Source organism: Canis lupus, chromosome 22 (genome assembly GCF_048164855.1).
Source record: "Canis lupus baileyi chromosome 22, mCanLup2.hap1, whole genome shotgun sequence".
NCBI classification, from domain to species: domain Eukaryota; kingdom Metazoa; phylum Chordata; class Mammalia; order Carnivora; family Canidae; genus Canis; species Canis lupus.
In genome coordinates, this window is record NC_132859.1 from 4,474,784 (window position 1) to 4,618,962 (window position 144,179).

The 144,179-nt window shown below is 37.0% G+C and overlaps 1 long non-coding RNA gene and 1 pseudogene across 1 annotated transcript; one reads left to right on the plus strand and one right to left on the minus strand.

The window, feature by feature from the left end:
- Window positions 1-29,399: 29,399 nt before the first annotated feature.
- On the plus strand, window positions 29,400-30,316 carry LOC140614412 (centriolar and ciliogenesis-associated protein HYLS1-like; annotated as a pseudogene).
- A 1,923-nt stretch (window positions 30,317-32,239) lies between these two features.
- Window positions 32,240-81,589, minus strand: LOC140613806 (uncharacterized). The gene is made up of 3 exons (XR_012014697.1): window positions 81,278-81,589; window positions 58,644-58,802; window positions 32,240-32,947 (listed from the first exon to the last, which is right to left on the minus strand). It is a non-coding gene; the product is annotated as an uncharacterized lncRNA (long non-coding RNA).
- Between the last annotated feature and the right edge of the window lie 62,590 nt (window positions 81,590-144,179).

Here is a 144,179-nt window from a genome sequence, read left to right on the forward strand (position 1 = left end):
TAGTAAGACAGTATGAGGAAAATCTTATTGTGAAAAATGAATGGCATTTATTGTTGGCCTATTATGAGCAGGTGCTGTTTTACCTTCGTGACAATTTTATGAGGTGAGTGCCATTATTATGCCCATTTCACAGATGAGGATGCTAGAGGCACAACAGGTAAAGCGATTTGCCCAGGAACACTCTTCTACTCAAGTGCCTGGCCTTAGGCATGAGTCATGTGTCCAGGGTATTACAGGGATACTTTGTGATCATTTGTTTTCACCTGGACTCCACAAGCTGTGATATTTGACTTGGCCTAAATCCTAGCCTATACCCAAACTCACAGGAATATCGGCTGTTTCCATCACACACCAACATGGATACACTGAGCAGTCACACATCCAGGATCTCAAAGCAGAAGCATGATTATTATAATAAGGGAAGCACCACCTTGTCCCCACCTGTGCCCCTAGTGATTTTCCTAACCCAACATCCTCTTCCAAGTTAATCATGAATGGAAACTGACCTTGTGGTAGTAATTTCTCTAGGACTACCGCTTGGCCATTGCTCAATCTTTGGCAAAGATTCATGTTCTTTTCCTCTCTTTTCTTTTCTTTTTTGTTTTCTTTTCTTTTCTTTGCTTTGCTTTTCTTTTCTTTTCTTTTTTCTTTTCTTTTCTTTTTTTTTCTTTTCTTTCTTTCTTTTTCCTCTCCTTCTCTTCTCTTCTCTTCTCTTCTCTTCTCTTCTCTTCTCTTCTCTTCTCTTCTCTTCTCTTCTCTTCTCTCTTTTCTCTTCTCTTCTCTCTCTTCCTTTTCTTTCTCCCCCTGAGCCTTAGCCAGTGACCAGGGTTTAGGAATTTTAAAATCAATTTTCCCTAATTCTGTGTTAAAATATTTGACTACTTAATTGTCATTTCTCCCAGCATGCCCTATGAACTTGGAGACTCACTGCCCTATGTTTTTTTAAAAAAATATTTTTATCCATTGCATATTTTACACCTAGAGTTACCAGATAAAAAGCACATGACACTTAAATTTAGCTTGCAGAGAATTTCAGAGAAATTCAGGTTTGACTGGGCATCATGTACTTTTATGTGTTGAATCTAGCAAGCATTTCCTCTAGCTTACCAGAAGTGAGGCGAGGGGCAAGCTACTTCTTACTGGATAAACCATCTTGTTTAGCGTAGATTCATTTAATAACTCTAGAAGCTAAGGCATTTTTATGTTTAGCATCTGCGGGCAGGTGCAAAGTTTTCTCTAAGTTATTATATTCAGGATCTAAATCTAAACGTTTTTAATATGATTCCCACGGTTCATTTTCTCAGGGTAAGACAATCACCATAGCAATTTCTAGGTACTTTTCCCTATCACTTGTGATTAAGGTATCCCATAATGATGAATTTCCTTAATACCCAAACTTTTAAAGTTTGATTTTTTTTCTCATATAAATCTTTCTGAAGGGTATTTCACATTACTTTATCCACTTGAGGGTGATCTATTGAACACGACTTCCTCTGGAAAAAAAAATCAGGGTTATGTTTATTAATACAAATTCTTTTGCCCTTTAGCACAGTGATATACCCCCAACATCTGCTGGCCTGTGTAGGACTATAATTCCTGTCTACAGACAGTCTCGTGGTGATTGTCAGCATGCTGCAGTTTGCTCTCCTTTCTGTACACCACGGGGAGACCTATCTCATCACCACCAGTGGGCCTCGGCTCCTGAGTTGTAGCCTTAATTTAAAAACAGTTGTGCTGGTGAAGAACTGAGGGAAGTTCATTTATAGACCCCAGTGCATTTGCTTTGTGCTAGCTATTTTTCTTGCAGTACTTCAGAGGGCTGCTCGTACTTCAGGTCTATGCTTTGTTCTTTACAGATGAGCTTGGCTATGTATGTGAAATGCTCCTCTGTGCTTGTCATTATTACTGCTCAAGATATGTTCTGTAGGATACAGGTTTGATAAAGTGTTGGTAGATGCCTCAAGAAAAACTGCTGTGGTTGAGCTTGAGAAACAGTGAGCTAACCTCAGTTAAACCCGTAAAAAGTTAAAGCTGCTTTTACAGAGATTTTCATATGCTAAGGGAGATTATGAAGCCCCAGGTGCAGAACAGGAAAGATGGCAAATTTTGATCTTTATCTGCAATCCCCTTGGTTGGAAGATCTTACTGGAAATATTGTGACATTTTGTCATGACTTATAGTTGCCAGGTTAGCATGGGAGTTGTACACAGAAATAAAAATCTTAAGCGTGACATAGTTCCATTCTAAAAACTTAGAGGAGAAAGGAATGAAACGTGGTGAAATGATTTGTAATGGGGATAAAATTAATACCCTTTATGTAGTCAACTAATTGTGTATGGGAGATAGTTCTTTGAAGTTAATAGATAGCAAGTGTACAAATCTTTAAGGACATTAATTAGAAGACAGGTTTCTCCTTTAGAAGTGAAGGGTTAAGTTTCCGAATGGTAATATATTAACAGGAAGTAACATGTCAGAGTTTGGGAGCCATAAAATATAATAACAGAATTCCTTTCTGCTCTCTGGACAAGTTCAATGAGAAGATAAAATTAAGGTTAAATGGAATTCAGTGCTTCAAAAAAAAAAAAAACTTAAAAAAAAGCTAAATGATAACTTCGCTTCTTTTTTTTTTTGAAATAGCACCACTTTCTCCCTCTGCCATTAAAAATATATTTTTTTGGATTAATGTTATTGCTTTAATCAAGTGTTTTGATACAATTTTGTCATTGCTTTTGGAAGTTATTACTACTAAGTTTTGAAGGAGAGGAGTGTTACATTTTGTAGAGAGGAGCACACAGATACTTGGCCTAAGTACGTATGCCATTTGTCTTTGCCTAAAGACACACAAATATATTTGTAATAATTATATTGTAAAACACCTTGTCGTGTATAACAGTGCCTTCTGTTCTCTGTTTTGTCTCATGTCAGAAATATATTTTAATGGCTTAGCATCAATGATAAATTGTAACTTGGGTATATAATCTGTGTTTAGACAGTTGCTGCAAAGACAAATCCATGACTGCCTGTAGTTATTTTGGCACCAACCAGATGGACCCTGCATCTTAAATGATCTGTGTAGAGAGGTCAATTTTAGTAATAATAGCTAACACATATATCAGCCATGCTTCTTAATTGTTTTCCATTATTAATTGATTTTCACAATAATGTGTTTATGTTTTTTATTTTAAAGATGAGAAAATCAAAGTGTACTTGCCCAAGATCAACAGTTAGTAAGTGGCAGAGCTGGAATATGAACCCAAGTAGTCTGATTCCAGAGGCTGTTCTTTTTTTTTTTCCCCCAAAGATTTTATTTATTTATTCATGAGTCACAAAGAGAGGCAGAGACATATGCAGAGGAAGAAGCAGGCTCCCTGCGAGGAGCCCGATGCTGGACTCGATCCCAGGACTCTGGGATCACGACCTGAACCAAAGGCAGACACTCAACCAGTGACCCCCCCAGGTGCCCCCCAGGGGCTGTTCTTAATAACCATTAAAAATGGAAATATGGGAATGGTACTTAGGTTAGTCCACGAAACTGTAATCCTGAATTTCTAGAATGTTGTCATGTGTTTTCTTGAATCCATATAACCATTCGACTGAGTCCTTACCTTCTTCACAAAAGTAAGAGGAATGAATAAAGATTTCTTCCCTGGGCTGGGGATAGCTGATGAGGTTTGACATTTCCATTAAAAATAAAGAAGTGCTAACTTTATCAGTAACCAATGTTTTTGTTTCCTGGAGATATTTCCTGGAATATTATATTTCCTATTTATTTCCTGGAATAAAAACATAGACTGTCCTAAATTCTTGGTGGGGGGAGTGTGGGCTCTATCTTATACTTCTTTAGTATCCTACAGTGCTAACTAGAGAACTATAGAATGCAATTGCTTTAGTTGTTTGACAAGGGCATTCTGAATGATCCTTAGTGTATTGATGAAAATGAAGTCCAGAAAGCTGAGGTCTCTAAGTTCTCATAGTCCATGGCAGAAATTCCTCTCACGGAGGCAGGTCTGTTTCATTTCTCACACTATTATGTTGACGCTTGGTATTCATTTCTTAACAATTCATAGAAATGTTAAATCACTAGAATTATTGAAACTCATATTGATTTGTCAGGCTTACTATGACCGTATTAGAATATATATATTTTTCTTTATATGACTTGATCTTACTGGTAATTAAGCTGATCCATCTAATGGTTGCTAGAGAAAATGACTGTATTTGAGCCATATTTTTATTTTATTATTTTTATTATCATATATATATATTTATATATTTGAGATTTCATTTATTTATTCATGAGAGACAGAGAGAGAGAGGCAGAGACACAGGCAGAGGGAGAAGCAGGCTCCACACAGGGAGCCCGACGTGGGACTCGATCCTGGGACTCCAGGATTATGCCCTGGGCTGAAGGGAGCACTAAACCGCTGAGCCACTTGGGCTGCCCTTGACCAATTTTTAATAGGTGACTATTCTTTTTGTGTGTTTGAGTCTTATCCATCCTAATATTGAGAAAGCCAAAAGTATAGGCATCAATACTTTCAAATATTCCATTATTCCAGCCTTTTGCTGTTTTAGGAGCAAATGTGTACAAAATAATCTCATCAGATTTCTGGAACAGACTATGCATAACAGAGGGTTTTGGTATCACTGACTTTGCAGTCAGATTAAAGTTGGATTAGACTTTTGGCTCTGATAATTACTGTGTGACCTTGGGCAAGTTATTTAACTGTTTTACAGTTTCTTTATCTGTAAAATGGTACTGATAATAAAACTTAAATTGTAGGGCTGGTGAGCATTAAAGGAGATAATGAATGCAAAGTGTTCAGCATGGTACTACTTTGTACTAAGCATAAGTGTTAATTACTTACATCTTCCACACTGACTAACACAGAGAGTAGTTTTTTGAGGTCTTTCAAATGGGAAGTACTTGGGAAGTACTACAGGCCCAGAAATAAGGCTGAAATATCACCAATATAATAAGGAAAAATACTGAAAGGAAAAGTCTATCTATAAGAGCTTCACAGGTGTTGTGAATAAGTGTCAACGGCACTGGGCAGACAACTCAGTGTGGTACATACACATGCATACCCACACAAAATAGAAGCAAAAGTTGGTATTTCACGAGCATTTGGGTGGTGCAGTCGGTTGAGTGTCCAACTCTTGGCTTTGGCTCAGATTGTGATCTCAGGGTCGTGAGACTGAGCCCCTATACTCTGCGCTCAGCTCGGAGACTACTTAAGACTCCCTCTGCCCTCGCAAAATAAATAAATCTTAAAAGTTGGTGTTTTGACAGTCAAAAATGCAAAAACACAAAGAAAATGTAAAATCTCCATTATATTTTGGGAACTGTTATCTTTCTAATCTTATATACTTAAATATGATTCATGCTTTTAGTTCCTCTTGCCACGTTAAATGCCTGCCTTTTTGATTCTACTTGTAAACACCAATATAAAATTCTGTCTTTGTGACTGAAAGCGCACATTCATTTGTGAAACATCCCACACTATAATTAAATTATGAAGGTAAGAAATGATTTGTGTGTGGATAAGGAAAATGGCTTGGCGGTGGGCATGTATCGTTTTGTTCTTTCTTCTTCTTGGAGTGTAATAGACAACCTAAACTTGTAGGTGCCACCTTATTCTCCTCCCTCGCCCCCCAGGCTTTCCTCAAAAATATATTCTATTTTATTTTACCGAGTTCATGGGCATATATATGTTTATAGGTTTATTTCACTTTTTTAAAAGATTTTATTTATTTATTCATGAGACACAGAGAGAGGCAGAGACACAGGCAGAGAGAGGAGAAGCAGGCTCCCTGCATGGAGCCCGATGCGGGACTCGATCCTAGGACTCCAGGATCACATCCTGAGCCAAAGGCAGATGCTCAACCACTGAGCCACCGAGGCGTCCCTATAGGTTTATTTCAGTACCAGCACCCAAAAAACCAGTAGGAAATTTTAGGTCTAAAAAAAAAAAAATTAGATGCTGGGCTGTGTAGACATTAAAGATCAAGATCTTTTAGGAGAACTTCACTGCCAATCTCCTGGTTTATTCTTTTTCTCAATTGCTTTTTGGAGAAATCACTTTTGAAAGGCTCTAAAAACATCTGATCTTTTCTTCTAGATGAGACCATATTGTCTAAACAAAAATTAGTAATTATGACTGCATAAAGATTTTGCTTCTGGGTTTCAAACAGTCTCTCAAAAGTGACATAATGGACACTTGAAATGCCCTCCAGATTTATGGGTGTGGTGTCCAAACTTATTCTGGGGAGTGATAGGAATCCAAGATGGACCACTGAACATACCACCAGGAGTAGAGGAGTTGGTATGGGGCTTTAGGCCTCCCTCACTGTCTTCAATGAGAATACATACGTTTTTATTTAGTTTACATATTGGGATTCTGTGGGTTTTTTTAAATTGAGATAGAAGATTCACCATTTTAAAGTGTACAATTCAGTGTTTTTTAATACATTGACAAGGTTGTGTATACTGATCACTGTTACCTAGCTGTAGACCATTTTTAATCAACCCTCAAACAAACTCCGTCTATACTCATTAGGAGTCACTTCCTGTTCTTCCCTCCCACTAGTCCCTGGCAGTCTCTGTAGATTTGCCTATTCTGGACTTTTCATAAAAATGAAATCATATAATATGTGACCTTTTATGTCTGGCTTCTTTCCCTTAGCATAATTTTCAAGCTCCAGCCATGCTGCAGTGTGTATCAGTACTTCATTCTTTTCTATGGCTGGACACTCTGTGGTATAGATAGACTGCCTTTTGTTTGTCTAGTCATCAGCTGATGGATGGTTCCACTGTTCTTGCTTTTTAGCTATTAAGAATGTTGCTGCTGTGGGGATTCCTGGGTGGCTCAGTGGTTTAGCGCCTGCCTTCAGCCCAGGGCATAATCCTGGAGTCCTGGGATCGAGTCCCAGTTTGGGCTCCCCGCATGGAGCCTGCTTCTCCCTCTGCCTGTGTCTTTGCCTCTCTCTCTCTGTCTCTCATGAATAAATAAATAAGATATTTAAAAAAAAAGAATGTTGCTGCTATGAACATTCATGTTCATGAAAACGTGTTTCCAGCTCTCCTGGCTATATACCTAGGAGTGGAATTGCTGGGTCATATGGTAACTCTGTTTAGCTTTATCTGGAATGGTCAAACTGTTTTCCACAGAGGCCAGAGTGTTTGCATTTCCACTGGCAATATGTAGGATGTATATAGAGGATGAACAAATTTTGGACATGGAAAATGCAGCCAGGAACATTTTTTTAATCTTCCAATTTATAGGTAAAAATGAGAAATCGGTTAAAATCAGGATGATCTGATAATAACGAAGACATAACTCCCCATCACCACCTTTAGGGCTTTCACAATAATGCTGCCTAACTGCATGTGTTATATGTCAACTTCCTGTATGGTTAGCAGTTCATATTTTATGGATTAGCTCACAGGGTCTGTTTTCTCTCTCTGCCCCAGCCCAATCCTCTTCTCTCTACTTCTGTGAATATTATTTAATTCTTTTCATTCCATAAGGCTCAGCATAGTTGTTTTCAGAGTCATTTGTGATTACTCCAATTTCTGGGGTGAGATACCACTCTTTTTTTAAAAAAATTATTTATTTATTCATGAGAGACAACACAGAGAGAGAGGTAGAGACACAGGCAGAGGGAGAAGCGGCTCCATGCAGGGAGCCTGACGTGGGACTCGATCCCGGGTCTCCAGGACCATGCCCTGGGCTGAAGGTGGCGCTAAGCTGCTAAAACCACCTGGGCTGCCCGAGATACCACTCTTACCTGTCTAGTACCTGGTCTATCCATTTGGCCTTAAACATGCTACCTAATATTGCTTGTTTTGTTCATGAGTGTAGATGCTTTGTCTTCCTCACTCTCAGAACAGTACCACATGTAATATTTCTTTTGCTTCCCCAAGGTATATGTTCCGGTATTGTGATTATTGTATGCCTATTAAATACTCAGATGATTGGCCTTTTTGGAAAAAAAAGATTTTTGAGAAGTGAACAGGGAATTACCATTTTGTTGAGTACCTCTTATATACCAGATTCTAAGCCAGGGAGTTATCAGTTAATCCTCCTCATAACTCTATGAGCTGGCTATTTACATTTTCTCATTCACTGGAGGAGATTGAAGCTTAGAGAGCTTTCCCTCAAATTACACAACCAGTAAATGACAGATATGAAATTTGTATCCAGATTTGATTCCACCATGTTACAAATCTTCATTAGGTTTTAAGGATTCCCCCCAAACTCCATACTCCACGTGGAGTCTGCTTGAGACTTTCTCTCCCTCTGTTCCTCTACCTTGCACTCATGCTCTCTCTCTCTTTCTCAAATAAATAAATAAATCTTTAAAAAAATCCCTCCCCCCCAAAAAAAAACCCTATTTAGAAAAAAAAAAACTTTTAAAACAGTAGATTCCTATGCATCTGGAATATTTTAAATATAGGGATTCCTAGAAACATGGGGGAAGAATCCATATTTTTAAGACTCTGCAATCTAATTTTAAACAAATGATGCTAAATTCCTTTTTTTCCCAAACATAGGGCTCTCATAAGAGCTCTAATTTAGAATATTGGCATAACTAAATCTATCAAATAATTTTATTATTTTCTTTACAAGATATTAAAAATTTTGGATCATTGATTATAATAATCTGGCTAAACATGTACTAAAAGCTTCTCTACTGCAGGATAAATGCAGACATGACAGTGATCAAGGGTAATTTTCTTGTTTCTTTTAAAGTATATTTGCACTTCTTTGCACATCGCGTGTGGTGTATAATCACAACTCCTGAAAGTCTTGACACGTGAATACAATTTATCAACATAATTCATATTTATGATTTTGAAAGAACAAGGGAAGCACTTAGATGTAGTAGAAATAGCACTGTAGTTGAAGGAAGGAACCCTGGGCTTTGTCCTTGCCTTGCCACCAAGTGGGCTTAGAGGTTTGACTAATCCCTTCTCTCTTTCTGGAGCCCTGTCTCTTCAGTTACAAAATTATAGATTTGGACCAGGTGCTCTGCAGGGTCCTTCTAGTTTTAACGTTAATGATAACCATAATGACGGAATCCTAGAGAACAAACACTACACGAAAGAGGTTTTGCACACTCTGAGCTGCCTTTTAGAAAGTTGACAATAGCCTTTAAATCAATCATAAACCCGAGGGCAGAGCTGCAATGGGTGAACTGACAAGCTTCTTGCTCTTAGTTTTTGGGTGCATTTCTGACACTTCTGGGTGGTTTAAATGTCTCTGAGTGCCCTAATGCCACACAAAGCTCACATCACTCTAATCATTATGGAACCGTCACAGATGTGCACTGGAAAGATTTTCTGAGGAAGTTGGAAAAATGAGACCGTAAATGCCTTCCAGCTGGCATGCCTAAATGTTCTTCATCTCATTGGAGGCATGTTCAGGTTAATTTCAGTTGATGACTGATAGCTTATCCAAATGTTACTCAGGATAATATGGAGCAATTTTTCTCTCCTAGTGATGAACTCAGATAAGAGGGTGATTATTGAAAAAGAAAGTAACTACACGTCTCAACTGAAAAAAAAATGGTATCATTACAAAAACACAAAACTAAATCATAACATCTTCTAAAAAGAAGGAAAAGACTCAAGGTTGGGACATAAAAAGCATAAGGCTAATTACACACATGCATATGGTGTAGATTCCAGTTAAGTACTGAGGGAGTTAACACCTTCGTGCCCAGCTGGTTTAGGTCATGCCATTTACATCCTGCTGTTCACAATGATATTGATAAGAAATGGGCTGCCTGCTATCGCTGAGTGCCAGATATAGACCATATGGCAACAAGGCAACATGCATTAAAAAAAAAAAAACAGTTTTCTTGAGATTTAACATACTTTGATAGTTTAAGACATGCAATCTATTGCACATTTTCTTAATTCCTTTAAATTCCTCTTCTAGTCCTGGCATTGCTGCTGGCTGCATTTCAGCTGTGTAATGTGAATGTGAAAACAAGCAAAGAGCATGATTACAAAATCACATATTCTAGAATCTAAGTGTTTTACTTTAGATGATATCCTTCTTTAAATGATAGCTACTCTCTTTATAGAAATAGTAGAATTCCAGAGAGAAAAACACAAAAAGGGATGACAAGCTATTCATATATATGCATATAGGCATATTCATACAATAGGAAGTGATTTCTTAAAAGTAGAGATAAAAGTAATGTTAAAGCTGGAAGTGATCTCAGAGCTCTTTAGATTCACCCTTCTGCTTTATAGAAAAGGAAACTAAGGCAGAGCTATTAAATCATTTGCCCCAGAGCACATGGGACTTACTAACAGAAAAGAATCTGTAATTTAGGTCTACAGGCTTGCATTCCAGTATTTTTTTTTTAAATCTATTTCATATGTTGAGAGAGCTAAAATAATAAGATTTCAAAGAATTAATAATGATGGTTGATTGAGAAATTGTTTTGATGTGTAACAGAGAAGCAAACTCAGGACTTCATCATTTTTTAAATGGTATATATTTTGAGGAAAAATTGAATACTACTTTAATGTGATTTTGTTAATTGAATTAGTTGGCTGTCCTTAACCACCCCATGCATCAAAATTTTTTGGTATTGATTTCGGAGTCATTCCAACAAATCCTCTCTACACAACCTAAGAATAGCATATTTCACATGGTCTGATGATTGATATCCTCTTTTATAAAATGGCCTATGTGAATTCATAGATCCCTTTTAGCTCCAGCAGCTTATGGTTCTAAGTACCTTGTTCACAGTGAAGCATACATTCTGAAGCTATGGTCATCTAAATTCAAGGTAGCTTGAACCTTTGCTGGTTTGGAAAAGGCACTATATATATGGACAACTATATAGTCATGTTTAAAATTACTTTTTTTGTTATTGTTGTTAAAGACAGTTTTTTAAAAAAAATATTTATTTACTTATTTTGGAGAAAAAGAGTGTGAGTGTGGTAAAGAGGGGCACAGAGAGAGGGAGAGAGCATTTCAAGCAGACTCTCTGCTGAGTGTGGAGCCTGACATGGGACTCAGCCTCACCACCCTGACATCGTGACCTGAGCTGGAACCAAAAGTCAGGCACTCAACCAACTAACACCACCCACAACCGACTGAGCCACCCAAGCACCCATTAAAGACAGTTTTATAACTTCAAATTATACTGAGATACTTTAGAACATTGTCCTCAAGATAAATGTTCAGAATTTTCTATCTACTATTGATGGAAATATTACCTGTTGGAGTTTATCTGTAAGTCACACTCCAATACATATAATAGGAAGCCCTTGAGACTCTCTATCTGTGCAGGACTTTTTGTACTTTTTTTGTATGTGAGAGGCAATGTATTTTTGAAAGAATTTAAAAGGAAATATGATATTTATTATTGAGATTGCGTTAGTCTTTTTATCTATGTTTTCGTATTTGAACTCCATGATTAAAACAAATCTGAGATATCAGAGCATCAAGAGGACAGGTAATGGAAGTGAGGGGAAAACCATGGGTAACAGAATTTATAGTTACAAAGCAGAGTGAAAAACTGAGCGTAGGGGTTTAAAGGTAACTTAGGTGATTTATTGAAAAGTATTTTGCTATTCAACTTTGATTGTAAACCACTCAAGGTCTTCAGAGGATAAAGAGAAATGATTATGAGAGACCACAGTATGAATTATGATAAAAATCCTTCACTGAATTCCAGAAAATGTATTACCTTTTTTTATGCTGGTCCTTTTTTTTTTTAATTAAAGTGTAATTGGCACATATTATTACATTAGTTTTAGGTGTATAACATAGTGATTCAACAAATTTATACATTATGCTCTGTTCACTATTAGTACAGCTACAGTCTATATCACCATATAACATCATTAAATAGGATCATGCACTACTTACTCTCATTGCTTGTATATGTGTTTTTTTAAATCTGACTTCTTTCACATGAATTTCCTAAGAGTGCTAAGCAGCACTCTTAGGAAATTCATCCACGTTGTAGTGTGTATCAGCACGTTGTTCCATTTATTTATTTATTTATTTATTTATTTATTTATTTATTTATTTATGATAGTCACAGAGAGAGAGAGAGAGAGAGGCAGAGACACAGGCAGAGGGAGAAGCAGGCTCCATGCAGGGAGCCTGATGTGGGATTCGATCCCGGGTCTCCAGAATCATGCCCTGGGCCAAAGGCAGGCGCCAAACCGCTGCACCACCCAGGGATCCCCTGTTCTTTTTTATTCCATGTATGGATATAGCAAAATGGTCGCATTCATTACCTGTTTATGGCCATTGGGACGATTTTCCAGTTTTTGTTGTTGTTGTTGTTGTTTTTTTTATGATAGTCACAGAGAGAGAGAGAGAGAGGCAGAGACATAGGCAGAGGGAGAAGCAGGCTCCACGCACCGGGAGCCCGACGTGGGATTCGATCCCGGGTCTCCAGGATCGCGCCCTGGGCCAAAGGCAGGCGCCAAACCGCTGCGCCACCCAGGGATCCCGATTTTCCAGTTCTTGATTATTACAGGTAAAGCTGCTGTGAACACTGTTGTACACGTGTTTATATGAACATTCCCTTCGATACTTAGGAGTCAAGTGGCAAGATCACATATTAGGGTGTATATTTAGCTCTGTAGTAAGTGAATGAACTATTTTCCAAAATAGTTGTACCATCTGCATTCCTACTAACAGTGTGTGAGAGCTCCAATTTCTTTATGTCCCTAGTGATACTTGTTTATAAAATACAGACGTTCTTATTGATGTATAGTGGTAACTCATTGTGATTTTAACATGCTTTCCCCTATCAATGAATGATGCTGAACATCTTTTTTTTTTTTTTTTGAACATCTTTTCATGCGTTTATCTGCTCTCCATATATTTTTGGTGAACTGTCTGTTCAAATTTGCACATTTTCATTATCGGGTTATTGGTTATAATTTTGGAGATTTCTTTATTTCTGATTCAAGTCCTTTATCAGGTATATGCTTTACAATTCCACCCCCCCCCAAATTTTTTTCATGTCCTGTCCTTTAATTCTCCTAATGATTTATTTAGAAAAACAGAAATCGTAATTTTGCTGAGGTCCCTATTATCAGTCATGATTTCACAGTCATATTTAAGAAATCTTTACATAAGATAATGAAGGCTTTCTTCTAGAATTTTCATGCTTTTAAGTTTACACTGTAATGTATATAGCACTTCAAGTCAATTTTTGTATATGGTATAAGGTGTGGAGGGAAGTTCACATTTTTTGTATATAAGTATATAATTGTCCTAATAAGAGTTACTATAAAATCTATTTCTTTTTTCTCAACTGAGTTGCCTTTGTACTTTGTTAAAAACCGTTGTTCAGTGGGTATAGATCTATTTCTGAAATTTCTGTTCTGTTCCATTGACCTATTTCTTTTCTCTTGATTCTAACAGCATATTGTCTTGATTACTGTAGCTTCACAATAGGGCCTTGGAATCAAGTAGTGTTAACCCTCTAACTGTTCTTTTTCAAAGTTGTTTTAGCCTATCCTAGGTTCTTTACATTTCCATGTAAATTTTACAATAAGTGTTTCTATTGCTACAAAAAATGTGTGCTGGGGTTTGGACAAGGATTGTATTCAAACAGATTAATTGAGGGAGAACTGACATCTTAATACTGAGGTTTTCAACTGTGAACAAGTTATCTCTCTATTTTGGTTTTCTTTAATTTCTCTCAGCAGCACTTTGCAGTTTTTGGTGTACATGTTTGCCTATCTTTAGTCAGATTAATCTCTAAGTAGTTCATATTTTTTGTTACTATTATAAATGATATTTAAAAAGTTTTAATTCCTACTTATTCTTTGTCAATTAATATAAATAAAATTAACTTTAGTATGTTGATCCTGCAATCTTGCTAAACTCACTTACTAGTTCTTTTAGTTTTGTCCTAGAATACATTGGATTTTCTATGAATAATGACAATTTCCCTTTTTCCTTTCCTTTCTGGATGGTTTTTATTTATTTATTTTTTAAAGAACCTTGATGCAATGGCCAGAACCTCTAGGACAATGTTAAGGAGAAGAGATGAGTAGGCAATCTTGTCTTGTTCCTGATGTTAGGGGCATTTGGTTTTTCACTATCAAGTATGAGGTTAGCTGTATGTTTTTCATACTTTGCTTTTTAAATGAGGAAGTTCCTTTTTATTACTCCTTTTCTCAGAATTTTTAACATGAATAATGCTGAACTTTGTCAAAAGCTTTTTTATCTATTGATATGATCATATGGTTTATTTTTTAGTTTGATAATATGATAAATTACACCGTTTCACTTTTGAATAGTAAATTAACCTTGTATTTCACGTGGTTACAGTGTATTTTAAAAAATATATAGTTGGGTAAGATTTGTTAAAATGTTATTTAGTATTTTTGTATCTGTATTCATTTTTTTTAAATTTGTTTATTCATATGAGAGAGAGAGGCAGAGACATAGGCGGAGGGAGAAGCAAAGCAGGCTCCATGCAAGGATCCCGACGTGGGACTTGATCCCGGGTCTCCAGGATCATGCCCTGGACTGAAGGTGGTGCTAAACCACTGAGCCACCTGGGCTGCCCCTTGTATCTGTATTCATGAGGAATATTGGTCTGTAGTATTCTTTTTTTTTTTTTTAAGATTGTATTTATTCATTTAAGAGAGAGAGAGAGAGAATGAGTGGGGGGGAGGGGTAAAGGGAGAGGGAGAAGCAGATTCCTCTGGAGCAGGGAGCCCAACGTGGGGCTGGATCCCAGGGCTCCGGGATCATGACCTGAGCTGAAGGCAATTGACTAAACTACCCAGGTGCCCCTGTTGTATACTTTAAATATATACAATTTTATTTGTCTATTATACTTCAATAAAAAAGGAAGAAACAGATAACCTGTATAGCCTTATATCCATTAAAGACATTGAATGTGTTATTTGGAAACTTTCTCATAATAGTTGCCCATATGGCTTCTTTGGTGAATTCTGCCAAAAATGTAAGGGAAAAATAATACTAATTTTCCACAAAGTCTTCTAGAAAATTGTAGAGGAGAGACTATTTTATAAGGCCAAGATTACCCATTTGTTTATCATTGCTTTTGTTGCTTATGCTTTTGGTCTTATATCAAAAATATTATTGGCAAGGCCAACATCAAGGAATTTTTCCCTTTTCTTTTAGGATTTTTATGATTTCAGATCTCACATTTAAATCTAATCATTTTTGACTTATTTTTTGTGAGTCATAAGTTGTGAGATGGGGGTCCAGTTTCATAGTTTTGCATGTGACTATTTATAAATTGACTCTAGTGTCATTATGAAATCTCCTTTTCTGATATCCATACAGATACTTGTGATTAGTGTTAGCATGGTATATCTTTTTTATCCTTTTACTTTAGCCTATTTGAGTCTTTATATTGAAAGTGTACATCTCACAAGTAGCATATAATTTTATTCAGTCTGACAATCTCTTCCTTTTAATTTGGGTGTTGAGATCATTTATATTAGTGTGATTATTAATATTTAGGTTTAAATAGATGGGTTTAAATCTATCCTTTTGCTATTTGTTTTCTCCTTCTTCTGTATTTTCTTTTTTCCTTATTTCTTCTTTTGTCTTATTTAGGATTAATTAAGCATTTTTTAAAATGATTCCACTTATCTTCTCCTTTGTTCATTAGCTATAACTCTTTGTTTTGTTATTTCAGTGGTTGCTTTAGAGTTTATGGTATACATCTTTAGCTTATCACAGTCTACCCTCAGCAGTGGTCAGTCAAGTGCAGCCAAGAGGCCAAATCCATCTCACTGCCCAGTTTTTGTAAATGTTTACGAGTGCTTTCTTAGGTGATGCTGCTGAGGCTACTAGTTCCCAACCAAAATCTGTTTCCCAGTTCTTCCACAGTTTTAGCATTGTAGTTGGCACATGGCTGCCCAGCTGAGGGCTACATTTTTGGGCCCTTTTAGAGTACATGTGTCTTGATGGCTAGTGCTCACCATTTGAAATGGAGTCCAAAGGAAATGTGCCAGTTCCAGTATTGACCTTACACATGCTCTTCTCCATGACCTTTCCTCTTTCTATTTGTAGACTACGGGCCCATCTTCAACGGGGTAGGTGAGAACATGTTTTAAGGCCATAATTCTCAAACATCTAGGTTTCACCATTCCTTTATATTTTACATATTAATGAGGACCCTAGAAGTTTGCTTACATAGGTTATAGTTACTGATATTTATTATATTAGAAATTAAAAGTGAATAGAATTTAAATATTTATAGTTCATCTTAAAATAACAATAGTAAACCTATTAAAATTTAATATGAAATACCCATTTTTTTGAAACCAACTGTATTTTTCAAAATAAAAGTTTGAGAAGAGTGACTTTTCTTTTTAAAGATTTATTTATTTATTTGAGAGAGAGAGTGAGAGGGAGAGAGCCGTCACAGGGGCAGAGGGAGAGAGGGGGACAAGCAGACTCCCCGTTGAGCAGGCAGCTGGAGCAGGGCTCCATCCAAGGACCCTGGGATCATGACCAGAGCTGAAGGCAAACGCTTCACCAACAAAGCCACCCAGATGCTCTGAGAAGAGTGACTTTTTAAAATATTTCTGCTGTGGTTGGCTCCATAGCTCAGGGGTTAGAGCACTGGTCTTGTAAAATATTTCTGCAAACTTTTTTCATGTCTGCTTTAACAGGAAGAAACTGTATTCTCATGTCTGCTTCTGAACTCTATCCATTGTGAATGTTGTTTTGGTTGAAGTATGCGAAGATAGTCCAGGCTCATGCAAATATGCATTTGGAAAAGAGAAGGGTGTTTTCATAGCCTTTTAGATAATTTGTGTATTCTTTTTTTTTTTTTTTTTCTTTTTTTTTTTTAATTTCCACCAAAACCCAGTAAGTGGTAATTTGTTAAAAGTAAGGTTGTAGAATTCAAAACCATGTCAAAGAACTTTTCATATTTTCTTATGTTAAAATTCATTAGTCTATCTTGTACTTTTAATGTATTTCCCTGCATGATGTTATAAGATGGGGCTGTAATATAATCATTTGGAAAACATTGCTTCACTGAATTAGGTGGTCTCCAAATGTTGACATTTTTCATTAGCTAATATAAAAAAATTATGACATTTATTAACATCATTACCAATTTCATCAGAAAAATTTTTAAATACTGAGAAGTGACTACAATTACAATACTTGATAAAAATTTTCCAGAATTCTAATTTTTGCTTAAAAGCTTAAATTTTATTATTGGCAACAAATGCTGTCAGTTGTTTTACTTAAAATGATAAACTCACTTTGCTCATTTTCAAGAAAATGTTGACAGATATTGAAGGATGAATAACTGGTCTCTCAGCCCTTCTTTCAGTTAAATGCCATTCCATGAAAAAAAGTGGGTAGTTTATCTTGTAACTAAATAACCACAGAAGTGTTTTTTTCTTTTTTTCTTGAGACAGCCATTATATTTTGAGATGCAACAGAAGTGTTTTATGTGTACTTTCCATTTTGTCACAAAGAATATTAAAAAAAGACAACAGATACTCAATGCTCAGGATTTAATAAAACTAATAATATTTACTGCTTCATTGGAGGTATTCTTAAGTAAAGTAAATGTGGATATTTTTTTAAACTGTCAGTATGTGGTGGTCAAGAATCCAATGATTACTAGTGCAGTTTGTTGCCATTACTTTTTATTACACCATTAGAGCTAATGTCAGCACTAGGCAAAAGGCAAGGAATGTCTTGTTATTTGCATTATTATGAAGAGTATTAGTAATATTAATTATCATCACCTAATTAATTTATATGAATTATTAATTACTAATTAATCACTAGTTTAGATGAATTATTGATAATATTATTATTATGAAAATAGCTTTTACATCATAATTCCCTTGCAAAGGTCTCCTAATTCCTAGGGAGTCTATAGACCACATTGAAAACTACTGCCCTGGGGCACCGGCACCTGAGTGGCTCAGTGGTTGAGCATCTGCCTTTGGCTCAGGTCGTGATGCTGGAGTCCTGGAATGGAGTTCCACATCGAGTTACCCCTGCAAGGAGCTGCGTCTCCCTCTGCCTGTGTCTCTGCCTCTCTCTCTCCGTGTCTCATGAATAAATAAATAAATAAAATCTTTTAAAAAAGAAAGAAAAGAAAACCACCATCCTATGTATTGCCAGAGAAACAAGATGGAAGTACCCAATTTCCAGAATGATCATATAGAGTAGAGCTGTTCAGTCTCTGGGTTACTCACCTGAGACTTAAATCAAAGGGGAATACATATCTGTCTTTTTAGATATCACTGAATTTTTTGGGGATCTCTTTGATGCAGCAGCCTAAGCATACATAAAATAATAGAAAAACCTTTGGGTAGAGATCTTTATTTGGTATCCTCATTTGGAATATTGCCATTTTTGCTTTTCAGTTCTTATGGTTAATTTTCTTGAAGCACTTGAAACATGTTCCAGGGATAGTATCATAGGAAAAAACACTAAACATATCTTTACTGATGCTCTGACTTGGACCCAGTACATCTTGATCTCTTTCTTCTGCCCTAAAATACTTCCTGCCTATTCAGTATGTCCACTAACCCACATGAGTGATGCCCCCTCATCAGAACCTGAGACATTTATTTGAGAATATTAGCCCTGAGATACCAGGAGGCTGATTTCTAGTTCCAAGTTGCTCTTTACCATTTAAACCAAAAGATGTAAGATTCTTCATGCAAATAAGACTCATAGAGACTTATTTTGATATCTCCAAATTCCTGAGGTTAGTATGTTATTAATTTCCACCATTACCTGGCTAAATTAATAAGGTGTTTCATGATATCAATAATTGAACTTAGAAAAAAACACATCAAATTGATTTACTGGAGATGGTTGTTTGAAAGGTAAAGCATTGGTAAAATCAGTATGATTATGTTTTAGACTTGAGTTTGTACAAAATATTCTGAAATAGTTGGTACTTAATGCAAACTAATACATATCAGTGAATAAGTGTTGAAAATGCACTTGTACTTCAGATTATGACTTCTATCTATATTCCCCAAATACCTTGCATTTCCCCGAAGTAAAACCTATCTGTTACAAAAAAAAATTGAAAAAATATTTTGTTAGTGTGGAATTATAGCTTCAACTATTTGCCTTAGCTAAGAATCTAGAAACACATTTCAAATAGTTGTTATTTTCTATTGTCTAGTCATTCACACCAATGAATATTGTTGCCTACACGGTTTACCTTCAGGTCATTGCCATGGATATAGGTTCGTTTCACATGCTTTTTTTAAATTCACATCATTTCATATAGCTTTGTTTTGCTCCATGAAAACTACGGTAGTACACAGGGCTGTGGTATTAAGCAGGGCTAGACAAGGGTTGGAACAAATCAATAAACCTAAATATACACTCTCCCAGTAATGTGTAGTCAACTTGACAACCTCATTTTCACCTGTATCTATTAACATGGTGTTAAAAATTCCTCTTAAATTTTGTTGATTTTAAATTAGTATTTAGTTTAGGAACCAAATAATATTTCCTTTTTTTTAACCAAATAATATTTCCAATATCTGCATCTGTTTTAGGTCATTATTTTTCTCTTTTAGTTATTTCGAATATAAAAGTTATCATTTTCCTCCCTGCCTTTCCCTCAAATATTGGAGGTAAATAAAAATTGCAGTAGAGAGGGGCACCTGGGTGGCTCAGTGGGCCAAGTGTCTGCCTTTGCCTCAGATCATGATCACAGGGACCTGGGATCAAGCCCAGCATCAGGCTCCCTGCTCAGCTTAGAGTGTTTCTCTCCTTGCACCTCCAACCTGCTCATGCTCTCTTTTTCACTCTGCTTTCTCTCTTTCTCAAATAAATAAATAAAATCTTTTACAAATTTACAGTAGAAGGAAAAAAAACAGGAGTAATACTTAAATTCAGGGTACTCAAACTCTTTGATGCTAGTTCTGAGTATAGTTGTGGGTATTCAGTAAATATTTCATAACAGATTGAAGAACACTGTGATACTCTAATATCAATGAGAGAAACCAAGTAAATTATTCTCCTATGAGATCTCCATGACATAAAAAGACCAATGTGGCTATTAGTGTTATAGATCTGTGTCCCAGATTCAGTAAGTAAGCTTGCACATAATAAATTGTATATATAGTGAAATCTTGCAGAGTGTAAAGTTAGGACTGTAAGGGCCTTAAAGTCTAAGTCATAAACATTTCTTTAGTTCTGCTCTACTATTCCAAGTATATTGTGAATCCTAAGGAGAAGGTAATGGACATTTAATTCTATATTGGATTCAATAAGCTGGTAATGTTTTTTCTATTTTCTATTACTAAAGGCCTTTAAACAAGCATAAAAATTTGCCAACTCACTAATAGCTTTTGTTTCCCTTTGGAAATACACCTAAAAATATATGAAGTCAATATTTCTTGTATCACCTAGTAAAAAATTATTAATCTTGATAAAGTTATTGAGGTCTAGTGTCATGGCCACATTAACTATCCTTAGTTATAAATTATTATTCAAAACTGTTGACCAAGAGCCCACTCATGAAATAAAAACTGCTGACAGGTCACAGGGAAAGGAGTTCTCTCACTTGTACACACATAAAATCCCTAAAAACTATGGTTTGATGTGGCAACTGCTGAACTACTTTTCTACAAAGGCCTTTAAGCACATTCCTACCCTTATACCTCCTCCCTGGTTCTTTCCCACTTCTCTGATCGGAACCAAGAGATTAACTAATTCTATGATATTTGATTCTATTCCAAGAATGAGAGGTCATTTTAGGATACAGCTAGTGTGAAAGGGTTAAATGCGCCTGTGAATATGTATATGTATAAATAGCTTTGTGTGTGTGTGTGTGTGATTAGAAACCTGTCAAATCATAATTGATTAAATGTCAGCTCTTGTAAAGAATGAAGTATTATGAAATATTAATACATTTTGATGCAAAAGATTATTAGAAGGGAAAATTAATAGATTTTATTAAAAACTCTTTTTAGCAAATATAAAAACCAAGAGATCAATATCTACATGTGATGGTCAACTTTATGTGTCAGTTGACTGGGCCATGAGGTTCCCAAGGCATTTAGTCAAACATTACTCTTTGTGTATTTATAAGGGTGATTCAGGATGAGATCATTTGAATTGGTAGTCTGAGTAAAGCAGATTGTGGGTGGGTCCCATCCAGCCTGAATAGAGCAAAAAGGCTGACCCTCCCACAAGTAAAAGGGAATTCCCCTAGCCTGACTGCTTTCAAGCTGGGACATCATTTTTTTTTTTTTTCCTGCCTTCATACTTGGAGTGAAACATTAGCCCTTCCTGTATCTAGAGCCTACTGATCTTAAAACTGAAGCTATACTATTGCCTTTTCTGGGCCTCCAGCTTGCTGACTGTAGTTGTCGAATATATAGGAATTCTTAGGAAAATACTGCATAAGAGGAAAAAAGCTATGTGCATAAAGAAGATTGCACTTTTATATGTAACAATGAAACACTGGAAATAGACTAAGAAATAAAACAGAAATGGTTTAGGAACCTAGTGAAACGAATTTCGTGTATCTACTAAAATGATAATTATGATGGTAATTTTAAAAATACCTCTTATAATCAAGCTTTTTTTCAGGAAAGAATTTGAGGTCCATATAAAGATATGTACACTATTGTAAGAATAAAATAAGCTAAAAATGCATATGAGTTTTAGGGGAACTGGAAATTAAGATAGGAAAAATGAGATCTTGGGCTAGCTAGAAGCCCAGCATACCTACCCTCTTATCCAATTTGCTTAATTAGAAGTGGGCCACAGGTTTAGCTCTGCATTTATAGCAGCTAACTTGGTGGTGGGGGGGCAGTCTACATTGTCTAAAAAAGCAATAAGAACAAACCAGCTGTTAAATAGCTATTTTTAGTATGAAGTCTGAGGGAGATTTTTGCTAGTGAGTTTCTGCAAAGAAGACATTCTATAAATATAGTTAATAGGGTCCTACATTTTAGCAGGAGGGATTCTTCTCCATTTCCCCATGTTTCCATGGAGAAAAAGGAATATCCACTCTCCACTTCAGGGGGCAGAAGCAGAAGACCCACACTCGAAACTTCTCTCTCACACCCTTATGAGTATGGAGGAAAGATTTACCTGATTAAGGAGTTTGGGAGAAAGTGTAGGTATAGCTCAGCCCCTTCCTTGTTTAGAATTCTCAGAACCAATCTGTCTTCTAGGAGTCTGAGTTCTCTGCAACCCCAGAACAAATTTCAGGGTGCAGCTCAGCCTCAAAGAATGGGGGATAGGCTACAGTTGTCCACCTTCACCTGTGATTCAGTGGTAGATCTCTCTCATCAGTCTTGGGGGAAGCTTCAGAGAGCCCATTTTGCCAGAGAACAAAGCTCTTCCTGTTGGTTTTCTCAGTAGAAAGCTAATATATTTATCTTCATCCATCAGATGCTTCTGCCTCTCTTGCAGTTGGTCAGGTCTTGGGTTTGAAGAGGAATGTTATTTATTGGCCCTGAAATAACATTCTTGCAGTAGATACGTTGATGAAATTTTTCAAGGATTTTTTAAAATAATATCCCCTCAGGAATGTTATTTGAGAAATTATAGAGAAACCAGTGTGGCCAGAGAGTAATGACTGATGAGGAAAGTGACAATGTGAGAAGAGGTAGAAAAGTTGGTTAGGGACAGCCCATGTGTGTAATGAGAGGACACTGGAAAGTTTTTAAACAGGGACCAATGTAATTAAATTTTTGTTTCAAAAGGATCTCTTTGGAGGCTGAGTGTAGCATGAATCAGAACTGATGACTTTGAATTCCACAGACTAGGATTGAGTGTTTGTAATTTATTGGGAGATTCAAGGAAGCATTGATAAGGAAGGGAAGAAGGTGAAGTGAGATGGAGAAAGGAGAGAGCAACAGAGGATGCACATAGACACAGAGCATTCACCACTGTGGGCAATAGGGGCTCAATCTCCATGGGGGACTCTGGAATCCAGTAGAACATACCTCGAAGCTGTCCCACTTGAACTACATGGAAGCTGGAAAGTTTACTGCCAGTTCTCATCTCTTATTGGTTGAGGGCTATTCCGGGGTTGGGGGGTGGAGTTCACACCTCAGCATTTCAGACCATGCTTCTGCATCCAGAGAAGGCCTTAGCCAAGTGGGTCACAGGTGCTTATGGTAGGAGATTTTGGTAGAATGGGAACAGTGAGTGCAGAATTGGGAAAATGCTCCCTCTCTGGGTCATGTTTTGTCACTGGGTATCAAGTAAGAAAGCTTGCCTTCCCCTCAGCATCCACAATCCTCAGGAAACTCTTAACAACCTCTATTTCTTACATCTCTCTCCAGTGAAATTCCCTGGGTCAGGCAAAGGGACTAATCATTTTCCCTAGGTTCCTCTGGAAACTCCCCTTTTAGTCCAGTTTTGCTCATAGAAATTAACTCACATCACCTTCTAGAATCCCTCACCAGTTCAACTGATAAAACTCAAATAAAGATGTTTCCATGAAAGCTCAAGTTATGACACATTCCTGCTGACATAATGCTTGAAGCTAAGTGCATATATTAAACTGAAATATCCATATGTCTACTAAAAAATAGAATCTTTGATCAGTTTTGAGGGAAAAATGGAAAATACAGTAATTAAAATTTCAAATGCATTACTGGGTTATACTACTGTTTATATAGTAACAATATAAAGAAGAATTTCTATTGTTTTTCTTTTTTTTTAAATTAATTAATTTATTTATTTATGATAGTCACAGAGAGAGAGAGAGAGAGAGGCAGAGACACAGGCAGAGGGAGAAGCAGGCTCCATGCACTGGGAGCCTGATGTGGGATTCGATCCCGGGTCTCCAGGATCGCGCCCTGGGCCAAAGGCAGGCGCCAAACCACTGCGCCACCCAGGGATCCCGAATTTCTATTGTTTTTCGAAAAAGTTTGAAATTAACTTATACTGTTTTTAATCAACAATTTATTTTCTCCCCATAACTGAAAAAAATGAGATTATGTCTACAAGCAGAGTAGATTTTTGAAAGGTAGTTATTATCAGTGCTTGAACCAGGGCAAAATGCTGCCTGTGGAAAGATACCAAGAAATCTATACCAAAGACAGACATCCTTCTCATTAACCATTCTTCTAATTGTTGTATTGTAATTTTGGTTAGACCAAAATCTACTGTTTACATCATTATAACTATTAATGGCTAAACTATATATAAATAATAATGACTTTTCTTTTTCTACCCGACTTTTTACTCTCCTGGAGATCTTAAATTTTTCTCTGTCAGGGCTTTTTTTTACACATAATTTTTCCTCAGCTTGCAACACCTGTCTTCCTACTTTCCACTTGTTTTACAAATATATGTTATTAGTTTCCCTCCTTTTGAGACAAAAGTTAGCATGCTGTTAAAATGTGATACATTCTTGGTATTAGAATCTGCTTATCTGTGGATAAATATTCATCATATGACAAATATTTATTGAGTGCCTACTTGAGGTAGGCACTGTTCTGAACCCTGGGGATCAAGCTGTGAATAAAATAAAGTCCTGCATTCTCATAGAATTCAGATATTATAGGGTTCCAAACCAACTGGGACAATCGCCTCTATAAATGCAACACTTTTTGTTGTGTTTTTGCTTTTAAATGAGAAACTGATTTAATATTACCTAATGTGGAAATATATGCTTATCTGTATTGAGCTCATAAATATGCAGGTAGAATGTTTACCCAGCTGAGGTTTATCATCTCCTTTAAGCTACAGGTTTTTAATGAGTCAAGTTCTTAAAGTCACTGAACAGAACTAGAGGGTCCTAAATTAGTGCACATCAGACCCAAGCCAAAAGCATTTGGAGCTTTACAGAGTAATTAAATATAGAAATAACTAGTTTCAATCCCAAATCCTCTTAGTGCAGTCACTGTCCTACATAATTAAATGCTTTATCTTTTAAATTTATTTTTGAAAATAAGGATGAGGTGACATGTGTTTGACAAAACTTGATTTTTTTTCCCCTACTCATTGTGCCCTACCTAAACCAACCCTTTTCCTATCCTATGTCCGTAGACTTTATTATTTTCTACAAACATGCTGAGAGCCTTACCTACCTGTCCATCATCTTAATCTATGTAGTTTGCTGTCCATTACCCAATTCTCTGACAGCCTATGGGTGACCGATAACATAGCTGGCTAGTTCAGGAAGACCCAGATCATTGATTCAAGACATGTGACAAACAAAATGACTCCCATATTTTACTTCCACTTCCAGAAGAAAACAGCTCCTCATTACCACTATTGATTCTGTAAACATGTCAGTGCTGGTAAATACCTTTCTGACAATAACTGCCTAATGAAACTCTGAGAGAAATGACAAGCCTGCCAGTAACCTTTAGAGTAACCGATAGTAGTGGAATCAAAATTTATCACTTATAAAAATTACTTGTCATTGTTTCATAGATCATTTATCTAAGAGATAACTATTAATGAAGTAGGTTTGAACCTTGAAGAGTTAAACCTGCAAGTAGGTTGCTAAAATAATTAAGAGAACAATCATTAATCCTAATACTGGGAAAGAAGCATAGATACTTGCTATCTGAATTCAAAATTTCCTGGCTTCAAATTCAGGGACACATACTCAATATGATACAATTTCACCCTGATTGCACAGAAGCTCTATCAGAAAAGCCATATAAAGTATAAATAAATACTTTATACTTTTAAATTTATACTAAAGTATAAATAAATAAAGCATATATTTCCACATTAGATCATATTAAATAAGTTTCTCATTTAAAAGCAAAAGCACAACAAAAAGTGTTGCATTCAGAGACAATTGTCCTGGTTGGATTGGAACCCTGTGGTATCTGAACTTCTTATAAAACCTGACATTTATCAGATTCTTTATAAATAGTTTGTGGATTTTACTCTGTTCCTTCTCTTATTTTAGTAGAATAGAAAATAGAGTATATCACAAAATCTGGTTACCTAGGATTTTATGTTTACCACACCTTTCCAATAACTGAACATAAGTGCTGTGGGATCCACTGTGAGGTCCTAAATACTACTGAAGCATTTCATAAGGTTTTAAAATATGTTTAATAATCCCATTCTTTTCATCATTTTGCAAGCCTCTCAACTGGTGGTTCTTGGACATCTAAGATTTTATTTAATTTTTTAGTTTTTATTTAAATTCTAGTTAGTTAACATATAGTGTAATATTGGTTTCAGAAGTAGAATTCAGTGATTCAGCACTTACATATAACACCCAGTGCTCATCACAACATGTGCCCTCCTTAATGCCCATCACCCATTTAGCCCATCCCCAGCCATCTAAGATTGTAAAGTCTCCCTCATTGATTCAATATGTAGCCAGAGTTGAGGCCAGGGGTCAATGTTTCTCAAAGTCTGGTCCCAAAACTAGTTGCCTCAGAACTACATGGGATCTTGGTAAAAATGCAGGCCCTTGGCTCCTACTCTGGATCTTTGGGGTACGGCCTTGGAATTAATATTTTTTAGAAGACCCCTCCATTACACTCAGGGTTGCTTTAAGGTGAAGTAGAAATGTCACAATGAATTATAATTTTTTTCTTTCTTATTATCAGAAGCTTTCTAAAGTACAAATGACAGTCCCAGCAGCTACAGCTTTACTTTGGTCTATAGTGATGGGCTTGCTATCAAGATTTGTTTCATTATTTATTCATTTACTTATTTTTGTCTCCCCTGCTCGCTTAAGCCTTTGAGATCCCAGACTGGTTGATTTCTTAATTCACGCATCACTTTTATCTTTCAGTTTTGGCATTAGCTTGATAAGAAATATAGAGTTGAATTCTTTGAGCAAAAGAAAATTAAGGTTTGTTGGAACCCAGCAAAATGGGCAGTCCCATGGACTTCTAGTTGGGATGTAAACTGGCATGGTCTTTGGAATATGGCCCTTTCATCTTGGGAAACTTAGTAAGATCGTGCTTGGCTCTCATGGCAGGTGGCTCTGTTCCTATGAGTCAGCCCTGCTTCCCGCAAACGCACCCCCTACCCCTGCCATATTGTAGATTCTGGGAATCATCAATCTCCAGGTTTGCTTCTGCCCACATTCCTGAGTCAATACGAATCAGAGACACTGTCCCTCCCAGTGGTTTAGTTTTGCTATCCACTGTTTCATGTTCCTGGCATGAGCTCTTGCATACGGGCACGGGTTACATGATTCCCTCTTTGTAGTGTCCTTAAATTACTTTGCACATGCTACTACAAAGATAGCTGATAAGTGTTTCTCTACAACTTGATGTATTTAGCAGTTCCCTGACAACTCTTTGTCACATAGATAGACTTGTAAAGGGGGCAAACACTTTTTACTTATTGAATTTTTTTTTTTTGCAGATTTTAAAGATACTGAAAAGCAATTTACAAATTAATAATATTAACCACTACTTATCTGTGACTTCTGTATTTTAGGCCTTATGTTGTATATTTCAAATATGTTATCTCTCATGTGTAAGATTAAAAACTGCAAAAGTAGGTAATGTTGTTTCTATCTTACAAGTAAGGAAATAGAGACCAAGATAGATAAATCCAATGCCATACAAGTGAGTAGATCTAAATTTTAATTTAGATGTAAGCCCAGTAGTTTAAAATACTATATCCAATTCCACTTTTGTTGTACTTTCATTGAATAGTGTTTAACAATTCCCGGTATATATGGTAACATTAAGGATTCATGTGGAGCCAGATACATAGGACTTTGATCACTGCCAATGTGAATTTGGGCAAATTTCTCAATCTCTGTGAGTTTGTTTCCTCACTTACAAAATTGGATTATTTGAAGATTAAACAAGAACATAGGTGCCATGAGCCTAGCCAATAGGGGTCTTTATGATTATTTACCTGTTCTCATTCATGCCCAATTTTAGTGTTTGCCATGTCCATATTATTATTATTTAATAGCAAATCAGAAACTGAGGATAAAACTCACAGAATCTAATCCAAAACTTCAGGTTAAATTAAAAATAAAAGATTTGGATTCCTACCCTTTCTAAGAAAGGAAATAATTCTAAAATAATCTCATACCAAAACCATAATATGAGCCCTTGCTTACAAAAAGCCAGGGCTACCTGACTGTCATACTTCTTTAAAAAACAGCTAATCGCCAATTGCCATATGAGGAAGGACGTGTTCTTTTCATCTAGTTCTTCCAGAAAAATTCTATTATCACTTTGCCAAAACACTGACAGTGTAACAAGGCTGGGAAGTGCAAACAGACAAAAATAATGTTGGTCTGAAGTAGAGAAATAGACACCTAGAGAATTTCTCACTTCAAACTTTTCTTCACGTATTTTGTCATTTAATCCACTATCCAATTCTCAGAATGTGGAGATGTGTTTGGAGGGCAATTTAAAGAAACATTAAGAACTAAATGAAAGAAGAAAGAGGCACATGTAAAAGTGCTTTGTTTTAATAAATTATGAATGAAGCAAGCAAACCACAGCTTCATGTAATATTTGCACAACACCAAGAAAATTAATGAGAGGCTTCTCTAACCTTCGGGAATTATAGAATAAATGACTTAAGCCTTGAGATCTTTTCACTGAAGTCATGGCAGGAGTCACAGTGAGCCTCAGGTGCTTGTCATAAATACAGTAATTAGTCATTACTCTTTACTACTTAACGAGAAACTCGTTTCTGTCGGAATGCTCCCCCCAGAGAAAACATTATATTAATTCACATCCATAAAACTGACAAGTGCTACAGTTCTTATCAGACAGTGTATTAGGCTCTGGTTTGAAGCGGGTTGATAGGGAAATCCTCAGTATTAGTTAGGAAAAACTCATTACAGAGTTTGTGTGTGTGGTGGTTAAGCAGTGGTCTGTAGAGCCAAGATGCCTGGGGTTTGGTCATAACCCTGACATGTACTAAGAGTGTGACTTTGGGGAGAATACTTAACCTCTCTATGCCTCTGTTTCCTCACCTGGAAAATGTGAATAATAACCTACTTTCTTCATTGTCATGTGGATGTTGTACATTGAGAACCGTACCAGGTATATGGCTGAGGCCATCCAAACCAGTTTTCCTTGCCATATGCAATTTGTCAGCATTGCTACCTAGGCACTTGGCCTTGACTGAGTTACTTTTCTGAGTTTGATTTCCTGAATCTTAAAATAGGGATAATATTTAGCTGAAGAGTGAGGATTAGAGACTGTCTTTGAAACTTGGATGTACAGGCTGTGGGCACTAACGGAAGCCTGCGGAGCTGTGCTAGCCAAGCAGCCCTTGGCGGGGTGGGTTTTTCTTTAACTTGGAGACTAATGGCAGTGGATGTACATTGAAATAAGTTCTGTCTTAAAGGTGATACAGTAAAGGCTGGCCTGATTGACGGAACTTGCCAATGACTGTATTTCATATTGGAAATAAAGCCTGAAGTCAAGACTTTCCCACTCTAAGTAATTTCGATGGCAGAAGAAAAGAAGGTCCTACAGCGGAGGGGAAGCCGTGGAGGAACTCATGGGGCCCAATGGACAAAAGTGGGCTAATATGGATCCAGAAGAACAAATGTTGGCAGCCGCTACAGCTTTTACCCACATCTGTGCAGGGCAGGGTGAGGGAGATGTCAGGAGAGATACCCAGTCTATCCAGTATGACCCTACAGTAAAACTTCAGTAACCCCAGGACAGCGACTTGCTCTTCCTGTGCAACTGCAGTAACCACATGTAGAAAATAATGCCACTTCAGAAACAGTCTCTGAGGCCTCCCAGAGACTCCAAAAGCCAGTGATGAAGAGAAAGGTGTTGCGGAGGAAGCCAGGTGGGGAAGTGTTAGTGACAGATGAGTTGATTATCAGTAAATCAGAGTCTGGTACAGAAAGTGAGATGGGTCTCTGGGACTTAAAGGCTTATGAGTTCCAGGAAGTTCAGGGAATCCCCAGCTGACATTCCACAAAAATTTACCCTACCACATGAATACCAAGGAATTTCTCAAGATCAGCTCACTTGTTATCTACGAAGAGAAGGAATGGGCCCTCCAGCTTATGAACAAAACATGATCGTTGCCAGCAGACCCACGTCCTTTATTCTTCCAAGGCTGGACCAGTTGAGCCAAAATCGGGGCAAGGTAGACTAGGTAGTCCAGTATTTTGAGTACAAAGAAGACTGGGACTCAATAAAGTTACCTGGTGAAGATCATAGAAAAGAATTACGCTAGGGTGTCCGAGAGCAGATGCTTTCGTGACCAGAACCCCAGGCCAAACCTCAGCACATGTATGTTCCAAACAATTACCTGGTAACACCTGAGAAGAAAAGATCTGCTCTTCTCGTTGGGGTGTTCGTTGTGACCTTGCAAATGGAGTCATGCCCAGGAAGCTTCCCTTCTCTCTTTTTCCTTAAGTATCTTTTAACCTCTTTTATGGGATTGTTTGAGGGTAACCTGGTTCTTTATCTCTGTCCTTCTACTTAAATAGAAACAACTAACTTGAAAGCCCATGGAGCATTATACAGTAAGGACTTCACCCATCATTGGTCTTTCCTAGGTCTATATCACATTGGTAATCAAATACCACTTCACTTCCAAAGTACCACTCTCAAATCCACTAACTGCAAGAGAAATAAGGCCAGAGAGAGAAAAACAGACCTAGTCTTTCTACTTTGTCAGATAACACTGTTTCCGTTCTATACTGTTTTTAACCTTTGGCCAATGTGAGTTGCTGTTTTTAAAGTTACTGGGCATTAATCTTATTCATCAAAGAGTTGGGATTTTGTGGACTTGAAAAAAAAAGAAACTTGGATATACATAGCACAGTTGTTCATTACAAGAGTTGTGGCTCTTTATCTGGGTCTTTATATCTCTCTTCCCACCTTCTACCTATGGGGTGTGTGTGTATGTGTGTGTGTGTGTGTGTGTGTGTGTATTCTAGATCATTAATTCCTTGAGAAATGGAAGAAATATATGTTTATACTCCATGGCATATATATCAGTATCTTAAATGTAGTAGGCTCTCAAAAATTTTTATTGGGTAACTGAAAAAAATAACAGTTTATTTCTTTTTAAAAATTTTATTTATTCATGGGAGACACACACACACACACACACACACACAGAGGCAGAGACACAGGCAGAGGGAGAAACAGGCATCCTGTGGGGAGTCCAATGTAAGACTTGATCCCAGGACCCTGGGATCATGCCCTGAACTGAAGGCAGATGCTCAACCACTGAGCCCCCCAGGCACCCCAACATTAGTTTAATTTTAGTACTTTAAGATGTGCTAAATTTCATGTGGGTTGCCTTAACTTTACGTTATTAATTGTAAAATACTTCTCAAGAACCTGGAAAATCAACATGGTGATATTTTCCATATCACCTTGGTATAGGAATTAGAGTATTTATGAAAATACTAAATATTTTATTTTTCCTTTGGTAGTTTGCTATCATTTTTTCCCCTCTCATAAACTCACAACCCCATGGAACCCAGATGCATTATTTTCCAATACTTAAAGTGTAACTAATCCATATTCATCTTAGATATTTCCCCAGGTAACTGAAATTGCTCACATGAACAAGAAAGCCCTGCTGCTACACCTTCAGTCAGCTTTCAAAGTGCTATTTTATCCCTGGGCTGTGCTGTATTAGAGTCCCACCTTAGTATACACATACTGGTTTCTCACTGTGGAGCTGTCTTGGCACAGACATACCTTTCCAATTCATAAAGTCTGAGGCCTTCAAGTATTCACTCAGTGTATCTTTTTATTTTTTTATTTTATTTTTTTTCAGTATATCTTTTTAAAAGCAGTCTTTAAGCAGTGTATTATTTTCCTATGGCTACTGTACACATGACCACAGACTCAGTGGCTTCAAACAACGTGATGTGTTGTCTTACAGTTCTGTAGGTTGGAGAAGTCGGACAGAGGTCCTGTGGTCTAAGACAAGTTATGGGCAAGGCTGCATTTCTCCTGGAAACTCTAGAGAGAATCCATTTCCTTGCCCTTTCTAACTTGTAGAGGCCACTCACATTCCATGGCTGGTGACCTTCCTCCTCCACCCTCAAAGCCAGTTACCAGCAAGTTAGTCCCTGATATATCATTCCAACTTTTTCTTCTGCTTCCCTCTTTCACGTCCAAGGACCCTTGTGAATACCTTGGGCCCAACTGGGTAATCCAGACTAATCTCCCTGTTTTAGGGTCAGTTGATCTGCAACCTTCATTCCCCTTCGCTATGTAAGGTGACATTTCCATAGGTTCCAGGAGTTAGGATGTGGGCATCATTAGGGAACCATTTGCCCACCACCGCTGTTCAAAACAATGTTTGACCTCTTTCAAAACTGTGCCAGGTCAGCCAGCACATGTTGGAAAGTTGATGTTTTACAATTTGGTTAAGTAACTTGGGGAAATCAGGCCTCTAGAAGGGAAAGACCGCTAATTGTTGGAAGTGCATTCCTAGAGCAATGCTATAAGTAGGTTCTCTTCTCTCAGAAGTCTGGTTTCCACGGTGATCAACACAGCATTATCTGTTGTTTTGCAGCCTGCATTGTAGGGCACACACCCTGATTCCAGCATGAACAAACAAGTGACAAAACACAGAGCTCTCCTGGCAAACATTCTTTATCTAAAAGTGCACAGACTGGGAAATTTGATACATAATTCAGTCTCCTCCAGTTTAGTGTGTATTCCACGGTGAGCTAGGCAACACGCTGGAGTGAACAGAAAGACATCCTTCACGTTGGATGGTTTCTGCTGATGGACGAGTTGACTGCAAAGGGTAATGTATGACAAATGGAGAGCACCTCAGGTTCACCTAAGGATATCAGAGTGCCTAGTGTCACAAATGAGCTACAGTCTGAATGTGGAGATTTGCTTTACGTGGAAGCCAGCTTTCTGGAGGCCCAATTTCCATTTTGGTGTAGCTTGTGATTAGTAGGATGGCCTTGGAATCAGACAGCCACATGCAAAGCTTAGCTTTTTTTTCTCAAGAGATTTGTCATCATAGGCATTTTACTTTTTAGCCCTCAGTTTCTGCATCTGCATCTGTAAAATTAAGGTAATTATTGTCACCATATAGGATGATTATGAGGAAAAATGAGGTATTATATTAATATAATATTTCAGTACAGGCCCTGGCACACTGTAAGCCCTTATTAGATAGCACTGCCTTTACCGTTTCTCTTTATAATCTGTTTGACTTTACTCCCATAAATTCCAGCTAAAATATTAGGGAGAACATGCCAGGTTGTATCTTTTACCCATGACAAAAAGCTACTGGATTTTTATTCCATTAATATACTATTTGTTAAATTATTTCATTAAATAACACCTTGATTGAACATCATATTAAATCAACAAAGTGAAAACTTAGTTGAAATGGCTTCCCAGAAGCATGGAGATGAAAATTCTTATCATATGTTGAATTTCATTATTTGCAAATGTAGTTTATGGCTACCGGTTTCCTCATCTCTGCCCGTTTGGGTCTCACACCTGAATTCCAAGTTGTGTTCCTCACATTGGTCTCTTATTTGTCCCTATTCATCACTCATACTCAGAATCCACCACATTCTTGGAGTCCATTCCAGATTGTCATGTTGTCTGTGTGACCGTGGACATATTAAAGAAGGAAGAGGAAGCTGGAAGAGATAGTTGATAGAGGAATATGTGTAGAGTGATGGGATCTATTTTTAAGGAAAGGACAGATTTTTAGGCTAAACTTGGTCTCAGTTGCCCTTACAGTCAAAAAGACTAGCTAAGCAGGAGCTAAATGAAAGGCCTCTGGTCATGAACATAATGTAGGGGTAGAATGATTCGGGACCATGGATATCAAAAGAGAAGTGGGTCGCCAGTAGGAAGTAACCCCCACCAGGCACTTGGCAGCCCTCTCATAACAATAGAATTGAGGAATATTATATGTACAGTGTTCTGGAAGCCAGAGCAATTTTAAATAGAACAAGGGAATGGATGTAATAGCAGCTCAAGATTGGTTGGTAGCATGAGACATTGGGAAGCCAAGGGGTATGACAAGGAGAACAATCTGTTCTGGCCAGAGCAGACCAAATCATATAGGTAGTGAGCAAGTTGAGAAAGTTCTAGAAATTCGTCTCAAAGTGTAGCTTACAACATTTGTAATTTCTTTATATATAAAGTTTTTATGCTAAAGTTATGTGCAAATATTGTGTATATAGTTCTTATAGTTCTTAAGCTGATAATATTATTTCTGGATGTCTGGACATCACATTAAGCACGATTAGTAGTTCAGTCCATTTCAGTCACTTCCTTTTGTGGTCTTTGTGAAGCCATCAGTTAAAGACTCTCTTCAGAAATTTCTCCAGATAGATATATACAGTAGGTTATGTGTCACACACACAGTTTATCCAAATACCATTTCCATGGGGCCAGGTGAGTCTGCTTAATCTATCTGCTTGTTTTTCCTTTTATTTATTCATTTTTTTTTAGATTCCCTTATTTCTTCTTTTGCTTTTTTTTTTTTTTCTTTTTCCTTTTTCTTTCTTAAGTCTATACTGATCAATGAGTTTGACCTCATGACCTCATCTGTTCGACACATCCACAGAGGCTTAATACAAAGTCAGGAAACAACCCTTATAATGAATGGGTTCCATACCGGCTCAGCTGGCAAACTTCTATCGTCCTGTGTTGATGGCCCCCCAGAATGCCTTTTACCTGAGCTTAGGTAATTAAGTATAGGTCTTCTTAAAAATTAATGATGTTTGTGTCATCTGTCTTCAAAAATATAACTGTAGTTCATGTAAAATGCAACTCCCTATCGCTTTGTCTACTGAATTGTCCCTGCTAGAAGGTAAATCCCCCCAGGGCAGGGATGTTTCTCTGCTTTGTTCACTGATGCATCCCAACCGCCTAGAACAGCACTGGGTGCATGGTAGGTAGAGAGATATTTACTGAATGAGTTGCTGTGGGGGAACAGGAGGCCCACAGGCGTTCAACATTATCCGAAAGGAAAAGTGATGGGAGTGAGATCACTAGAACGCTGTATTGTCGTTTGCCTGGCGAGTAAACCTAAAAGGGGTGCTGTGCTTGGACTGCCCACTCCAAATATCTCATGGTCTTGCTTTCATACTGTTTTCTCTAAGATTTTTACATCATAATTCTAAAAACTATTGAATTAACATAGTGTCTTAAACATTTGTCTGCAGATACCACTTTTGAAAATATATTCGGGGGCCTCTGGGTGGCTCAGTTGGTTGGTCATCCAACTCTTGATCTCAGCTCAGATTTTGTTCTCGGGGTCCTGGGTTTAATCCCCACATTGAGCTTCATGCTGTGTGTGGAGCCTACTTAAAAAAAAAAAGAGAGAGAGAAAGAAAGTATACTCAGTCAATGAGACTGTGGTCCCTGCTTCCACTATCACCTTAGCTTCTCATCTGTGCAGGATTATTTCAGGGAGATGATAGCCACTGTAACTTCACCAAAGTACAAATTATTAAAGGAATTATTAAAGCAGAGTACAGAAAAATATAGTAAATATCCATTTATGTGTAAACTGCTTAACATATTCATAAAAATTGCCCTGTTAACCTTCAATGCTTAGGCTAGATGTTGATTCCTACCTATGAAATCATCAGCTAAAAATGATAATTTCAGTCTTCGATATTTTCTTTTCTCCTCTTTCCTTTTTTCCTCTTGCTGTCTATATTTTCTCTTCCTCCATCCTATAAATATTCACTAAGAATATATAGTGTCTACAGTATGATAAATGTTGGCTTGCAGTACAGAGTAAGTGGCTTAGTGTTATAAGGCACTAACTCATGGTCTAATGGAGGGATCAGATGTTTTAGACAATGGGATCCTGTGTGGTAAGTTCTCTAAGGAGGTGTGTGTGTATGAGAGGCTGTGTGAGCACAGAGGAGATCAGCTAATGTAACTTGTGGGTTTGGGAAAGGCTGCCCAAAGGAGAAAACTTGAAAGATGAATGGGATTCCTTCATGAAGTAAAGGAAGATAAAAGGATTTTAAACAGAGGGAATATGTCCCTCGTCCCATTGATTGCTCCTTAACCACCATTTCCTCTAATTTTTCCTTGCTCTCAGAATCTTGATATTGTTTGTATTTCTGGTGGCTTCATGCATCATTTAAGGTTTGGGTGCTCTCTAGCCTTGGGAGTTAAATCTTGAGTATTATAAGATAACTCAATAGAAATAGTTTCTTTGTCATGGTAGGATGTAGGAAAGGTCACATCACACAGTTTTGTCCCATTAGATTTGAGGGAATATTGGCTGTGGGGATTCTGGGACATCCTACGTGAAGATAGGATGGTCTCATCTGATTTTTGTATGCTGCTATGTCACTGGATGAAGTTTGAAACTAATACAGACATTTGCCACCACAGAAAACAAATTTAAAGGTGGGAAAAAAAAAGCCATGTGTCTGAGAGGGCATTAGGTCATAAATTAACCAGTCCTGGAATCACCAACCAGAACTGACTCTGATATCTTCTTGTTATGTCTGATAACGAATCACTTTATTTTATGGCTGATTTTGAATTATGAAATCGTTCAGACTGATAAGTCTTTAATTTTTTTTATTATTATTTATGATAGTCACACAGAGAGAGAGAGAGAGAGAGAGAGGCAGAGACACAGGCAGAGGGAGAAGCAGGCTCCATGCACCGGGAGCCCGATGTGGGATTCGATCCCGGGTCTCCAGGATCGCGCCCTGGGCCAAAGGCAGGCGCCAAACCGCTGCGCCATCCAGGGATCCCCAGACTGATAAGTCTTGGTGGCACAAATTATCATAGTTTCACATACTTAATGCTAAGAACCTGGCCAGTGTTTTCTGGGGTCCTTCTAATTTTCGTGAGGCTGAGGACAGAGGAGCAGGGCCTGTCACAAACATGAGATGCCATTCGGACTTAAAGACTAGTTTGATTTTGTGGGGAAATGCAAGGTGCCCTGGTCTAAATATGAGTGCCAAAGATAAATTTTGCTAAATTTATAATTATGTATTTCGGCCTCTCTGGAAGTGCATAGAGATTGCGTCTGGCAGGAAAAGATAGTTTGGACTCTCTGACTTTGGTTACTTGAAGCCAACAGTCTCACTAATTAGATTCATATAAAAATTCGTACTGAGACCATCAAAGCTTTAACCCTGAACCACTTGCATTGATTTTGCCCCATGTGAATCATCTTCAGTTTACAGTTTTACCATGATCTTGGAGTCTAACATGCTCAGGACTTCCTCACTGTTTTTCTCTCCTTTCTTCCCCTATACACATACACAGTTTAGAACTCCCTCTTTTGATATCCAAGACTGCTTCAAAAAATATCCCATTTTGGTCCAGTAGGACCACCTCCTCTGGCACAGACCTCTCTGAATGACAGATTTGCTCCAGCTTTATGCAGATTCTGAACAAGATCCACCACAACCCCTCCTTTTAGAGCCAGAAAAGTGACAAGGCTATTTTTAAAAAGCTTATCCTTTTAGTTTACCAATATTCAACTGTACTTGGTTTTTGAACACGTAATTGTAGAAAGTAATTATCGAACTTTTGCACAGAACATTCAGTTATCTCAAAGTATATATTGCAAAATTACAAAGGGATTATTGAACCCACATTAATTCATATGGACATATTTAGAAGATATACCAAATATTAATACATGGGTATGATAAATTAAAGGTAAATAGTATTTTTCCTAAAATGTGGTTCACTGGTGCATGTTCCTTAGAAATGTACTTAGATGTTAATAGGACAAAAGCATTGTTTCACAATATGTTCATAAAGAAGGTACAAATATTCAGGATAAACTTTGTTAATTTTTTCTTAAACATAAGAGAAAATTCCTACAAAATGGACAAAAACATATTTCCTTAGTTCTCATTGTTTCCCAGAACTGTAGGCTATAGGTGAAAAGCCATGTGGGCAGGAACCTCATCATCCTTTTGCTTCTGAAATCTTAGTGCTTAGCAGAATGTCTGACATAAAATGGGTGTGCTGCCCCCAAAATATATAAATGTTTTGGAATCAGAAGTCTGAATGATGCTTCTGATGTATGTCTGATGGTCTGAAAGCTCTGTGGGGTTGCTATGCTCCTGAAGATTATGTGACAGACCAGTTTCTGATTTGACCATGGACTCTTAGAGGTGAAGGGGTGGGAAGGGGTCATCTTCATTGACCCCCTCATCTACTCAGGTGAAATGCCAGTCTCTGCTCTTCTTAGCCTCAGGGTGCTTGTTAATAAATTCAATCATTTGTCTGAGGAATTCTTTCAGAAGAAAGAAGGGGATCCCTGGGTGGCGCAGCGGTTTGGCGCCTGCCTTTGGCCCAGGGGCGATCCTGGAGACCCGGGATCGAGTCCCACATCGGGCTCCCGGTGCATTGAGCCTGCTTCTCCCTCTGCCACTGTCTCTGCCTCTCTCTCTCTCTGTGACTATCATAAAAAAAAAAATAAAAATAAAAATAAATAAAAATAAAAATAAAAAAAAGAAAGAAGCAATCTACTGCAGTCTCCGTATGACTGAATTTCAGATCCAGAATAGTTGTCTCTCCTACATGTGAAGATTCCAGTTTTTTACCTAACCTTGTTTCTTGATCCTCTCACTGTCCTAAAATTTGATTCTCTCACCTTTCCCTGGAATACGGTAGTCTCCTTTAAAATGTGTTAAGAATTGAACTCAGGGGCACTTGATTGGTTCATTTGGCTAAGCATCTGACTCTTGATTTCTGCTCAGGTCATGGTCTCAGAGTTTTGGGATTGATCCCCTTGTGGGGCTCTGTGCTCAGCCCTGAGTTTGCTTGTCCCTTTCCCAACCCCTCTGCACCACTCACCCCTCGCACTCGTGGGTGCATTATCTCTCTCAAATAAATAAAACCTTAAAAAATAATGGAACTCGATATTCCTGATGTATTCTTTTTACCCCAATTAAAACAAAAATTTAATCCCAGAGAAGAGCTGATGGAATATTACACTGAACACTTGCATATTCTTCACTTGCATTCACAAGTTTTTCATATTTTGCTGCATTTGCTTTATTTCTCTGCATATATAGACAACCTGATTTCTTAAAAAAATTTATTTATTTATTTATTTATTTATTTATTTATTTATTTATTTATTTATTGGGGGGCAGCGCAGAGGGAAATGGACAAGCAGACTTCTTAAAATCCCCTCATTTTGCTTTTCTTTGAGTATTTTAGAGAATCTGGGAGTGGTTTCTTACAGAATGTTCCACAATCTGGATTGATCTGAGTGATTTTTCATTAGTAGATTCAGATTAAACATTTTCACCAGAAGACTACATAGTCAATGTTGTGTCATATCCGTCTATCACTTTTGGGGGCAGATGTATCAGTTGGTCTCATTATTAGTGGCAAACGTTTTGATCATTCATTTAAGACAGTGTTTCCAGACCCTCCATTAAAAAGGTCAGTCGTCTTTGTAATTAATCCGCAATATGTAGGATAATATTTGAAGACTGTGTGAGTATCCTGTTCTCCAACAACTTACACTTATAGTTTTAGCATCCATGATGATCCTTGTCTTCATTAGTTATTACACTGGCAGTTGAAAATATTGTTACTCCTTTAACCTTTATAAACCAGCATTCTTCTTTGTAGAAGAGCTTTGTCTTTTTGATACTTTTGATCTCCTTTACTCTGGATATTATACTCTCCTTATTGCAGCCTAAGATTATAGTAAATCATTTTTCACAGTCAGTTCATAGAGTTCATTCACTCAAAGAACAAATTGTAGCTCCATTTGAACATGTAGAATTTTAAATCATTCATCGTATATTAGAGCATGAAAGTGTAGGAATTAATTAGAAATGCTCATATAATTCATAAAAGATATTATTGCTTTAGCATCCCAACTTCTTTAGTTTTTATGTTTTCAAAGCCCTCTATTGACTTAGTGTATTTTTCTGGCCTCTGATATACTTCCTACTAGAGGTTTACCTACCTTCTGTCACTGGACTGCAGGTACATGCCAAGCAGTAAAAATGATCACATAATATTTATGAAAACTCTTATAATTCTACCCTTATCTACAAAGCCATCTGCCAGTGATTTTTCTCCATTTCAGTACTTACTGGATGTTAACATGTCAGGACATAAATTTTTTATCACATGCTAAAATTAAATGAGAATTATAAACACTAAACATAGGAATCAGATGATACAATATTGCAACTTACACTATGTAGAAACCCTTGAGATACTGTTAATATTTAAGCATATTAATTAATTAGAAAATGGGCTAAGTAATTTGAAATTAGAATCATCTGGCCCACTTTTTCTTTTTTTCCTAAAGAATACAATATAGACTGGAAAAACGAAAAATCATTTATCTTCAATGCTGATTGGTTTTTTTTGTTGTTTGGTTTGGTTTGGTTCATAAAATCACTTGAATTCCTGGATTGGTGTTTCTCTCATGAGTGTCATCATCCCTCAAACAAGCTTACAAAAGAAACAGATGTGGCTTTTCTTCCTGTGAAGACTGTACGAGGCTGCGGCAGTTAAACATACTTCTCAGCTGTGTCTTCATAACTGCAATTTGGCATTGCTTTTTAATTTATCAAATTGAAAAAAACATAAGGCAAAAATTATGAGTCATTTCTCTCGTTATTATACTGATTACACAGATTCAGCATGAGCAAGGCAGATGCTAATTTGTGCATAAAGCATATTCCTTTTGACAGGAAAATATACATAAGTTGTGGTTGAAAAAAAGGCAACAGGGGTACTGTTAAAACCATTTTTGGATTTATGTGGAAAGCTGCCAGTGAAAGACATGAGCTCCTGCACTATCACATCAACAATGATTCCTAGACATAGAGTGTCAGTAAAGGCACCCAAATAAAACTTTTCCCTTGGAGCCAGGTATCTTGGTGATTAGGAATTCTTTAACCAGTGGCAAATCCAAGCAAATCAGGGAAGGTGGGTGTGATAGAGAGAAAGCAGCAGCATGGTCAATTGGAGTCCCAATTTCTAGCGCCACTCTTCTACAAAAAAATCTCAATGTGACCTTTGGCAATTCCCTTAACATCTTTAGACCTCTGTTTCCTCATTTCTAAATTCAAGATATTTGGGTTATATGCTGCCTTGTGTACCTTTTAGCTATAACATTTGATATATGAATTCTATTTTTTGAGTTATGTAGAATGAGTTTGTGATCTAAGCATCTATGAACTGATATAAATTTAGAGTCAAATGACCCCCATGACAGGTGGAATTCCCCCAAATCCCATTATAACCTAGAAAATTTGGTATTAAAAGCAACTTCCTTCCTGATAATCTTATAAGTACTTAAGTGCCATAAATTCAAGACCCAGTCAGTGGAACAAGGATGATGTCTGCCAAGAATGATGGCAAAGCAGAGCTTTAGAGGAGTGTAAGATTAAAGCTTAAAGCTAGAAGAATGTCCGTTGTGATGGATGAATTTCTCCTATTTAGCCTGTAATAAAATCAAACTCTTCCTTCAATGCCTAGGCAAAAATGCTGTTTACCACATAAAACCTTCTCAATTGCTCCTCCCCCACCCAGTTTCTCATTATTTCCCTACCACTTTGTTCTTTGTCCCTTTGATGTGGTCTTAATCTACAATTAACTACTTCCATGTTAATCCTTCCCATTATTTTGTAAATTTCTTGAGCATCAGATCCTTCTCTTTCACTTTTGTGTTCTTTCTTCCCTTCTACCTTTGCTCACTATCCCCACTCCCAGACCATGAGGTCTAAATATAGGACATACTTAATATTTCCTTGTCAAATTGAACATATTTCAACTGACAAATGTGAATATATATGAAGAGCATCAAAAGTCATGAATTTGAAGAGTTTCTTGATTCAAATGATTAATTTGGCCAGTTGTCTTAGTGTTCCATAGAGGCAAATCTAAGTATCAGCCTTATGACTTGACGTAAACATCTCCCACTACTTATAAGAATCAACTCCTCTGTGCTACAATTGCTATTGATGAATAATTACTGACGTGTATTTTTTCCACTCTTTGTTCTCACTGTGATTGTGGATAGTTAAGTATCCTTCAGCCCCTGGCAGACAAATGCTAAGATTTACATGACTCTGAATTTCTTGTAGTCAGGGGTCATATCCTGTCCAGTTTTGCACTTCTAGCACCAAGCATGGCATCTGGCACTAGGTATGTGCTTTATCAATCCTTACTAAATGGAACAATTCTGACCTATAACCAAGGTTAGGATTGGGTAGAAAACTATGTACACAGAGATTAGCTTTTTGTTGGATTAGTTCAAAAGAGAAGAGACTTCCAAGAACATAGGCAAGGGATCACAGCTTTCTATGAAGCCCATAATATTTTTGATATTTTCAGGCTAATTAGTTTCTAACTAGTCTCAATTCAACAATTACATTTCTTTTTAATCAACTCACATGGTAGGGAGTGTGAGGCAGAAAGGATAAAGAGGTGTTAAGAAGCAAAATTCAACTGAGAAAATTTGAAGATTTAATTGCCTTTAGTCACTGATTCATGAATTGGGCAGTATCCCGTCTAACAATAGGAAGTTCAGAGGAGCTGTTTAAAATGGAAGATTTTATGGGCAGAAGGAGGAGGGGCAAGGAAGCTTCTAGCAAAGAGTGCATTGCTTTAGGCAAGGTCACCTTCCTTTGGGGAAAGGTGGGATCAGACAGGTTACCTCACTAATGGTGACCAGGTAATTCCAGAATGGTTAAAGGTCACATGCCTGGAGAGGCTGAAACTGCAATTAGTTAGGTATTAAGTCGTGGTTTGCTGACATGAGGCCTAGCACAAGTGACTCTTTTTGTCCCCATTGTTTTCCTTTCCTTTCCTTTCCTTTTCTTTTCTTTTCTTTTCTTTTCTTTTCTTTTCTTTTCTTTTCTTTTCTTTTCTTTTCTTTTCTTTCTTTTCTTTTCTTTTCTTTTCTTTTCTTTCTTTTCTTTTCTTTTCTTTTTTCTTTTCTTTTCCTTTTCTTTCTTTTCTTCTTTTCTTTTCTTTCTTTTCTTTTCTTTCTTTTCTTTTCTTTCTTTTCTTTTCTTTTTCTTTCTTTTCTTTTTTCTTTTCTCTTTTCTCTTTTCTTTTCTTTCTTTTCTTTTTTCTTTTCTTTCTTTTCTTTTCTTTTCTTTTTTTTTCTTTTCTTTTCTTGTCTTTTCTAACAAAGGGAATTATATTAACATTCTAGATCAAATCATCTGCTTAACTAAGGTTTTCATCTTATTTTCAGATTTATCTGGGCTGCTGGTGAAAATCAAGTTTATAATTATTATTTTTTTCTTTCTAGCATGTGATTCGGATTTTTTTTTCCAGTTAACAATCTTAGAAAAAGTTATCAGAAGTTTCTCTTAGTAAATATTTTCCAGTTTACAATATTATTTCTTAAGTTTCCATTAGATACTAATAAAGCTAGTAAAAAAGAGGCATTAGTTCTCGTATTATTGCAGGAAGAAAATTATCTCCAGGTTGACTCAGTAGAATCTGAACAATCCTTTGTTGCTGGAGTTAAGACTTTGGGTAAGCTCAGTAGTAATAAATATTGATTAATCTATTTTCCTGTTAGTCCTCCAGGTCTAAGGCCATGTATAGGTAGGATGTTTATCTGTCCAGCAGAGTATCTACCAATTTCCTCCTTTCCCATAAAATGAATATCAACTGTGCCATTCACCTACATAATGTCTAAATTACAAGAGGCCTCCCTCAGCATGTAAGGGGGCATATGGGAAACCACAGACTAGTACTGCTGGCTGTATATTGATCAAATGCCTGATGTAGAGCAATGATGTCTGTGGTAATCTTCAAGATATTCAATTTATTAATTGCTCAGTTTCCAATCATGTGATCTATATGGAAGAATATATAGACTGTTATATAGAATATTATTCCCTTTAAATCCTAAATGAGAATGTAGAAAAATATTAACTCTAAATGCTCAAAAAAATAGAGGGAACTTTGGGGTCAGATAAATGGAGGAAATACTACATGCTATGTGCTTCTCTGGGACATTCTACTAGTGGTGGGGAGGGGCAGAGGGAGAGGGAGAGCATTTTAAGCAAGGTCCAAGCTGAATGCAGAACCTGTCTCAGGGCTTGATCTCACGACCCTGAGGTCATGACATGAGCCAAAATCAAAGTTGGACACTTAACTGACTGAGCCACCCAGGCACCCCACTCTCTGGGACATTCCATTTTTTAAAAAATGATTTTATTTATTTACTTTAAAGAGAGAGAGAGAGAGAATATGTGAGCAGAAGGGAGGGCAGGGGGAGAGGGAGTGAGAAAATCTCAAGCAGGTTCTGCTGAGTATGGAGCTTGATTGATGTGGGGCTCAATTCCAGGACTCCAAAATCATGACCTGAGATGCAATCAAGAGTCAGCCATTTAACTGAGTGAGCCACCCACCTGCCCCACTCTGGGACGTTTTTAATGTATGTTATCATACCAAGAACCTTTGAGAAATTGTTTAACATTGTTATCCCAGCATTCCTAATGGTCAGATAAGTTGAGGCAGTAAGCAACAAAGGTCAGATAAGTTGAGGCAGTAAGCAACAAAGGATTGTTCAGATTCTACTGAGTCAACCTGGAGATAATTTTCTTCCTGCAATAATACGAGAACTAATGCCTCTTTTTTACTAGCTTTATTAGTATCTAATGGAAACTTAAGTATCTAATGGAAGTTAAGATAAGAAGTTCTCCTTCTTCCTTCCTCTCCTTGTCTACTCTTTCTTCTTTTTCAATAGACCACCTATTATTACCACAACATTTTAGCTTTGATGCATTCTTTGGGAAAACACTAGAAAAGTTAGAATTTATTTGGAAATAAAGTCATACTAGGAAAAAATATAGCATTGTCTAAATTGTATAGCCCTGATGGTTTGCTCTCTTGGAATTGCTTTTTGATGCTATATTCTCATAGAATTCTTATAAAATCTAACTCTACACTTGCTAAAAAAAATATTTTTAGGATATTGTCCATCCCAATGCTTACCACCTTACTTGTGAAGTTCTGTATAAAAATGTTTTTAAGAAAATTTTCAGTTAATAGTTAATTACTAGAGAAATTTCACTTCTCCCGAAGAACTGATATTTTCTCTTCCTAAACAATGAGCATTATCGGCAACACCCTCTCCAATAACTAAAGCATCAATAAATGTATAATCTCAGTTAACAAGACATCAGAAGATAGTTTGGTGTAGAGTATGATTAATTCGGCAGCTCAGTGATATTCATGGCATGCATGACTTCTCATTTTTCTCAGCTCTGCCGCCATTAGTGTCACACTTGTTATCAGGCCAACCTCAGTGATGATTGTTAGATGGTTGCAGTAGCATCAGGAGTCCAATCTTGAGGCAGTAACATCCAGAAGAATAAAATATGCCAATCTCTCTCTCAGTGTAGTCTTGTTAATTTCAAGGAAATGTCTCCTAGAGGCCTCCCAGGTACCCCCTACCATCTCATTGGCCAGAACCAGGCTAGGTACCCACCTCAAGCAACTACTAGCAGAGGGAGTGAGATTGCATGACTGGCTTAGATTTGTCAGAATCTGTTCCTAATCCACATAGTTACCTGAATAGAAGAAAGTTTTGTTAATCAGGAAGAGAGAAGAATAGATGTTGAGTATGAACTGTAGTGTCTACTAGAAACAGTTTAGGGAGTCTCCTTTTCATTCTAAAATAGAAAGCTTATAATTAAACTTGTAAGACACGCATGTGTCTTCATGGCCTTTCTACATGCATTCTATTTTTTTTCTCTTACTCTCGATATCAATTTAAATTTCTTTTCTCCTGCTTATGTCTTTTTGTATACCATTTTTTTGGCATTATTTTTGATGTTCACTTTGGATATTTTTCAAAATGATGTATAGAATATGAAAACTACAGCTAACATATCAGGTGCAAATTAAGGAATAGAAAGTGAGTGAATGACTACTCTGGGTTTGTACATATAGGATTCAGTGACATTCTAGCAGAATAGTTAGAGCTTGTCAGTTCAGAGTGACTTTGGTCCAAGCCTTTAAAAACGTGGCTATTGTAACTGACTTCCTAAGCATGGTGTAACACTGAATATTCTCATATAATTAATATTTATAATTTATAGACAAGCAATAGGGGTACTTATTGTCACAGGTAGAATTTAATTAGCCAAGACAAATAAATTAGATTTTATACTTTTATCAGTATAATGGAATTATAGAGGCTGGTTTGGAAATTTCAAGCCATTGAAAATACCATTTGTCCTCTCAAGGAAATTAATTTTCCAACTGTCATTTTGAAAAGTTTTAATTAGATTAAGCCATATCAGCATTATTGATTTATTTACTACAATGGATGCCATATAGGGTACTTAGAATTTTGGAAAGTCCTTCCAGTTGTACATTTTTACTTGATGTACAACTGTTTGCCAGGTGGAATGGAAGGTACCTTGGGACTGGGTACATGTTATTTGGACCGTAGGGAGAGAAAATTTACAGGGACTAATCATATAAAATTAATAAATAAAAGCATAAAATATGAAAAACACCTCACTTTATTCTTGTCACATGGGAGCCTAATTTATATTACATTTCTTTTTGTATAAGAGTCTTATAAAATACAGAATTCACAGTTAAATATATTTTGAAAAAGTAGCCTGTGTGGTAATGGGAAATATTGCCAAGGAAAGACAGATGTTGGAAAGGCTATTTTAGAGGGAAATAAATAAATATTGGGAAGACTTATGCAATGTATAAGAGTGACAGTAGTGATCTGGAGAGAAATGATTCAGTCATATAATATACAGGATAAGTATTTCAAGAGGATTTGTAGGTAAAGAGACATAATTAGTCATAGTTACGCAAACCTGGGAAGACCTTATAGACTTGGTTGCTTGAACTAAAACATACTGAATTAATACAATTACTCTAACAAAGTAAGAACATGTTGGAATCAACAAGAATCCTAGAGGCACAGATGTAATAAAGAGGACGACAAAATTTGGCATTTTACAGCCAAAAAAGAGGGAAAGGAAATGAAAGTATGATTGTTACTAAGTCACTCCTACGTGATGTGTAATGTCTGTTTTCTTGGTCTCCCAATGAAATGATTCATAAAAGCTGAAATTTCTGGCGAATGCTTTGTGAGTGGCTTGTATGTCAGGAGTGTGACAAAGACTGAGTCTTGCTCTCAGATTAGTTTAGTTGAAACTTGGGAAAAGAGCCATGTATGTGTTCCTTTAGTTGGATTTTGTCCTGTAAGTGGGCATATCTCATGTTTGTATTTATTTCACTTTTTTGGAAGAAGATCCTCCTTTTTATCTTTCTCCATCGCAGAGGCCTAAAATTATCTTGGGCTCAGCTCTGTTACTCTTTCTACAGTACTTATATAGGGAGCACATTCCCCACGTCACCACAAAACCAGCGCTCCTTCAGAAAGGCTTGAATGTTTGCCATTGGGGCAGCCCCTGCTCATGGACGACTTCCTGTGAACTCCTGGAGAACTTCTCTGGAGTTCCTCAGTGGACTTTTGGAATGCATAGCTTTTATCTTTGTAGTCATCTTCTCTGCCTGTTTCAGGTTGTGTATGTGTGTGTGTGTGTGTGTGTGTGTGTGTGTGCATGCATGTGTTTTAAACACTCTCTTACTGATTCCAACTGCCTTCCAGAAAATTCACATCATTTTTGCCTGTCAGGGTAATTTCTACTGTTTTCTAACTAATATCTGTTTATTTTTATTGAATTTTGAAGGGAAAGAGAAATATAAGCAATTAGTCAAGTCAGCCACTTTAAAATAGTCACAGGTGTATATTCTTGACACTTCAAAGTACCATATGTTCAGTGTGTGCATTGAGTCCATCCAATGAGCTGGTATTGTTTATTTCTTAATAGATTATAAATAAATGTAGTTTTTGACACACATTTTTTCGTACTAAGGGGAGAACATCCATTTAGCTCAGGAAAGCTTTTCCTGGAAATGACCTGAAATATACTAATTTTTGTGTAACCCAACTCATGTAATTCCTATTTTGGTTTTAGACATTAGCTTAAAAGTGGGCTCTGGTTTTATATTTAAATTTTTGTCATTATTGACTCATAGTATTGTGTCTGAATGTAGAAAGTATGATAAGTAAAAGGAAGATTGATGGAATATGAGCTGTACTTCCTGCTTGCTGTTACTTTTTCACTCTCTTTTTAAAGCTGAAATATTAAAGTTTGGCTCATTGATGGCTTTTTATTGAAGTATAATTAATGTACAATTTTATATTAGTTTTGGATGCACAACATATTGATTCAACAATACTGTACATTACTCAGTGCTCACCATGGTAAGTGTAGTCACCATACAAAATTATTACAACATTATTAATTCTATTCCCTATGTTGTATTTTTCATCTCCATGACTTATGTAATTTGTAATTGGAAATTATGAGTATTTATGAGTATTGCTAAATGCATATTCAAGCTAATAAAGAATTCTCAAATACACTTTGTAAAGAATCAATTTTCAAAGTGTTAGAGCAGACCAAGAATCATGGAGCAGGTTTTGAGCATGGAATTAAAAGACCTGGGACAAATCTTGATACTGTCACTCTTCATGCTTTTTTTTTTTAATTTAAACAAGATAGTTCTCTATGCCCTGCCCTCCTCCCAGCTTCCTCCCCTGGGAGGAATAATACCTTTTTCCCATTATTGTTGAGAATAAAATGAGAAAATCCCTGGTATTTAGTAAGTGCTCAGAAAATATAATTTAAATCTATCAGTAATTGCCTAGCAGTAATTACAATTATAGCCTCTGTTGCTGCCTTCTATCCCAACATTTCCCCATTCTCTTCCAGCTTTGGTTCTCCCATGCTTTGGGATTACTATGATATGAAGTGCTTCTTCTGTCACTCTGGTTCTTGGATTTTGCCCTATTCATCTTTTTCTTGACTTACTGATAAATATTAGATCAACCTTAAAGCCAATAATTTTATTTTTTGTGTTCTTTTTTCAGCCTTTCCTGGCCAAGTCCCCAAAATTATATTTGTGGTTCTTTCACTTCTCCTCCAATGTCTGCGAAGGCCAAACAGCATATTGGATGACAGACTTCCTGCATTTATTTCATTCCTTTAGATAGATCATCAAGTAACAGGTCAACTGTAGTCATTTAATTAGTAAAACAAATTTAAAACATAGGAAATGTAGAAATGTTACAACTCCTACTAAAAAAGACAATCATAAAATTGTGTATTTGAAAAGAAATAGATTGTTAGTATTTTCATGTTTTCTATTTACTGTACCATGTAAATTTTTAAAGTCATTTATGAACCAACTTTTCTTTAACTATTACTATAAGATCTGTTTTGACTTTAATAATGCCAAATGTGCATAATAATAAGAAATGGGAGTGATAATAACATGGCAAATTTGAAGTTCAAATTTCATACACTGCACTCCTCCCTACAAGATGCACACATTCCCTGAAGTCCCGTCTATGCAAACTCTGTTTCCATCTCAACTCCCCCGTCTTTTGGACATACACACAAATGCATCAGGTGCAAAAATTCATGATTCTTATATAATACTTAGGTTACACACACAAAAGTGATTGTGCTCTACTAATGTAAGGGTCAAAAAGTGATATCCAGTGTCAAGTTGGGTTATGAAACTCACACCGTCACTCAATAAGGTGAAGAAAAATTTAGGTAAGACATTCTGTACAAGTATTTTTGACTTGATTTAAAATTCTTTCTCTTCCTATATTCCCTCAGTATTTCGGGGGAATGGAAAACAAAGGTTAAATTATTGACCTACTTAGGGGTGCCTGTGTGGTGCAGTCAGTTAAGTGCCAACTATCTGTTTCAGCTCAGGCTCCACGCTCAGTGAAGAGTCTGCTTAAGACTTTCTCTCTCTCTCTCTCTCTCTGTGCCTCTCCACTTACCTCCCTCTCTCAAAAAAAAAAAAAAAAAAAAAAAAAACCACCAAAAAACCAAAAAACCCCGCAACTATTTAAAACTCCTAAACAAGAAGTAAAGTTATTACATTTCACCATAGAAGAGATAAAAAATGTTCAAAATGCCCATTCCCATTTGTATTTTACATATCCATTGGGGTAGAGAAACCCAGAATTTAAAGAAGTTTTAGAAGAACACAATTTGAGAGAGGAAAAGAAATAATTTCTGTTTGTCATAGACCTATATGTCAAGTATTGTTCAAACTCCAAAATATCTGCAAGATTTACACATAGAGATATTCTGGTAGATTCCTGGAAAAAACTCTCTGATATTTGTTCTCTATATAACTTGGATCCCTGTCTTGGATCTAGATAAGTAACTGCTACCAGTAAATTGGCAGTTCAGTATGAGTTTCTAGAAACCACTTAAGCTGATTGGTATGTTTACAAACTCTAGAGATTTCTATATGAGCAAAAAATTGCTTAAGCAACACAAACAGGCAAAATTTATCTTTAAAGTTGGTCTAATCATTGTCAGTGATTAAGAAATAGATGGACGAGCCTAAATGCAAGAAAACCAACAGCTGTAGAACATACGTGTTCTACTATGACTATATTCTCTAAGTTGTATTTGCACATAGATATCAAATGTTTTAAAACTAAAAACAATGGGGTGAGTAAAGTAGATATTTTATGTGCCATTTGGGTGGATATCTTTCCTAGGTTTGGTGAATTCCTTACTTTATGCATCCCACTTTCATAAGATAAAAGTCAGAAATTTCTTTTCCAGATTCCCTTGCATCTAAGGTACAGGTGCATGACCTTGATTTTGCCAGTCACATGTTAACATAGGAGGTCTCTAATTGGTAGAGAGTGATGTGAAGAAGGCCATACAATGGGAATTTCATTCTGATGACAAGCATAGTGGAGTGTGGCAAGGAGAAGCCCAATTTCAGAAGTGGCAATGGTGGATGACCCGCTTCTAACAAGATGTTGGAAAAGTGAGGTATAGTGCCTGTGCCCAGACTGCAGGTCATAGTGTTTCCCAGAGGAGTTGTCCTATTTATTCCTGGTCTTATAGCTTTTAAGCCTGATTCTTCAGAAGATTGTGAAGTGCCTGACTTCCTTTATTTAATTCATTCTCTACTTAAACCGTCAGAATGGATTCTATAGTTTGCAACTTACAATTCTGATGAGTACAGTACATAAAATAATGGTTTTACCATTACTATTGCCTTATATTTGCATAGAAATTTTTGAAATTCTGAAATGGTATCTTTAAAACCTTGTTTTAAAAATGATCTATTTAAGTTCTCTCTCTTTTTTAAACATTTTATTTATTTTAGAGAGAGACAGAGAGATTGACAGTGCACACACGAGTTGGGGGATGGACAGGGACGGGGAGAGAATTCCAAGAAGACACCCAACCCAATGAGCCACCCAGGTGCTCCTCTTTCAATTCTCATATCAACATTAATATTTGGGGTATGGAAGTATTCAAATTTTCATGCAACATATATGGAAGCTGTGAATTAGTGAGGCTAAGTGACTTGTCCTGTCACAGAGCTACTTGGTAGGGATAGGAGTAGAAACTAACATCATTTTTGTTTTGACTCTATTGACTTTACCATAATTTAGTTACACAAAGAAATGAGCTTTTCCCCTATGCTTGCTTAAGCTCCTTGATTTCGTACATGGTTAATAGAAAATATTCCACCAGAGAGACATTTTGAAAGTAGAATTATTGGATATGTAAACATTATGTGTTATAAGTGGCTTACATCCAGCATCCATTCGCCTTTCTCCAAAGCAAATTTCCTCTAGGGTTTTACCTTATTTCCGCCATATGTCTTGATCTGACTCCTTCTGGCTCCAGGGATGGGTGAAAGTTATACCTGCACATCACTTTACGTTAGTGATTAGTTGAGGGAGAAACAGACACATGATCCAATGAGATGCCTTCTGGATATTTCTACCTCCCCTCAGAGAGGCATGCTATTTTCTTCTGGTTTTAAACATGCAAAGTTGTATGCCCAGATTTCTGGAATCTGTGTTATCCTTATGTGGATAAAGCCAGCCCTTAGGAGAGAATTGCTGAGGGATGGCTTCTGATGCTATGGTGTGAGCGCTTGAATTCATCTGTGCAGGCTCCCTACCAGGAGACTGATATAGGACTCAATCTCAGACCCCAGGATCATACCCCGAGCCAAGGGAGGATGCTCAACCATTGAGCCACCCAGGAGTCCCTAATGCCTTTAGTCTCTAGTAATTATTCTAGAGGTCAAAACTGATAAAGCATGGCTCAAAGGTCCCTTATAAATCACATTTTTAGACTTTCTGGTGGCCAAAGGCCCCCAGCTACCAGATACTCCTACCAGGCAGGATAATGCAGGTGCCTAGGTATTGCCTCTCAGGAACCAAAGGCAAAGAACAGACTCTTTGAGTAAGGTTAATTCTTCACCATACAGCCCCAAAGTATGATTTCTTTAGTTCTGATTATCCTAAACATTCGTTAGCTGATTCTAAATCCTCATGAGTTTGAAAGACATTACACATTTTGGAAGGTAATTACTGTCCTAGCATACTAAGATGATTTTCCCCTTGGCTTTTCACTGGTTTTCAGTGTGAAGCTGTGGACGTATTAGGCAATTCTTACTGTTCACTAAGACAATTACAGGGGATCCCTGGGTGGCTCAGTGGTTTAGTGCCTGCCTTCGGCCCAGAGCGTGGTCCTGGAGTCCCAGGATTGAGTCCCATGTTGGGCTCCCTGCATGGAGCCTGCTTCTCCCTCTGCCTGTGTCTCTGCCTCTCTCTCTCTCATGAATAAATTTTTAAAAAAATCTTTAAATTAAAAAAAAAAAGACAATTACAATTATTGGCTTTGTCTTACAGCATTCTAGATTTGCATCAAATTTAGAGTTGGCTGGATTAATATTTAGAGGAGTACCATGAGATCCACAGGCAAAAGGGTCTCTATGGGTAAACAGTGCTCAGACTCTGCGATATGGCACATAATGTTGATCTTATATTATTAGCATGCTCTTTGAAAGAGGAACAGTAAGTTCTCATCCTGCTGCAGTGTGAGTGAATTCTTCGTAAAGCTTACTTAGCAGCCGCAGTTTGGACGTAAAGAATATTAATAACGCTTTGAGGTAATTTTGCAACATAATAGAAAATCAACATTTTGGGATGCTCTGGTTTTTGAAAAAGCTTAGAGATTTATTTCTAAAAAGCGTGATGACAACATGCAGCTGCCATTATGTGCTCAAAACAAAGGGAAATCACTTGATTGGTGAGGACTTTGGAAATAGCACCTAAGCACACGGTTGGACAAATTCTGCCCAGATGGCTGTATGACACAATTCATGGTGTGTTTCTTGTCAATAATATAGCAGGATGCCTCCAAGAGTGGGAAGCTCAGTTAGCAAACTCTTCGAGCTATGTCTTTGTGGTTAGGGAATATATTATGTACTCAGCCTCTTATACTCCAGAAACCAATTGCAGCATAGCTGATGATTTCACAGATTTACATATGCCTCTCTTTTTCCTTAGAGAAATCGTTTCCTAAGAGTAGATGGTGAGGTTTTAAGAAATACATTTATTCATTTATTTACTTATTTATTTATTCATTCATTCCTTGCTTCAGACCCTTTTGTTAAAGAAGAGCTTCATTATCATTGTGACATGTCATAGGCAGTGTCAGTATCAAATATTGCCAGCATGTCAACCTATCATATTCAAATTGAAGTAAACAGGGTGTTACAGCCATGTGTGCAAAGTAATGTGGAATTTAAATGGAATAATAACTATCTGATATTTTCTATGCATAGAGCAAATGCATAGAATTACAAAGGAAGCCCACTATATGGGAATACAGGCATCAAAACCCCAAATTTGTAATATAGGATATGCTTTCTATTAAAACGGTGAGTAACAAGACCTACATATGGTAGGTCTAATAGCCACCTTAATTTAAAAGTAACAAGGAGCATTAAACATTATTTGCGACAATTATGAAGTGACAAAGACTCAAATAATGTTATTGCTACTGTGGTAATAAATAAGGAAATGCTAAATTTTTACTTAGAAGTTTGTGAAAATATGAGGTGTCTGGGTGGCTTGGTTGGTTAAGCATGGGACTCTTAGTTTCAGCTTAGGATCTTAGAGTTGTGAGATCAAGCCCCACACTGGGCTCTGCACTCAATGCAGAGTCAGCTTCAGATTCTTACTCCCTCTCCCTCTGCCCCTCCCCACTTGCCTTCTTTTTTTCTCTCTCTCTAAAGTAAATAAAATCTAAAAAAAAAAAAAGAAGTTTGTGAAAATTAGGATGTAGTGTGTGTGTGTGTGTGTGTGTGTGTGTGTGTGTGTTTTGGGGGTGGATGATGTTGGCCCAAAACTGAATTCTAGGTAAATGCATTTCAGAAATTTTCAGAAACACAAACTACTCTCTTTTAATAGGTGGCTCTCTAAATGGATTTTAAGAGAATGTCTTACACTTTGTAGCTTTTCCCACTTGTCTCTGCTATTCTCATCAAAACTGTTGAGCAGTAGAGAAAAAGAAAGAAAAAATACCGAGGGCCCTTGAGGGAACTAAGGGAGATTATTTTGCACCTTACACACAGCCTGGGCGGTGGAGAGAGTCAAGGGACGAATAGGATGATTCCTTCAGAGAGGAAGAGAATAGGATGATGCCTTCAGAGAGGCAAGGCTTTCAGAAAATGATAGTAAAACAAATGGAACGCCTGCAATCTGCAACAGAGAAGGAAGGAGAATTGGGGAAATTGGTCCCAGAAGGTGAGCAGAGGGAAGGCCTACAGCACTTCCTGACAACAGCTGAAGATTCTGGGATGATTTCTGGAATGCCAGCAATCATCAAATATATGAATTTTATCTATTATAGAAACATTGTGTATGTTTGTGAATGTGTGTTGTGTCTGTCAGTGTCTCAATATGTGTTTGATCTTCTTAAAAACACTTATTGTGGGTATTGTTACTCCTTGTAGGTATAAGGAGACTGAGGCACAGAAATATTAAATGCTTGTAACATATTTTGTAAATAACCGAGCCAGGCTTGAAATCTAGAGCTTATTTCTGAATACCTTCCCATGTAGATAGTTGAAGGGATTGGGCTGCGTGGGCTTAGTTTTGGTATGTGGAGTGTTTCTGAGAAGCTTCCAGAATGTCCCATATTTTTCAGTCTGCTGGGTTTTCCATCCCCCCCCCTCAACTGGCATACAAGTATCTTATGCTACAACGTACTTAAAATCAGATACTTCAAGTATGAACTTTTTCTGAAGTCATTCGAATTTGTGGATTTCTCCCTGAGCTAGTATTTCACATGCTTCCAAAGTCTAAGTCTGTGCAGCGTGAAGTGAGAACACTGCTCCAGCTATCCATGGGTTCCTCCAAATTACCTGCTCAGCCCCACTTAGAGTTGGATGTGTGAGCTAGCAGTGCATGAAGAAGTTCATTAGAAAACGGAATTGGATTTGATTAATTTTTTTCTAAACACTGATTGACTAAGACAGTCCATTTTGCTAACATTTACCTTGCAGTGAAGTTTAATTATGGATGATTTTGCCATAAGGCAAACCAGACTGACATAAAACAGAGAGTGAAAATTTACAGCGCTGTATAAATATCTTATTTCTAATTTTCTGCTAATTGCTTTTCTATTTTATTTATGGTTGTAGGGAAACATTTTTATAAATACACACAATTGTATTCCTGAAATGAGAAATTCAGAAAATTAATAAAGAAATACAAGAAATGCAGAATCAGTATCCAATATGACAACTTTTATATGTATTCATTAATTTTACTCTATTGGCTTGGCATTAATGGTCAAGTCAGTCAAAAAATTGATAAACCAGTATCCCATCGGGTGTAGCTGTTTCAGAGTTTTGATTTTGCTCTTGCATGTCATTAGCTGTGTGGATGGTACAAAGCTTCTCCAACTGCAGGACACGAGCCTAATATATTTTGTCGTTAGAACTTGTTTTTTGTCCCCCCAAATGCTTCCATATTGGTTTGCTTCTTACAGTGATTAAGGTATTATAGATATGCTTATGCTTTGGAATGAATCAGGCTCATTAAAGATTTTTTGCTATTAGTTAGAGAATAGTTTTTTAGTGTGAAAAAGAGCTCAAAAATATTTTTTTTAAAAAGGTGATCGGATGGGGAAAGGAGATGCCGAGGAAGATATTTATAATCAGGGGCAAAAGTCCAAATTTTAATTGTGTATCCAAGTTCATACTTGGTAATTGCTGTTCATGTTGCTTTTTGACACACACGACTTTGGATAGGTGTGCCAGTCAGACAAGCATCAAATGGGAAGTGCAAGCACATTAATCTCAGGTCCAAAAACAATTCTGTTTTACTGACCTACCTTGGGTAATGCAGGTTGTAAAATAATGAGTAAGAATATATTAAATTGTAAATCTGCAGTTCTCAAGTTTAACTCAAATCTTGTCCTTACTTGATCACCAAGACCCCCAATAAAAATGATTTCCTGGTTTGTAGCAGCACAATAAGGCATTTGAGGAGAGTCAATAGGTTCAGTTCATCATTATAATTAGCATCTGGGCTTATAGCTGCAGCAATAAAAATTCTAGTTTAACAGAAGAAGGAACTAACTTGCTCAAAGGAGTAGGTGCATGCCTTTCACTTTTCTTTGGAAGATGAGTTTTTGTGCTAGCATCTTACTAGTACTTCAAGTGGAAACTGATGTTTTCAAACTTTCTTCAACTTTGTTTTATTGTACGCAAATATCAGTTTGCTCTAGAATCAATTTAAATAAATAATTGAGATCAAAATAAAGAGGAAAAAAATTGCCTGAGAACTTTCTCCTGCCTTTGTTTCATCTGAAATAACTGTTGTACACATTTGGGTCTATATCTTCCCAGACATAGACACAGGAGTATAGAATATTTCCAGATTTAAACATATATGCCTGATACAAAAAATTCAATATGTACATTTCAGAAACAAATTCAGGAAGTTTCATCTTTTAGATTTTGATTCAATTTTCTGGTTTCCTTCTCATTCTTTCCTAATCTCTCATCATTTAAGCCTCCATCCAACAAAGATACAACTAAGCTAATGCTTATTAACTAGCTAATGGCAAACGAAACATCTTTTTCTTTTGGAGAATCAGACATGCTTCAATTTCCTCTTAACTTTCCTGAGTTCAAATCAATATATTTAAATATAGACATTGGATATTTACAATAAGTCTAGAAATACATTAGAGGCTGGGAGCGATAACAAAGTATGATAATGGATCACTCTCTTTAATAGTGATGCTACTGTGCTAAGAAATACAAAACAAACAGGTTTGAGAAGACAGAAGGAGCAAACACTGGGAGTTAAAGGTGCCTCTGAGAAGATGTCACCGCTGGAAGGAGGCTGCCAGCCTGAGAAATAGAAACTGTAGGAAGGAGAGGGAAACCATTCTAGGCAGAGAAAGCAGCACGAGCTAACCCATGGCATCGATAATAAGTCTGGCATGATGTGCCTTCCTAAGCTGGAGGATGTCTAGAGGAAAAAGGCAGTTCTGAAGTTTTGATGAGAGAGGTTATAAACACAAAGTAAATCCTTCTTAGTTTACAACATTTTGACCCAAACCTATGTTTTGCCCATCTGCATGATATCTCGATTGATTGATTAAATATTTACTTAGTTGAGAGGGAGAGAGAAGGGAGAGGGGCAGAGGAAGGGGAGGAGAGAGTCTCAAGCAGATGCCACACTGAGCGTGGAGCCCGGTGTGGGGCTCAATCTCACAACCCTGAGAACATGACCTGAGCCAAAATCAGGAGTTGGATGCTTGCCTGACTCAGCCACCCCAGTGTCCCTGACTTGATTCATTCAAAGCCTTTGAGGGGCACCTGAGTGGCTCAATGGTTGAGCATCTGCCTTTGGCTCAGTGTGTGATTCCGGGTCCTGAGATCAAGTCCCACATCAGGCTCCCTGCTTCTCCCTCTGCCTGTGTCTCTGCCTCTCTCTCTGTGTCTCTCATGAATAAATAAATAAAATCTTAACAAAAATTTAAAAAAGAAAGCCTTAGAAAATATCTTTTTCTCTATCATCTCTTTAGCTCTCTGCAATTTCTCAAGTACCTGCTGATAGCCCACAGGTCTTGCAAATCAAATATGTCCCACCGTGCACTCATGTTCCCTCTTTTGAAGGCCCCACATTATAACCAGGGCGTCTATTAATAAGCACAACTTAAGTTTAACTTGTAATAAGGGAGAGTATGGACCTGTCAGAGTCTTAGCATTTCTCAGAAGTTTAGCAGTTTCTCAGATCTTTGCAGAATTATGACATCTAGGCTTATGTGGTTTGAGGCCGGCCTTTAAAGACGGGAACTGATTGGCATTGCATGAAGTCTTGATAAGCAAACATTTGTTGGAAAGTGGGCTGTTTGCTCAGGTGTACAAGCTCTTATCTTTAATAAATTTATCTGTAGGAACTTCCTAAAACAATTGGTGGAATTAATTTTTTGCTTTACAGTCTTATCTTTTTCTGGAAAAGTTTTCCTGGAACAAAGAACAATGTCATGTTGACATCGGTGGTCTTACAGACGTGTCTAAATCATGTGGACACAGATGGTCTCAGTTCTCACCTCCCTAAACCAGGTCCCACTAAGGTGTTTCCTGCTTGCTTCGCAGGTGACGCCCACCATTCCCCTTCTCTTGCAGGGAGAAGGATGTGCTATTATTTCCACCTCCCCGTCCTCTAGATGCGGGCTCTCACCCTCAACTCCCATACTTTGAAATTGCTTCCCAAATACTCTTCCGGTATCTCTTTCATCTACACTCTTTCTTTCACACAAAGGTTAGAGTTTCATTTCTGAAATAAGTAACTTCTTACATTTCTGAAATAGGGAACTTCTCTCCTATAGATTTTAAAATAGTTTCGCCATGTCCATGTATACACATCAGGTTGGTTTAATATACGGATACAATATACAATACGTATAGATGCGATTCCAGCAGACAATTTTCATTTGTCGATTATGCTTCAGTAAACCTGGGGGAAAAAATTTCTACTTAAGAATAAGACCTGAACTTAATCACACTGACTTCCAGACCCATCCTGAGCTGATTGCAACCTCTTAATTCACTTCATACTATTTTGTGTGTGTGTGTGTGTGTGTGTGTGTGTGTGTGTGTGTGAGATGATTTCCTTAACACAGCATAGAGCTTTCAGGGTTTGCTCCACTTTATATGTTCTTATCCCCTTTCTCTGCCCAGAAGCCAACATTTTGGTCCCCTTTTCCCCCCATATGATATTGTTCTCTCTTTGTTCACTTCCTCTTTCTCTCAGCCTTCCTTCTTGTCTCCTCATTCATCAGTTGTGTTGATTAGTGTCCTGGGATTATGTCCTTGGCTCACCACAGTTTGTACTTTCTGTCTTCTTATCAGATGATTTCAGCTGTTTTATTGCATCTGTATCATTGTATTTGATGGCTCTCCAATTCATGTCTCTCTTCCTTAACTCTGCTCTGAGTTTCTAGATGAGGATTCACGCGTGTTGCACATGTCCGCTGGGATTCCTGCAGGTATCTCAGAATCAGCATGCTCAAACCAAACCTTTTATCCTCCTTATCACAGCATCACTACCCAGGGAACAAATCTGGGTGGTGTTTCTCTCACCTATCATGTCCCATCACCCACATTGCCTAGCCAATTTTACTTAGAATTTCTTAGCCCTTTCCCATCAGCTGTATCCCTCCATGTTTACCCTACGTTAAGCCTTCCATTGCTTGCTTGAGATTATGTGACAACTTCTTACTTGCCCTCTCTGACATTATACCATTTCCAAATAAAACTGCATTGAGCCACCTGTTTCTAAGATGCAAAATTGCTATTTCTTAAAACCCTTTGATGGTTCCTAAGAGCCTACAGAACAGAGCCAAAGCTTCTGAACATGCAATATTTTTTTTTAAAAAAGATTTTATTTATTTATTCATGAGAGGCAGAGAGAGAGAGGCAGAGACACAGGCAGAGGGAAAAGCAGGCTCCCTACAGGGAGCCCAACATGGGACTTGATCCCGGGTCTCCAGGATCACGCCCTGGGCTGAAGGTGGCGCTAAACCACTGAGCCACTGGAGCTGCCCAATATAAAATATTCTATAAAACTTTAACCCCCAGGATCCCTGGGTGGCTCAGTGGCTTTAGTGCCTGCCTTCCACCTAGGGTGTGATCCTGGAGTCCTGGGATCAAGTCCCACATCAGGCTCCCTGCATGGAGTCTGTTTTGCTTCTCCCTCTGTGTCTCTCATGAATAAATTAAAAAAAAAAAAAAAACTTTAACCCTCTGAATCTGTCCTATCTTATCTGTCTCATGTTTGCTTTTCACCAATTATGACTTTTTAAATTTTTTGCCTTTGGGGTTGTATTTATGATGTCTCCTTTGCCTGGAATGTATGTATTCCTCACTTTCGAATGATTCTGTTATTCTTCAAGACTCCACGGAGTGTCTTTCTTAGAGAGACTTCTTTTGTGATAAGGTAGCCTAGTTTCTGTATTCTCATAGCACCAGTGTCATATTATTGAAAACACTGTAATGAAATTATTGTGTGTTACAGGCTGCCTCTGGGGGATTTTTTTTAGAACTTTGGCCATGTCCTGGTTTTGTCTCTTTCAGTTAATCTTCACGAACATACAACAAAATAGGTTCTTTAATTATTATTATCACTTTACATATGAGAATTTGAAGTTTACAGAAATTTAGTAATTTTCCCAAGTTATGTTGCTAGCAAGTGACGGAGCTTGGACTTGAACCCAGATTTCCTTGACTTTAAACTACTGTGCTATACTGAGATGATGTTATAGTGAGATCAGTGTTAGTGCACTGTAAATGCTCAATACATGTTATTTATTATCACTGACAAGGAACATTTTAATTATTTATTTTGTATTTATAGTACATAACCTATTATAGGGGCTCAGTAAATGTTTGTTTCCTTGAAATAATAGATGACTTTCGTCTTATCCTGAGTTGAATAAATAATTTCTTAGACTGTACTCCAAAAGCACTCTTTTTAATGTCTACTGCACTAATTTGAATTGCAGTAATGTGAATTGTTTAAATATTTGCTCCTCATTTGATCACAAACTTGATGTCAGAGTATGTCCTTCAGATTATTTGTCCATATACATTCTGTGTGCTTTTTTTTTTTTTTTTTTTTTTAGTGCAGGGCTTGTGCTCATGATGATGAAATCAGGACCTGAGCTAAGACACCCAGGCACCCTTCTATGTGCTCTTTGTACAAAAAAATCCCAGTAGAATTAGATATCAAAGTATAATTTACATACTTAAGTATGTAAGATCCTAAGTGTGTGGTAAGTGATGATAAACACAGACACTCACACCATTTAGTTACAGAACACTTTCATTAACTCACAGAGTTGCTTTATGCCCCTTTCTGGTCAATTTAATATACGCTGTTCACTGTTGAACACTATTTGATTTCTTTAATCATGAATTGATTCCTGTGAGTAGAAACTTCTTATCAGTAGAACTTCATGTAAATAGAATCAAACAGTATATATATTTTTTGATATTTTTTTGTGTTCTGCTTCTTTTGCTCACCTCAATGATTTTGAGGTTAATCCCTCTTTGTGTACGTTCTGAACCTTTTCATTGCCAAATACCATCCCATTTTATAAATATAACACAAATTGTTTATCCATTCTTCTCTTGATGGAATGTTTTGGTTATTTCCGGTGTTGGGCTATTAGAAGTTGGGCTGCTATGAACATTCCAATACAATATTTCTTATGCATATGTGTATTTATTTCTCGGGTAAATGTGTAGAATTGAACAGTTGTGTCACTGAGTAGGTATATGTTTGAATTTATGAGAAACTGCCAGCCCAGTTTCCAATTTGATTGTATATTTTATCCTTTCAATACCAACACTGAGAATTCCAGGACTCCTTATGTGTGCCAGCATTTTATCCTTTTTTTTTTTTTTTTTTTTTTTAAGAAGTAGAGAGAGAAACTTAAGCAGGCTTCATGCTCAGTGCTGAGCTGGACGCTGGGCTTGATCTCATGACATGACCCTGAGATAATGAATGACCTGAGTCAAAATCAAGAGTTTGCTGCTTAACCGACTGAATCATCCAAGTACTCTTTTACTCTTCCTCTTTTTAATTTTATTCACTCTGTTTCAGGTATCTCATTATAGCTTTAATTTGAATTTCCTGATAATTAATGATGGTAAACATACTTTCATTAGCTTATGGTACATGTGGTATATTTAGCTTCATTTAAGTGTCTGCCAAAGTATTTTGTTCACTGTTTATTGAGTTGTTTCTATTATTATTATTAATTTAGTGTAATTGTTTTTTATATATTTTGGGTATATCTTTGGTCAATATATATATTGCAAATGTTTTCTCCCAAGATGTGCCTTTCTTTGTCTTTTTAACTTGTCTTCAGAGGAATAGCTTTTGAAAAAAATTTTGATAAAGTCCAATCTATGTACTTTTTTCTATTATGATTATTGTTTTCTGAAAGCTTTGGAAGAAATCTTTGCTTACCTCAAGTTCACAATATTTTCCTACTTTTGCTTCTAAGTGCTTTATACTTTTAGCTTTTATGTTTAGATCTATGATCTATATTAAATTCCTATTTGTATATAGATTGAGATAAGTATCAAAGATTATTTTTTTCTATATGAATATCTAGTCTCAGTAGCATTGGATAAAAAGACTTCCCTTTACCCACTGAACTACTTTGGCCTCTGTATTGAAGAATTCAATTTATTATATAAGATTGGCTCTATTTTGGACACTCTATTGTCTTCCATCGACATATTTGTTTAATTTATGCTAATATTACACTGCTTTGATTTCTGTAGCTATACAGTAAATCTTGAAGCAAGTAATGATATTACCCCAATTGGTTCTTTTTCAAGTTTTTTTGACTTTTAGTTTCCTCGCATGTCTATAGAAATTTAGAATCAGCTTGGAGCTTTAGAGAGCATTCTGGAATTTTGATTAATATTGCATAAGGGACGGGATGCCTGGGTGGCTCAGTGGTTGAGCATTGGCCTTTGGCTCAGGTCGTTATCCCAGAGTCCTGGGATAGAGTCCCACATCAGGTTGTCCTTTTGGGAGCCTGCTTCTCCCTCTGCCTATGTCTCTACCTCTCTCTGTGTCTCTCATGAATAAATAAATAAAATCTTTAAAAAATTGCACTGAATCTAAGATGAATTTGGAGAAAACTGATCTATTTTTTTCTGTTTTTTTTTTAACTTTTATTTTTATTCCAGTTAGTTAACATATGATGTAATACTAATTTCAGGTGTACAATTTGGTGATTCACTTACATACAACATCTGGTGCTCATCACAACAAGTGCCCTCTTTAATCGCCATCACCTATTTCACCCATCACCCCCCCCACCTCCCCTTTGGTAATATTGGTTTGTTCTCTATAGTTAAGAGTATGTTTCTTGGTTTGCCTCCCTCTCTCTCTTTTTTTAAAATTTTATTTATTTATTTATTTATTTATTTATTTATTTATTTATTTTTTATGATAGTCACAGAGAGAGAGAGAGAGAGAGAGAGGCAGAGACATAGGCAGAGGGAGAAGCAGGCTCCATGCACCGGGAGCCCGACGTGGGATTCGATCCCGGGTCTCCAGGATCGCTCCCTGGGCCAAAGGCAGGCGCCAAACCGCTGTGCCACCCAGGGATTCCTGCCTCCCTCTCTTTTATTCCCCTTTGCTCCTCTGTTTTGTTTTTTAAATTCCACATGAGTGAAATCATATGGTATTTGTCTTTCTCTGACTGACTTACTTCATTAAGTATTATACTCTTTAGGTTCTTCCATGTCATTGCAAATGGCAAAATTGCATTCTTTTTATGGCTCAGTAATATTCCATTATATATACTTTTTCTTTATTCATCCATTTTTATCTATCCATTAATAGCCAAATTAGGGACTATTTCCATAATTTGACTATTGTAGATAATGCTGTTATAAACAGAGTGAATGTATCCCTCTGAATTAGTATTTTTGTATTCTTTGGGTAAATTCCTAGGAATGCAGTTGCTGAATTATAGGGTATTGCTGTTTTTAACTTTTTGAGGAAATTCCATACTGTCTTCCAGAGTGACCGCATCAGTTTGCATTCTCACTGACCATACAAGAGGGTTCCCCTTTCTCCACATTCTCACCAACACTTTTTTGTTGTTGTTTTATTGATTTTAGCGATTCTGACAGATGTAAGGTATTATCTCATTGTAGTTTTGATTTCCCTGATGATGAGTGATGTTGAGCATCCTTTCATGTGCTTTTTGGCCATCTGTGTGTCTTCTTTGGAAAACATCTATCTATTCATGTCTTCTGCCCAGTTTTTAATTGGATCATTTGGTTTTAGGGTATTGAGTTTTATAAGTTTTTAAATATATTTTGGGTACTACCCCTTTATCAGATATGTCATCCAGAACCTGTCTGGCTCAGTAGGTAGAGCATGTGATTCTTGATCTTGCAGTCATGAGTTCAAGCCCCATGTTGGGCACAGAGATTAATTAAAAGAAAAAAAAAAAGACACCATGGGATCTCCAGTTAAATGATGTAATTTAAAATTTCATTTTCTAGTTTCTTTTTACACACACACACACACACACACACATATGCATAGAAGTAATTTTCTGTGTTGACCATGTACCATATGGCTTTGGTAAATTCACTAATGAGTTCTAGTAAATTAATTTCTTACCAATTCCTTAGAGTTATCTGCACAACCTTGTCCTCTGCAAATATAGTTTTACTTTTTTCTTTCTAATCCATGTGACTATCCCTACTTTTCCTGCTTTTTTGCATTAGCTAACACCTCTGTTACAATAAAGGTGATGGGAGTAAACATTATTCCTAATCTTATGGGGAAAATATGTCTTTTACCATTAAGTATGATGTTTGCGGCAGGGTTTCATAGACTCCCTTTATTAAATTGACAAAGTTTCCTTTAACTCTTTGTTTATTGACAGTTTTTATATCATAAATGGGAGTTAAATTTATAAAATGCTTTTTTGTACTTGTCGAGATGATTATATGATTTTTGACCTTTATTCTGTTAATGTGGTGAATTGCATTGATTAATCTTTTAATATTACATCAACATTTTATTCCTGAGGTTCTTTCATCCCAGATATATTTGTTATATTTTGCTGGATTTAAATTATTTAATGCTGTTTTTCAGTGTCCTCATCTATTAATTGAATCATCTTTGTAATTTATAGTTTTGTTTTTGCTTACTGATTTTTTTCCTGATTATGGATTTATTCTGCTTTGTTGCATGTTACAGAATTTCTATTGGATCCAGATATTGTGAATGCTGGATTTTGTTTCCTTCCTTAAAGTGTATTGAATTTTATGTCACACCCTTAACATATTTGAGATAAGATTTATTCTATTGAGGCTTTTCCAAGCTTTGTTACTGCAAGTTTAAAGTAGCTTTTGCTGAACTAGCCCTACTCTTCCACAATTGTCTTTCTGGGGTCTCTTCTGAATGAATGTCCTGGGTGTTTAAGAAGGACTCTCCACACAGTTGGTCAGAACTCAGATGTCTCTCATCCTTATGCCATTCCTAGTGGTTTTTATGGTTACATAACTCTAGGTAGTTGTTTCCTCCCCAGCCTTTTTTTTTTTGCCTAGTGTCATGTAATCTCACTGCATAGGTTTGTGATTTAGTATTGAACCAAAGATCTGAGGGGACTCTTACATTGATTTCTGGAGACTTTTCTCTGAAACGGATCTCTCCTTGCCTCTCAAATTCTGGGTGCTTTCACCTCTCTCATCTCTGATCTCTGTCTGCTAAACTCAATGGGAACACTGCTCTACTTCATTTTGGCCTAGAACATTTTGGTTCTAAAAATGCATTCAATAAACAATCTTGGTCAAGTATGGGGTTTCTCTCATCTGTTTACCTTCTCTCATGGGCCAAAGTCCTGTGATTCCCATTGTTTAACACCTGAAAAAAATATATTTTCACACCCCCTTTATCAGTTTTCTAGCTGTTATAGCAGGAAAGATAATCCAGAATCTGTTAACTTCATTATGGCTGAGATAGGGGGTCTCATTAAAATTAGATTAAATCATAAAAAGTGGATGCCAGTGGTATGAATTTATGGACTAAATAGAAATTTGTGGTGTCAGGGAATCAAAGCATTATTTATTAAATCATGTTTTAAGTATATATTGATTACTTCTTCATTCTTATTATAGGGACTTATTCAATAGTTATTTTTTCTCTGCTGTCATTTAATAAACACTTCAACTTCGACAATGTCTTTCTTTTGCTCTATTAAGCAAGTTATTATTTAGCAACAAAGCTGCTGAAGAATACTGCTCATTGATGAGTGGGTGGCTTTCTGCAGTTTTTGTTTGTGCTAAAGCTACTCCTCATTAATCATGAAATAAAAAACATAGCTTGTGCATTAAAAATACTACCAGAGAGAGTAGATTTGGGGGGTATTGATGGACAGGATGCATCTTGCTAAACTCATCCAGCCCACTGAGCTGTGATGAGCATCTCCCTTCATCTGGATGAGTGAACACATGGTGTGTCTCATTTAAAAACCAAAACAGTTTTCAGAAATGTATGGTAGCATGAAGCCATAGTTTTAATAATGTCCTTTTGATGATAAGCATATCTATAAAAAATGGCTTGAGTTGACTAAGGGAGGACCTTTGGGGAAGATTTTAAAATGCTGATGTTGCAATGATATTGGCTCTGGTCAGTAGCAGACGACAGCCAGGAAATCAAATATGTGGCAGAGAAAATGAACAAACTGTGATACCTACTCTGGACCTTGACCATTATCAAATATTTTATGATTGAGGCCAAAAATCTTTTTGACTTCAGGGAGAAATACAGAACAATCAAAGTTTTGAAAATATAATATATTAGGGTAGGTTTCATGGCCTGAGGTTGCTCGGAAATTAGAAGCCTTAGAGTGGAAGGTGTTGGTCTTACTCTATCAGCTTTGGAGGTTAAATGGTAGACATTATGGAAAGCCAGTTATGTGCTTTCAAAGCCTTCTGCATACCAGAAAAGAGAAATGGGATATTAGAATCCCTATCACAGGTAAATCTTTGCTTTTCAGATGTGCCTGTGACCCCTTTCAGGTCTCCATTTTAACAGACTCTTGAGGAGATAGATTATTCTGAACCATTTGAACTAAAGTGAGAGTGGAATAATACTTGAAACCTTTTGCCATATTCAGTGGTTTGGTGATAAACTGGTTCTCTGAGGTGGGGTGAAGCTCTTATTTGTAGTGCTTATTGAGTTCAGTGGTGTAAATATTCCCACCATGGCCAAGTTGAAATGACCAGATTTTAACAACTGACTTGCAAGATAGCTGGATATTCACAATTGGCATAGGCCCATATGGGCAGCTCTAGCACACCAATGGCTATATGATATTCTACAGTGCAGAAGAGGAGTTGTGATGAACTTAATTTAGAATTCTGGCCCCATTTTTTTTTTTTTTTTTTTGTGAAGTATGACTGAGAGAATAACCTTTCTGGCTGTATCAATAATTTGTGATTTATTAATACCACAGAGTGTTGCTGTGAAAATTGAATGAGATAATGATTGAGTGCTTAACACAATTCTTGAAACATAGTAAGCCTTCAATAATTGGTAGCTATTATTGACTGGAGGTAATTTTGAGATAATCTAGTGCAGTGACATGACAATCACTGTTGTTTTAATCTGAGGATTGAGAAAACAGATTTAAAAACTACTATGAATTTTCTTGACTTTTTGAAAATATTTTTTTAAAGATTTTATTTATTCATGACAGACACAGAGACACAGGCAGAGAAAGAAGCAGGTTCCATGCAGAGAGCCTGACGTGGGACTCGATTCCAGAACTCCAGGATCACGCCCTGGGCTAAAAGCAGTGCTAAAACATTGAGCCACCCGGGCTTCCCTGAAAAATATTTTTGTTTTAATTATACCAGGTTCTGTCTACATTTGAAAACTGGTTTCTATTATCGCTTATTTATTCTAACTACAGATAGTTAGATTTTTAGATATGTTTTAATAAATTAATGACCTCACAAGGAACCACCATACTGATAATTGTGCAGTGGAAAGTTGGTAAGAAGGATCAGTTGTCAGAGAGGTGGGTAAACCCTCTGGGGTTTACTCTGGAGCCCCTTGTGCTTTCACAAATGTAGTTTTCCAGTCCAAACATCCAAGCACTTTTGTAGACTTGATAATAGAATTGCAAGTAAGGCCAAATTTTATGTAAATTTGGTGGGACTGATTTTACTTTTCTAAGATTATGTTTTCATGAAGAATAAGTGCTTTTATTTTTATTTTTTTCAGAATCCTATTCTTTTGAGGAGAATATATATTTTGACCTCTGAAGAAAATACTGATGAAAGTGGCTTATGTAGTAGTTTCTTAGGATGGAAATGTCTTTTTGTCAGAATCCTTGTGGAGTTTTGAAGTTCACTCAATTATTATCATTAAATATTTTGTTCATATCAGGTTCAACCAAAAGAATCTCTAAAATTTTAACTCTAAATAACTAATATTTTGTTCTTTTAATAATGCAAATACCATGAAGATTTTATTAAAAATATTTCAAGAGATATCATAAGAATATTTCTAATGCTCTTTTTTTTTGGTAGAAATAACAAGATCACCTTTTTTAATGTTATTGTGCCAAGCCTATCAAAATACATATACTACATTTTTATTCATACTTAACAAATGACTCTGATTGTATTTGAATTCAGATCTGTTGGTGGTAACAAGACAGCAGCTACAATAATTCAAAATAATACAGACAGCATCCATAGATTTCTTTAGCCTTCCACTTTTGTGTAATCTTAAAGCTTCCCTTCCCAATTACGCTGTTGGAAAATCACTGAAAAATGCAAATGGATAAGAGGTTGTCAAGCAGTTGTGTGAACTGGCAGGAATAATAATGTTGGCAGTTCTGTAATCACTGAGCATACAGAAGCTGACAGGACAAATACTTTCTTTCCACCAATTGACTAAATGCGTATTATTGCTGCATGCTTTAGAAAGCACAGGTGAAAACACACCGTTCTCTGAGTTGGCCTTTTAAGCATTTTCAGACTCATCATGGCTTACTGACTTAAGAAAAGAAAGAATACTCTTTGATATTGAATTAGTTATTCCATAATTAGCTGTGTGAAATGCAATATAAGGACAGAGTTCTTTTTCAGCTAAGGAACAAACAATGGCCAAAATATCTTACTGAAAATGGCCTTTTCAGAGTCAGTCTATCCTTATCTATTGATTGCACATCCTCCAAGGAACTGCCAGGACTGCTGCTCTCCCTGGAAATTCCTCCTTGCCGAGTGAGCCATGTGCAGGACCTGGAGGGCTCCATAATTGGCTCATTTATCAGATAGCCTGGGCCACTGGTGCAATGATTCTCAGGTATGATGGGAAAAAGGCAAGAAAGATCACTGAGGACCAAAAGAGATGATTCTGTTGTTTGATCACTTCTCAGGCTCTCATTTTATCTGCCTCTGATTACTTTTTAAAATATTTGTATTAGTTTCCTAGGGTTTCAATAACAAAGGACTATGAGCTGTGTAGTTTAAAAGAACAGAAATGTCTTCTTTCACAGTTCTGGAGTCCAGAAGTCAAAGTGTTTCTCCCTCTGAAGCCTCTAGGGGAGAATCCTTCCTTGCCTCTTCCAGCTTTGGTTAGCTCCAGGTGTTTTTTGGCTTGTGGCAACATAACTCCCAATTTCGGCTAATGCCTTCACATGGCATCTTCTATCTATATCTGTGTCTTCACAAGGTGTTCTTCTGTATGTATATGTCCAATTTTCCCTCTTATAAAGATACCTATCATATTGGATTAGGGCTCATTCTAATGATCATTATCTTAAATTTTATTATATCTGCAAAGACCATAGTTCCAAGTAAAGTTACTGTCACAGGTACCAGGAGTTTAGAACTTTAACATATCTTTTTAGGGGTCATAATTCAATCCATTATAGGACTCAAGGAGACAAATTACTTCTTCTGACACTACCCAAGAAGGTTAAGTCAATTTTAGCAATAGGCTATGAGTGTCGCAAGTGTTTGTGACAAAAAATAAATTAACGGGGTGTGATTCAATTATTCATTCATGTAGCCTTATATTATTGTGGACCTACTATGTGCCAAATATGCACTGGACTTACCTAGGCAGTGATAAATGAGACAATACGGTACCTGCCTTCATAGAGCTTGCAGTTTTGTGGGAAATTATATAAATACTTGAATAATCATGGTAGAGTTAAATTTAATGAAGGAAGAGCTTGGGGTGTAATGAGAGTGTATGGTGAGAGGTTTGATATAGTGTGGGGAATCAGAGAAGGCCTACCTGAAAGGCAAGATAATTATGGCACTGAAGGTAATAATAATATAATGATGCTAGCATCTACTGAGGGCTCAGTATATCCCAGGCCCCATTGTAATTGTAATTGTAAACTCTATTTTCACAGCTACTCCACTTCACAGATAAGAAAGCTGAGGCAAAGAGAGGTTAGGTAAATAATTAAAGGCTGTACGAGATGTAGGATTTTTGCTGAGGGCTGATTAGGAATGAATGAGGTAAAGAGGTAGAAACAGAGCTTTGCATGGAAATAGGAAGGATGCCTGAAGGCTCTGAGGCAGGATGATCTCCTCTATGGCTACAATGAGTTCAGCAAGGAGGGGAGAAAAGCAGTTGAGTATTATAGAACGGATGAAGATCTTTGTCTTCATTTTAAAAGCATTGTGAAGCTATTGATAGGTTTATATAGGACAATGTCTTAAAAAAAACAACAACAGTATTTTAAAAGGGAAAAAAGAGTTGAGTTGTAATGTGAAGGATTGGATGGAGACCAGAGTCTCTAGGAAGACTCTTATTGTTAAAATGTTTGTAGCCCAACGCAACCTACAGATTTAATGCAATCCCTTTCAAAATATGAATAGAATTTTTCACAGAACCAGAACAAATAATACTAAAATTTGTGTGAATAACCAAAGACCCAAAGAGCCAAAGCTGTCTTGAAAAAGATGAACAAAGCTGTAGTAATCAAAACTGTATGGTATTGGGACAAAAATAGACACACAGATCAATGGAACAAAATACAGAGCCCAGAAATAACCCCACAAATATGGTCAGTTAATCTTTGACAAAGCAGAAAGAATATCCAATGGGAAAATGATAGTCTCTTTAACAAATGGTGTTGGGAAAACTGGGCAACCAGATGCAAAAGAATGAAACTTGACCCTGTTCTTACACCAGACACAGAAATAAATTAAAAATGCATTAAGGACCTAAATGTGAGAGCTAAAACCCAAAAAGTCCTAGAAGAGAACATAGGCAGTAGTTTCTCAGACATTAGCTGTAGCCACATTTATCTAGATATGTCTCCTAAGGCAAGGCAAACAGAAGAAAAAAATAAACTATTTGGACTACATCAAAATAAAAATCTTCTGCAAAGCAAAGGAAACCACCAAAAAAAAAAAAAAAAAAAAAAAAAAAAACCTAAAAGGCAACCTACTGAATGGGAGAAGATATTTGTAAATGACATATCCCATAAAGAGTTAGTATCCAAAATAAATAAGGAACTTATAAAACCTAATATAAATAATATAAATTTTTTAAAAGATTTATTTATTCATTTTAAAGAGAGAAAGCACAAGCAGGAGTGGAAGGAGGAAGGGAAGAGGAAGAGAGAAAGAATCCCAAGCAGACTCCCCACTGAATGTGGAGCCCGATGCGGGGCTTGATCCCATGACCCTAAGATCATGACCTGAGCTGAAACCAAGAGTGGGATATTGAACTGGCTCTGCCACCCAGGCACCCCAGATAAAGAGCAGGTTTTATAGGAAAGATTGTGGCTTTGGTTTGGACACATTGAATTTAAGAGTCTATGTGTAGCCAAAAGGCTACACCAAATTAGCAATGGGAAATATAGTTCTGCAGTTGAGAAAGAATGTCAGGATGGATCTATAATTTCTGAGGCCATTATAAGAGTGATAACATTTGAAACTATGGGAGTGATTTTCACCAGATGGAGAGAGAAGACTTTGAGGAAGATAAAGGTTTTGTATTGGGTTCCCAAAATCTTTAGTATTTGAAGAATAAGTAGGGAAAGGGAAGCAAGTTTTGAAGAGAGGCTGAGAGGTAGGAGAAGGTAAATCAGAATAGGTGACATGATGTGACCGAAGCCCAGGGAAGAGAGAATTTCAAGGTGTAAATATATTTACAGAATATAATCCACAAACAAACAATATTCCCAAATAAGGTGGCAAATGAAAAGTGTTGAGTAGACTTAGTCGCATCAAAGTCATTGATGGCCTTATCAAAAATAATTTTTGTGGTGTGGAGAGGGCAATGAGTATATTGGAATGCACAGACTGGTGAAATAAAGAAGCTGAGAAGAAAGGATTTTGTACCATCTTAAAGAAGTTTGGTTGGGGGAGAAGATAGGCCAGTGGCTACAGGCGATGTAGACCTTGGGGTGTGTATGTTTTAAGTAGGGGATTCCAGCTTAGATCAAGCATAAATGCTCATAATAAAGGATTAGGTGGAGAGAGAGAGAGAGAGGAGTTATTTAGGGCACATGATAAAGAGGGGAAATTGATAGCCTAAGATTCCAGGAAGTTTGAAAGTGGTGAGATTTGTAACAGGCAGAGAGGAAAGGAGGGTCCAGAAGCTGATTTAGCTGCAGGAAGCTGAGGGAGTTTATATTTCATGGTTTCCAATTGTTTTGAGAGATAGGAGGTGAAGTGATTTCCCGCATGAGAGGAAGAGGGGCTTGGCAGTTTGAGGAGATGGAAATAGTCATTGCAGAGAGTGGGAAGACTGCTGTAGAAATCAAAGTGAGAAAGTCTACTGATTCAGAGATCTTCCTCATTTTGTTTTTTGGATGTGTTCCAAATGTCTGGGACAGAACCTAATACATAGTAAACAGTGTATTTGTTGAAAAAATGTTTTATGAATTTGAGGCTGTGAGTTGACTGTTGCCTAAAGGCTGAAGCACCAAGCCAGCATTCCCTCTTTGTCTATATTTGACTTTGAGGTCCCTTACACAAGTTTACACAAGTTGAAGATCGTTCTCGGCCTACTCGGAAGGAACTACTGGCTCTGAAATGATGTGAAGAAATGTGGCTTCTTCTGTTCTATAATTTATAGACACGAGAAAGCATTTATACATCTGCACCCTAGTTCCTTTAGAAAGTCAGTGCTTTTCTGCAAACGCTTCCTTCTTTCAGACACTTAGTTTTTCCTTTGAGAACCATTTGTCATGGACACTTCCACACTATGGAAGCTTTTGTCAAAGGATTATTATTTCTTTTGAAAAATGTGTCCACGGTAGAAAAAGATTTGTCCTGAAATGGGTAGCGATATTTCATGTTTGGAATTATCACTGCCAACAGAAGTATAGGGGTCAAGCACAGGCTGCCCCAGATGGGCCACTTTGGCATGGATGTTATTTTGATTTAAAAGTCATCACAACCTAGCAGATGCAGGGAAAGCTCTTTTCTCAACTGCCTAAATTTACACTGGAGAGAAGAGCTTTTACCAGGAAGAGAGCTTTTAACAAACTCATCTTTACCTAAGAAACTTGCCTACAGAATAGGGCAACCTGTGTTTTTCAGAACATCTCCTGTCACCTTCCTGCTAATGGCCTTCCATTGTATCCTCTGTCCTGACTCCTCTCCTTAGCTCCTAGAAGCTTTACGTTGCCTCATTGTCTTTGGAACTTTCTGTCAGTGTGGATTCCCCTTACGTATGCTATTAAATTTGATTTTTCTCTTGCTAATCTGTCTCATATCAACTTGATTCTAAATCCATATAGAAGGATCAAAGGGCAGAGGAAGATCCTCCTCCCCCACAGAAGGGATAATGGCATGTCCCTTACCTGCTTTCCCTGTGTCAGCTCAGTGTCTATGATGTGCCAATTGGCTTGAGTCGGTTTTGACAACTTTTACCACTTCTCATGGAAACTTCATAAGTAATTTGATAATATTCATTTTTATCAAGGCAGTTGACTAAGTTAAGTGGTTTCACTTCCAGTTCTGTAATAAATCTCTTGTATCACCACACAGCCTGGTGATATTATTTAGGCTTCTCTCTAAATGCTTATATTTTGTTTGGAGTTGGGGTTAGCACAATCTTTTGGTCATTTTCATTCTTGATAACTATTTGATATCTTTGGGTTCAAAGAAAATCTACTCAAATTACTCCAGGAGCATCTATGTGAATACATCTGATGTCTTGATTAATTCCTGCATTCTTCCATTCCTTTGTCCAGCCTCATTGTCTTCCTTCTTTCTAATAGTCATTGAGAGCCCTCCTTTGACAGTATGTTTGTAAACAAAGGCATTTTATTTTCTAGATTGCCTTATTAGAAAAGGCATTTTTAAATATTTCATATTTTAAAAGGTGATGCTGGTTCGTTCCACCACAGAACCAGAAAAATTTCAAAAGTGTGTGACATACCATCAAAAATAAAATACTCTGAGTATGGCTGTCAAACAGATTCAATTATGAGAATCATGTCAGTAGGCTCATAATAGCTTTTATTTGGTAGTTTAGAAAAATGCTGTTCATCATCTAGAATTACCAGCTTTTAGAAATTTCAATGCAGTTTGTTTTCCAAGAGGAGTGACTTGTACATGAAATGCATTCCAGAATAGAGCCTAATACCCCTTGAATGGCTTGCATATAAGTGACTCATTATGGGCTAAGTGACAATTACTTCATTTTCATCATTGATCAATTCATTTCATCTTTGGTTAGGCAAATGAACCACCTGAGGTGCACCTGTTTGAATGCATGTCTTAGGTCTGCATGTAAAGTAACTACAGGAAAAACACAAACCCGTTTCTACATCCTACAGGGACATGAGCAGAGTGCACTGTACATGGTAAATGCTTGATAAACAGTTACTGAATATGTGGAAATTTGCTCAAATTCTCATCATTACTCATTTTAGGGGAAGTGCATGTCTCTTTTTTTTTTCTCAGATTTACTTTCATGCTATCAAACTGTCTGTGGGCATTGCAACAACTATTGTTAAAACATTCTTCCACTGAGTGTCTATTGTATATTTAGAGTGTATGTAGCATCAGATCAGGTCTTTCCACTAACTGCAAGAGATGTGGATCTTTAACTACAGAGAAAACAATTTTAAAATTCCAATGGCCTTAGTGCTTAAGACTGTATTTGGCATCAAACAATACTGTATTTACCAATAGATACAACAGTGCAGAGGTTTTGGATTGCTTAAAAACATTACCTTTTAAAATATTTTATTTATTTATTTGTGAGAGAGATTGAGAAACAGCACAGGAGCAGGAGGAGGGGCAGAGGAACAAGCAGATTTCCCGCTGAGCACGGAGCCCCGCAGGAGGCTGGATCCCAGGACCTGAGATATTGACCTAAGCCGAAGTCAGACACTTAACTTACTGAGCCACCCAGGTGCTCCTAAAGACATTACCTCTTAAAAGAGAACATCAAAAATAGTTATTGCAGCCACTCCATACAGGATGGGCCCCATCTAAAATTTGGTTCATTATCAAGATTGATGATGACACACATACACACACACACACACACACACACACACTCACACACAGTGAAAATGTATGAAAAGATTTTTTAGTAATGTCCCATGCAGGTCCAAAATGACAAGAGAGAACAGAGAAAGGAGACTGGGCTGGGGTCTTCCTGGCAGTTAGGAGGTGGGGCTCGGCTGTGGCTTCCTGCATGGTTTGAACCTCCCTGCTGATGCCAAGGCAGGCAGCTGTGGGGCTTGCTTATCAGCTTCCCCAGATGGGGGTCAAGAGGGAAAAAAAAGAGGTGACACTAAAAAAAGATGTTTGCTGTCAGGCAACCAAAATAGAATCAGATTCTTTATTGCAGAAGCTGCATGGGGAAGATCAGAATTTTGTGGGGGCAGTGTATGTAAACTCATCTTTGTAATTTTTTTTTTTTTAATGATCTATTTCATGGCAGGTGAGGAATCTTTTTTTTTTTTTTTTTTTTTTTTTTTTTTAAGGCATCAAAGGTTGTGGTTGGTACTGGGCTATAACTTAACTTCTTTAAGCTTTCTTTCCACTATTCTCCTTCTTAACCAACCTTTTGCCACATGGAATTATGTGTCCACTCTCCAACCCTACATTTTTGCTCATGCTCTTCTCTTGTCCTGCAGTCCTCTTCCTACTTCATTTGGAGGTGTGAGTCTTACCTGTTCTTCAAGTCCAGTTTAAAGGCTTGATTGAATCCTCCCCCCCCCCCACCCCGGTTCTGCCTCTGGGAAATAATTGCTGCTGCATCTAGTCTTGAAGAATATTTTGTTTCTTCTTATAGCACTTTTCATTGTCTAATTAGTCTCTGAAAGCACCTGGAGACCAGAATCTAAGAGACTGACTTATTTTTATATCTTCCACACTGTCTTTCTTGTAGAATGTCAGCGCCAAGAGGGTGGGAACTTTGTTTTGCATGCTGGTATTCCTTTACCCTTGGAACAGTGCCTGGCACAGGATATATACACACTATACAGTATTTAGTAAATGAAGATGACAAATATTTGTTGAATAAATGAAAGCTAAATTCATAAAAGCTATCTGATTCAAACTTGTATTAGATCCTTAAATTGTCCCTTTATGCGTTGCTTAAAAAAAGAGAAGTGTGTATTTTGTTGAGAGTGTAGGTTCAACTGGTTGACTTGGTAGTTGAATTCATTTAGAGGAAAAGTCAATATTGGACCAGGCATTTACAACTGGGCATCTCTGATGTGGTTCTGTAACATTTTCAGAAACTGAGACAGACTTTGATTGAAACAGGGAGTATTAATAAGCTGTAGATCATTGTGAAGGTACTTGGCAAGCATAGACATTTTGCTTTTGCCCTGTCCCTGGTTTTCAGAGATCTATGCTAAATCTGTCTTTTTTATCACAGCTGTAGGCAAAATTAGCAGATGCTGAGAGGCTGGCTCCAGCCGATGCACACTTCCCTTGGCTGTACTTGTGGCTTCAGCATTTACAGGAGACCAACTTAGGATAGTCTAGAAGATAAGAAGTCTTATGATTCTCGTGAACATATAACAACATCAGGCAGGTCAATGTGAGTGAGGGAAGTCTAAAAAGGAAAGGGAAATCAGGAGTGTATATACCTCCCAAACAGTTTTTGCCTCTGTGCTTAAGGCCTTACTTTTCCCCAGGGGAGGACAAACCAAACACTGTCTGCAGAAGGTGATAGCATCCGAACTCAGATGTGGACTCCCAAATTAAGGGTGTCAAAATCCAACATGAAAAATTCCTAGCTAAGTCAGATTTCAACTGACAGTTGGTTTTTTAAAAAAGCCCTTTTCCCTTTCTGCTTCTTTGTGTCTTCACATTCAAGAACTTCCTGCCCTTTATTCTTAAATTACAGATGTCATAGTGGAAAGGGCAAAGAGGAAAAGAGAATACTTGATTATAGAGGGGATGATTGATAGAAACAGGATCGGTAAGCTGGTTACTAAGGAGTCTGGGATATTTTCCCAGACTCTGCACCCGTCTGTGATTTATTCCGATGGAAGTGACATTGTATGGAATTCAGAACCCAGGCCTCACACAATCTTGCAGCTTCTGCCTTTGTCCTCATGGATGCTTCCCTGGAATTTGTATGTCAGAAGCGGATCTAGTTTACCAGAAGGTGAAAGGCTATGAGGCAAAGAACCAGCCAAGGCTCAGCATCAAGCACCAGACGTGGGAGAGAAGCCATCCTCGACTTTTTATTTTCTGCTGAGCCACCAGCTGAATGTGTGAGTGAGCCCATGTGAAACCAGCAAAGGAGCTACCCAGCCAGCTCACAGATTCATGAAAAATAATAAATTATGCTATTTTCAGCCACTGAGTTTTGGGGTGACGTGTTACATGGCTAAAGATAACTGATGCCACAGCCTGGTTTTGAATTTCACTTTTATTTAGTCTGACAAGTCTTAATTATTGCTTTCCAACCTCTTAGCTTTTTCAAAATAATGACATTTCATCATCTTTATCTGTTATGTATCACTGAAGTATTCCATTGTTCACTCATTCACTCAGTATTGTGTCACTTGAGTATCATATATATGTTAGGAACTAGTGAAATGAGACTTCAGAGGTAGGCTGATACAGGACCTGTGCTTTTCAAGTCAATATGGGCTGACAATTAAAAGTGAAATAGAATGGAATTGGTGTCACACATAGTAATGGTAAGCATGGTTTCAGGTATCTAAATATATGTGTATGAGTCATAATATAAGTGTTTCTGTTTCTGTAGGTCTTTATTTTTAAGTTTGAAAACCACTGAACCATATCATGGAGAGCATCATATGTTATCCTAAGAAATTGTTGTTGTTGTTGTTTTTCCTATGCTTTGAAGTGTCATTGCAGAATTTTAGGCATGGTTGGATTTTGTCTTTAGGCCTGCTGTGCTAATGGCTGTGTGATGGGTTTATTTGAAGGGGGAATGACATAGGTAGGGAGAGGAATTAGAAGTGTAGACTGAAGTAGAGATAAGCAGAGAGGCTCTTTTAAAAAATTTTTAAAAATAGACACATAATTTTATTTATTTTTTATTTAAATTCAATTTGCTAGCATATAGTGCATCATTAGTTTCAGATGTAGTTTCCAATAATTCATCAAGGCTTTATGAGTTAGGAGAGAAAGGAGTAGACTTAAATATTTGGGAATTTGAATCAGAAAAACTCTGGTGGAGGTGAAGGGAAGGAAAGAATCAAGGGAATGATTGATATTAGCATGTTCTGACAGATTTTATGCAGGAAGTAATGTTAAGAAAGGCATCAAGGATGACTCACAGATTTCTGTCTTGTATGCTTGGGGCATAGCACAGGTAGAGAAACAGGGATTCCTGGGTGGCTTAGTCCATTAAGTGTCTGACTCTTGGTTTTGGCTTAGGTCATAATCTCATGGGTTGTAAGATAGAGCTCTGTGTGGAGCTTTTCACTCAGTGGGGAGTCTGCTTGATAATATCTCCCTCTGCCCCTCTTCCCATGCATGTGTGCTCATGTTGTCTGTCTCTCTCAAATAAATGAATGAATGAATGAATGAATGAATGAATGAATCTTAAAAAAAAAGAGGTAGAAACAGATGGGGCATTATTATATGTTGATTGAAACCAAGATGGTAGGGACACCTGGGTGGCTCAGTGGTTGAGCATCTGCCTTAGGCTCAGGGCATGATCCTGGGGTCCGGGGATCAATTTCTGCAGTGGGCTCCCCACGGGGACCCTGTTCCTCTCTCTACCTGTGTCTCTGCCTCTCACTGTGTGTCTCTCATAAATAAATAAATAAAATCTTAAAAAAAGAATAATAGTAATAAAAAAAGAAACCAAGATGGTAGGTATGTAAAGAGAACATAGAGAGAAATGCGCCCAAAGAAAGAACTCTTAAATGTTGGGGAAACCCTTAAGTGGTCAAAGTAATAGGATGACAGAATGATGGTAGAGGAGGAAGGCTAGAAACTACAGTGTGCCCAGTGAGCAAGGGAAAGGATATTTTCAAGGAGACTGAGTTTAATAGTCCAATGAAACAGAGAGATGTAGGAAAAAAAAAAAAGATGAAAAGTAGGCTTCAGATTTGACAATTAGGAGATCACTTATAAGCCAGTCAATGGGGTGGTGGGGCCAGTAGCCAAATGGCAGGGGGTTGAGCATTAGTAGAAAGAGGAAGGCTACTATATTAGGATATTTGAATGAGATTAAAAGGTGAGCTACTCTATGGCTGTGGGGTTCAAGGAGGTTTCTGGATTTTTGATTTGCTTGTGTGTGTGTCTGTGTGTGTGTGTGTGTGTGTGTGTGTGTAATAAGAGGGAGAGAGTGGGGAGAAGGAGCAGAGGGGGAGAAAGAATCTTCAGCAGGCTCTATCCCCAGCACTGAGCCTGGCATGGGGCTTGATCTCACAGCCCTGAGGTCATGACCTGAGATGAAATCAAGGGTCAGATGCTTAATTGACTGAGCTAATAGGTGCTTCTGATTTGCTTGTTTAAAGCCCTGGAAGAAGGAGGTAGTAGAGGAGGAGGAGAACATGAAAATAGAGGGCAAGAGGGGATGAAGTGGAGTGATAGCTGTTACACCCTCCAAAGGCAATGGCCAAATCCTACCGCTTGTTACTTCCCCAACTTCCCTTGCACGAGTTCCTTCTATCCACTGCTTCTACTCAATCATTGTTCAGGCCTCCATGGTCTCTTGCCTAGATTAATGCCTCCTCACTGTTGACTGCACAGACCCCTAAGAATTAAAGAATTATAAGAGTTGTAGCAAATAGGGGAAAAAATAGTGTATGAATTGCCCTTATAGAACTCTGCCCACTGTCATACAGGCTGAGGGCATCATGATGGCAAAGACCATTTAATTTTCCCTGGGAGGCATGGGAAACTTTACAGTGAATGTGGCATTAGAACGGATTCTTGAAGGATGAGTGCCATGGCTATTGCTGTTGTTGCTTTCCAGGATCAGGACATTTTAAGTAGAGGGGTGGCATGTGCAAAAGGAATAGCAGAACCCATGGCTAAAAGGCGGGTGCGTGCTTTCTTGTACTTGGGCTGCCACAAGGAACATCACAGACAAAAATGACTGAGACATCAGGAATCTATTCCTCTCAGGTTCAGAGGCTGGATGTCCAAGACCAGGTTGCCAGCATTGTCAGGTTCTGGTACACTGTCTCCTCCTGGCTTCCAGATGGCTGCCCTCACACATAGGCTCATTTGGTGGTGAGAGAGAGAGAGCCTTCTTTTCCTGTTAGGGCACTGACTCCAGCATGGAGGTACCTCCTTCATGACATTATCCAAATCCAATTATCTCCCAAGAGTTCCATCTCTAAAAGCTATCACATTGAGGGATAGGGCTTCAACACATGAATCCTGGAGAGATACGATGTAGTCCACAGCACTCTGCTTCTGGGCTTCCAAAATCCATGTACTTCCATGTCATTCTTTCATGCAAAATCCATTCATTCCATCCCCAAATCCCCAGAAGTACTAACTTATTCCAGCATCAACTGTAAAGCCTGAGGTTCAAATTCTCATTTAAATACCATCTAAAGCAGGCATGAGCGGAGACCCAAGTCATGGCATGATTCACCCTGAGGCTAAATTTCCCTCCAGCTGTGAACTCATGTAAAAAGTGTTCGGAGACCTGTTTTCCAATGCAGATGTGTTTGTGTGTGCTACCACCAAGCAACTTCGTAGACATCAGCTGGATGTCCTATAGTTCAACTCAGTTCTGACACTACCTACACAGAGAGAGGTAGCATCAGATCCCACAGGTTAAGGGCTCAGTCCTGCAAGACAGCCACCCCCACCCTTGCCCTTCCGATACCCCTTGTAAGCCCAGATTGTTTTCTGTACTAATGGCCAACTAGCTGTAAATCAGAGGTTCCCATGATTCCCTCCATTGGTTTGATTAATTTGCTAGAACAGCTTATAGAATTCAGAAAAACTTTTTGCTTACTAGATTACCTGTTTATTATAAGAGAATGTGACTTCAGAACAGCCAGAGGGAAGAGATGCAGAGGGTAAAATATAGGGAGAGAGTATGGAACTTCTGTGATTTCTCAGGGCATGCTATCTTCCCAAATCTCCACACGTTCACCAACCTGGAAGCTCTCCAAATCCTGTCCTTTTGGGTTTTATGGCTTCATTACATAGGCATAATTGATTAAATCATTGGCCTTTGGTGACTGATTCAACCTCCAGCCTGTCTCCCTTTCCTGGAAATCAGGGGGTGGGATTGAGAGTTCTAACCCTCTATTCTTGGTTGGTTCCCCTGGCAACCAGCTCCTCTGCCTAGGCAAGGTCCAAAGGCTCCGTCATTAACATAATAAGAGACACCTTTATCGCTGTCATCACAGATATCTCTAAGGCTTTTAGGAGCTGGGTGCCAGAAACTGGGATGAGAGCCACATGTGCCTTTCTTATTATAAATCACAATATCATACTGTGAAACCAGATAAGTTTTGTGCTTCCAAAATACAGTGGTGGGACAGGTGTAGGATAAACATTTCCATTACAAAAGGGAGAAATCAGAGGGAAGAAGGGGATGACGGGTCCCAAAGGAGTCCAGTACCCAGCGAGGTAAATCCATCAGATCTCAAGCCTCAAGATTAATTCCGTTTGGTTCGATGCCTCACCTTCTGGATCCACTGCGGTAGCATATCTGCCCCGTGGCTCTGCTTGGGGGCGGTTGCCACTCTTAAAGCTCCAGGTAGTCTGGCCCCCATGGCTCTGGATGATCCCACTCCTGTAGCTTTGGTTAGAAGTTGTCTCTGTCTCTCTTACTTTTAGTCTAATCTGACAATATCTCTGCACATACAATCCTATCATCTCTTTATTGGGTGATAATCCAGCCTTTGGTGTTCTCTTCTGAACATACTTTCTCATTATTTGCAATAGGGGCAGGATGAGAGCTTTTCCAAATCCTCAAGTTTTAGCTCCTATTTGTTGAATAATTCCTTCTTTATTTCATCTCTTTCTTCCTGCATTTTCGTACAAGCAATCAGAAGGGACCAACCTTAAACACTTGTTTAGGACTCTCCTCAGCTAAATACCGCTTTCATCACTTGCAAATTCTACCTTCCAAACAGCACTAGACCCCGAACAAAATTCAGCAAGGTCTTTGCCATTTTATGACTAGGATTGCTCTTCCTCTAGTTTCCCATAACATATTCCTCATTTTTGTCTGGCATCTCAGCAGATACGGCCCCTAATGTACGTACTTCTATAATATTTTGTTAACTATAATATGTGTCATATATTATATAAGAAAGAGAGTGTTACAGATTGAGGTTTATTATAAGGAATTGGCTCACGGTGCAATGGAAGCTAAGAAGTCCCAGGATCTGCAATCAGGAAGCTAGAAACCCAGGAGAGCCAATGGTGCAGTTTTAGTCTGGGTCCAAAGGCCTGAGAACCAGGAGAGCTGATGATGTAATTTCAAGTCTGAGTCCAAATCTGAGTACAAGAGAAGACCAATGTTCTGACTTGGGGAGATTCAGGCAGAGAGAGCAAATTCTCTCTTATTCTGCTTTATTGTTCCTTTCAGTCCTTCCGTGGATGGGATGCAGCCCACCCACATTGAGAAGATCAATCTGCTTTAGTTCGTCTATTGATTCAAATGTGAATCTAATCCAGAAAACTCTCAGAAACACACCCAAAATAATGTTGGACCAAATGTCTGGGCACTCCATAGCCCAATCAAGCTGACACATAAAATTAGCCATCACAGTATATACGGAGGTTTGTGGGGATTGAAGTCAGATGGGCAGGCCTGGAGCCATTTACTAAGAGCACACATGGTAAGCCTCCTCAGAATTGTTGTTCTCTTTTAGCTAATAAGGGAACATTTAAAGGTCTTTAGCAGCAAAGACACAAGATCACAACTGTGCTTTAGTTTGTTTTGTTTTGTTTTAATGAACATTAATGGTGGTGGTTGAAATTTCTTCAGAAATTTACCCTAAAGACCCAGAAGTCTGGTTAAGACAGAACAATAATGGGAGGTTCTCAAATCTACAGTCGCATCCCAATTTCAGCACTTATTTTTTGGTGTGAATTCGACAAGTTACCTAACCTCTTTCTAGGTCTCTGTTTTTGCATCAACAATATAGGAATTTCAGAGTCATTGTGTGGATTAAACGCTACGATGCCTAAAGTACCTAGAGAAAAAGTATTCTTTCCGCAAATGTTGTGGCCTACCCTCTGGTTGGACACAGTCAGCCTAAGATAGGCAGCCTAGATCAGGATATTTTTAGGTTTCCTCGATATAGAAACCACAGTATTAAAGAATCCTATTTCTGTATTTGAAATTTCTTACTACTATTCATAAAAAGAGTGTTGATTGATAGAAGCAAGTGGATTGATTTTATTATGAAAAATTTCAAACATGCACAAGAGAGAATAGTTAATGAACTTCTGTATACACATCATCCATTATTATCAAGATTTTGCACTTGTGCGTTATTGATGCCTTTCTATAAAGTAGTTTAAAGACCTAGAGATTATGCACATCCTAGTGTGCATCCTGAAAAATATTAGGTAAATTGCTATATAACTAAAATGCATCATCCCACCTTATCACAGGTAGTAAATGTCCATGTGTTTCCAACCATAGTGATAGTTCTGTGTGCTTTTAGAACTATTCACATTTTAGGGGCTTCATTAATGAATGCATGAAAACTTGTGGATAAAGAATAGTTAGTTACTCCCAAATATATGTGTGATTTTGTTAGTCCAAAAAAAAAAAAAAAAAAAAAGCACGGTCTAGTGAGTTTGGCTTAGTATTTGAAATATAAAATTTAGTGTGAGTCAATCATCTTTACACAAAGGTTCATGACGTTGATAACAGTTGAAATGTGGAAAATCAGTACTAATAGAAACATAGATGTTGTTTTCACAAGGGAAGGTTTCAGAGCATTATCAACAGGCTAGCTTTGCTTGTTTTATCTGCACAAACGTATGTTTTATCTGAATCAAAAATCCATTGACATTCAATTCAGTGATGTGTGTGCGTGTGTGTGAGAGAGAGAGAGAGAGAGAGAGACAGAGACAGAGACAGAGACGGAGAGTGGGTGGGAGGAAAGGAGAGGAAGACAGAGGGAGGATGTATATATTTTCTCTCTTTTTAAGTGAAGTTACTGGAGGGTGATGACTTTCTTCATGAATTAGATACACAATAACAAAGCCTTATTGTTGAAATTGTTTTTCTGTAAGTGTTACAAACTACTCAATTCAAAAATGTCTTTATCCTTGAAACTGACCTTATCCTAGTCATGGATTGTTGGCATTTAATATTCAAGCTTCCTAATTCTTTTCTGAAAGGCTGGTGCAAGAGAATTGCATGTGGAATATGTAATGATTTATTTCGTCTCACAGTCCCTCATAGCTGAGAACCAAAGAAAAAGGGAAGAAGACAAGCTGACTCTTTCATATTCATGGAAACAATTGCCTATGAATTAATTTAAAGCAATTAATAGGACAAAATTAAAAATAGTAGCTCAGTCCATTGAGCTTCTGACTCTTGGTTTCAGCTCAGGTCATGGTCTTGAGATTGTCAGGCTTCACGCCAGTGAGGAGTCTGCTTGGATTCCCTTTCTCCCTTTCCCTCTGCTCCTCCCCACCCCTCTCTAAGATAAATTAATAAATCTTTAAAAAAAATAGTAATAGAAGTATCTGATTTTTAAAAATGTTTTTGCTATTTGTACTATCCATCCATATTTGAAACATCTGTATTTTTTTTTTTTAAGTGCTTCAAGGTAAGATACTTTAGCCTTTCACTGTTGCTGTGAAATTAGATTCACAGAGTGCTGGAACCTCAGAGTTCACTCAGCCTCTGTGGTAAATTTCAGTGAATTCATCTCGAGAAAATAATATTCACAAACACAGAAGTTGTGAAATAAAAGGGTAATGACGAGACCGGGCTTGTGCCACATTCTTTCCCATGTGAGTCTAATAAAGGAAAGCAAAAAAAAAAAAAAAAAAAAAAAAAAAAATCAGCTCCATCAACACATTTAAATGTTTGAGTAATTTAGCCAGACAACTGGTTATCTTTAACAGGAAAGAAAAACAAGATTTAATTCAAATACTTTTTTATTTAGTTCAAGTAGCCAAATTCCATCTTGTTCTCCCCTCGGTGTTTGTGTTTATGGTTGAAGTACGTGGCATAAAAGTCCAGTGTGCTCTCTGGTATTGGTCATAGAAGCAAGATGACTGAGAAACTAAGGTCAGCTGTATTTTCTTATTTCCAAGTACAAATTTGGTGCCTGGGACGTACTTTTGGAACTTCTGGGGGTTATATGTAAACCAGTTAACTGCAGCAGCAATCCATGGGAAGTTACAGCTGCAGGAGCCAGGCCTGTCTTTAATATGGGTGCAACTGGGTGTTATTCTGTATGTTAGTAAATTGAACACCAATAAAAAATAAATTAAAAAAAAATAAAATAAAAAATAAATAAAATGTAAAAAAATAATAATAATAATAATATGGGTGCAAGATTTTGGCTTCAAAAAGACAAGAAGCCACCTGACGTCACTATTAGGATGTTTAGTGGGTGCCTCAGACTTAACCAGTCCAAACAAAACCCATCTCCTTGGAATCTCCTAATGTCACAGCTTCTCCTACTTCAGTTGCTCGGGCTAACAAGCTTTGCTTTACTTAGAGTCAAGGGTGACTTTCTTGACTTTCTTCAAGATCAACAGAGAATCCTGTAGGCTCTACCTTGAGAATGTATTCAGAACCCAACCGCTTCATCGTCACCATCTGAGGCCCAGCCATGCAGTCTCTCACCTGCATTACCGTAGGAGGTACCTACCCCTCACCGGTGATCCGTTTTCACCCTGGTCTCTCCGCAGTCTTGTCTTATCACAGCAGCCTGGATGATGTGTTTCCATCTATAGATTTCCTACCTGAAACCCTCCCAAGCCTTCTCCCTCGGAGTAAAATCCCAAGTCTGTATTATGGCCTAAAAGGTTCTATTTGACCTGATTATGATCCTACCCCTCCTTAGTTATCTCCACACTGATCACCTTGCTATTCCTGCAACACACCACGCACTCATGCCCCAGGGCTTTGTGGATGTTAGTTTTGCTGCCTAGGACATTCTTCCCCCAAATATCCACAGAGCTAGCTCTTTCAGCTCCTTCAGATCTTTGCTCACATACCATCTTCTTAGCGACACCTTTCTTGGCCTCCTCATTTAAAGGCGTCATCACCACCACAGTTTCTTCTTTTGTTTCCTAGCTCCCTCCCTCTCTCTCTCTCTTTTTTTTTTTTTTTTTTTTTTGCCTCTGTAGCATTTATTATCCTAAAGCATGACTTGTTTAACTTATTTACTTTTTATTGTCTGTCTCAACTAGAATATTATTAGCCCCAGTGGCAGAGGGTTTTTTTTTTTTTTTTAATTGCTATACCCTTTGTGTTTTGAAGAGTACCTGACACATGGTAAGTGATAAGTGTGTGTTGATTAAATGAACAAATGTACCCACGGAACTATTTGGTAATATTTCATGTTATGTGTTTCAAAAACATGGTGCCATACTGTGCTTACAGCTCTTACTTTTCATGTTCAGCACTACAGGTGAGGGCTCCTTCTATGTTAGTGCATTTCTCAATCTCATTTGTTGGAATTGTAGTATGTCTTAGATGGATATAGCTCAGATAGTAAGAGATCTTTAAATTATCGTAATTTTTAAAAATAAATACAATATAACCTTGATATTCTGTCCCTGATTCCTTGGCCATATTCCTTGACCATATTCCTTTAGGGCAGTGCAACAGATTCGCATTTTTTCGACTTTGCTAAGCTGGAGCTATGTTTCCTGGGTTTCTCTTTCCTACACGGATACTATATACTGCAGGTTCTCAGAGACATTTTTCTTGAGATTTGGAAAGTAGGAGTTAGCAGGAGCCACATGCTTTTTTTTTTTTTTTTTTTTTTTTTTAATTTTTGGACAGTCAGTCCTGGCTCAGGTGATTTTGCAGCTCCCACAGCCTGCAGCCTAACTACTGGCTCCTGTGATTGCCTGTGGCATGAAGTGGGGCCACCTCTAGGCCTGCTCCAGCCTGATGTTCTACTGCAGCTTTTCTTACTCTGGGTTTAGCTCCATGATGCTAAGTACCTGTTTCTCCTGTAAGACATTCTAATCGTCCACGTGAGAGATTTGGTGGTGATGAGAGACTTGTGCAGATTCCCATTTTCCCTTGTGGCTTCAGGTTCACCCTCTGAGGTTCCGGTTCATTCTTCCTTCCCCAACATGACTTCTATCTTTCCTTCCTGAATGCCCACCCTGTGGATTTCAGGCTCCAGCACCAGACACAGAAACAGCTACACAAAGACTACACAATCAGGTCCCACAGGTGCATAAGGCCGAACCCCAAATAAATGTATTTATTTCCTACATAAATACCCATAAAATCTTCTAGAGGTTCTGCTTCTCTGATGAGTTGTTGACAGATGAGGGTGGAAATGGAAAAACAATTTTGCCAGGCAATAGGATTTGCACATTTTTTTCCACCTTAATAGATTAAAAGTTTGATCTGTCTTGTATGAAAGATTGGAAGCATTTTCCCCCAGGGGTCTGTAAATTGTGAATGGATTTCATTTGTTTTCACCTTAATGCTACTGAGCAGATAGTATAATGTGTGTGTGTGTGTGTGTGTGTGTGTGTGTGTGTGTGTGTTTCTGCTGGGAGGGAGCCTCTGGAGAGAACTGGGGAAGGGAAGTAAGAGTGCTCTGAGAACAAATGATGTCTAGTCCTCATCTGCACAGCTGGCCTCAGTTAACAGGACCACTGTGAATCAATTTACATTTTAAATACTCCTTTTGTAATGCCAGAAATCAAAAACATAATTTCCACAAAATAAAAGCTAGATTGTTGGGTTTTTTTTGACTGTCACTGAAGGTTTGTTGTTCATGAACAAAAGCAATTTTCCTCAATGTGTGCATTCTTACCCTTGGCAGATGTTGGACAGATGTTTTTACTATAGACACATGGGGAATTTCAGGAGAAACACCCTCCTAATTACTCAAAGCAGCCCCAAACTGTGTTTCATAACTTAGTGATAGAATCAAAAAATGTCTCATGCCTTAAACTACTCTTATTAAGATAACAAAAGCTTTGTTTCTTTTATCACATCTGCATTCTCAGTGTAAGTTCCTTAGGCCTCTGTCTTGAGAGTGACCTGGTAAGATGTTTCAATCATCTCTTGCCTCTTTATTATTACTGATTGGAGTGGGTTCTGGAAGATACTGTCCTCATTTGATTCCCTACTTTTCCTCTAATATAAGGAGTTTCTATCAAGCAGTAGCTCCTAAAGATATCAATAACAAGGGAACCTGGGCAGCTCAGTGGGTTAAGCATCTGCCTTCTGCTCAGGTTATGATCCCCGGGTCCCAGGATCAAGCCCCATGTGGAGTCCTGCATTGGGCTCTCTGCTCAGTGGGGAGTTGGCTTCTCCCTCTGCGCGTGCTCTCTCTCTGTCTCAAATAAATAAATAAAATCTTAAAAAGATGTCAGGACACCTGGGTAGCTCAGTGGTTGAACGTCTGCCTTTGGCCCCCAGAGTCCTGGGATCAAGACTACATTGGGCTCCCTGCATGGAGCCTGCTTCTCCCTCTTCCTGTGTCTCTACCCCCCCCCCCCCGTGTCTCTCATGAATAAATAAGTAAAGTCTTAAAAAAAACCCAAAAGATGTCAATAACAAGAACTTATTTTTACAAAGTGAAACAGTTTTCTCCTTTGGAAGAATGTGTATGTGGGGGTGAGGTGGGGGGGATTGTGCTTAACAGAAGCAGGATCTGCTTGCCTTTAGCACTGAGTGACCAAGCTTCCCAACAGAAACGTGACTATGACTGACCCATAGAGTGTCCCAGATGTAAGGTCCATCTACCCGTGTCTTTAACAGAATCAACATGGCTTTAAGTTCGGCTACTAAAAAGAGCAACTTCTTGTGCGATTTATATTTTGTTTTGCAAAAACTGGACAAGTTTAAATAACCAACGAAGCCTGGAGTTAATCATGATCTCTTTCCTGAAAGCTGAACGCTCTAGAGCACAGAATGCATCTCTGTCAGTCTCTGAGGAGCCCTGCTTCTTTTCTCACTGCTGGCAGCTGAGCAAGAGGTGAAGCTGCTCGGCAACGAGGTACTTCACTAATACAGTCCTGTTTGTGTTCCAGAGGTGTCGATGGTGACCTCTCAGGCCTCTCTCCAGGTAATCTTTGAACACACGGGAGCTTCCTCAGGTGAGGATTAGGGATGCATTCAAGCTCTGGAACGGCTTTATTGGTAATGTGTAAAATAAAAGTATGAACAGATTTGCTGAAGGCCTGCCCTGCTCTGATCCCTGATCATCAAGTTCTTAGAAAAAGTCTTTTCACATCTTAGAGGGATTGATTGATTGATTGATTGATTGATTTATGTCTTTGAAACAGCATTGAAGCTCACTAGAGTTGAGAAATACTCCTTTTCAGAGCACTTTTATTCTAGGGTTCTTCGCTTTGTCCTTCTCTTCACCTAAGTGTTCTGTGAGTAGAGGCACATTCAGCATGGTCATTCCTGGTTGGCTCTAGAACACTTTCTGCCTCTGTACCCAACCACCTTAGATTCAGGTTTTCTACTCTTGAGCTGAAAATAAGTCATGTCCCGGCTTTGATTTGATGTCATTGTTTTTCACCCTTCAAGCCTCACAGGGTCTCCATTCTGGAAGACTGAATCAGGTTTATGATGAGTTATAGTGTAAAGTATGGCATGTGCCTTTCCTATGTAGCTTTGGGGGTCCAGAATAGGCCTTGACACAGCAGGAACCTCAGATGCTAATCAGATGACAACCAGCTCATTCTCAGTGTCCTCCTCCCTCTACCAAATGGCACCTCCCACGCACACAGACATACCCACAAATGCAGAGTTCCACACCTGTCTTCCCCTGCCTAACTGCTCATCAGTGCCTGAGAGACACAGATCCAAGCAGGGGTCTCTGGATCTCCTTCCATGAGGAGTGGTCAAGAGCAGTGATCTCAGAGTCTGGCTGTGTAGGGTTCCAGACCTGGCTCTTCATTCACTAGTTGTAGAGTCTCAAACAACTATTTAATCTCTCCGTGTCTCTAGTTCCTCATCTGTAAAACAGGGCATAAGCTTGTATATTTACCTCATACTGTCAGCATTTATTGAATTTGATACATGCTCATTTTCTTGAGTAGTGCTTGGCCAATAATAAGTACTATGTAAATGTTGGCTATTATTTTCTGACATACTTGAAATACATCAGGTATTTCCAAGGTATTTCTTTTCTTTTAAAAGGACAATTCAGGTTTATTGATCTTTTTTTTTTTTTTTAAGTTGAAAGAATGTCGACTCTTAAAATCTTTCTTTCTGTTTTCCTTTCCCTGTTCCTTTTCCTTCAGTCTATTCTCTGTGCCCATGTAAGGGAGGTAAAGCACAACAGGGGTCCAGTTGCTGACTCTCAGCATGCAGGGTTCCTTGCGTAGCACTGTGGGATCTTTTACCATTCTAAAGATATGTCTCCTGATGCATCTTGATGTTTACAACATGATGTAGATGACTTGCTTCATCTAACCACAATAACGACACAGAAGGACTAACTACTTACTGTGGAGTAGAAGACCCTGTGATAGATGGTTATACCTACCACTATCTCTTTATAATCTCTTTAATCTTATCTTGTAGAAATATGGTCGTAAATACCACATGAAGCCATGAGGACTGAAAGTGGTTTCCTCTGGGAAAGAGAGATTGGAGGTGGGAATGGGTAGGGTGAGGGAATTCATTTGTCTTGTTGATGTACACTTCGTAGAAGGATTTGATTTTTAGCTATTTCTTCTGGGATTTATAATCATTATCAAAAACATGCTTATATTTTTATTTGATTATTTTGTAGTTTTCTATATTATCTCATGGTTGCTGTTTCTGGGAGGTGAGGATTGAGCACTCTTACAGCCCTCCTTCCATCATCCCAGTATATTTGGTTAGCTCACTACTGCATTCAGATGTATACTAACTGTAAATATTATCCACGGCTGAGCCATACAGCTTATTTTTCTTTCATTTTCTTTTGTTGTATGCTGTTGAGTATCCTGAGGTTAATAGCTATAATTTTTATGTACTTTTTTATGTATCAATCATTTATTTATTTATAGCTTCTTTCTATCATTAAACCTGACAGGCGATCTGCCAGATTTTATTTTGTTAGCAATATATTTTCCTCCATCTTCCTACTCTAACCCAGTTGTTATCCCTGGGCTGTTCTTGCCGCCCCCAGGAGATGGGATGTGATTCCCTCTGTTTCCCTCCTTTGTTAGATTTCTTGTTTCTTAAATCTCATGCCTTCTTTTTTTGGTCAAGTGGAACACATCCTCCTGAGAAAGAGGACAGAGAAGATACATTTTTTTTGAGACTTTCTATGTGTGCATGTCTATTATCATTTAGCCTCACAACAACCTGAAGATAATTTTTATTATACTCATTTTATTGATAAGAAAGCTGAGGTTTAAAGAGGCTTATTTATCTATTTATTTATTTAAAAATATCTGCCCAAGTTTGTGAAGCTGTTATGAAATAGAACTGAAAGAAAAATTGGCATTATATATATATATATATATACACACACACACACACACACACATATGCATATATATAAATAATGTATGTGTGTATATAAAATACTAAATTGCCTAGAATTTAGAACAGAATAGAATTTATTAAATGATTTTGGTTTTACAGAAATGAATTTTAGGTAATTAATCTGAGACATAGTATATATTTTTCTTTTCTGCATTTAATCTCTTATTCTAGTTTTGCCTAGCAAATTAATTTACCACTCCTTTTTTAAAAAGTTTTTATTTTAATCACACAGTATGCCTCATGACAAGTGTATACCTTCATCCCCATCACCTATTTCAACCATCTGCCCCCCCACTTTCCCTCCAGGAACCATCAATTTGTTCTCTATAGTTAAGAGTCTGTCTCTTCGTTTGACTTCCTCCTTCCCTCCCTCTCTTTTTTTCTTTTTTTCTTTTCTTCACTTGTTTTGTTTCTTAATTTCCACATATGAGTGGCATTTGTCTTTCTCTGACTTATTTTGCTTAGCTTTATACTTTCTTTTTTTTTAATGATTTTATTTATTTATTCATGAGAGAGAGAGAGAGAGGCAGAGACACACAGGCAGAGGGAGAAGCAGGCTCCATGCAGGGAGCCTGACACGGGACTTGATCCTAGGTCTCCAGGATCAGGCCCTGGGCTGAAGGCAGTGCTAAACCACTGAGCCACCGGGGCTCCCCAGCTTTATACTTTCTAGATGTATCCATGTTGTTGCAAATGACAAGATTTCATTCTTTTTTTATGCCTGAATAATATTCCATTATATCTATATATCACATCTTCTTTATCCATTCATCTATTGATGGACACTTAGGCTGCTTGCATAATTTGGCTATGGTAAATAATGCTGCTATAAACATAAGGATGTAAGTATCTCTTTGAATTAGTATTTTTGTATTCTTTTTACCACTCCTTTTAAATGATATCCATAGATAAAAATGTCATTTTCTGTAATTATGATGTCAGCCTGAATTTTATTTTATTATTTTTTTTAATTTTTTAAATTTATTTATGATAGTCACAGAGAGAGAGAGAGAGAGAGAGAGAGGCAGAGACACAGGCAGAGGGAGAAGCAGGCTCCATGCACCGGGAGCCCGACGTGGGACTCTATCCCGGGTCTCCAGGATCACGCCCCGGGCCAAAGGCAGGTGCTAAACCGCTGCACCACCCAGGGATCCCCAGCCTGAATTTTAAAAGATAATAATCAATGGAGACATTTTATGGATATAGAAAACTGAGTTTGACAATAATATACCATATAAATGTTGGTTTGGATGCTTAAGATTTTCTTCATGGGCCTAATGCAGATAGTAATAGGACTATTAGTATTTATAAGAGCTGAGTAATTAGACAACATAGAGATACTGACTACAATTCTTATTGGAGAAACAGTTGTTCACTCCCAATTCTTTATAGATTTTTTTTTTTTTGACTATTGAACTTGAAGTTTATGCAATGACCTAAATGACCACTAGTTGACTCCTTTAATCTTAATGTGTTAAAAATCACTTCATTTAAAAATAGGGGCCTACTAACAAAATGTTAGACTAGTATCTAATTTTGCATAACCACTGTAGACTAAATGTGTCCCTTCAAAATTCATATGTTGAAGCCTTAACTCCCAATATGATGATATTTGGAGTTGAGACCTTTGGGAGGTAACTAAGTTTAGATGAGGTCATGAGGGTGGAGTCTCCATGTTGGGATTAGTGTCTTTATAAGAAGAATAGAGACCAGAGTGCTCTCTTTTTGCCATTTGTGAACACTGAGAGAAGGTGGCCATATGCAAGGCAGGAAGAGAGTTCTCCTAGGAACTGAATTGGCTGGCACACAGATCTTGGACTTTCCAGTTTCCACAATGTGAGAAATATAGTTTTGTTGTTTAAACCCCACCCAGTCTAAGGTATTTTATTATAGCAGCCCAAGTATACTAATATAATACTCTTATTTATTAAAATAGGGATACTTTAAAAACTAGGGTGTAATAATATGACAAGCAATATTTTATATTTTAAAAGAATAATTTATATCCTAATTTAAGATATGTTATTTGGAGGGTTGTATAGTGTTTTCTCAAAATCAGAACTTGCTAGGTGGTGGGGTTAGTAGCTGACCATTGAGTAATGAGGAAACTGGGACCTGGGGAGGCCACCCTCTGCAGGAGTCTAGTCCACTTCTGGCTCTGGCTTGGACCAGGGGACCATAGATCACTTATGTGCATGGGATAAAGGCCAGGGAGCTGGCTTGCTAGATGACTAGCTTTGCAGGATCCCGAACATGTATATACATGAGGCTGGGAACACAGACCTAGGCTGGGGCCTGCACTGTCTAGGGTAGACAGTAGCTAACTTAGTTGAGAGGTAGAAAGAGTGCACTATAGCCAAATATTGGAGAAAGGTACATCCTTTTGGAACTCAGCACAGGACAAACTGTCAAGTCTCCCTCTAGCACCTTCTACTGACAAGGCTTACTGTCTTGCTGGGTGACAGAGAAGAAATATTTACAGGGCCCAATTATGTTATAACAGAGCATGCAAAAAAGAGTGAATTTGCAGTTGAGCTGTAATACATTAATAACTAGTACCATGCCTTGATCAAAAACACACATACAGGGATCCCTAGGTGGCGCAGCGGTTTGGCGCCTGCCTTCGGCCTAGGGCGCGATCCTGGAGACCCGGGATCGAATCCCACATCGGGCTCCCGGTGCATGGAGCCTGCTTCTCCCTCTGCCTGTGTCTCTGCCTCTCTCTCTCTCTCTCTGTGACTATCATAAATAAAAAATAAAAAAAAAAAAATTAAAAAAAAAACAAAAAAAAAACATACATACAAAGAAATCATTAAATTAGCATGACTTTTCCAATGGGTCTGGCACTATGTGCCCTAGAGAGATCAAGTACATTAATCCCTAAAAGGGTGATAAATATGATAGGCTCCATAGTTAGTGTCTCATATCAAAAAAAGAAATTTAAAATCCAGTCCTCAAAATAGCTTAAAGAATGGCTGGAGAAGCAAGAATATAACACAAGAAACAATTGGACACAAACAATATCCCATTGAGTGTTAGTGTTATATAATCCTTTTTTGCCGAGAAACTATAGAGGTGACAGATCTTTTTTCACTGTTTTCATGATCTTATGTTACCCTAATTCTCCATAGACGCACTCAGACTGCTTTCTCCTTAAGTATTATTAAATCCCATGATAAAGTATATTTTTCTACAAGCTTTAAAAACCATAAATACACATTACTTTAAAATCATAGAAAATCATTATAAAATATTCCGCAGGTACACCAATTCTAAATTTCTCAAAGCCTAAAGATCATTACTTTGTAGATTAGCCAGATTTTTTTTTTGTTAAATAAATATTCTTATCTCATCACAATGATTTCTTATTTGCAGCCAACTTGCTACTTGTTTTTCTTGCTATTGCTTCTCTTAAGAAATGCATCTTGGTAATGACAAGAAGGTGTTGGAAATCCAATAGACGTGGTTTGAATCTCAGTTCTGTCATTTATTAGCCTTTGTAGACTTGACCAATTTGCCTATCAGTTCCTTCACCTTTGAATGGGAAATAAATGAATAAATATGTATATGTAACCATATTGTCATAAAGATTACATCATTATGTAGTTTACATATATACAAACATATTTATAGAATTTGGCATATTGGTGGCATACTTATAAACATTAGTTACCTTTTCAAGTTTTAGCAAGCGCAGGAAGAGAGAAAACAAAAGGTGATCAGTTTATTTTCTGCTTTGACAGTATTTGTGCTGATAAGAAGTGAATGGAGGAAGTTTTGAAACTCATGGATAAATCTAGTTTGGCTGTGATCAACAGCTTGATGCCCTGTATCTTCCACATATTGACAGAGACACAGAATTGGCCCTACCAATCTGAAAGTCTTAACAAACCAAGCTGTAAGTTTGCGGTGATGGCAAGTCCGTTTATTCATCTCTTTCCTTCTCCTAGGACTATGCCTGCTTTGGTGCCCTCAGGAAATGAGATAATGTTAGAGTTAGATATTCTGTGTAGACTGGGTTTCTGGATAGTAACATCCCAAGAGCCCACAACATGCTTATATATGCTGGATTCATCTGACTTATTCATGGTGATCTGAGGCCAACTGGAATAGCTCATGCAGCTGAGATGGTATCCTGATAAGTTTCCCATCACCAGATTCTCTACTTTCTGCTCTCTCCCACCTGAAGATAAATGAACCCATCAATATCTTGATTAAATGGAACTTAATATTCTGTCCAATTCACAATGCTAACTTCGTAAGTCACCTACTCTACCATTCTTTGCCCTGTACTCCCCTGACTATATCACATACGTTAAACCAGGGAATAAGTGTCAACAAATTCCTGGAAAAAAAGCAGAGCTCCTTGAAGAAAACAGAACTTAGTTGTCTAACTTTGATTTTCTTGACTAATTGGAATAATTTAGAAGCTATAGATAATAAGAAAAACATAGTTAAGAAGGAATCAAGATGCAAGATATATAAGGAGCTAGAAATGGAGCAAACATCTGTAGTGTACAACTTCAGATGTCAAGCACAGGTCAATTTTTTCATGAAAACTGGAAGAAGTTAGTGGAGGATCACAAAACCATTTTGAAAAATGATGGAAAAAAGTGACTGAAGACCCACTTTTGAAACAATGAAGAAGTTGGATTCTACAAACTATGGAACAGAATCTTCACCACAATCTTGGTAGAGATGCTGTAATGGATTACCAGATGGTGATTTGTGAGCTGTTAGAAAGGAAGCAAAGGGGATCCCTGGGTGGCTCAGTGGTTTAGTGCCTGCCTTTGGCCCAGGGCTTGATCCTGGAGTCCCGGGATCAAGTCCCGTGTCAGGCATCAGGCTCCTGGCATGGAGCCTGCTTCTCCCTCTGCCTGTGTCTCTGCCTCTCTCTCTCTCTCTCTCTCTCATGTATAAATAAATAAATAAATAAATCTTTGAAAAAAAAAAAAAAAGAAAGGAAGCAAAGCTCTCTGGACATCAGTATAAATTCCTGATGATCAAGTTATGTCGGATTAATCATGTTTCCCTTACTTACGAGAATTTTGAACTGGATAGGACAATAAAATGCATTAGAAATAGTATATGTTAATTTCAGAAAGACATTTATCAAAGTATCTCTTTATATGCTTTGGGCAATTCATTAATTTATTCCAGATACAGTTATCAAACCTATATTGAATTGCAGCTATTATACTAGAACTATAGAAGATAGAAGAATACAGCCTAGATGATGGTAAAGCTGATTGGATTGAAAGCTTTCTAAACTCTGTACTTCCAAAGTTTGTATTATGGGGCGAAGGAAGGCTAGCTGTAGTAGCCAGTAAGATTGTAAGAGTCCTGGCTGCCCTACATTTTTATGAAGATTGTTAACTACCCAGAGTTTCTTGAGTTTAAGTGACATGTTTGAAAACAGAATCAAGGCTGAGAGGTATCTTGAGAGGCAAAAGTAATAGGACAAAACAGACAAGGCGAAATTAATTGGAAATGACACAATCTCTTGCACTTAGTTTAAAAAATCAATCACACAGGTAAAAGAGGGCCTTCATTAAGACAGATGCTCATATGAAAATATCTTAGCCATTACATTTCCCTAGAAGGGTACTATGATTTATTAAGTGTGACCTCTCTACCAAAAAGTTAACAGAATTTGAGCTGTCAGAGGCTTGGAGTCAGAATAAGAGTCCAGAATCAGGACTCAACCTCATATTTGTCAAACTCCTTTTCATCATGTTGTACTCAGTCTTGGGTTCTGCATTTTAAAAGGGACATTATATATTTACCAGCATGCTAGGTTGAAGGCAAACAGTATACTGTATGTTTTGGCAATTTTGTCACAGACAATCAATTGAAATAATTGAAGGATATTGGCAGAGAGAAAAGAAGTCTCCCAAAGGAGACATAATAATTATCTTCAAATGTTGAAAGGCTACGACGTGAAAGAGGTATTTAAGTGTTTGCGTGTTTTTGACCTTCAGAGCCCAAACCCAAAGGTACTAAGAAGTCTTTCTTGCTGTGTGGGGTATTGAGATTTTAAATAATGGAGAGAGGGAGTAGAAAGTGTTTACTTGAAGGAAAATCACTGTAATAAAGAGCAAAAGGGTAAAGACTGTTTTGCGAGTAAAGCCTTTAAGATCAGACACATCTGAATTCAGATCCTGGCCTTGAACTAACTGTGTGACCTTGGGAAAGTTGCCTAACCTCTCGAAGGTCAGTGTTAACTGTGAGTTTGGAACAATAACAGTATTTAATTCAGAAGGTTGGTATGAGAGTAATATGATGCGTGTGCACAGAGATGTGCTTGTAATGGGATCAACTACTATTAGCTTGTCTTCTTCTGTAATGCAATGGAAAGAAAGCTAGGATTAGTATTTGGAGGTTAAGTCAGTTTTTGGCTTTCCAAAAGAGAAACCTGTGATCTCTTTGGAACTGATGGGCTTTCCTTCACTGTGGCGTTCAGACAGGGTTTGGAAGGAGTTTTACATTATTATGTAAAACATTATTCTAGAATGACCATTAGTTCCCAGCTTTTATAAGTATGAGGATCTATATTTATCATAAAATATTTTCCATAATTTTTCACTGGATAGTATTTTTATTTTTATTATTCATCTGTTGAAATAAGCACAACAAAAACTCATATAGAAAATATGAATGATTGCTACAACATACTAAGTTCTTACTGCATGCTAAGCATTTTATAATAATTCTATAATAAACTTTATTGCAATAAACTTTAAAATAAACTCTTTGAGGAAGATGAGCAATCTGAAGCATGTAGGACTTCAAAACATTGGACTAAGGCCACAAGATTTGTGGAGGACTGTATAATTTTAAAATATTAAAGACTACAATGCTCATACAAATAGTGAATGTGTATCAAACCATTATTTAACTTATCAGTTAGATATCAAAAAGATGGAAACTTTGGTTTAATAGAAGATATGATAAACTCATGGACATATATGGAGTCAGTGAAAAAAAGAAAGCTGGGGAAAAATTGCTAAGTTGTATTTAAAACTGGTTAGTCCATGAAAGCAATGAAAACATAATCTCTGGATTATCTTCTCTCTTGGACAGAAGTGACTTTCATCATTATTGAATAGTCACTGTTAGTTTCTCCAGGGACTAGTCTATGATACCAAATTTGATGTGTAGGATATTTGCTAAAAATGCTTCTGGGATCAACTGCTATGGTAGAGAGGAGAAGGAAGATCGAACAGAGGAGAAGTTGGGTTGTGAGTCCATCTAAAGGAAGGCTTGGATGGTCTAGCTATTTCTTGAGCTGGGGAGCAGGAGCTGGACCCTTATATCCCTTTATATACCTGAGTTGACCAGTCATGGGAAATTGGTTATTCTTGTAAGGAGGCATGATCTTGGACAAGCTGGTTTTCTTCAGGTTGCTCCCTAAGAGAACTGACAACTAAGAGTTGTTTTCCTATAGTATTCCCAGCAGCTGAGGGTATAAGACCTTTATTTCTGAAGAGAGATCTGGACAATATATCATAGCATCCACCATAAATAGAAATTATTCGCATCTCATCAGTTTTCTACACATTGAAATCTAACTTTGAAGTGTTGTTAAACGTCTGGGCCCTAATTGGTAGTAAATAGTAAGTTCAACAAACACACTTACACTTTCCAGATCCTAGAGAGTTACAGTGAGCTTACTAGATCATCATTAGCATGAGAATCCAAGGATATACCTCCATCTTTTGCTTCATTTAAAAATTTTCTTAACAATTGCTGGGAATATATAACTTCAAAGAAAGCTCTTAGTTAAGACAACATCATGAAGTAACTAAGAATTTAACATCTTCAAATGAACTCTCAATGAATAAAATACTAGCATAAATGAACTCAACGTGTGGTATTGCTTCAAACTATGGACATTTCTTGGAGAAATATGAATGTGTAACGCTCTTCCCAGGGATTTTCAATACACAGACTGCAAATGAAAGCATTAGCTAATTTTAAGGCAATTGCTACCTTACATATTCCGAAATGCCTTATTTCCCCAGAGGAAGAACACATCGTGGATATTTACTTTTTTAAATTCAAGTATAATTAACATACGGTGTTGTATTAGTTTCCGGTATACAATGTAGTGATTCAACAGTTCTACACATTTCTCAGTGCTCATTGAGTTAAGTGTACTCTTAATCCCCTTCATCTATGTCACCTACCCCACCCCACCTTACCTCCCTTCTGGTAACCACCAGTTCTCTGTATTTAAGAGTCCATTTTGTTTGTTTGTTTATCTCTTATTTCTTTATTCATTTGTTTTGATTCTTAAATTATACATATAAAGGAAATCATGTGGTATTTGTCTTTCTCTGGCCAATTTATTTCACTTAGCATTATACTCTCTAGATCCATCCATGTTGTTGCAAACGTCAAGATTTCATTCTTTTTTATGGCCAAGTAGTATTGTATACATAAAATATAAATACCATTTCTTATTTATTTATTCATCTGGTTCATTCATACTTGGTTAAGTATCCATCCACATATCCATCCTTCCATACCTTGGCTATTATAAACAATGCTGCAATAAACATAGGGATGCATATATCGTTTTGTTTCCTTTGGGTAAATACCCTAATGGAATTACTGAATCATATAATTCTGCTTTGAACTTTTTGAGGAACCTCTGTAAATTTTTTTGTGCAGTGGCAGTACCAATTTGCATTCCCATGAACAGTATGTGAGGACTTCTTTTTCTCACATCCTCACCAACAACTGTTGTTTCTTGTGTTTTATAGCTTAGCTATTCTGACAGGTGTGAAGTGATATCTCATTGTAGTTTTAGTTTGCATTTCTCTGATTTATGATGAGTGATGTCGACCACCTTTTTGTGTGTCTGTTGCTATTTGGATGTCTTTGGAAAAATGTCATTCAAGTCCTCTGCCCATTTTTTAATTGGGTAATTTGGGGGCTTTTGGTTTTTTGTTTTGTTTTGTTTTGTTGGTGTTGAGTTGTAGAAGTTCTTTTTATAGTATAGATATTAACCCTTTATTGGATATATCATTTGCAAATATCTACTCCCACTCAGTAGGTTGTCTTTTTGTTTTATTGATATGGCTTTCTTTGCCATGCACAAGCTTTTTATTTTGGTGTAGTCCCACTAGTTTAATTTTGCTTTTGTTTCCCTTGCCAGAAGAGACATATCTAGAAAAATGTTTCTATGGCTGATGTCAAAGAAATTATTATCTATGTTTTCTTCTAGTAATTTTATGGTTTCAGATCTCATGTTTAGGTCTTTAATCCATTTTGTGTTTGTGTGTGTGTGTGTGTGTGTGTGTATAGTGTAAGAAAGCGGTCTGGTTTCATTCTTTTGTATGGAGCTGTCCAGTTTTCCCAACACCATTTGTTGAAGAGACTTTTCCCCATTGTATATTCTGGCAAAGCCTTATTCCTAAAAATACTTTTTTTTTTTTTTTCCTTCCTCACTAGTGTTTGAGATTCTTTAAATGGGAACAAAACCTTGCATTTCATCGGTAATGTTAATGCTCAAATTTAAATGACCTTATAAGCAGAAACATTATGTAAAGGACATTATTATTACTGATCATGATTTTTAGAAATTCTCTCCTTGCAAACATACTTTGAAGTAAGATGTGATTTGATTGGTCAGTGAAATGTGAATGCAATTATTTCCAGGCAGAAGCATTTACTAGCTGGTGCATAGTTTCTCTGGTCTTTTCCCCCCTTACAGTAGTCATAGAAGCATGCGTTGATGTAGAAGTGCTAACATTTTGAAGGGGCCTGGAATGCAGAGCCTCCACATGGAGGCTGGCCACCCTGGAGAATTGCCCAAATCCTGCAGTCATTAGTTTTATTATTGATCTTGTGAAGGTTAATACCTTTTTGTCTCAGCCTTCTCTTTTCCTTCTTTCCTCCCTCCCTCCCTCCCTCCCTCCCTCCCTCCCTTCCTTCTTTCCTTCCTTTTTCCTTCCTTCCTTCCTTTTCGGTTTGTAAAAGTTTTATTATGATGGAGTTGTGTGGGTTTTTTTTTATTTTATTTATTCATGATAGACAGAGAGAGAGAGAAAGAGAGGCAGAGACACAGGCAGAGGGAGAAGCAGGCTCCATGCAGGGAGCCCAACGTGGGACTCGATCCCAGGACCCCAGGATCAGGCCCTGGGCTGAAGTTGGCGCTAAACCACTGAGCCACCTGGGCTGCCCGGAGTTGTGTAGTTTTTTTTGTTTTTCCAATTTATCTGTGCTTAGGGTAATAATTTTTCATGAGTCTTCTGCTTGATTACTGTCATTACTTTTGAAACATTCTCAATTATTTGCTCTTTAAATATTACTTATGCTCTATTCACTGTTTCTCATTGTGTTATAAAAATTAGATATATAGGATCTTTTTTTATTGTGTCCATGTGATGTTTATGATTTTTTTTTTGTATTTCCCTTTTTCTTTTTTTTTTTTTTACTTTCTGTGCTTCAGCCTTTCTTGTCTTTCTTGACATAGATATCTTTTTTTAAATGTGTCAATCTGCTGTTAAACACATCTGTTGAGTTTTTATTTTAAATACTAAGTTTAGTTTTACAGTTTCCTTTTATAGATTTCAGATCTCTGGGTAAATTGCCCATCTCACCCTCTGTTATCCTGAACATATTAATTACCATAAATTTAAAGTCTTGGTTTTCTACTGCAATAGTCGGCATCAGCCATAGGACTAATTCTATTGTCTATCTTTTTTCTTGGACATGTTTCTTGGTATGCCAAGAAATTTTTTTTATGAACTACAGTCATTGTACATGAAAAATTCCAGTGGTTCCAGATGATATCTACCTCCAGAGACTATCTTCCTCATTTTCTGACATATAGTTAGACTGCTGGCAGACTGTCTCAATCTAGGTGACTTCAGGCTATATTTCAGTCACTGGAAGGCTTGAACTCTATTTCCTAGCATATAAAACAATCATCCCTCTCCCCAGAGTTTCCTTGCTGAGAGCCTGGGGTATTTACCAAAGCCTCTCCATTAGGGATATTCTTTACTTCAATTTTTGTCTCCCCAGCATGGAAGCCAGACTACCAAAATCTTTGCTTTATTTTTAATTTTTGGTTAATTTTGAATCTCTTATCCTAGATGAATCAACAAATGTGTTATGAATCAACAAATACCTGGAGGAAAAAATAGCCCACTTCTCTTTTTACCACTTTCAGAAAGAATGCTTCCTTATACCCTCAAATCCTGGTCACCATCACAAATCTGTATTTCTTTTTTTTAAATATTTTATTTATTTATTCATGAGAGAACAGAGAGAGAGAGAGGCAGAGACACAGGCAGAGGGAGAAGCAGGCTCCATGGAGGAAGCCCGATGTGGGACTCGATCCCGGGACTCTAGGATCATGCCCTGGACTGAAGGCGGGCACTTTAACTGCTGAGCCACCCAGGCGTCCCCAAATCTATATTTCTGTTTTCATTTCCTCAACACTATGGAATTGCTGAAGGTTCTGCTGGACTTTTAGCTCATTAGCATTTGCCTCATACTCTCATTCTACCAAGTTTAGAAGTGGCTCATGCCCCTAGATTGTCACAACATGCAGAATGGTGGGCCCATGTCAATGAACTTTCTATCTCTGAAGATTGTGGGCCAAATTCTGGCATTTCAGAAGCTCTACAGCATCTTTCAATGGGCTGTGTTTGTGGATAGATATGTGGGCATCGCATCTATTTTCTAATTCTTCTCAGTGGGGTGTTCATCGGCTATAAGTTCCTCCATCATAGCCAAAAGCCGAAGTCCCTGGTTACTTATGGGAGGTATTTTACCACAAATCAGAAACAAAAGAGAAAGTTGATGGCTACCCAAAAACTGCATAAAGGAAAGAAAGATTTATGATAGCAAACTCCAGTCAAATCTCCTATCTGTTGGTGATAGCTGTTATCTTTGATGCTACTACATTGTCCCATATTAGCTACTTAACTGATGAGTTGATCCTACCAACTAGTTAGATGTTTTTGATTTAGATACTCATCTGCCTAAATAAATGGCCCAAACACAAAAATCTCTTAAGCTCCCTTACAGCTTCATAATACATTAACTAATTTATGGTCATTTAAAAGACTTAGTAGTTTATTCATATGCCATATGCTAACAAATTAAAAGCCTTGTTAATCAACTAATGAAGCAGTAAAGTCAAAAGAAAAATCTTGTAAGATTTTTGGCTCTTGACTCTTAACACTTCATTCTTATAAGAGGAAGTTGTCTCTAAGTGACAATGCCATGAGGGTGTTTATTTTTTTTTCATGAAAGCAACTGTTTTCAAATAAGTGGGCAGAGAGGAGCTACATTTTAAAAAGACAAGATTGCTTCCTTTTTTGCAATTTTGTGATGCAATTATAATGCTTTTCCTCAAACATCTGTCACATAATCTAGATTCAGAATTGCTTCATGCATTCAACACTTTGGAAACATATTTCACTAAGTAATCTGTTACTCTTTAGTGACTTATGGCATAAAATCACCTAGCCGATGGGATGATTAATAAAGCTAAAAACATGGACATAGTATTTGTCAAAATGTGAAATCCCTTAAAAGTTTTATCACTGTTCCAGATCTAAACTCTCAGGAGTGCCTCAATTTTCCTTACCTAGCCTTTGCTGGCAGTTGTGTCTTACTGGAATACATGTATATTTTCTTGATACCATAACTTGTTGAATTTTCCTATATTTGTCATTTAATATTTATAGAAGTAGAAATATGCTACTGAAGCGACTCTTATAACAGGAGATAAAAACCAGCTGTTGGTGTCTTAAGCTTAATAAGATGTCTACCCTTCACCCTCTGTGAAAGTCAAAGTTGTACATTTGCTTTGTCAGGTAATAGAATAATACTATTTAACTGGATACCCCTTTCCCGCAGTCCCCTATCCCAAAAGATTTGCTCCTGCTTCAGCTTTTTCCAACGTAGAGAAAGTATTTCTTCTACCAATTTCTCTCACACTTACTGGGTATGTACATGACATTTCTAAAATTTTAAAATCTTTACCTTAATTTATTGACTGAACATGTAAAACTTTTAGGTAAAAAGTTCATTGTAACTGCTGCACACCTATTAAAATGGTCAATGTTCAGAACACTCAGAATACCAAATGCTGGCGAGGATGTGGAGCAGCAGAAGCTCTCATGCATTGTTGGCAGGAATGCAGAATGGTACGGCTACTTTGGAAGACATAGCTTCCTATACAACTAAATACACTGATATCAACACTTCCTTACGCTTACCCAAAAGAGTTTAAAAATTAAGTCCATATCTAAACCTGTTCACAGATGCTTATAGCAGCTTTATTCATAAGTACCAAAACTTGGAAGCAATTAATATCTTTCAGTAGGTGAATGGATTAATAAACCCTAGTACATCCAGAAAAATAGGATCCTAAAACGAAATGAGCTATCAAGCCACAGAAAGACATGGAGGAAACTTAAATGCATATTACTAAGTGAAAGAAGCCAACCTGAAAAGGCAACATAGTGTATGATTCCAACTATATGCCATTCTGGAAAAGGCAAAACCATGTAGACAGTAGAAAGATCAGTGATTGACAGAGTGCTGGGGAAATAGAAGGCAGTGAATAGGCACAGCACAGAGGATTTCAGGGTAGTGAAAATACTCTGGATGATATTATAATGATGGATATATATCATTATACACTTGTTCTATTCCATATAATGTGCAGAACCAAGAGTAAACCCTAAGGTAAACTGTAGGCTTTGGGTGATTATGTGTGTCAATGTAGGTTCCTCCTTATTTTGTCTTTTTTTTTTTTTTTTTTTTTTTTTAAGTACCATTCCAGTGAGAAATACTAACAATGGCAGAAACTATGCATAAGTGTGGCAGGGTGTATCTGGGAAATCTCTGTCCTTTCCTCTTGATTTTGTTGTAAACCTAAAACTGCTATTTTTTTTTAAGATTTTATTTATTTATTCATGAGAGAACAGAGAGAGAGAGACAGAGACACAGGCAGAGGGAGAAGCAGGCTCCATGTGGGGAGCCTGATGTGGGACTCAATCCTGGGACTCCAGGATCACGTCCTGGGCTGAAGGCAGTGCTAAACCACTGAGCCACCTGTGTTACCCTAAAGCTGCTCTTTTATTTCTTATTTTGTATCTTTTTAAAATATTTTATTGATTTATTTGAGAGAGAGAGTGAGCAAGAGAGAGAGAGCATAAGCGGGGATGGAGGGGAGGGCAGGGGTCAAGGGAGAAATAAACTCCCCGCTGAGCAGGGAACCCAATGTGGGACTGGATCCCAAGCCCCTGAGATCATGACCTGAGCCAAAGGCAGACGCTTTACTGACTGAGTCACCCAGGTGCCCCAAAACTGCTTTTAAAAAAAAAGTATTAAAGTGCATTGTACTAGGCTTCTATGTGGTATGCTGCTGTTTCCATCATTGTAATCTTGCCTTGAACCATTTTCAATTAATATTTTTAACACTCTAAATTTAGTTTTCATTTCTAGCAGCAGGGGAGATAAGATAGAATTTTTCAAAAATTTCTCCTATAAGACACCTAGAAATGTGAGAGAAAAAAGCGTAATGAATATCCTTATCAATACGTAGCTAAAATCATAGAAATGTAATGGGAAATCCCCAAAAACCTAAATGAAGAGGGAAGTGTAAACCAGAGTGATAAGCAGTGAAATGAAGTTGCGTGTATCTTTGCAGGTTTTATTAAGTATAGCAATGAGTAAGCTTTTTAAGCCCATGAGAGAGCTAGAAACAAGGCAAAGGGTCCACCCAAGACAGGGTTAGAAAACAGATTCCAGGCAGGGGCGCCTTGGGGGGCTCAGTGGGTTGAGCAACTGACTCTTATTTTCAGCTCAGGTCATGACCTCAAGGCTCTGATACTGAGCCCTACGTAGGCTCTGTGCTCATCAAGAGTGTCCTTCTAGATTAAATTAAATACAATTTAAATTAATAAATTTTTTTAAAAGATTTATTTATTTATTTATTTATTTATTTATTTATTTATTTATGATAGACATAGAGAGAGAGAATGGCAGAGACACAGGCAGAGGGAGAAGCAGGCTCCATGTAGGGAGCCTGACGCAGGACTCGATCCCGGGACTCCAGGATTGCGCCCTGGGCCAAAGGCAAGCGCCAAACCGCTGAGCCACCCAGGGATCCCTAAATTACTAAATTAAATAAAGAGTCCCACGTCGGGCTCTGCATGGGAAGCCTGCTTCTCCCTCTCTGTGTCTCTGCCTCTCTCTTTGTGTCTCATGAACAAATAAATAAAATCTTTTTTTTTTAAATACATAAAACCATAGGTTCACAAAGTTCAACAGGTCTTGAACTGAATAAAAATAATAATAAATTAAAACCTAGTTACATACTGAACACAGCAGATCATGAACGACAGAGAAAAATTTTAACACAATAATTCAAATGGTTATTTATCTTGCTTTAAAATCAACAAATAATTGCCATCACTTCATGGTAAGAACCAAACAGGTGCGTGATTTTCTCAAACTGGATCAATCCTGTCTATCTGAACTTTTTTTTTTTTCTGCCATGCACAATAAGTACATCTTACTTAGTGTACAGACTTTTTTGTATGTCACATGCGTTCCAAACTCAGTCTTCTCATTGGTCTTCTTCCAGAGTAGCTTGTTCTCTGCCGTCATCACTTAAAGTCCTACCCGTGGTCTCGCCTCCACTTTGAGACCACCCTGATCATGCCAGCTGACATCTGTGCTATGCACTATGTCACAATCACATAGTGGCTAGCATTGTTTCTGTTTATGGGTGTGTATCTCCATCCTCAGTTCAAGTGTTATGTCTTAAAAGGATACATGTAATGGCAACGGTTTAAAGCTGTAGTTCTCTAACTCTTGGATCTAACAGATTCATAACATTTTGGGGGAAATAAAATATTCTCAGCTCTTCTTTTTGCTGAACATACATTAAAAGCCATCATCTACTATCTATGTCATTTCATAAGAGAGAGGACATTTTAAAAATCAAAATCTACTAAGTATATAATTTCATGTAAAAGTTAATGGATTTACCTTAAAATGAAGCTCACCTATATTGTTCTCATTTTTTTCTCTCTTTACTAAAAATAGCAAATAAAATCCTGATCAATGGCAGCCTCAGCTGCTTCTAGACCTGCATTTAGAAATCAGTGCTCTACTGTTAGGTTGTTTCTCCTTCATCATGCTGCCAGATTTATGGCAGAGAAAACATAAATAAATACTTGAATGATCAGATTAAGTAATAAGATCTGAATTTTCTCACATTTTCTTATTCTTATCATGGATCTCATTTCCCCTCTTCACCCTTCATCCCCTGTCAGGTCATTGAAGGTTTTTTTGAACACACAGTTTACCAATACAAACAAAATTTTGTATTTCAGAATTTTTAACTGAAAGCTTTCTGTGACTCTTTGTTGCAGAATCAGTTATTTGCAACTCTAACCCATGTAGTTAAAGGTGAATGTCAACATCTACTTCCAGCTTTCTTTTATTGTCTCTTATGTTGACCTTTATTTCTTATGTTTTTTTCTTTTTTTTGTTGCAACTCCAAATGTATTTACTATTTTTTAGCACTCTCTTTTCTCTAAGTTGGCCTGGTTTTTACTTTTGTGCTTTTCTCAGCTATATATAGATGCTTACATAACTTTAATCACTATTTCACCCATAGTTCTTATTTACAAAACATTTTTGATTGTGCACTTAGAATTCATTATTTTCATAATGTTAATTTTCTATTGTTAAAGCAATGCAATTATTTAGAGAACATTTTAATCAGATTTTTAAACAAAATAAAATCACTCACAAGACTTACTCCCAAATATAACCATTGTTAGCATTTTAATATATTCAACTATATTCTCTTACAGTTTTTTTTTTACTAGGTCTTAATACCCTTGTCTCTCAATAGAAAAAAAGATTATAAGTATGATAACTAACAAATGAATATCAGAAGTCCTATAGGGAAAAAAATACAAAGAGAGAATGCATTTGTCTGTATCTATCACTATTGGTCTGTTACCATGATTAGAAAATAAGATACATCAAATCATGCTATTTGAATTTTGAGGCTGAAAAAAAAAAAAAAAAAAACCTATTGCCTAAGGTCCTTGACAATCAAAAGGACCATTACCTTGATCTATTCAACTCTGCTTTTGAGCATAGCAAAAGAAATGCTTTGGGTTTAACAAGTATCCCAGCAGTGTCCCCATCGTGAATTCTGTTAATAAGTGCTATACCAGGATATCACCAATTATTGATTTCAGAGATTGCAGTACGCTTGACAAGACAATTTGCCTGCCTCTTCTTAGAACAAAATTTTTCTGCATCCCAGAGGCGTTCTATGGGGTCATGCAACCCACCTACCCAGTTCCCTTTAACACTCATGCACATCTATCTCAGCAGCCTCTACTGATGGGGCCAGTTGTCAGCACCAGAATTCTCAAAGCCAGGCCTTCCATAAAGTGGCTTTCTTGGTTTTGGTTTTGATTTTTCCCAGAAATCAGACTCAGAGAATGACTTACATCAGAATGGAAGCCAAATAGTCATGTAGACGAAGGGCAGGGGTCTTTCCTTAGTGTTACAATACTAGACTACACATAGAGACAAACAATGACAAAAGGCTATGTAGCCTAAAAAGAAATGTCTTTGTTTTTCTAGATCTGATGACTTCCTTATAGTAGGCCCACTCTGTTCTTCAAAGTACACCTCTTTTTTTTTTTTTTTGTCTTGCATTTCTATGCTTTGTATATGCTTTTTGTTGTTGTTGTTGAGCTATTTTCAGTTTGCTTTTATTCCTTGTAAGTTATGACTGAATGACAATCCCTAGATAAAGGGACAAGAGAGTTTATCTGGATAGTAGAAAGATGAATGGAGGTTTAAGAAAACATCTCAAGGAATTGACAGAGAGAGGAGTTGAGTAGGGGAGACCCAAAAAAGAAGCAGAACCCAATGGAAGGAAACCCTCTCTGCACAGAAAAGCTATCTCTGGACTGATAAATTCAATAAGGAAATACCTACAAGGGTTTTTTGTTTTTGTTTTTAAATTTTTTTAAGATTTTATTTTTAAAATTTTATTTATTTTATTAAAAAAGCAACTTGGCTAGCTAAATATGTGTGTCACAACTGGTACTGAGTATTGCAGAGAATATTGGAGAGAGAGTCAATGAGATAGAAGTTTGATTCTAACAAAGCCATACTATATGAAAGCAACAAATTCAAGCTATAAACATGAAAATCATAGTTGACTAACACATTTCAAAACTATGGCATATCCTTTGGTTGCTCTAGATAGATCACCTCTCCATAAAGAATGGAGAAAAGCAGTAGCGAAATATAAAATACAAAGTGAAAGCTTTATTAGGCGGGATTCACAAAACAAAACAAAAACTGAATACAAGAAAATGATTTAATAAAGGGAATGTTTTACCAAGGTGTGGGCAGAGTAGGAAAAGGTTGGATGGAGCAGGTCTCCAGGGTTAACAAGCATAGGGAACCATTTCTACCCCAAGTCTGGGCCAAGTCCAGGGAACACCTAAGGGAGTCCCGTGCAGGTGCTGTGCTAAGTCTGAACAACCCAGAAAGAATGAAGGCAGGGAAATAAATACTCCAGTGTCATTTTGCTCCTGTTGTCCAATTTCCTGCAGGTGCTTCCATTGGCTGAACTGAACTGGAAGCCACAAGGTTCTCTAGACTCCATAAATATTAGCTTCACAGCACACACTATGAGGGCACACAAGGTGAAGGAGAGTGAAGGGTGGGCTTAGAGGGTAAACAAGAAAACGACCTCAGTGCAGAACTTAAGAAAAATTTACTGTAGATGAAGGGAGAAGCGACATCGTCCTAAAGCAAAAATGAAGTGCAGACATCTGAAAAACATTTACTATATGAACTAACAGAACATTTAAAAAATAGGTTTGGTATTTTCAGTAGGATATGAGAGGAAACAATCTCTATGAAACAGAAGCAGAAAGCTTATAAGAAAGAAAAAATTAAGATCCGAGTAGAGCTCAATAAAATAATGTGTTTTTAAAATTAGATATAGAAGCAGAAGAAATAACAAGAAAAATCAATATGTTAGAAAGTCAAACAAGTTTTAGTCAGTATAGAAAACCTTAAATATAGAAATTATGTATTGACATTATATTAATGAAATATAGCCAATAAAATTTAAATCCAAAGCCAAGCTTAAAAGTAAAATGAGAAATCCCTGGTGTCAGATAATAAGAGAAAATTTGAACAGTGAGTGATACTGAACATATCCTATGGAACATTTGGATTTAATATACATCTAAATGACTGGATTTTAACAACTTCACCAGCCATGGGCCTGCTGTCTCAGAGATAGAGCTGAGCTTCCTAAATAAAGAGAATACCCTACATGAGTTATCTTGTCCACTTCAAAGGGCCAGAGACACTGCCCACTGGCCTTGGGACATAGCAGAGGGCATCTAATGTCCATGGGTCACTGGAAGAATAGATGTAACCTGAAGGAAATAGAAAACATAAACTTGAGGATGTGATGTCTGAATTTGCATATTGACTCAGTGTACCAAGGGAAGCACAGAGTCAAGATATTTACCTAGAAACTGGAAGGACTCCCTCACAACTTAGGTCACTCAGTCCTCCAATAGGCAAATAAATTCCACTGACAGTGAGCTCATTTGTACAAATTTCAGCATACACAAAGGAAGTAAATTGCCAAAATCAGCTCCAAAACTAGGAAAATTCATACCTCATTAATCCTTTTAGACAAATCTAAAAGAGTTATTATAAAAGTTTTAAAATATTCAGAGATGAAAGTAATACAACCACTATTCAAGAGTGAACATAATAAGGGAAAAAGAAGAGTCAGATATGAAGAAAGAAATATAAATTATAGAATTAAACAATGTAGCTATTAACATTAAAAACTCGAATGTTTAAGCAGTTAAGTTGGCCCGTGCTAAAAAGAAGGCTGATAGACTGATACATGAATATGAAGAAATCACTGGGACTAAAGCCAAACCAGATAAAGGAATGGAAATGTGAAAGCTGAGATAGAAAGAATGGGATATTCCAATTTATTTCTACTGTAGTTCTAGGACAGATTCCATAAAATAAGGGCAAAACATTACCTGCAGAGATGATATTGGAGAATTTTCCAGAATTGAAGAAAGCATGCATATTCAGATTAAAAATACCTGCCAAACCCTAAGTAGAAGAATTTAAAAACAAATCCACATATAGAATAACATCTCATCCAACTACAGAACATCAAAAATGATGACAAAATAATGAAACCTTAAAGAATACAGATCACTGCCAAGTAATGATCATTCGACTGTCAGTAGACTTCTCAGGAACAATGATACATGCCACACCCGAATGGAGTAGTATCTCCTACTTGCTGAGGAAAAATCGTATTACCTCTCCCACTCAACCTGAACTATCATTTAAAAGTAAGGATAAAATAAACACATTTTCAGATATACGCTCAGTAAGAGACTTTATATGTACAGAAAATGCCATTTCAGAAGGACATATTTTACCAGCAAGGAAATTAAATCTACAAGGAAGGAGTACAGACATAGCATTTTAAGGTCCTCATCTCCTCTTGGCAAAAATATGATGTATATTGATACAAGCTTTGTTATAACATATGTGCATGTGACAACTTATAGATACTCTTTAAAATGCTTCTCAACGGAGAGTGTGTTTTCCACCTCTGGGACATTTAGAAACCACTGGAGATATTCTTAGTCATCATAACTCAGGGAGGGGGTGTGCTACTGTCATCTAGTGGGTAGTCAGTCATGCTGCTAAGAAGTATCTTACAAGGCACAGAGCAGGACTGACTACCAAGAATTATCCAGCCCCAAAGGTCATTTGTGCCACAGTTGAAAAGTCCTAATCCGGGCAGCCTGGGTGGCTCAGTGGTTTAGCGCCGCCTTCAGCCCATGGTGTGACCCCGGGGGCCTAAGATCAAGTCCTGCATTGGGCTCCCTGCATGGAGCCTGCTTCTCCCTTTTCCTGTGTCTCTGCCTCTCTCTCTCTCTCTCATGAATAAATAAATAAATAAATCTTAAAAAAAAAAAAAAAAAAGAAAAGTCCTGATCCAAATAAATAAAATAGAAAGTATAACTTTGAAGCCAGGAAAGGAAAAAGTTAAATAAGGATGTTATCAAAACCCCAAAGAACTCCAAAGAAATAAAGTACTTAACACAATGGAGGAAAAAAGATGATAGAAATGTCATCACCCCCAATATAAGCAAAGTAAGCTTACTGAAAAATATTCTCAACTCGATGAAAAAGAAATAAAATCCAGCTATTTACAAACTCGCATTTAGAAGTTGATGGCAATAGGAAGTTTTAAAATAGAAGAATGGAAAATGATCCTAACAAGGAGAAAGATAAGAGGCCATAGTATTACCATTGGAGTAAATAGAATTCAGTTAAGAGCATCATTATGCATCATTACTTGATGATATAATAATTGTGATCCCATATGCACATAACAGTGTAAACCCAGTGTATAAAGGGTCTTTATCAAACAGTTTTTATAAGAACTGATAAATTCTGCAGATAAAATAAGAGGTGATTAAGAAGTACAAACTTCCAGTTATAAAATAAATAATTCATGGAAGTGAAAGTGCACCACAGGGAATACTGCTAATAATATTGTAATAACTTTGTATAGTGACAGATGGCAACTACACATATTATGGTGAGCAATTCTTTATGTGTATAATTGTCAAGTCACTATGGTGCATACCATCACTATGTCTCAACACTGTATTGAAACTAATATATTGTAAAAAAAAGAAAAGTAAAGCTGGGGGTAATTTGTATAATATGCTTAAAAAGCTTGATCATATATAACGAGAAAGCAATGAAAATTAAGCTGTCTTCTTTTGTGCTGGCACAACAGCAACATGAAACACTATACACAAAGATTCATGGCTCCGGGCTCGTAGGAAAGACCTGCTTTGCAAGTAATAAGATTTTCCATTTTTGATAGAGCATAAGAATATTGCCTAGAGCCAAAACTTAAACCTAGGATTTATTTTTAAATTCTCAGTGCAGTAGTTTTTCCACTCTATGGTAGAAATGAGAAAGATGCACAAATATATCATGACTTTAGATACCTCTGTAAAATTCTGTGTTTCTGTAGGGAAAAGGATGAAAAGTTTCAGCTCTTTTTTTCTGAGACTTAAGTAATGAATGTAAAATACAAATGCTGTACTCTGCATAATTAAACTTCCCCTCCTTTGTCTAACTTTCCTCAAAAACTGTAATCCCTCTCTGCTTAAATATAAAGTTAAATTAAAGAAACATTGGGGAAAAAGGAATACTTACAACATTACAAAAAAAGTTGATTGTGGTCAGGGAAATTTCCTATGGAATCCTAAGTAGATCATTTAATTATTTCCTGAGGGAACTAGGAAGTTCCAGAAACTATCCTTAAGTTTTTCACAATGTCATCAGTCCTCAGCTAATGGGAATAAATCAAGTCATGCCGAAGTTCTAGCAGAGTTAAGTAAGTATAAATTTTACATGATTTTTACGGATGGGTGCAAGACTGCATGTTGATATGGTCACAAACATTTTATGACTCTACGTCTGCATCACTGTGAGCTATTGAAAAGCTATGTGAAATGAAATTACTAAACTGTAAGTTTCTATGTGAAGTGATAAACGTAGAATAAGTTTGAGGTGAAAATTATGTAAAACTTTCATGAAAGAAGAAAAGCGCTTTGAAAAATGATTTTCCAAATAGCATATGTATAATGGCTAAACTCAGGGGAATTGGCAGTTACAGATGTTTGTTTCATGTATACTAAATACATGAAAAAGTTAAAGAAAATATAGTAATGTGCATCGTTCTTCCTTTATCATTTGTGTGATGGTTTAAAGCACAGTGTTTGTGTCTGGACTTGAAGGACAGAAAGACATATTGAATATTTTTGCTGATAGATACATCAATACCCCCTCCTCCAACTGAATCACAGCGTTAAAATACTGTATTTTATGAATGGGGCGGGGCTGCGGGGGAGATCTTCTGGTAGCAAAGATATGATGTTGTGATAGTTGTCTCCAACTGAAAGAAAAATTCTTTCATCTGTATTAGAAACTATAACCCTCAAACCACACAAAGGAGTGAGAACAAGGGAAAAAATATTAAGAAACTATACAGAAATAATATTTCAGATATCTTCCCAAGTGATGTAGTATTTTAAAAATATTAACTCTATGTTCACATGATTTCAATATCTGTTGGTTCATCCTTAGTTTTAAGAATCCTTATGAATTTGTATTTGTTTTCACATTACCAGAAACCCTCATTTTACATATTATGCTATTAAATTATTCTGCCTTCTACTTAAATTTCTCTAATAAAATGGCAATTCATATATGTATTTCTCTCTTTTTTTGAGTTTTTTTTTAAGATTTTTATTTCTTTATTCTTGAGAGAGAGAGAGTCAGTCACAGACACAGGCAGAGGGAGAAGCAGGCTCTATCCTTGGAGCCTGATGTGGGACTCGATCCCAGGTCTCCAGGATCATACCCCAGGCCGAAGGCAGGCGCTAAACCGCTGAGCCACCCCGGGATCCCCATATATGTATTTCTCAATCATTGGAATTCTCAAGGGATATATGCCAATACCTGGATGATTCTCTCAACTCTTAAAAACATAAGTATAACCAACTTGCTTTTTTACTAACACTTTGTTTTTTCCCTGGCATGTCCTAACACTGAAAATTAACTACATTTATTTTAGCATCTTTCTCTTACTTGACGGCTATTTTTCAGAAATAATATAAATTTATGTCATTTAGGGTAATATAAAGGCTATGAAATGACAAGGCATAAAATTGTGTTGCGATTGCTCACTGGCTAGGTAAACAGTTTGCCAACAGAAACCAGAGTTGCAGTGTGCAAATAAAATCTATGAGTTGGCAAAACTATAAATTTCTACATGCCCTGTACTTCTTAGTCCTTGTGGAAACTGTGAATGTTGAATCTTCAAAAATCAAAAGTGTGTGTGTGTGTGTGTGTGTGTGTCGTGTCTGTCTCAAGGGTTGACATTTTCTTTGTAAATGTCCACATAGTAAATATTTTAGGCTTATTCATATAAACAGAAATTTATGTACAGTGCAATCTGTATAAATACATATACTGTATATACCTACACAAATGGACATTTATCTACCAATTTCCAAGTATTTCAAAATGCTATTTTCCTGTGTCATACATAGCATATTAAATTAAACTTTGTATTCTGAGATAATTGTAGATTCATGTGCAGTGTAAAAAATAATACGGAGGGAGCCCCCTGTCTTGTACCCAGTTTTACTCAACAGTAACATCTCGCAAACTAACGTGCAATAATACCACAGCTAGAATACTGATTGATGTGACCGAGCTCCTGAATATTTCTATCTCAGAAAAAGCCTTTATTTGCACTTTTATAGCCATACACCCTTTCTTCCCACCCATAATCCCTTCTTAATCTTTGGCAACTCTCAGTCTTTTCTCTGTTTCTAGAATGTTGTTATCTCAAGAATGTTATAATAATGGAAGCCTATGCCGTGTAAGCTTTTGGGACTGTTTTCTTTTTCAGCATAATTTTCTGAAGATTTAGGTTGTTGCATGTACCAATAGTTCATTCCTTTTCATCGCTGAGATGTATTCCCTGGTATGAATATATGACAGTTTGTTTCATCACCCACTGAGGGACATACATCTGAGTTGTCTCCATTTTAGGGCTATAAATACTAATGTATAGGTTTTGGTATGAACATAAATTTTAATTTCTCTATGATAACTAACCACGAATGCAGTTACTGGGTTATATGTTAGTTGCAAGTTTAGTTTTTTAAAGAAACTATCGAAATGTTCTCAGAGTGACTGTATCATTTTACATTCCTACCAGCAATGTATGAGTGATCCAGTTTCTCAGTGTGTGGTTGTATCTCATTGGCTTAATGATGTTGAACGTCTTTTATGTGCTGTATATCTTCAAGTAAAATGACTCTTCATTGCTTTTCCCATTTCTGACTGGTTGGTTTCTATTTTTACACGAGTTTGGAGAGCTATTTTATATGATGAGGACACCAATTCTTTCTTATATAGATTGTAAATATTTTCTCTCAGTTGGTAGTAGCTCCTTTTCTCACTTTTATAAGAAATTTTCAGAGGGCAATTTTTAAAAAAATTTGTGAAGTCCAATTCACCAACTTTTCCTTTCATTTTATTATCTGCTAATGATTCTTTTGGCTGTCAAGTCCAAGATACTTTGCTTAACTATTGATCTGGAAGATTTTCCTTTATTATTTTTTTTCTTAGAGGTTTATAGTTTTACCTTTTGCAGTTAACTCTGTGACCCATTTTGAGTTAATTTTTATATAAAGGTGTCAGAATTACTTTGGGTTCATTTTATTTGTTTGTTATTTGGCCCTGCATATCTCATTGTTGCAGGACCTTTGTTGAAGTAGTTCTTCCTTCACCAAATTGCCTTTGCACCATTGTCAAAAATCAGTTGGGTGTATTTATTCTATTTCTGGATTCTCTGTTCTAGTCCAGTGACCTGTGTATCTATCCTCATGTCAATACACACCATTTTGGTTACTATCGCCATATAGTAAGATTCACAAAACGAATTGGAAATTATTCCCTCCTCTTCTGTCTTCTGGAAGAGTTTGTGTAGAATTGGAGTCAGTTCTTTAAACATAAACAGTCAATAGAATTATCCAGTGAAAGCATATGGCTTTTGAGATTCTGCGAGATGTGTTTAAATTGCAAATTCAATTTCCTCAATAGCTACAGGGCTTTTCAAATTATCTACTTCATATTGAGAAGTTGTGGTAGTTTGGATTTTTCAAGGAATTGGCCCATTTTATCTAAGTCATCGAATTTATGTGTGTAAAATTGTCTGTATATCCCCTTTTCATCCTTTTGATGTCTGCAGGATCTGTTACTTTTATTTCTGATCAGAAATATTGGTATTTCCTATTTCATTCTTGATATAAGAATTTTTTAGTTTTGTAGTTCTACAGGGAAGTTAGGTATGAATCAGAGCAAAATATATAGAAAACTAAACTAATAAAAAATAAGATAATTATAACCTCCAGAGAAAAAGAAGAATTATACACAAAATAAAATATCTCATAATATACTACATGGCTCAGTTGTGAGTATTTATAGTCATAGTTTTATCAGTGAATACTGATTTCACCTAAATTATATTTAAAAGGTAAAGGAGGGCAGTGTGTTTAAAGGGATGGTATTTGGGGGCAATGAGAATTCAATGGAATTAAATCCTCATTCTTATTAGTGCAAATCAATATGTAATATCTAAAATGGAGAAAGATAACTATAAGCAGTTATAAGAAATTTTGAAGGTAAATACAAAAAACAGCTAAGAGATTTAAATGTGTTTCACTCTTAAAAAAGTTGAAATTAGCAGAGGTAGTGATAGAGTGGAATATACAACTGTGGTTTGGTTGTTATTGTTATAAGCCTGTATGATTCTAATCAAAATTAAGATTAAGTGCTTCAAAACTGTATAGATTTTAAATCACATTTTAAAAGTGTGCTCTCCTGGTAACTAATAAACCTTAAGTGGCCCTCGGTGTGTGCTGTTTGTAGTTGGAAGGATTTCTGAATTGTGAACCACTTTTCAATAGTTACAAGTTGAACAATGATATTTATTTTAAAATCCCATAATATTCTGTAAACTGGTGGAAAGTCTTTATAAACTTTTTAAAGACTTTCAACTAAAATCTTCAAGATTTCTCTGCTCCAGTTTCTTTGGAGAGAGAGAGAGAGAGAGAGAGAATATTATAAAAATACTTTTAATAAACTACATCAATGAAAAGTTGTCACAGAACAAACTTGTAAAGATTTGAAAGTTTTCCTTGTCCTGCCTATACAGTTCTCTTTTCTCGTGACTGAATGTCCTCATAAATGCCTTCCTGGTTTTCTGTGACATTCCTTTCTGTCAAAATCTGAAAAGAAAGGAGATGATCTGACTCAATCATACCTTACCATACACTTAAGTCTTTGCTTCTGTTAGTGAGTTAAGCTCTTGTGCTTAACTTAAAGCCAAAATCTCAGTGGCTTGACACTGAGTTTCTTTCTCAGTCCCACACCTTTATCATTTATGTTCCCAGATGCTTATAGGCCTTGAATGGCAAGTTTAAAAAACAAAATAAAACAAAACAAAAAACTTCTCATATAGGAAAGAGGATGTTTTATGGGATTTTGTGACTTGAATAACCACAGGATCCCCAAACTACAGACACCTACTGAAAGGAAGACTGGGTCTCAATGTCTAGTTGGTTTTTAAATACATATACCTAATATCCAGCCACGGCTGCTGTCCCAGTTCAGAAATTTGGACATGTGTAGTCAAGGATTACCCAGAGTCTGCCTGGGACATGCCATTTCATTCCACAGGCCAATGATTTGTTGCTATTTCAGATGGATATTCTTTAAATATTTGTTTAATATTTACTAATGGGGACAGGAAAGGCCTAACTTTTATTTTTATTTTTTTAAGGGCCTAACTTTTAAACTAATGAACTGTCTACCTATTTATTTGTGTTTATACTATGCAATTTATTTTAGCTACTGAACATTATATGGTGTTTTATTTGGAATTATCTTTTATAATTTTTCTGTTACTCCTAGCTTATAGAATGTTACCGATTCTCAATAACTAAGAGAAATAATGCATATAATTACAGTCTTGTTCAAAATAAATTTGAATGTTCTTTTTGGTTGCTTTAATGGTGGGGAAAAAAATGTTCCCTACTTCTCTCTAGTCATTATTCTCTGCTTTTTCTCCTTCTTCTTCTTTTTAACAATTTATTAAGTTTATGGTGTACAGCAGTGTTGATTTGATTCATTTATATATTGCAATATCATTACCATCTAGTGTTAGCTAACACCTCCATCAGGTCACATAAGTATCATTTCTTTTTTGTGGTGAGAACAGTTAAGATCTAGTCTCTTAGCAACTTCATAATACAGTATTGTTGATTATAATCACTAGGCTGTGCATGGATCTCCAGGACTGAGTCATCTACCGGTTGCAGGTTGTATCCTTAAACATCTCCTCACTTCTCTATTGAAAGTTCCTGAACTAGTTGCCTTTATAGAAGGCACATTGAATGTTTAAAACTGAGATGATAAATTCTGCTGGCTCCTGGTCATTGCTCTGTGCACGTGTGATTTTTAGCTGGAAACTTCTGCTGACAATGACTACTCACTGTTGGCTGGTCTTCAACTGGCTGGTCTCATCACAACCAGCAGTTGTGATGTGTGCACAGCAAACTTGTGTGGATTTCAGAACCGTCAAGCAAGGTAGGGCGGTCAGTGAGGAGTGTTTTGAAACCTGTGTCCACTTGAGGGCACTGTCGACTTCGGTGGGAGTATAACCAAATTACATTGTCAGTTATATAAGGAATTCTATGAGGAAAGCCCAGTAAATTGGCACCAATGCCTGACTTATTGCAATGGCACTTTAGCACTCTTTACTGGTGTGGTCTTAGGGTAGCTTCCTAGCTCAAGTGTGCTTTTCCATCTAACTTTACCGATGCTGTGACTAGTGGTATCCCTTCCCCCTCTCTCCAAATACCATCTTCTCTAAGCTTTATTTTTCATAATCTTAAATATTTTTGCCATTTAGTATATCTTTCATGAGCATATGAAGATGATGATGACAGAGTTTCAGACTATACCTTCATGTAAAAATGGGCCTAAGTGGAATTGTCTTTCCAGCATTTATTGACACTTCTATTATTTTCAATATAGTATCACCCCTTTAGAATGAGCAAAACTCAACATATCTTAGGTTAAATTACATAACCTATAAACCCAAAGCAGTTGAAAAAGGTTACACTTATATGGCATCTTGCAGTTTATAAAGAATTATCCATTGTGGAAACAATCTGACCCTGTGAACAGTGGCAGAAAGAAAGAAAAAGAATGGAGGGCTCTGACTATGGGCACTGGGTGGCTTTCTTCTCAGTGTCTAAAATAAAATATACTTGGACAAACAAAAATGAATTTATTCTCTTATTCTCTTATCCAGTTCACATTGGAAGTTTGTGCTCTTCCTAGGGTTGGATGTACTTTGATTCTGTGGTACATGTGTGTGTGTGTGTGTGAATTAATCACCTTAACTTTAAATTAAAGATCCATCTTATTCTAGGGGTGCCTGAGTGGCTCAGATGGTCAGGCCTCTGGCTTTTGATTCCAGCTCAAGTCATGATCTCACTGAGATTGAGCCCTGTCAGGCTCCATGCTTAGCAGGAAAACTGCTGGAGATTCTCTCTCCATCTCCCCTTGCCCCTCCCCCTGTTCATGCTCCCTCTTTATCTCTCTAAAATAAATAAGTCTTAAAAAAAAAAAAAGAGCCATTTTATTCTCATTCTGTTTTGTGTCACATTTTAGTATTTCCTGTCATTAACTGAACATAAGTGGTACCAGACCCATAATTATTTCTAATTCCCAAGCTGTTCCCTTGACCACATGGAATGGGGGCAGGATGATATAGGGAGATATACGTTACAGATATACAGATATAAGTTTACAGTTCACCTCCAATCCATTTGACATATTTAAAAATATTTAAGTACATGTTATCAAATTCATAACATTTTTGTGAACATGGGATTGTTTTATATCATTTTTTATTTCTTTAGTCATTATATCTTTTTGAACACTTAAAAGACTAGCTAATTAGAAATATTTAATTTTGAAAGATTAAAGATGTTTCAGGCTCATATCATGTCACATGATATTGAAATGTTTCAATATATTTATTCCCATGGAGGAACACTGGGATAATACAACACAATTCATATTTGGACTATATTAAGATTTCACATGAATTAAGTATAATTGATTATACTTTATGACTTAGTATTCTTGGCAAGAATTGATTGCTAACCTTTTTTTACCTGAAGAAAGTTTTTTTTTTTTTTTCTGAGTGTTAATATATTTAAAAAAACGAGAAAATGTTAAATAAAACCTGCAAAGAAGCAAAATATTTTCACCTTTCCAAAGTGTTACAAATCTAATTTATTTACTAGGTATACAAAATTAAGATAAAAATACACTAAGAACTGAATAATTAAAATACTAAATATTGCCAGAATGCAAAAAGTAAGAGTAACTCTTTCAAACATGTGCAAACATATTAAAGGGAGTTTGAATTTTTGAAAAAAATTTAGGCAAAGGAGTTTTAGTAAGATAAAGAAAGGTAAAGTGGCTTTGGGAAAAATGGTCTATTTCTGTGACTGTAACCTTAAAGTTTCTAAGTCTATTATAAAATTTATTCTCATATATGTAAATACTGCACATAACTATTCAGAAACATATTTTTACCCTCCAATACATTTCTAAGTGTTTATACTCTAATGTATGCATGTTTATATATGTGCGTATATCCTCTTTACATGCATAGATATCCGTTATCTCTTGTCATGAAAACACTGCATAACAAACAACCACAAACCTTAAAGGCATTAAACAATGCACATTTACTTATCCATGTGAGTGTGCTCAAGTGTTGGTGACTGGGCTTGCTTGTTCTCCAGCAGTCAGCCAGAGTGAGGAAGTAGTTCTGCTGATTATGGCTGGCTCACTCATATTGGGGAAGAACTCAGGCTGACTGATACAGTCGGCGTTGGCTGGAATGACTGGGATGATATGGTCCTTCTTCATTTGCCTTCCAACTGCCAGCAGACTATCCAGGCCAGTGCAAGAGCAACGGCAGACAATTATTTGCTTTTTTTTCAAGTCCTGAATGTACCATCATGACTAACATCCTACTGAGAAAAGCAAAATTACATAGCTGAGTTCAAAATCAAGGAGGAAGGAAATACATTCCATCTATTTTTGAGAAAAGACATGCAAAGTCATATGGCAAAGAACGTAAATGGAGAGATAAAGAATTGGGGGCATTAAATCAGTCTACTGAAACTTTTATATTTGGATTTTTAAATAAGACTCACCTTAATAGAATTAGAAGTTTTTATAACTATAGCTCATACAATGACTATCTGTAGTGAAAAAAAAAAAAAAAAAAGCCTTGAAATTTCCCTAAGGTTAAGTAAAGATAACAGTTTTGCTTTGACAGATATTTTAATATTAAAATTTTCTTTTAATTATAAATAAGTAAATGCAATTAATGAAGGTGGAATTGAATGTGTCCTATAAGGATTTGAAGGTAAATGGCAAGAAGTCGAGGGAAAATATTGAACACGATGTGTGTGATGGCTTTCTGGAATTCTGTGACATTACTGTTCCTTTTTCACTAGTAATATATCTTGAACTTCTCTTCTTCCCTCAAGTAGACATCATAGAAACACTTAATGGCACTTAAGCTGCATCAGGCCAAAGAAAACAAATGAACAAGCTAAAACAAATGGATTTCACTTCCAAATTCAAAGCATGAGACTGGGAAAAGAATTCAAGGGTTTGGAAACTAGTCCTGGCAGTGAGCCATTTAAAAGGTTTTTGCCTGGGGCTTTTAGGCCCATGTAAGATATACCAGAGTAGGAGGGGGAAGAAAGTATAGATCAAAGCTGTATGATCTAAATCATGAAATTGCAGAGATGGAATATAATGAAGTGAAGCTGGTATCCAATTAGACATACAGGCTTAGTTTCTCAGAACAAAGGAGTTTGAGTCTCACCCCTCTAATGCTTGTTATTGTTAAATATTTGTAGGCTTCACAGGCAATGCTACAATTATCCCTCCCAGTTATTAAATCCACTCTGCATTAGTAATACTTTTGGAAACCTTGTGTGCGGAAGTTGCTTCCCCTTGGAAAAGCATACTTTTCCTCCTTAATGCCAGCTTAAGAGAGAATAAAGATAAGTAGAAAAAAAGAACTGAAAGATGAAATATGCAGAATTTACCTGGAATATGACTTCATTGTAAAGGAGGGTGTTCTGGGAAACAAGAGAAAAAATGAATTACTATTAAAAAAAAAAGGAGAAAACTCATAAATCTCCTATAAATTGTAAACATGTGGAATATCTGAAAAATACTTGACTGCTGAATATTTTGTACCCAAACCATAACCAGGATGGTTATAATTAGACAGTTTCTAATTAATTGGTCTGAATCATTTATTCTTGGGATTCTTCCTAGATCCATGCAGTTATTTTTAAAAAAGAGAGAAAGTTTAAGGGACCAATGGATAACAGAGATAACATAAATCTGAATTTGTTAGCACACACTTTTAAAATCCACAGCTCCTGTGGTTTCAAAACTACCTTCAACAACTGGTTAGGCGGTTCCATTCCACTATCAGTGGTCCTTAACATTTTTGAGATAAAGATCTCTTGAGAGACTAATCTAAACTCTTTGCTTAGAACATTCAGAGACCAGCTATTTTAGATACACTTTGTAGAAAGGAACTAATGATTTTTAGTTCTATTGAAAAATAGTATAACTGTGGAGTTTAAAGACAGAAAAGCATGTACAATGTTGCCAATTATAAATGAAATGACCAAATGGAGAATGTTTACAATGATAATAATAATAATAATAATAATGATAGATTGCTATAATGCTTTATAGTTAAAGCATTTCATGCATGTTATGTGAGTTGATCTTCAAAGTAACACTGTTAGTATTATTTTTATCATCATCATTATTATTTTAGGATTGAAACTACTGAAACCTCAGTACAGTTTCTTCAAAATAGCATTACACGGCAGAGGTGGAATGTGAATTGAGGTTCTCTCTTTTTAGGGACTATTACACTACTCCTTTCTGTGTAGTGCACTCCATATTCCTCATCTGTAAAATGTGCTTAATAATGGGCCCTACCTCACAAAAAAAGTGCTGAGAGTGCATTGGTTTTTAAAACCAAGAAAATTCCCCAGTCAGTCTAGAATCAACAAGTATTTATCCTTGTGACTTCTATATAAATATCGGTTTAAAGCTGGCCAGTAATTGTTTAAAATCAGATGGGTTTAAAAAAAATAAAATAAATAAAATAAAATAAAATCAGATGGCTTTAATAAAAGATTCAGTTGAATTTAACCACATTAAGTACATTTTATGAAACTAGTAGTCTATTTAGTTTTTGAGCCCTAGTGAATTGGAATTTCTCTTCTCTGAAGCCCTGGATACAACCAATAGGAACGTGTGCTAAATGCCTAAGCGAGTTGTGTTCTAAAAAAAACTCCTTTATATGGTGGTGACTCACCCCAGGCTCAGTGTCTTCGAAGGATTACAAGGGGCACATCAACAAATAAACAGGCTTGATTTGGGAGGAGCCTCCTACCTGAGCCCTATAAGGCTTCTTTTCTTTCCTGGTATCTAAACAGACTGTGTGACCTCTTTAGAATTCTATCTCAAGGTATCTCACTGGTTCTTCATCTTTGATGTACACCTGTGCACTCAAGGATTTTCTACGTGCTTATACCTAATATAGAAAGAGAGCAAGGAAGTGAAAGAATCCTGTCAGGGTTGATAACTTTTGCATTTTGTCCAGAACTATAATCCTAATTGTTTTGTCTTAGTACTAGTATTAAAGGGAATGAACATTCATCACTAGTTTGGTTTGTGTGTGTGTGTGTGTGTGTGTGTGTGTGTGTGTGTGTGTTTCTTTTTTCCACTATGTTTCCATTTATTCCTTCAGTAGCTAAAATCACTCTTAAATGGTTTCTTCAAGAAGAATTCATAGGCATTTATACTCTGAGGTTTTGCATGTTTAAAGTCATTTTTTAAAAATTCTTACATGAAAGTTTGGGTAGTGGTAAAATTACTGAATTACTGAGTCGTACTCTCTATCTTCATGGTAGGCATTACTCTACTGTCTTCTAGTGTTCCTATGGAGCTTTTGGAAACTAGCCTGATGATTTACCATTTATAAATATCTTAATATTTACACTTATACATGTAAAGGGCTCTTTCATTACCTTTAAGATCGAATAATTTTATTATTCTGTAATAAAATTAGCCATTTTATACCCATTTTTTTTTCCTAGGATAAGCTGTGTTCTTTCTGTCTCTGGATTTAGTATTATTCCTTTTATTTTCTGGAAAGCTTTCTTATGTTATATTGTTAGTTGTTACATTTCATTATTTTGATTCTCACCTTTAGGGAAACCATCTATGTATATATTTGATTTCAGAGTGATCTTGTTTTTTCTTTCTTTTGTCCTGTAGCCCTGTTTGACTCGTTATTTTGGATTTTTTAAAACTATTTCCATTTCATTTTGCTATCTGTTCTCAATATTATGCTCCACGTTCTTTGCCATATTTTTTCCAATGTAATTATGCCAGAGTAGCCTCCATTTCTGTAATGGTTTTACTTTTTAGTCTGCTCCTTTCCTAAGTTCTTTTGGTTCATGTTTCACTCGTTTGTTGTATGGGTTCATGTTCTATAATCTTTTATTTGAGCAGTTGCTTTATGTAACTAACCACTTCATTTAAATTTTAAGACACTATTTTTTGTCATCTGCTCTGTGGCAAGATTAGTTTGGTGAGTGTCTCTTGCATTTGCTCTTCCTATTTCTTTTCTCCTTCATATGATATTCTATTAGATGAGAACCAATGCTAATTAGCTTTTGGCCTTGTGTTATCTTTGAGTGAGATTCTCATCCTCAACCAGTTATTTATAGGAGGTTCATTTATAGGACTGGACAGTTTATAGTGTGATTGAGTTGTTCTTTTCACTACCCAGCATAAATGAAAACAGCTGTGGGTCTGCCTACATTTATGTCACTACCTTTTGCTCTACCTCACTGACTAAATGCTTCCTAAAAATGTGGCATGTCTGTGGAATTCTTGGTTAAGCCTGACCCTGATTTTTTGTTGCCATGTTTTAGTTCATGGAAGTCCACAGTTAGCTCACACAGACTGATGTTTCAGTTGAGAGATATTTGATGTGTGATACTCAACCTTGGAAATTCTTCCAAGTTACTATGAGCTCTACAGCCAGAGGTATCCAACCTTCCCTGTTTACTTTCTCCCGTTTTGCCTTCTCTGAATTTTGGAAGTCCTTACTCATATTATTGTTGTTCTGATTCACAGACGCACCTCCTGTCGTTTATTAAAAGTCAATCCTTACAATGTGTCTTATTCTCTTTATTTTCTTTGCCTTAATATTAGGTCATAAAAATGTGATTTTTTAGAAACAATTTTACAGACATTATCCAAAAGCATTAGGAAACCTTCATAAATTTGAATTAATTTTTCAGGGTAAATAACTCTTCCATTCCTGAAAACATGATTTTTGTGATAGGAAATGTCACAAGGAATATTTATAAAATACAAGCTCCCATATGATAACCCAGATTCATTCATTCACTTAATAAAGAATTGTATCTAGAAAACTTTTGAAAGATGAATGGATGAAGAAGATGTGTTATGTATATATACAATGAAATATTACTCAGCCATTAGAAACGATGAATACCTACCATTTGCTTTGACGTGGATGGAACTGGAGGGTATTATGCTGACTGAAGTAAGTGGACAGATTATTAATTTGAAACAAGTTAAAAATCTAATGTTACCTCAACTTAAATAGTTGATAGCGGGAGAGACTTCTCAGTAATTAACTATGCTGGACTTACTTCCACGGTGCACATAAAGATTCTTAGTTACAAAGGGCTTTATTCTCATGTAAAACTTCCCACAGATTTTTCATGTTGGTAGCATGATAAATACTCAATTTCTGCAACAAGGATAACAAAATGGATTTTTCCTGAGCATTGTCAGAGATGTGTCCATGAATAAAAACCTATTAAAAGAGTATTTGAAGTAGAAGTATGTAAAGAGAAAAAATGGAAAAGTTTTTAGAGATGAACATGTTTTCAGAGGAAGGATTTGTCTGCCTCACAAGTAAATACATATAAGGGTGAGCCTGCATGAGTGTTAGACTACCTTCTAGGTTCCTGTGGTTCAGAGTTCTGGTTTGGCTCAGATTTCTGCTCTTCCTTGTGAGAAGTATGGATCTAAATAAATGCTTATTATACATTCAAAGGAGGTCATGAATCTGAAATATATTGTGTGCTGTAACATTGAAAGATATGGTAATTACACTTGAAATCATTGTTTAGTTTCATCCTCCTATAGTCAGGAACAACACTTTTACCATACCAGTCTGGTAATAACCAATCTGATATTAAAAGGGCTACAAAATATATTTGCTGAAGTTAAACTAAATGATTAGGTTTGTAAAAAAAAAAAATCAAAGACATATTTTTAGAAGAATCATAGACTGATAGGATTTTCAAAATAAATCTTTCTTTTAGTTTGTACCCAGCATTCTGTCCTCTTCATGGATATATAACACTTTTTTCATGGTTTCTTTTTTTGTTCTTCATAATTTGTATGGCCTATGAAATTTGCTCGTCTATATTTTTCCAGATTCAATATCTCACTTTTGTTTTAGAATGTTTACTATATAACTTTTCTCCAATTGTCAAAAATCTCTTCATTCTAAAAATATATATATTTTTAGGCTACACAGTGGCTCCATAATGCTTTTGATCAGAGAGGGATTGAAAGGGGCTAAAAGAATGTTTGTATTTAATAACAACAAGAAAGGTCCCAACTATTTATACGTAAAGTCTATATATTCCCAGAACACTTTATCTTTCCTGTCTTTTGAAGTTCATGTTTCCTGACCTTACTGTGATAAGATTTTATTTTCTATTTTTACTCCTTCTTTGTAATCTGCCCTACTTTACCATGTCTTGTCTGTGTGCTCCTGGGGGCCCTCTAGCCAGCCACTGCTATCACCTACAAGATGAGAGGTGAGGGTACCTGTCATTTATTTATACCCTGTAGTGTTGGTATAGAGCTAATTCAAAAAAGAGTATTTTATAGACATATACGTGCTTTTGATCACTTGATCTTAGCTTTTCTAGTGATAGAAAACCCTTAATGGGTTCATGTTTTCTTCTATTCCACCCCCACTCACAGCTTTACTATACATAAGATTGCCTCTTCTCTTTTATCCTATAATTATTTTTCTGTTGTCTACTCAACTCCTTTAGGCAATTTATCTCATCATAGCCTCATATAATCTTATTCCATAAAATCATAGGCTACCAAAATTTTATTTTAGCCATTATTTTTGGATATACTGTTGCTTCTTTTTTCTGGTATTATTAACTTTCTTTTTGTCTGCACTATCGTGGTGTTAGGGTACAAATGAGTTTACAAATCCATATTCTTCTGAGAACTCTAACCCCCTTCAGGTTCCTCACATGTACTCAAATGGATTAGCTTGAATGATCTATGCATCTTTTTTCTACTTTTCTCCTTTATTTCCACTAATGTTTGTGATAGATCCTCTTTTTTCTTAACTCCAAAGGAGCAGCTTTGCTTACCGTGCCCACTAAAGATTCTGCTGCTATTCCAGGTCCATATTATTGATTATTGAAGCTCCACATCAAGGATACTGCTGTGTGTACCAAGAGCACTCTACTGCATCCCTGATGAGGCATTCGTGCAGTTTCCTGTTGCTATAACAATTGGCCCTATCTTCCATTGCTAGAGAAACTAGACCCATTATAGGAAATGACTTGTACTTGCAGTTTGGTTTTTACCCTTTTAGGCCTTACATTCTTTTTGATTGCAATCTGGTATGGCTTAAAAACAAAACTGATTAAGAAGCATTTATACTATGCTCAGCCCTACCCTGATAATTGCCCTGACCAGTCTAGTTCCATGTCAGAATGTAAATGCACTCAAGACTGACTGATGGCTTAAACATAATCTTTCTTTTAGAAAACTAGTAATGAAGCAACATGAAGTTATAAAAAAAAAAAAAACTAGAAATTTACCATGTAGTTCTAAACACAGATGATAAAACATTTTCCTCAATTATTTTCTTTATGTGCTTCCTCTTCATTTAGAATATAGGAAGAGAGTCAAAGCACTTACCTCCTTTGAGAGTTATCTGTGTTTAACATAGAGCTATGAAAGTAGGGAATATGTTATCTATGGCAATGATAAAATTAATTATTAAGTGCAGAAGCTTATTTGAAAAACATTAGCATGGACAAAGCATTTTCACAAATTCAGTAACTTTGTCTATTAGTTTGGCATAATCATGGCTAATAGATTGACATAAATGCCTTCATATACATGAGAGAAAGTTTAACTTTTCTCCACTGATTGCAACATAGAGGAAAAAGAAAGGGATCTCAAATACCAGGGAGAAAATGCTGATCAAGTGCTCATAATACTAGAAGCTGGGGATCATACATCTAAATCCAAAGAAAGGTTATGTAAGCTTCTCTTGCCTATGTTTCTTTAGGAATTTGATAGATCATTATCTGCCTTAAGTTTCAACAGTCAGGCCTGGACAAGTCAGAATAAAGAGAAAAAATAGTTTTCAGAGATTTTTTTCTTCCTAAGCCCTCTAAAGGTCATGGGCACACTCAATACCCATGGAGACTTAGGGTTTTTTTGTTTGTTTGTTTTTGTTTAAGGTTTTATTTATTTGAGAGAGAGAGTGCAAGCATGAGCAGGGGGCATGGACAAAAGGAGAGGGAGAAGCAGACTCCCCGCTGAGCAGAGAGCCCAATGTAGGGCTTCATCCTGTGACCTGAGCCAAAGGCAAACATTTTACTGACTGAGCCACACAGGCACCCCGAGGATGCTCTTTAAGTAATGGCTTATGTCAGTAACTGTCACTGTAAAAACTCTTCCTGATGGCATTGAGGGCAATTGTAGCTATGGAAATATATAGCCTTCTAGACTTTTTAATTACGTAATTACAGAATGTTAAATTCCTATGCCTTTTGAGACTTCTGGTTAAATGTTTACTAAGGTGTGGACATTAGGATGCTAGTTCATGGGAAAATTATCAGTCATCTGCTGATGAATAAGTTTGAGAAATTCCCTGTTAAAGAAAGTTAAATAGATTTCCTTATCATGGGACTTTTCAGGGTTTTTATTAACTAGTGAACATATGAATGACAGAGAGATTTTGAGTCATTGGGACAGCTGCATCTAACAGAAACCCAATTAAATTGGTTTAACTAAAGAGAGGTATTTTATTTTTTAATGAAAAGTCCAGGAGGAGGTAGCTCAAGGCTGATTCAGTGACTTCACTAAGTCTTCATGATCTGAGCTCCTTCCGTCTTTCTGCTCAGCTAATGTTATTGGGTGATTTTCCACCTAATGTTCTCAGGCACATTTACGGGCACTGAGTGACAATTACTTTACTAGGGGTCTCTCCCAATAGGTTTTTGCTTAAATTTCATGGTCAGAACTAGGTTAAATGTTCTCGGGAAGTCTGAAGTCTGTGAAAGTGAGATTTTTAAAGCAGAAACTTTGTCTTTCTGAACCAAATCAGGATTCCACTGGTGAGGAAGTTGGGAAAAGTGATATTGGGAACCCGATAACAATCTTTGTCATGTAGCATTTTCATTGACCTAATTCCAACTCATTTTTTAAAAAATAGATTATCCTCTAGGGCATATAGGATATACTGTTTCTATTCCAACTATTTAGATTTACAATTTTATTTTTAAAAATTTTTGAAGATTTTTTGTTTGTTTGAGAGAGAAAGAGAGCGAGCATGAACAGGGGGAAGGCAGAGGAAGAGAGAGAAGCAGGCTTCCCATTGAGCAAGGAGCCCAGCATGGGGCTTGATCCCTATAACTTGAGCCAAAAATAGACACTTAACCACCTGAGCCACCCAGGCACCCCTAGATACACAATTTTAAACTGAAACTCATATATATATATATGATTTATATATGTATATATATATATATATTAAAAAATAAGTTCACATGCTTCATGCATTCATGGTTCTATTAGTTTCTTTAACAGATTTAACAGTCTTTTTTTTTTTTAAATAAAGTTATGGAGAATTTAAAGTAAATGTCCAAGAAAATAGCCAGTAGGTTAAAGATAATTTGTCTTGAAAAGTTTGGAAGCATTTTTTTTAGCTCTTACACCGTTAGTCACTTTAGGCCTCTTTTTATTCTGTTTTACAATTCAGGGTCTAAAAAATTATCTTAGCATTTATCTTCATTTGCAGATTGAAAGGTTTAGTTATTGAGATCATCATAAAAGGAGCAATTTTAAAACTTCGAGCAGACATTTTTAATGTGGACCATTTGTCTCTGATATCAATTTTATCTGATTACTTTATTACATATGCATGCTACAAGTGACAGATAGTTTTAATATCTCCATGATTAATAGAATATTTTTCTTAGGTTCTCCTACAGAGAAGAATATCATAATGAAATATTGATAAAGTTCCAAGAACAGCAAAATTGTCATGATACTTAGGGAAGTCTTTAAAACTAAGATTGTATTTTCTCTGATGAAGCAGGTTGGGTATTTTACAGCTGAAGAATCAAATACTCTATTGATTTTGTTATTGAAAAATCATCTCATGAGATTTCTGTGTTCAAAAAGAAAAAAAGTCTTTCCAGTGACCTTGGTTTTCATGTACTTCATTCATATTTGACTAAATAAGATTAAATTTATGAGTGAGACCAAATTTGAAAATTAGTAACTTAGAAATTCATATTAAGAGTCACAGTTCACACAAAATTGGGGAAGAAAAGAATAATTAAAATCTGGAGAACATTCAGTAGAAACAAGTGATGTGTACTTAGGGAAGAAAAAACTTGATAAAAAATATAAGGAGTCATTTATAAATTGGTGTAATCAGTAATGGAAAAGATCTTAGATATAGAGATCTAGAAATATAATACCTATGTATTATATGGCATTACTCACTCTCTGATCTTGCCCTGGATTCCTATATGCATTGTTTTTCCCCATTGACATTGATTTGATCACGTCACTGGCTTTGGTTAATGGAATATGAATAGACATAATATTGAATGTGCTTCTGTGGATAGCCCATGTCCCTCTTTGAGCATCTGCTTTCTGTTAGGGGAACAGCGTGACCCAGGTGGTGGCCGTCCTTTAGCTTGGGACCAAGAATGTGAAGATACATAGAGCTAAGTCAAGCCCGGCAGAGCTGCAGCCAACCTGCAGCCTTCATGTCAAGTGAGCAGGAAATAAATGCTTCCTCGTGTGAGCCACTGAGATTTGGGAAATGTTGGCTATAGCACTGTAAATCAACTAGGAAACCAGTCAGCAAGATGGGGCTGGAATACCGCAATGTGTGGATGTATGCTTAATGTCAAAAAACATTAGTTAATCCTGCTGTTTGCCTCTGGTATCTTTTCTTCATTTTTTTATATAACTTTGTCTTCATCCTCACAGGGAAAATACTGAGGGATGTGTACTTAGGAACTGAAATAACAACAGTTCTGGAATTATACATTTATATGTTAGAGAAACTATTTATTGAAATACAACTATTGCCAGGCTTTGCCTCACACGTGGGAGAAGGCAGCAACAAACAAAAATGGTGAGTCCCTCCTCTCTGGGAGCTTAAATTCTAGTCATGGAGACAGACGATAAACAAATCAACTCGTCAGTGATCAGTATGAAGGAAAACAAGGCAGGGCAAGAACAAGATGTGACTGGGGGCAGGTGTTGTTCTAGGTACGACTATCAAGGACTCACTGAGGATAGAGCGTTTACACCAGGTACCGGATGCTATAGAAAAACCTGGGCTTTGCTGTTAGGCAGACCTGAGGTTGACGTGTAGCTCCTGCACTAAATAACCGAGTCACTGACCTTACCTACGTCATCCTGTTTTTTTTCTGATCTTAGCTCCTTTGACGGTAAAATAATAATTACAACATAAATGTCATAGGCATATTGGAGGGTCAAGAGTTGAACACTTAAAGGGATCAGCACTATATTTAGCATAGGAAATTCTTAATAATTGGCAGTTAGTATTACAAGCATTAAAACCGAGGGATGGCCTAGGGCCCCTGGGGTCAGGTATTATTCTTACTGTGAAGTGTGATTGGGAGTGGCTATAGCGATGCAAGGTCCACAAGAGGGATTTATACAGGTCTTCCAAAGAATTTTTATGGGATGAGGGGGGCAGGCAATCAGTAAATTAAAGCGCTTTTACTGCTTAGAGTGGTGAACAGAACAAGGCAGTCAAGGCAGTGGGCAAGTGAGTCATACAGCTACAGGTTATGTAACCCCTGAGGGAGCTCAGGAACCACCAGTAAGAGGAAGGAAGCATAACTGGAGTCTAGCTGAATAAGCAAGTGTCTGCTTCCACTGGCTTTTGCTGCCTTCATTGGCTCACTCTGTGGCTCCATTGACAAACGTCCTCCTCTAGCAGAGGGCATCATTGTTCTAATTTCTCTAACTCTTCTTTTTTATTTACTTGTTTAAATTCAATTTACCCACATATAGGATACCACCCAGGGCTCAGCTAATCACTTGCCTTCCTTAATGCCCATCACTCAGTTACCCCAACCTCCACCCACCTCCCCTTCTGCACTCTTCTAAAGACACAGAGTGATAGACTGAAAATGGCAACTAGTTGGAATCAAAAGACTGAAGTTGGCAAATGTTTTCTAGGGGCACCTGGGTGGCTCAAGTCGGTTAAGCATCCAACTCTTGGTTTCGGCTCAGGTCATGATCTCATAGGTCCTGGAATCCAGCCCTGTGTTGAGCTCCACACTCAGGGGGGAGTATGCTTGAAGGTTCTCTCCCTCTGCCCTTTCTCTCACTCAAGAGTTTTCTCTCTCTCTCTCTCTCAAATTAATAAATCTTAAAAAACAAAAAGAAAATATTTTCTAAAAAGGTACTCAGTTAATACCCATAAACATCATTGCCTCTGTGTGAATTAAACCCAAATAACAACTCTCCCTGTTAATCTGTCTTCTAGACATCTCTTATACTTCCAGCTACTTGATGGATATTCACATTTGGGAAAAACATTTCATTTGTTTTAAATTGAATTAATTTATCTTCCAAAACGTGATCCTTATTCTGAGCCTTCTCAGAAAAATCTAGAATTACTTTTAATCAGTGTCTTTCCCTTTCTTCCATGGCCAGTATCCTCATCTTACTCTACCTGCAGTATGCCGTGTTATGGGAGCCCCTCCTTAGCCTCTGATATCATGGGGCTATGGCATTACTCATCTCTCTTGGGAAGAATATGGTATTAATAAATTGTGACTAATAACCAAGTTGCAAAAAGACCCCTGTGCCCTTTTCCCATTCATTTCCCACAAGATAAATTATACATACTGTAACAAGGAGAGAAGACAAATTACACATATTGCAAATTCCTGTGAGAAATCCCTCTTTGTCTAGCCAATTATGTATATTTGCTACTTGAAGTTTATTTTAGAGAATAGAAGAAAATCTTGTCTTTTGGCACCCAAGTGAGGTTAAGGATGTTGTGATTTGGTGTCAGCATTCAACATGCCTCAAATGAATTAAGAATTATAATTGGATGTCACTTGGGGTCTTGGTTTCTGCCCCAGGGAAGGTAATAAAACAAGTTGGAACGTATTACCACATTCAAGTCATTGCTAGGTAATTGCTTGCAAGCCTGTCTGTGGGCTGTAAGCAAAGATGTTTTATGTGTTTGCCCAAAGACCAAATAAGCAAGATGAGGTTAAGTGTCCAGGGACTTTGAAGAAATGTCACCTTTGCCAGAGGACTGTAAAGACTGCATGTACTATCTGCTTATTGCTTAGGATTTTCTTGACTTGATAATAAAGGAGTAGAAAAAAACCTTTTTAAATGATCTCTTGTCTTAATGTCCTAAAACTTTTGTCCCACTGTAATGGAACTAAAACAAGCAATGGTCAGACAAATGCCAGCCTCTAATTTTTGAAAGTCTGAGACGTTAAAAGAATCATCACCTATTAGTTAAATGCCTATGTGGCCATGGAGAAGCACTCTATGTAGAAGCAGAGTCACAAAGGCGCTATTCTCAGTCCTGAACTGCCTACCCAGACAGCTGAATCTCTCTTTTTTTTTTAATAAGATTTTTTTTATTTATTCATGGGAGACTGAGAGAGAGAGAGAGGCAGAGACACAGGTGGAGGGAGAAGCAGGCTCCATGCAGGGAGCCCGATGTGGGACTTGATCCTGGATCTCCAGGATCATGCCCTGGGCTGAAGGCGGCTCTAAACCACTGAGCCACCCCGGCTGCCCCCAGACAGCTGAATCTTAACACACAGAATTTGAAAATTTTTGATAGAGTTATGTATTACTAATTGGCATTCCTTTTTTCTATCTTCCAGATATGATAGATGCTGAAAGAGATATTAAAATCTCCCCTCCCAAAGGTATTTCATGATATTCTCTTGATAGATATTACTAATAGTATATTTTATAGGAGTGTAGTTGCCACGTTATTGGATGCATAGGCCTATGTTTGCTGTATTTCTTTCATGATTATGCTTTGTATTCTAACATATTGTCTCTCTGTCCTATTTTCTTATCCTTATATTTCACCTGGACTGGTATTTGCCATTTCTGATTTTTTATTCGAATTTCTTAACATCTTTTTGATCATCCCTGTATTTTCTAACTCTATCACAGGGCTCTATCATATCATTAAGTATGGTTGTTGTATATAACAGATAACTTTTTTTTTCTAAAACCAAATTTAACATCTTGTCTTTCTGTAAGAGACTTGAATTAATTTGTGTTTAGTGTATAAAGTAATATACTTGATGTTACTCCTTTATTCTTTCTTAGTAACGCTCTTTATTTAGTTTGTTTTTCCTTTATACTTTTCCTTCCACTAATGTGAGGGTTTTTTTTTTTTTTTAATTATGCAATACTTCACAAAGTGTGCACCACCCTTGTGAAGGGGTCGTGCTAATCTTTGCATTATTCCAGTTTTGATAAATAAGCTGCAAGAGGCTGCATGGATCAAGTGTGTTAGTTCCCAAAACTAAATTCTTGACCTCTCTTTCCAGAGCTTCTGGAAAGATCGCTCTTTCCTGATCTTCTCCTCAAGCCAGATCTTGGGAGTCAACTGTCATTCCTGCTTTTTCCTCATATTCACTTCCACTCTTTCAATAGGTCCTGTTCTCTGTGTTTGAAATTCCCATCCATTCCTCTGCACTAACATGGCTACCACCCCAGTCCAAGCAGCTCTCACTTTTCCCCCTAGATAGCTGCAGTAATTTCTACTGATTTCCCTATTCCCAATAAAGAAGAATATGTAACATTTGCAAAGTTCTTGTGAGAAATTCCTTTTCAGATTTGTCTTATTTCCCACCAATACATTTTCCATACAACCTTTAAAAAAATATAAAACCTGATCATATTGCCTACCTTGTTCAAAGTTCTTCAATACCTTCCTTGTGGGAAGAAATGTCAAATGCTATGTGGGACAAAATTTCAAATCCTTAGAATGACTTGGTATGGATTTACATGATCTGACCCGCAGCCTTTTTCTTTAACCTCATGTCATATATACATATTCTTTTTGCTCAAAATGCTCCAGACACACTAGCCTTCCCTCTGCTTCTTCTTCTTCTTCTTCGTCTTCTTCTTCTTCTTCTTCTTCTTCTTCTTCTTCTTCTTCTTCTTTTAAGATTAATTTATTTGAGAGAGAGAGAGAGAGAGAGAGAGAAAGCATGGTGGGAGGAGACAGGGAGAGGAAGAGGGAGAGAGAATCTTAAGCAGATTACACGCTGAGTGTGGAGCCAGATACAGGGCTCGATCCCATGACCCTGAAATCACTACCCTGAGATCATGATGGGAACAAAACCAAGAGTTGGACATTTCACCAATTGGGCCATCCAGATGCCCTTCCCTTTGCTTCCTAAAGGCACAGATCCCATTTATACTTCTGGAACCTCTAGTGCCCTGTTCCATCTGCCAGGAATAATCTCTCCTCCTGACATTTGCATCACTTTATACTTCCTGTTGGTCAAATCTCTTTATAAACATTCCGACCTGAAAGGATTTTAACTTGTTATTCAGTCAACAGTAGGGTCTTGTTCTCCATCATGCTTACTTATTACAATTTATAATTCAGTCTGTCTCTGGGTGCTTACTTATACATTATCTTTTGTCTGTTGTTTTTCTCGTGAATCTATATATGCCGTGGTAACAGAGACCCCTCTGTCTGGTTCAGTGATGTACCCAGAATCCAGTATCCCAGTACTCAACAGAGTTTCAAGCACATCATCAGATAGTGTCCAGTAAATATTTGTTGAATGAACAGATGATTGAATACATCTACAGTCAGTAAAATCCCAGTTATACCATAAGAATACAATTAGGCCCCACAATTAACGAGATATGCAATATAAGAATTCTGATTAATTTGTGTTTAACTCAAGCAAATGCAGTTAGGAATTCCTTTCTTAGAGCCACAAACATATTTCTTTGGCATCAGTGCTTCCTAGGCATCCAAACTCTGCAAGTTTTAGTAGGTTCTGAATTTGGGAGTCTCTCTTTTCTACTTCTACTTATCAATACTTATTATATACAATAACAGTGACTTAAACTACTGAAAGTATCTTGTAACATGTTTTAATCCTATTAAAAATGATAAATTTAATGAATACAGCTGATTCTTATCTGAATATATATATATATATATATATATATATATATATATATAACTATACCAATAACCTAAACTTTTTTTTCTAATAGAAAATGCTCTATATGTTTAAGAATTTGTTTTTTTCTTTAATTTTTTGTTGCTTTTTAGAAAATGTATTTATAAACTGGTACATTCTGGAATGCCTTTCTTTAGAAACAGGACTATAAGAAAGAAAAAAAAAAAAAAAACCAACAACATTCAATTCCGTACGATGATTAATGGATGAGGGTAAGAACCATAGTCTTGCCAGAAAAAAAGAAAAAAGAAAAAGCCTGACAACTAAAATTTAGGATTGTGTCTGAAATCCCATTCAGGAGGAAACAGTAAAATATAAAGTTTAAAAAGCAGACACCAAAGAATGAGGTCAAGGTCAAAGTAAAGCATTCAATGAGACTTTAAAAGAAGAACTTTTTTTAAATAAAAGTACAATAGCCTATGATGTAGTTTAAACTAAAGAAAAATGAAATGTCTCAACAAGACATCAAGTAGAACTTATCATTTTCCTGTTGTATGCTTCTCACTGATGGCACTTTGCAGATAGATACCCAGCTAGTTTCATTAACGACTTTTTTTTTTTTTTTTAACCATATTTGTTCCACCATTTAAAGAGAATAAATTGGGCAGCCTGGGTGGCTCAGTGGTTTAGCGCCGCCTTCAGCCCAGGGTGTGATCCTGGAGACCCAGGATAGAGTCCCACGTCAGGCTACCTGCATGAAGCCTGCTTCTCCCTCTGCCTGTGTCTCTGCCTCTCTCTGTGTGTCTCTCTCATGAATAAATAAATAAAATCTATTTAATAAAAAAATTAAAAAATAAAGAGAATATTTTTTCCCCTTTATTGAAAAAGCAAATTTGTGACTGCAACATTTACCATTGGGAAAGAGTATCTTAAAAGAAGAATTTTGATTCTTTTTTTTTTTTTTTAACTTTTTTAGAAGAAAAAGAATATTGTCTAAATACCTTAGCTTTAGAAGCAGTTGACTTCACACCCAATAGATAGAATAGAAGAAAGAAGGTGAGAAATACATAACAAGATGAGGGATGACAGGAATTTTTGGCTAGCTAACCCGTGCCCAATGCTCCTCTATTGCCTGCCAACAAAACAGGAGATGGAAAAATTAAATACTCAATATCCCAGTAACCCACATAACTAGAAGGTGGAAGTATGTTATAATTGTCTTTAGCTAATAAAACATAAGTGGAAATCCACTGGGGGAATTCAGGGAAAAATATAATATTTTTTTTCTGACAAAAATACTCGTCTCACCATTGGCAGTACCCTGACCCCCCTTTTCTGCCAGGAATTTGAATGTATAGTCTGATGTTATGGAAGCCCTCTTGCAGTAGAAAAGCTTAGTGCTGCCCTCATGCTGTCGAACACTAAATCAATGTCAGCAACTACTGAACTCCAGACTTCTTGTTAGGTGAAAATAAATTTTATTTCTTAAACCAGTTTTTTTTTTTTTTTTTACATGGAATCAAAGGCATCTGTGCCTTTACTTGAGAAAAAAGACTGAAACAAGACCTTTAATAGATAGTGGATGTCAGCAATCTGATGCAGAATTCAACTATACAAGTACTGGTCCCTTACCATTCAGCAAATTCCTAAAGTTTTAGTGTAGTTATAAATTTTAATATTTGCACATGTATAAATACTACAAGCCTACAAATAAGAAAACTTGAAAAAAGCTCATTACTTTTCTTTTTTTTTAAGGATTTATTTATTTATTTTAGAGAGACAGAGAATGTGTGTGAGCATGGAGGAGGGACAGAGGGAGAGGGAGAGAGAGCATCCCAAGCAGACTTGCTGCTGGGCCCAACTAGGGCTCCACCCCAGGACCCTGATCCGAAATCAAGAGCTGGTTCCTTAACCAAATGAACCACCTAGGCACCCCTACTTTTATTCCTTCTACACTTTTTTGATTTTGTATTTTGAATAAGTACATTTATATATTTTATATTATAAATAACATATATTTTGAATAACATTTTAAATTTTTACTTAATTATGAACTTTAATTAATGCATACTTTTATTATTGAGCTAAATTAATAGTTTAATTAATTTCAGGCAGTATTTGGCACCTTTATTCAGAAAGACTAAATCAATAAACTGAAATTAAAAGTCTGTTGATCGGGGCACCTGGGTGGCTCAGTTGGTCAAGCGGCTGTGCTCAGCTCAGGTCATGATCCCAGGGTCCTGGATGGAGCCCCAGCATCTGGCTCCCTGTTCAGTGGGGAGTCTGCTTCTCCCTCTTCTTCTGTCCCTCCCCCTACTCCTACTCTTTCTCTTTCTCACTCACTTTCTCTCAAATAATTTTTTTTTTTAAAAAGGTCTGTTGATCAGAAGTCCTAGAAATAAATAAGTATATGTGAAGTTGAAATAGAACTTTCACATGAGGCTTGTTGTAAATTAGTATCATTTACACTTTTTTTAAAAAGATTTTATTTATTTATTCATGAGAGACAGAGAAAGAGGCAGAGACACAGGCAGAGGGAGAAGCAGGCTCCATGCAGGGAACCTGATGTAGGACTCGATCCCGGGACTCCAGGATCATGCCCTGGGTTGAAGGCAGGCACTAAACCGCTGAGCCACCCAGGGATCCCCTCATTTACACTTCTAAAGTTATTAGAGCTTAAATTGCACAATGACTTTTAAGAGGCCTCATAAAAGGACTGGTAATCAACTGGGATAAAAAGGAAACAAAGGGGGCCCTGGGTGGCTCAGTGGTTGAGCATCTGCCATGGGCTCTCCTGGGATTGAATCCCACATGAGCCTCCCTGCATGGAGCCTGCTTCTCCCTCTGCCTGTGTCTCTGCCTCGCTTTCTGTGTCTAGCATGAATAAGTAAATAAAATCTTTTAAAAAATGAAAAAAAAAAAAAGACATGGTTCCTAAACTTAAGAAGCTCACAATCTAATGTAAAGTTTTTCCATCCTGGCTGCAAACGACTACTCCCCACCACATAGTTTCCAGAGCCTGCATCCCTAGGATTATGGTTTCCTTGGGGTGGAGCTCTTCATCAGCACTGTGTATTCCCCTGTGATTCTAATGTCCAATCAGAGTTGAAAACCAGCTATCTAGTAGGTAATCATTCATATTAATTTCCAACTAAAGGTGAACAAAAAAGCTTTTTTTCCAAGGAGGGTTAATTTATGAAGTAGAGTAGACTAGAATGTGCTTGATGAACATAATCAACATGGGAGGTGGCGGTCATCCTTAACTCTCAGGACTTCAAAATGGCAATTAATCATCATGAGTGGAGTGTCTGTAATGCTCTTGCTCATGATTTTTTCTGGGTAAACAATGGGTAGCCTTTTAATTATATTTCATTTATTTGAGATTGTTTCCTATATTACATTGTGTACTTGAGAAAGGGATATGAGGGCACAGACTAAGAGGTTTTCTATATTTAGCCTTCCTTGTGAAGTTAGAAATTAATAATAGATGTACAGTGATGATGATAATAAGTAGGTATGTTAATATTTTGGTTATTTTATATGAAGAGTATTGTCCGTGTAACAAATATTGGTTGAGCACCTGCTTCATGATCAATATCTTTCTAGACACTGGGAGCACAGAGAACAACCCAGAAGAGATCCTTTCTTAGAGGCCTATAGTCTAATGGGGTAATTCTATTTTGTCAGAATGTCTTGCTTAAAAATATATAATTTCTCTAAGAAGCATATTTTTATAAAAAGTTCGTGTGCATTTCTTTTTTTAATGAGTAGCGTTTTACAATGTTTTTTTTTCAATTTCAAAACAACGCAGATTTGTTTTTGAGGCAGAGTTGGCCATACTTACTAGTTGTTAAAAATAAATAAGTAAAATACAAAGCAAAAAGAGGAAAAATTTAGATTAAAAAATTGCATAATCCCAGAATTAATTGTGGATAATATTTTGGCATATTTTCCAGACATTTTTCTAGAATACACATAAACACACATTTTAGAAGATGAAATCATATCTTTAGGAAGTAGATTAAAACATTTATAATTTAGAGGCACCTGGGTGGCTCATGCAGTTGAGCATCTGCCTTTGGCTCAGGTTGTGATCCCAGGGTCCTGCATTGGGCTCCTTGCTCAGCAGGGAACCTGCTTCTCCTTCTCCTGCTGCTATGCCCCCTGCTTATGCTCTTTGGCATTCTGTCTTTCTCTGTCAAATAAGTAAATGAAATCTTTTAAAAAAGACATTTGCAATTTAAAATACATAGTAATCACATTCATATATTTTGGTATAAACAAAGTATATTTAGCTGTTTTAAAAAGAAGAACTTCTAAAATCATATCCCTGTCAGAAGAAATAGAAATTGACCCAGTTAGATTCAAAATGTGGATTCATCTTAAGAATTCATGTAGCAATAAGGGGACTGGAAATATTTCCAACATACAGAATGAGATGGCACTATTGTTTAGGAATTGGACAACTTTTCAGGTTCCAGACTAATTTTATATATTAGGTAACTGTGACTCTTGCTCAGCTTTGGATGCTCTTCTTTAGGGTCTCCTCTTACTGCTCCACCAATGTGACTCAGCTTTACTCACTCCGTTTCCCCACTGGGTATCTTCCTATGTCCCTTGTCACTGTCAACTCAACTATGCTTCCACCTAAACACTTTTACTTATTTTAATACCTTTCATGCAACCTGACTTGCTCTACAGTTACTAGTATCATCCTATTCCTCAGACACACACACACACACACACACACACACACACACACGTGTGCATAAATCCTGACGGAAGCATTCCAACACAAGAGACTTGATTACATGTTCATTTGAGCACATTTACATGTTTTCAAGCTTCCCCTGTGATTTGACTGCATTCAAGTTTTCAGCCAGGAGAAGCTAGGACTTTCTAACTTCAATTTCAGCCGATGGAAAAGTAGTACAATACACATTTGGCTGATGAGCTTTCTCTACCATGCTACCCTCATCATCAGAGGTGGGTGGATTCTGCAACATACAGTTTCTAAGTCTTGGTCTTTATTTCTGTCATGTATTTTGACCTTTAAAGGCTGACAAGATGTATGAAAATGATAATTGTGGATCTTTTACAAAAACTAAAGCCAAAAAAAAAAGAAGAAGAAGAAGAAGAAGAAGAAGAAGAAGAAGAAGAAGAAGGAGAAGAAGAAGAAGAAAGTATGCTGGTGGATGAAATGAAAGTGTGGAGACTGTTTGAGATGCCTTGGAGGAAATGGTCAAGGCATCCGAAGGGACAGATAAGGTGGCGTGGGAGGGGGGAGTTGTGGAAGCCTTTTCATTTCGGCAACTACTGTTTTGTAGCAGCAGCTCCAAGAAATGGCTGGAGGCAAGCCATGATGTCAGGTGACTGCTAGTGTTTGATGTAAGTGACAGTCCTCACATAGGCTGTATCATTGGGCTTTGAGCTACAGAATACTTCTGTCTGGAGGGTACGTGAAGACGTGCAGGGGCACAGATAGTGTTAAGGGAATTCAGTTTCCAGAGCCTCCCGGGGATACACGTCCCTGAAACAGATATGCTTGAATCATGTCAAGATGTTAAGTCAGTTCTCCTTTCTCTCACAATTGTCCTTCTCCTCCTTTACTCCCACTCACACGGAAGCTTTTGTTTTTCCCTTTTAAAAAAGGTTTTATTCTTGCTACTTGAGACGAAGAGTGCAGGAGTGGGATGAGGGGCAGAGGGAGGAGGAGCAGACTCCCCACTGAACATGGAGCCCCACTCGGGGCCTGATCCCAGGACCCAGAGGTCATGACCTGTCCTGAAGTCCAATACTGAACTTACTGAGC